The sequence below is a fragment of the Phyllobates terribilis genome, unplaced genomic scaffold, assembly GCF_046119375.1.
Source record: "Phyllobates terribilis strain yellow unplaced genomic scaffold, ASM4611937v1 Scaffold_17__1_contigs__length_24005725, whole genome shotgun sequence".
Classification (NCBI taxonomy): Eukaryota; Metazoa; Chordata; class Amphibia; order Anura; family Dendrobatidae; genus Phyllobates; species Phyllobates terribilis.
Genome location: NW_027362777.1, coordinates 3,802,624 through 3,946,802, shown reverse-complemented (window position 1 = coordinate 3,946,802; position 144,179 = coordinate 3,802,624). Strand labels below are relative to the sequence as shown.

Here is a 144,179-nt window from a genome sequence, read left to right as displayed (position 1 = left end):
GTGTATGGCAGGCAATGCCCGAATGGATATTGGCCGTATAACAGACACAAGACATACGGGGGGCGGTCTAGAACTCCCCCCATCCTCGATCCAGTAATGGAGAAAAATCACTACTATCTACATTACTGTGCTGGAGCTAGGAGATGAATAATGGCGTTGTGTGAGGACTTCTCTGGGCTTCTGTCCTTCATCCTGCAGTCGTCTGAATGGATCTAATGTGGACGGGAACCAGCTAAGCCGCATTCTGTCCACAGCTGTTACCTCACTGTTCACACCACACAAGACCCCAAAAGAGTCTCCGTGCTGAAGGGGTTAATGCCCCCTGCGCCCAGTAATGGGGGTCTCCACATACCTCCACCTGCAGAGCCGCCACCACATATATGGCTGCTCTGTGCACACAGGCGCTGTGATGAGGTCACAGGAGGGGAGGAGTCAGGGGTCACATGATCAGGGGCCTCAGTGGATGCAGGACTTTGCTGTGCTGGTTGTCATGGTGCTGGATGAGCTGAAGTTTATGTGTGGGGTCAGGAGGGGTTTACAGTGTGGATGTAGCAGAGCCGCGTGTACGAGGTGTACGGAGCAGAGCCGTGTGTGTACGAGGTGTACGGAGCAGAGCCGTGTGTGTACGAGGCGTACGGAGCGGAGCCGCGTGTGTACGAGGTGTACGGAGCAGAGCCGCGTGTGTACGAGGTGTACGGAGCAGAGCCGTGTGTGTACGGAGCGGAGCCGCGTGTGTATGAGGTGTGCAGAGCGGAGCCGTGTGTGTACAGAGCCATGTGGGTACGAGGTGTGCGGAGCCGTGTGTGTATGAGGTGTACACAGTGGAGCCATGTGTGTACAAGGTGTACGGAGCCGGGTATGTACGCTGGATACAGCTGTATACTCCCCAGGTTCGGTGGGAGACACCGCGGCTCTTTATCAGACTGTAGAAGAACTGACACTGGACACTCGGTAAAACTGCGCTCGGACGTCTCTTGTTTCTCGCACAGATATTGATGACATAAGATGGAGTCAGACGAACCCTCCTACAAAACCTGATAACAAAGTCATTACTACAGGACTGGATGAGAAAGGGATTTATTCTACAAGAAACGCTGGGGCCACAAATGAGAGAATCCGGGCCCCGTGGCTGGATACTTCGGGCCCCCAGCGTGTTAGGACCAGACGGGGTCTTTGTCCCTGGAGCTTCTCTGCTCTGTATAATGAGACTCTGATCTTGTTCTTATAAAGAGGGTTTGTGTAAAATAGAAGCTGCCTGAATATGAGGACCTTGTCTGATGTCTATGTCCTTGTGTACAGAGCTATGGAGATAGCGCTATTCTCTGTATAATAGATGTGATGTCGCTGGAGCCCTAATATTTCTGTACAGGGGTCTCTGTAGTACAGTGTCCATTTTTCCATTTTAGGACATGATCAGATATCAAAATCATACATCAGAATGATGTCAGTTTGAGGCTAAATACCCTGTCTGACAAGTGATTCTGAAAAGTGATTTTGACAACTGACTTTTACAACTGTAATAATAATGAAACTCATTGGGACTTATGCACAGACTGCAAGCAAGCCAAATTCAAATTATGTGTGAGTCTGATGTGTGACTTTCTTCAAACTTCAGAATGAGAATCACAGTCCCTGAGTATTTTCATGGTGAATCTCATAAGTCAAGAAATGCTGCCAGTCCTTATCACTTTCCTGGATATCTCAATGGTAAGGCATCAGCCTCTGACACTACAGTGTCATTGTTCAAATCCCATTAGGAATATTATTTTTTTTTTAACTATCCCTATTTAGCACACAAACTACAGGGGTGTTTTACTTTTAATATCTGACATTTTGATCTTCATTCTGACGTGTTAAGAGTTTCAGACAAGCTGTCTATTTGCATGGTAAATTACATAGCCAAACTAAATTGGGAGGCGCTAATTTACTACATATCTATTTCCAAGTGACTGTACATTTGCATAATTTCTTAAAGGGGTCTAATGATAAAATTTCTTTATTGTCAATTTTTCTTTCCATCCACCAAAGAACTGACTGCAAACTCCCAATTTGCTATGTAATTTACCATGCAAATAGACAGCTTGTCTGAAACTCTTAGCACGTCAGGATGACAATCAAAATGTCAGATATTAAAAGTAAAACACCCCTGTAGTTTGTGTGCTAAACAGGCATAATTTAAAAAAAAAATAATAATAATAATATTCCTATTTAGATTTGAACTGTGACACTGTAGCTTCAGAGGCTGATGCCTTACCATCGAGCTATCCAGACAAGTGATTGTAACTAGAAGCTTTTTTGTCTTATGAGATCAACCATGAAAATACTCCGGGTGACTAAAAGTCATTGTGATTCTGATGTTTGAAGAAAGTCACACATCAGACTCACACATCAAAATCACACATCATTTGAATTTGTCTTGCTTGCAGTCTGTGCATAAGTCCCAATGAGTTTCAATCAGGTTTGCACTGAAAATCATATAACCGAATATAAATCATAGATTTTTTCAACTGAGTTAATAGCTCAGTGGTTAGTGCACTGGTTTCTGGACACAGAATTTTGGGTTCAAGTCCCATCAGCAAACAGTGACATTTTTTATTATTATTACAGTTGTAAAAGTCACTTAAAATCACTTGTCAGAATCACTTGTCAGACAGGGTATTTAGCCTCAAACTGACATCATTCTGATACCTGATCATGTCCTAAAATGGACACTGTACATGTGTGTGATGTCGCTCCTCTCCTCCCTTTCTGGGTGTTTGTAACAGGATAAGGCTGTGTGCCCACGTAGCATTTTTCAAGCGTTTTTGATGCGGAATTTCCGCAGCGGAAACGCTTGTAAAACGCTTGGTAACACGCACCCCATGGTCCCCAATGGGATTCCGCAAGTTCTATGCACATGCTGCGGATTTTTCCGCAGCGTTTATGCTGCGTTCAAAAATCCGCAGCATGTCATTTAATTTTGCGTTTCCGCAAGCAGAATTGCCTTTGTTCAATGCATAAAAAACGCAAGGCAATTCCGCATGTGGAAAACGCGTGATAAACGCGCGAAAAATGCGCGATAAACGCGTGCGGAATTCCGCATGCGTTTTTCCGGGAGAGGACTTGCATTTATGCAGCAGAAATTTTCTGCTTCATAAATGCAACGTGGGCACATAGCCTAAGAGAGGATGAAATTTAGGATCACAGTGTGGAGCCATTTTGTTGGTGACTGCCAGTGATACTGACAAGTACAGTGTCACCGAGGACTGCCGGTAGTAAGTAGTGTTGAGCCACCCCCGTAGTGTTCGAGTTCGGTTTGCTTCGTCGAACACCCGTATGTTCGCCGAACTGTTCGTCGAACACCTTCGAACACCGTTAAAACCAATGGCAAGCAAACAAAAACACATAGAAACACATAGAAAACACCTTCAAAGGTGTCCAAAAGCTGACAAACTGCTCAGAAGACACAACTAACACATGGAAAAGTGACAAGTACATATAGTCATGCGAAAAGAAAAGAGGTGGAGGAGTAAAAGGAGGGGGAGACACAGATATAAGCATGTCATGCCCTTCTAAAACCAAAAAAGTGCGAAGCCGACACGGCCAGTCCGTTCCTGCCCGTGCGACCTCCGTGTCGCCGGGTTTGTGCCAGAGCTGCGGTGGACCCTGATTGCCAGCCCCCCTCTCCCAATACTGGTGCCTGTCCGCTGGTGGGTTGAGCGAGCCCCCCTGCAGTGGAGGCAGGTCTAAGCTTTTTAATTTAAATTGTCTCTCTAATTTGAATGAATACACTTTAAATCCTTTTACAAGGATCTATTGGAGGGCAAGTCTCATGCCAGCTGCCGCGTAATTCCAGCTCCAGTAGCGTCCACTAAAGCTGCTGCAGTTAAAAAGCTTTTATAAGGATCGGGCTCGGCGGTCCACCACAAGGCGTCCTACCGCCAGTCCCAACCCCTATGCCTTGGGGTGCCTCCCCGATGCTCTTCACTGAGTGTCCCGGGGGCCCGAAGCATTTCCTTTGAAAAAATTAAGTGTCCAAACTACAGGTGGTGCAGCTTACTTCACAGCTGGGATAATCCGCTGACTAGCAGACACTGCTACTAGGCACAAAGTATTTCCTGGGCTAGATGCAGTTAAAAATTTGTAATTACATACTCTCGTTGGATGCTGAGAAAGCACTCCATAGAGTCTCCTGGCATGCCATATATTATTCCCTTAAAATGCTTGGGGTAGGGGTCTAGGGGACCCTTTTATAGGCAAAATCACGGCCCTGTATCGCAATACGTCACCTAGGCTGAAGATTAATGGAACATTTTCATCACCTTTCATAATCACCAATGGGACAAGGCAGGGATGTCCTCTGTCCCCTCTCATATACATCCTAGTGACGGAGCACCTGCTCTCATCAATTCGCCATAACCTCAATATTAGGTGGATTGAGGTGGGAGGCACCGAGTACAAGTGCTCTGCATTTGCTGATGATGTCCTAGTATATATCACTCAATCACATATATCCATCCCTGCTGTTATGGCTGAAATAGATCACTTTGTTACATGGTCAAATTTTAAAATCAATGCAGCGAAGTCTGAGGCCCTCGATGTCTCCCTCCCCAAATCCATACAGGATTCCATCCAGTCCAACTTTCCCTTTGCCTGGCCCTCACAGGGTATCAAATACTTAGGAATTCCTATTCATAGAGACCTCTCCCGTCTATGTTATCTTAATTTTGGGCCCTTTATTGAACAACTCCATACAGACCACGGTTGGCAAGTTAGAACTGTAAGATTAATACGTGAACCACTGGTGTTTTGTGGAAAAGCACATGTACACTGTGTTCCAAATTATTATGCAAAAAGTGTTTAGAAGTGATAAGGGAAGAAATTTTTTGTTTGTCAGTTAAACTCATTGATAGTGATGTGTGTCAGGGCTCTTTATATCACTGTAAGCAATTGCAGACACCTGTGCTTATTAGTTTGGCAGGTGTGTCCAATGAAAGGCAAGACTACTTAAGAAGGCTGTCCCACATTATTAAGCAGCCTACATTTTCTGCCAAAATGGGAAAGAAAAAGGATGTGTCGGCTGCTGAGAAGCAACAAATTGTGGAGTGTTTAGGTCAAGGCAAGACTACAATCAACATTGCCAAGACACTTCATCCTGATCATCGCACAATCAAGAAGTATGTAGCTGATTCACAGTACACACGTGTGCGTGCTGATAAGGGAAAATTGAGGACTCTTTCCTACAGGCAATTACGTCAGGTTAAAAGAGCAGCGGCAAAAAAGCCTTGTCATAGCAGCAGACAAGTTTTTGAAGCTGCTGGTGCCTCCAACGTCCCCCGAACATCAAGATGCAGAGTCCTTCAGAGGTTTGCAGCTGTGCGTAAGCCATCCTGTCGACCTCCTCTATCCACTGTACACAAGCAGAAACGGCTCCAGTGGGCCAAACAATACATGAAGACTGACTTCAAAACTGTTTTGTTCACCGATGAGTGCCGTGCAACGGTCGATGGTCCAGATGGATGGAATGGAGAATGGCTGGTTGATGGACACCCCACACAAACACGGCTACAGCGCCAACAAGGAGGAGGTGGAGTAATGTTTTGGGCTGGAATCATGGGGAGAGAGATTGTCGGCCCCTTTAGGATCCCTGAAGGGATAAAGATGAACTCCATAATGTATGTGGAGTTTCTCAAACAGCACTTCCTGCCATGGTTCAAGAAGAAGAACCGTGTATACCGCAGCAAGATCATTTTCATGCATGATAATGCACTGTCTCATGCTGCACATAACACATCTGCATCTCTGGCTGATATGGGCATAAAAGGGGACAAACTTATGGTGTGACCCCCATGCTCCCCTGACCTCAACCCCATTGAGAACCTCTGGAGCATCATCAAAAGGAGTGTCTATGATGGCGGGAGGCAGTTCACAACTAAGCAACAGCTCTGGGAGGGTATTCTGTCCTCATGCAAAACAATTGAAGCAGAAACCATCCAAAACCTGACAAATTCAATGGACGAGAGAGTTGAGAAGCTCCTTTCGAACACGCGGTCCTATGTGCAAATGTAACATCACCTAGAATAAAGTTTTGAGTTGAAAACTGTTTGATTTCAGTTTCTAATAACCTGCTAATGCTTATAATTTCAAAAATGACCATTTTTTGTTCTTTATTAAAATGAAAAGGTTGATCGAAGAGTGTGGGGGATCTAAGAGTGTGGCAACCCAGTAGTCAGGATTACTTCGAATTCTGACAATCTGAGGGTCATGTTGCAGGTAGTGCAGCAAGAAGGCACTCATGTGTCTTGCGCATCTAGGAGCCCCAAAATTATTTTCCGGGCTAGATGCAGCTAAAAATTATTATTAATTTGAAAGCTGGTGGAGCTTAGTATAGATGACCTAATAGAATCAGTACTGCAAACTGCTACAAAGCCCAAATTATTTTCCAGCCAAGATACAGATAAACATGATTAGTAATTTTAAATTTGGTGGAGTTTAGTATAGATGGCCTAATAGAATCAGTACTGCACACTGCTACAAGGCCCAAATTATTTTCCAGCCAAGATACAGATAAACATGATTAGTAATTTTAAATCTGGTGGATTTTAGTATAGATGGCCTAATAGAATCAGTACTACACACTGCTACAAGGCCCAAATTATTTTCCAGCCAAGATACAGATAAACATGATTAGTAATTTTAAAGCTTAAAACGGTTGGTGAGGTGATTTTAACAAATCATCAAGCTTTTACTCTCCCCAGGATGACACAGGGGTAGAAAAGTCGTTTCAGATCCATGATTTGTTCATCTTTATGAACGTGAGTCTGTCTACATTATCAGTGGAGAGCCGCGTGCGCTTATCTGTCAGCACACCACCAGCAGCGCTGAACACACGTTCAGACAGAACGCAGGCTGCGGGGCATGACAAGATCTCCAAGGCATAAGTGACGAGCTCCGGCCATTTATCCAGATTGGAAGCCCAAAAGAGGAAGGGTCCAGTGACACAGTCATGGCTTTAATGTTTACTTGGAGATACTCCTGTACCATCGTCTCTAGGCGTTGACTATGTGTCAGACTTCTTGTCTCCTGTGGCCTTGCAAAGGATGGGCTAAAAAAGTGGTGAAATGATTCCGCAAAATTGATGTTACCAGCAGATACTGTGTTTCAGTTACGGTTTGAGTGCTGAACACTCGACGGTCCCACGGTTGGCAAGTTGGAACTGTGAGATTCACTACGTGCACCACTAGTGTTTTGGGGAAAAGCACATGTAAGATTCTGCAACAGTCTCTGCTGATACTTCTGCATGCGTGCATCTCTTTCTATGGCAGGAATAATTTCTGCAAATTTACTTTTGTTCCGGGGATCTAACAGTGTGGCAACCCAGTAGTCAGGATTATTTCTAATTCTCACAATTCGAGGGTCATGTTGCAGGTAGTGCAGCAAGAAGGCACTCATGTGTCTTGCGCATCCAGGAGCACCAAGTCCCTGTTGTGTTGGTGGCGAGGTAACAATCATGCTTCCTTCCTCTGCCCTTTCCCCCCAACCTCGCACAACAGAAATGTGATCAAGGTCTCCCTCATCTGATGAGTCTTCCATCAGTTCATCCTCCACTTCTTCCTGGGCTCCTGCACCTTCCTCACTAGTTTGGCTGCTACCATGCGCCCTGGTAAAACCATCTCCCCCACCCTCACATGCCTGCCGCCTTGGTGCTGCTGACCGTCTGGACCTTGCAGATGTTAGCCCTTCCGCATACAACTCCTCCTTCTCTACTTCCTCCACCTCCTCTTGTGCCACCACCTGACTCTGAATTCTGTTTAACATGTGCTCCAGCATGTAAATCACCGGAATAGTCATGCTGATAATTGCATCGTCAGCACTAAACATCTTCGTCGCCATTTCAAAACTGTGCAGAAGGGTGCATAGGTCCCTGATCTGAGACCACTCCTCCAGCGTAACTTGCCCCACCTCTGGATCTCGTTGGCCCAGGCTATACGTCACAACGTATTGCACCAGGGCTTGTCGGTGCTGCCACAGTCGCTGCAACATGTGCAGAGTTGAATTCCACCGGGTAGGCACATCGCATTTTAGCCGGTGAAGTGGCAGGCCCAACGACTTCTGTAGAGATGTAAGTCGCTGAGCTGCGGGATGCGAAAGGCGGAAGTGAGCACACAGCGACCGTGCCCTCTGCAGAAGGCCATCTAGTCCGGGATAGTGGGCTAAAAATTGCTGGACAACCAGGTTCAACACATGAGCCATACAAGGCACGTGTGTGACATTGCCCCGGCGAAGGGCCGCACCCAGGTTTGCAGCATTGTCGCACACGGCCTTCCCTGGTTTCAGGTCCAGTGGAGACAGCCATTCATGAAACTGGTTCTCCAGAGCTGACCTCAACTCCTCAGCTGTGTGACTCACATTTCCCAGACATTTCAAAGTAAAAACCGCCTGATGACGTTGAGCCCTGCTGCCAGCATAGTAACGAGGTGTGCAGGATCCCATCTGCGCAGTTAGAAAGCTTGTGGCATGACCAGGCAGGCTTTGGGTGCAGGTGGAGGACCGAGAGGAGGTTGAGGAGGCAGAAGCAGTGTAGAACTTTGAGATAAAGAGGATTGACGCACAACTCGTGGGGACGGCAAGACTTGGACAGCAGCCCCTTGTCCTGCTGTCACCATAGTTACCCAGTGTCCAGTCAGCGACATGTAACGCCCCTGTCCATGCCTACTCGTCCAAGTGTCTGTGGTGAAATGCACCCTGTCACACACAGAGTTTCTCAAAGAAGCGGTGATGTTGTGTGCGACATGCTGGTGGAGCGCAGGCACACCTTTCTTTGAGAAGTAGTGCCGACTGGGCATCTGGTACTGGGGCACTGCGACGGACATGAGGTCTCGAAAATTCTCTGTGTCCACCTGGCGGAAAGGAAGCATTTCTGTAGCCAAGAGCTTGCAGATGGTGAAATTCAACCTCTTAGCTTTCTCATGGCTAGGAGGAAATGGTCTTTTACTTGTCCACATCTGAGGGACCGAGGGCTGGCTGTTGTGCTTAGACGGGGTTGAGAAGGGTGTCCCCGGCAAACTGCCGGTCTGTGAGGAAGATGCAGGCGGACATGTTAGGTTGCCTTGATCCAAAGGTGGTGCTATCGATGTCGGACAGCGCTGAACACCAGCTGGTGTTTCCACCTCCAAAGAAAATGATGACCTGCCAATCACGCTGGCTGTTGCGGGTAAAGAGGTGGCAGGTCTGCGTCCCAAAACAGGTGTGACTGCTGTCCCCCCAGTCACAGAGGATAAAGAGGCCGTGGATGCACAAGATGTGGTAGACGGCGGTTGGCCCGGCCGGCTAGGCCGCATTGTAGCACAGTGAGCTTCCCACTGCAACTTATGCTTCATATCCATGTGCCGGTTCATGCATGAAGTACTCAAACTATGTATTTTTTGGCCTCTACTTAGCTTTTGCTGACAAATGTTACAGATAACATGAGTTGGGTCATCTTTATCGATCTGAAAAAATGCCCAGGCTATGCAAGGCTTAGCACCCATGCGACCTGAAGAGCCACCACGACTTGGGGTCAGAGGCAGAGTTGTACTACGTCTCTGTCCAGGAAGGCGCAACCTGACCTCGTCGTCACTAGCATCCTCCTCCACCTCCTCTGCTGACCTCATCTCTTGGCTGACTGTGTGTTGACAGTAAGTGGGATCTCCAACCTCGTCATCATCACCCTGTGTGTTCTCACACCCGTCGTCCTCAGAGCCAACCTCTTCCTGCCCTGACAAAAAACTAAAGTTGTCGCTCCAATCAGGTATTTGAGTCTCATCATCGTCTTCCTCATTGTCTCCACCAACAGGAGTTACAGTTTGGGAACGAGGGTCTACATTATGGTCAGAACCTTCTGCGTCTGGTCCTGGATCTGAGGACTGGAGTATTTGTGATGTTGAAGTTGAGGTGGAGGAGAGCCCACTTAAAGGAGCACTTGATATCCGTTGAAGCACCTGCTGTTTTTGTGCCTCATCTGGAATTTGTAGCGATTGGCGTGGCCGTAAGAAAGGGATCTTATCACATTGTCCGCTAAAAGAAGTAGACATCTTAGTTTGGCTGGAAGATGGTCTTTCTTCTGCAGATGTTACTGTTGCTTTAACACCTACCCCACGGACACAAAATTTTTTTCCCTTCCCAACACGCCTATTCCCCTTTCCACCAGCAGCAGGCCTTTTTCCACTCATTTTGGTGGTTAACTAATTTACAACTCTGGAGTTGTTTGCACAAAAAACAATGGATGGGAACCGAGCAGAGCTGAGTGGCCAAACTGTGGTATTAGCCCAAAAGTATTGGCTGGGTTAGATGGAGATAAAAATAATTTTGAATTTGCAACCTGCTGGAGGTTAGTATAGATGGACTAATAGAACATGTCCCACACACTGCTAGAAGCCAAAATATTTTTTCAGAGCTAGATGCAGAAAAAAATTAGATTGAATTTGCAACCTGATGGAGGTTAGTATAGATGGACTAATAGAACAAGTCCCACACACTGCTACAAGCCGAAATATTTTTTCAGAGCTAGATGCAGAAAAAAATTATATTGAATTTGCAACCTGATGGAGGTTAGTATAAATGGACTAATAGAACAAGTCCCACACTCTGCTAGAAGCCGAAATATTTTTTCAGAGCTAGATGCAGAAAAAAATTATATTGAATTTGCAACCTGATGGAGGTTAGTATAGATGGACTAATAGAACAAGTCCCACACACTGCTACAAGCCGAAATATTTTTTCAGAGCTAGATGCAGAAAAAAATTATATTCAATTTGCAACCTGATGGAGGTTAGTATAGATGGACTAATAGAACAAGTCCCACACACTGCTACAAGCCGAAATATTTTTTCAGAGCTAGATGCAGAAAAAAATTATATTGAATTTGCAACCTGGTGGAGGTTAGTATAGATGGACTAATAGAACAAGTCCCACACACTGCTAGAAGCCGAAATAGTTTTTCAGAGCTAGATGCAGAAAAACATTATATTGAATTTGCAACCTGATGGAGGTTAGTATAGATGAACTAATAGAATGATGCTATGCCCAAAAGGTTTTATTTCACTATGTGTAGTAAAAAAAATTGTATTCTATACACAGGTGGTGTAGCTTGCAACACAGATAGGCTTCTCCACTGACTAACACACACTGCAAGAGGACAAAAAGGATTTGCTTTGCTAGATTAAGCCAAATGCTGTGAAAAAAACTTGCACAGCACTGGCACAGACCTGCCTTGCAAAAAGTGATAGGAACTGATGTAACTTAGCCCTGAAAAGGACTGCAATTACAATTAGTCTTTTCTCCCAACCAATCTATTTAAGAGCACAGACCTGCCTGATAAAAGTGATAGGAACTGATGTAACCTAGCCCTGAAAAGGACTGCAATTAAAATTAGTCTTTACTCCCAACCTATCTATTTAAGAGCACAGACCTGCCTGATAAAAGCCGTAGGAAATGATGTAACCTAGTCCTTAAAAGGACTGCAATCACAACTATTCCCTACTCCTAAGCTATCTGTAGATTTGTGCGAAAATTGGCTTGAAATTAACAAAGTATAGCGCACACATCAACAGCGGTGCCGTCTAACGCGCAGCTGCAGCAGTGAGAAAATGGTGGCGACGGGGAAAATGTCTGGGTCTTATAGGGCAAGGACATGTGACATACACTGCCAATGACACATGCCCTTGCTTGTGTGAAAAAAAGCAGTTCGCTCCGTGTGTGCGCTGCTGATAGGCTGACAGATTGGACCTCCCCACTGTAAATGCGGGAAAGAGAAAAAAAATGGAGATCTTCATTATTCCTGCAGAGATCCATCCCCTGCCCCTCCCCCCGCCCCGCTGTACACTCAAACTGCGTATTAACATTAATTTTCAGCATTACTGAGAAAAAATCCAGTTATGATTTTGGTGCACGAACAGTTATCGAACATAACCTCGAACAGCTGAATTTTTTTCAAATCGTTCGTGTTCGCCGAACGGCTCGAACACCGCCCAAAACAGCTCGAATTTGAGATTGGCGAACAGTTCGAGTCGAACACCGCTCATCTCTAATCATAAGCTGGGGTTAGATACTGTCGTGGTAGCCCTTCCAAGAATTTGGATTGAGATAATTATCTCCAAATCTGCCATTTTTGGTTCAAATTAAATAAATAAATACGATGCATCGGAGAAATAAAATAACACACAGCCAGTTTCTGAGTGTACAATTCTTGTCTGCCCTCAGAACCCAAGCAACAAGTATTTTATTACACCCCAGAAGAAAGGGGTGGGTAACATTACCTAAGAAAGAAAGTATTTTAATTGGAAATAACAGTCCTTGAAAGCTAGCTCTGTCCAATTTACTATACTTTTAAAAACAAAGTAGGAAAGCTTAACACAAAGACAGCTGTATATTTCATACAATGCCGTGTTATCGCTTTTATGAGTAACACTTATAAGACTAATATTAAAATGTTAAATTATCAAAAATATATACGGTATTTTTCGGCCCATAAGACACACTTTTTTCTCCCAATATTTGGGAGGAAAATTGGGGGTGCGTCTTATGGTCTGAACGTTACCTACGGTGGTGGTAAAGTGGGATTGCAGGGCCCTCCAGGATCGCGGTCGTGGTAGCAGCGTCAGCGGCAGCAGAGGTGAGGCAGAGCGGCTGGGGCAGGGACCGGAACCTGTGCCCGGCCGGTGCTGGGGCTGGGGCCGGTGTCGGGCTGTGAGCGGTGTCGGGTGGCGAGGCAGTGCAGCCTGCGCAGGTTTCCGGTGTGCGCAGCCATCTTCCTAGAGCTGTGATATACAGGAAAATGGCCGCCCGAGCCGGCACATGTTCAGACCGTAGCTCCGGCAGCCATTTTCCTGTAGCTCACAGCTCTAGGAAGATGGCCGCGCACACCGGAAACCTGCTCAGTCCGCACTGATTCGCCGCTCACTGCCCGGCATCTGCCGCAGACCGGTACAGGCACCAGCCCGAGGTCCCGGCCTCAGCACGTTACAGGCCCCAGTCCAAGGCCCCGGGCTCAGTCCGCTACAGGCCCCAGCCCGAGGCCCCGGCCTCAGCCCTAGCCAGAGGCCTCAGCCCCATATAGAGGCCTCAGCCCTAGCCAGAGGCCTCAGCCCCAGCCAGAGGCCTAAGCCCTAGCCACAGGCCCCAGCACAGGAATCGGCCAGGCTGAGGGCCTTAGCCAGGCACAGGCCCCGGCCCGGCACAGGCTTCACAGCATCTGACCTCTTCTGCTGCAGCCGCCAACTTCCTGAGGGACCCTGCCTCCTGTGACCCTCGCTCCACTGCCCCCCAGGTAAGATACCATACCTATTCAGACTATAAGATGGACCCCCATATTATAAAAAATATTTTTTTCTATTTTCCACCCCAAAATATAAGGGTGCGTCTTATAGTCCAAAAAATACAGTAGGTAGATTTAATTGTCTAAAATAATAATCAAATCAAAGTATAAATATTTACCATAACAATACGGAGTGTTACAGTGGGACTATTCACAGCACATGATACACTACACATATCTAGATATAGGGCTCAGTGTAGTGTATCACATGATGGGATTAGATACACCAGTCCGGGGCGTATTGCACACAATGACGGGATTAAATACACCGGTCTGGGGAATATCGCACATTTTGTTGGAGACCGCCAGCGATACTGACAAGTACAGTGTCACTGAGGACGGCCGGCAGAGCTGATCCTGATAGATGGTGCTGCTCGCTGTATCATAAACTGGGGTTAGATATGTGGACTGTATCACATGCGCGTTTAGATATGCTTAGAGTAAGACATGCTGCTATTAGATACAGGACTAAGTGTAGTCCTGTATGGGGTTAGATATTGAGCTCAGCAGAGTGTATCATACAGGATGGGATTAGATACAGTTTCTAATGTATGGAGCAGGGTCACACCTTACACCACTGCTCCTATAGAAGTAGACGGAGCGGGGTCACACACTGCACCCATAGAAGTGGACAGAGAGGGGTCACTATTGAGGGGTTTGTACTATTCTAGGGGTACAACAACAGTTTCATGTACCTTACCATCCACAGTCTGCTGGTATTGTGGAAAGGATGAATAAGACAATAAAATCCAGAATTGCCAAAATGTTATTGGACAAAGGTAATACTTGGGTGGATGCAGTACCTTTTGTACTGTTGAGTGTTAGAGGAACAACTTCCTCCACAACTCAGTTTACTCCTTCTGAACTAATGACAGGAAGGAAAATGCCATTGATTTTCCAACATGAACCATTTTTGTCCACACCTCAAAAAGATGGTGTTGCAAGGTTCAAATGGTTGCAATTGTTGCAGGAAAACTTGAAAACCATTCTTCCACATGCTGCATCAAGAATGCAGAGGATGGAGCCACCATATGAATCCAAATTCAAAAAAGGGGCTCTAGTCATGATTAAAACTTTCAGGAAGAGTGGACCTTGGGAAAGTAACTGGGAAGGTCCCTTTGAAATAATCGACACCATGGGATGAGTTATGATCCTAGTGCAACCAGCATCCAACGTGGTTAAAAATATCCACAGACAACAAAAATTGTGGGTACATGTTGATCAATGCAAATTGTATATTACAAAATAATGATACTGCATTTCTTTTAGGAAGAAATGGATTCCAATAAGAGCTGGAATACGGAATACCATGTCCTTGATGGATGGAAGGGATTCAACACCAATCCTTCAAGAAAAGAAAAAGTTTCCCAGGAAAAGCTATTATCTGATGAGAACCACATTTCTGCTACTTTGTACTATTTCAATTCTGATCTACGCAGAAGACATTTTATATCATGGAGCAAATACTAGTGAAGTGAATGGGCATATCAAAGGAACTTTACAAAGTTTACAAACCAAGAGGATCAAGTATACAAAATCTAATAGATGAAGACATACCGGACGATTCAGTAGATATTACTGGAAACATTTGCATGGGTTATGGTGTAAAATGCTGTATTGAGCTACACTTCATACACGACATTTAATATTACATGCTGCCACAGGACCTAAGTCTAAATTTACACAGTTACAAGGAGATTATATACATTATAATAATACAGGCACATGGGAATGTAATCCTACAGATGTGTTATACTGGAATATAGAGATAAGAGGTGAAGAGAAAGCTGTGTGGTTGGGTGATATTACTAATGATATGATCACAAAAGGGACAGTTAGAACATCCGAAACAGAGATTGTGTTAAAGATACAACTTTTGGGGAAAATTTTGGATCCTTCATTACTTTCTATTACAGAAGAAGATGAAGATTGGGTAAAAACATGGAATTTCCAGATAACCAGAGAATCAGTACAAGTACAGGTATCTGTAGTTTTTACAGTAACAAGTACTATCACTCCAGAAGGAAGGGTTGCACCGCAAGCAGTACATAGTCAAGAAAATATGTCTCCTCTTTAATTGAAATGCAACACAAGGTTAGAGTTACCTCCCGAGTCTTTGTTAACATGGACCAGAAACAAATTATTTTTGGGAAGTTTTTCAAATGGTCCAACAAATGTTATACATAGAAGTCAATACGGGAATGTGAGATGGTTGGATAAGAATTTAGTTTTTTCTCTAGATAATCCATCTCCTAAGGATTCTGGACTTTACCAATGTTGCGTTTTAACTAAAAATAATTAAAAACAATGTAAAGATGTAAATGTTTGGTCAGCAGTAGATAATGTATGTACACAGACAAGGTTTCAACCATCTACTCCTTTCCAAATCAATCAATTACAATCTAAACCTCTATTAAGAGATGGAGTGTTGATAACTATAGTCTGGACTTTTGATATGTCTAACTTGAAAATCTCATCCAGATATCCCAAATGTCAATCACATCTCATCAACATGGAGATGGAAATAGAACAATGGTTTGGGAAAAGATCTTCAACACATGTTAGAAGTAAGAGGGGGATATTAGAAGGTATTTTGGGGGGGATTAGGAACAGTGGGAAGTTTAATTAATACTATGGACATTCATACACTTAAATCAGATTTGGAAAATATTGGGTATATTGGATGTAAAGGGGTAAAAATTCAGAAAAGTTTGAATCAACTCCTTGAGAAGATGGTTTTGAACACTGCTGCTGTGTTGGGATCTTCAGTGTCACATCTACAAGATGCTACTTTAGCTCTAATAGAAAGTGAACAGGAATCCCAATGGCCGGAGCATGTCTAGAAATTCAGATTGAATACTCCACCAATCTGAAAATGATTGCACAGGCATTGCAAAGTGGAATTACACCTTTAGGAATAATGAGAAATTTGCCTACAGAATATAATTTTGCATTAAATCATACAGATTTGTGGGTAAATACGTGGTTAGGATGTGAACAGAACATTTGTATGGGAACATCACTAATCCCAATATCGGGAAGAGAAGAAACCATGGTTCCTATAACTGTTCTGGGCATTCCTGTTAGTAATACACAATTACTATATTATCTATTACAGTACACAGATTTTGCATTTGATGGTACAAACACTGAACAATTAGACATTTTTTCATGGTTATAGTGGGTACAGAAAGTATTCAGACCCCTTTATATTTTTCACTCTTTGTTTCATTGCAGCCATTTGGTAAATTCTAAAAAGTTCATTTTTTTCTCATTAAAGTCCACTCTGCACCCCATCTTGACTGAAAAAAAACAGACATGTAGAAATTTTTGCAAATTTATTAGAGTTTGCTCAAAAACACATGAAGGACTCCCAGACTATGAGGAAAAAGATTCTCTGGTCTGATGAGATGAAGATAAAACTTTTTGGTGATAATTCTAAGCGGTATGTGTGGAGAAAACCAGGCACTGCTCATCACCTGCCTAATACAATCCCAACAGTGAAACATGGTGGTGACAGCATCATGCTATGGGGGTGTTTTTCAGCTGTAGGGACAGGATGACTGGTTGCAATTGAAGGAAACATGAATGCGGCCAAGTACAGAGATATCCTGGATGAAAATCTCTTCCAGAGTGCTCTGGAACTCAGACTTGGCCGAAGGTTCACCTTCCAACAAGACAATGACCCTAAGCACACAGCTAAAATAACAAAGGAGTGGCTTCAGAACAACTCTGTGACCATTCTTGACTGGCCCAGCCAGAGCCCTGACCTAAACCCAATTGAGCATCTTTGGAGAGACCTGAAAATGGCTGTCCAACAACGTTTACCATTCATCCTGATGGAACTGGAGAGGATCTGCAAGGAAAAATGGCAGAGGATCCCAAAATGCAGGTGTGAAAAACTTGTTGCATCTTTTCCAAGAAGACTCATGGCTGTACTAGCCCAAAAGGGTGCTTCTACTCAATACTGAGCAAAGGGTCTGAATACTTATGCACGTGTGATATTTCAGTTTTTCTTTTTTAATAAATTTGCAAAACTGTCTGTATTTCTGTTTTTTTTTCAGTCAAGATGGGGTGCAGAGTGTACTTTAAAAAAATTAACTTTTTAGAATTCTCCAAATGGCTGCAATGAAACAAAGAATGAAAAATGTAAAAGGGTCTGAATACTTTCCGTACCCACTGTACATTTTGTTTCTAAGGTAATGTGTCTACCTGGACAGGATAAAGTCATTTATAACTCATGTTTCCATAATCATACCTCATGTCATGCCAGAGTTGAGAATGTGCACACGATACATGACTTGTTGACCCCAATAAGCTTGAACAAAATTTGTTTCCAAGTTATATCAGAAAATGAAGTTGTTTCTGCATTCTTCTCATCTTGTGTACATGCTGAAAATCTGACCATAGGTTTATATTGTATGGAGGGAAATGTGAAAAATATCTCCAAGTAGGTAGGAAGTATTAATATTACATCAATAGGGACAAGAAATCTGAAAATCCTTTCAATACAGTTCAATTTGTGCCAAATAAATAATTTTCCTTGGAATATGTGGACAAATGAGATAAATAAAGACAAAGGTTTGTTAACAAAACAACTAAAAGAAGCTGAAATTGTATTTGGACATGAACAAGGTCATTTAGATGATATTGAACATGAGTGGACAAGTATGTCAGGCTCATCTTGGTGGAAAAATCTAGGAAGATCAGTAACTAGTTGGTCACAGTCTTCAGCGAAAATGGCTGCAGGAAGCGTATTAACAAATCCAATCATAATCATATTTATTTGGATCTTGCTGTGTATTGTTAATCAGATTTTTATCATGTGTAAAATTAAGAAAATATACAAAAAAATAAAGACAGAAATGAAAAAGGAAGATGATATTTTAAGAGAAATGTTAAAAAGAAAAAATATAACTTTTTGAGTGAATTTTTATTTTTAATTCAGAAGTTTTTGGGAACTCAGATGACATTCAATACAGGTGTCGATACAAGGTTTTCAGAATAAAGAATGAATGTGATACGAATGGTGAGAGAATGAGTTTAGGATTGATTATGATATTTTTTAAATCATAATCAGGGGGGACTGTAAAATATTAATTTCTTATGATAGAAAAATATATATACATAAGCTTTAACATGCTTAGGCTCTAACCATGCTTAGATTCAAATATAGAGAAAGAATGTGCAGTTATTCTGGGACCTTGGTAGAAACCTGTTCAGTTTGTCAAACCTATAGGACTCTTGTCTATATGGGTTATTTGGAGATAACTAATGATCCTTAAAGGTCACTAGCCATATGTTTAAAATATACCAACATGAGGTGATGTGCACGTAGCCAAAATGCATATGTCACAAGCTACTAGTTTTGTTCTAATATGGTAGAAGCTACTAATATACCAGCAAGTCGCCATATTGGGTTATGAAACTGTAAAAATATTCTCCAATGTATGTCTATGAGGCGAGATGGTATATAAGCAGAGCCAGACATGGGGGAGATCACTCATTCCTCGGGTATCTCCAGCACGGATCATGCTTCCATACTGGATACGTAAGAACCTATAATTGTTTCCTTTCTCTCTTCTAACCTGATTCTTCTTTTTGCGTGCTATGAACTATATTTCTTCATTTTTGTAATCACTTTTGAATGAACATTAAATAAGCTTTTGTTTTATCCACACAATTCAAGATTGTTTTCGTCTCTATTCTCACCGTACCCTTACTAAAGTAAGGAAGTGTTAGTTTTCCTAACACCAACCAACAACCTTTTCACACTGCTCTGGCTTCAAGAGTGGTATTACGCGGACCCCTAGAAATTGGGACAGGAAGGTAGTTTGACTTGATTGGGTGCCTGTTGTGCTCCCTCAGCAGGCACAGTTTCATGTTGCCCACGGCCTCGGCGTGCATGTCCACTTCCCCCTCCCTTGTCACGCGCCTTGCCCATTTTAAATGGAGTTTAATATTTGTCACGTTGCCAAAAATGTCTGTATTATTACCGCTGTAATATAGGATCACGTCTGACCTGGGAGTCAGAGATGCTTCCAGTGGTCTTCCCCATGCTGTTCCCAAGTCTTTTCAGCACTGTATGGATGTGTCTGATCATATCTCACACACCACATGGCCAGATAAGGTTGTAAAATGTTATTTACTGGTGAATGTATTTTTCACAGTTGAAAGCAATGCAAAAGTGCAAAAATGCATCAAAAACGCTGTGTGTGAACATAGCTGAAGGTGTGGAGGAGTATTTTTGTTTTTGGTTATTTATTTTGCCTTATATACAAGCCATTAACCTGGAAAGGATGTTCCTTAACATATTTCCCAGGAAAATCCATTTTGGTTTCATTTTTGTATGTTTTATTGTGAGTCCGTAAAAGTGGCGTAATACTCTGACAACGTTGTTGACAGCAGTGAGCGGCTCTGCTACATCCACACTGTAAACCCCTCCTGACCCCACACATAAATTTCAGCTCATCCAGCACTATGACAACCAGCACAGCAGAGTCCTGCATCCACTGAGGCCCCTGATCATGTGACCCCTGACTCCTCCCCTCCTGTGACCTCATCACAGCTCCTGTGCGCACAGAGCAGCCATATATGTGGTGGCAGCTCTGCAGGTGGAGGTATGTGGAGACCCCCCATTACTGGGCGCAGGGGGCATTAACCCCTTCAGCACGGAGACTCTTTTGGGGTCTTGTGTTGCCCCTTTATAAGAATCATAAGGTTTTGTTCTGTTTCCTGTAATAGATACATACGACCCAACTATGGAGACAGGAAGGGAGGAAACATATTGTTCTCATAGTACAGGACCCCGTTACTGGCCCCACAGTGTAATGCCCCCATTATTCCCCTTATGCAGGATGTATGATGCCCCCCACAGTGTAATGCTCCCATTATGCCCCTTATGCAGTATGTATGATGCCCCCCACAGTGTAATGCTCCCATTATTCCCCTTATGCTGGATGTATGATGCCCCCACACAGTGTAATGCCCCCATTATGCCCCTTATGCAGTATGTATGATGCCCCCACACAGTGTAATGCCCCCATTATGCCCCTTATGCAGGATGTATGATGCCCCCACACAGTGTAATGCCCCCATTATGCCCCTTATGCAGGATGTATGATGCCCCCACACAGTGTAATGCCCCCATTATGCCCCTTATGCAGTATATATGATGCCCCCACATAGTATAATGTTCCCACAGTACCGCCTGAGGTAATGCAGTTGGAATAAGTCCTCTGGAATTTGTTTTCTCTCTGCCTGCTCCCCTCCATGTATACCCTCGAGCATGTATACATGCATGTAGGGGAGCAGGCTTTACTAGATATCGAGGCTTTGTACAGTAATATACCGCATGAGGATGATATCAGAGGAGTAAGACATTTCTTGAAATCGAGATCAATAGAGTGTAGCAGAAATAATGACTTCATGGAGAATCTTCTTAAATACACTCTTGTTCATAAGTTCTTTCTTTTTGACAGGAAGTTCTTCACCAGCTCAGGGGTACTGCGATGGGGAGCCCCTGTGCCCCATCATATGCTAATCTAGGTTTGAGCTGATGGGAGGAAACCACAATATTCAGGGATGATTATAAGTGGTGGCATCCATATATTGGGGTATGGTATAGATATATTCAGGACAATTTTATCTTCTGGTCAGAGACGAGTGAACAATTTCTTGAATTTGTCAGGGAAATCAACATCAATAGAGTGGGCCTTAGATTTACATCAGAGGTTAATTATAACCAGTTGCCTTTCCTGGATGTACTAATCAAGAAATAACGGGATGGGACCCTAGGGACACTCATCTACCCTAAACCTACAAGCACTAATAAACTATTGAAGTGGGATAGTCACCACCCCATCCCCCAAAAAAAGGAATACCCAAGGGACAATTTTTACAGTTGAGAAGGAACTGTTCTAATGTCACAGATTTTAATATACAGGCAATAGACATGAACACCAAATTCAAGGAAAAAGGTATCCACAATACATTTTGAATTTCACACAGTTGTTTGCAGAAAAACGGGAGAGACAGACACTCCTCCATACCTAACCAAGAGAGCAAGAAAAAGATGGGATAACACAAGTAATAGGAACTTGTGACAATCAGAGTGACCGTATCTTTAATATCCTCAGAAAACACTGGGATATACTTGTGGTGGACCCGGACCTGAGGGTGCTGTGTGATCTACTCTCACAATAACTTTCAGAAAGGGTCGTTCAATTAGGGACCGTTTAGTGCATAGTTTCTATAAAAAACCTGCACCCAAGGGGACTTGCTTAGATAGAAGAGTTTGCGGTTTCTTTATATGTGGAGAACGTTGTACATGTAATTGGATGAGACCATGCAAATCTTTCTCGAGTTCCTCCTTTTTCTAGAAGGACTATTCCAACTGTAAAACCTCAGGACTTGCATATATGGCCACTTGCACCTGCCCCCTAGATTATGTATGCACGACCAAGAGTTAGTTAGTTAGGAGGGTGGGGGAGAGGGGCATTTGCGCGATACACGCCATGGTCAGGACATCCCATTAGCGAGACTCATGAACAGTGTACATAGATGTGAAACCGGAGACATCTCCTTTTGTATCATTGAGATGGTTAATCCCAACGTGAGAGGAGGTGATCACAATAGATGTATCCTCAAAAAGGAAAGTGAGTGGATTTTTAGACATTATTCACTAGCCACTAAGTGACTCAATGAGCAAATTTCCTATGCCTCTTTTGTGTGAATACAGCCCCATTCTGGATTACATTTTTGGATTTTATACTCTACCCATTGCTACTCAGTTCCCTGTGAATGAGGTTCACATATTGTTTTACTTCATCGAAATATCTGAGCTTCTATATCAGAATTATTTCTTATCAGTTATATCCCATGTAACGGGTCTGGGAGGTGGAACCACAGAGCAACTATACAAAGGGGCAGTCCTTGTAAGGAAGCGGGTGACACCCAGGGAAGGCGGGCAGGTAGTCACGGCAAGTGACAGGGACAGTCTCTGGGTAGAAGGGCAGGTAGTCACGGCAAGTGACAGGGACAGTCTCTGGGTAGAAGGACAGCAGGCAGGTGGCTGGTGAGCGCTTCCAGGTGAGCGGGCGAGAGTCTCTGGACAGGCAGGTGGTCACGGCAAGTGACGGCAGAACCTCCAGGTAGACTAGCAGACAGGTAGCAGGTGGATGCTCCCAGGTGAGCGGGCAAGAGTCTCTGGACAGGCAGGTGGTCACGGCAAGTGACGGCAGAGCCTCCAGGTAGACTAGCAGACAGGTAGCAGGTGGACGCTCCCAGGTGAGCGGGCAAGAGTCTCTGGACAGGCAGGTGGTCACGGCAAGTGACGGCAGAACCTCCAGGTAGGCTAGCAGGCAGGTAGCAGGTGAGCGCTCCCAGGTGAGCGGGCAAGAGTCTCTGGACAGGCAGGTGGTCACGGCAAGTGACGGCAGAGCCTCCAGGTAGGCTAGCAGGCAGGTAGCAGGTGAGCGCTCCCAGGTGAGCGGGCAAGAGTCTCTGGACAGGCAGGTGGTCACGGCAAGTGACGGCGGAGCCTCCAGGTAGGCTAACAGGCAGGTAGCAGGTGAGCGCTCCCAGGTGAGCGGACAGGCTGGTCCATAGACAGACTGACAGGTGTCGGAACGCAGACCGTCGGACCGCAGGCTTGCAAGCAGGTAAGCGGATATCAGACAGGTATCAAGCAGGTATCTGGCAGGTGACTGGCAGGTAACAGGCAGGAATCTGGCAGGTGACTGGCAGGTAACAAGCAGGAATCTGGCAGGTGACTGGCAGGTAACTGGTAACGGGACCTGAGGGCTGAAGCAGAGTGAAGGCTTTGCAACAACATTGCTCGGGCACCTCCATCTTGGAGGAGGTGCCTTATATATGGAGAGGTCCTCCGGCCATTGGCCGGGGACTCCTTAGAGCGGCGCGCGCGGCCCCTTTAAGAGAGGGGGAGCGCGCACGCGCGCCCTAAGCACAGTGACCAGGGGAGGAGCGCGCGCTGCCAGCAGAGCGGGAGGAAGACGCCGGGCACGGAGCAGAGAGGTGAGAGGAACAGCGTCCCTGCCTAGCAGGAGGCAGGGACGCCGACGCTACAGTACCCCCCCCTTTAGGCCCCCCCTTTTTTAGGCCAGACAGAAATTTACCAAGGATGAGAGGGGCATGTATGTTCTCCCGGGGCTCCCATGTTCTCTCCTCAGGACCAAACCCCTTCCAATCTACTAGAAAAAAGGTCTTTCCTCTTACCCTTTTGGTGGCCAGAATGTTCTCTACCTCAAACTCGTTTTCAGCGGAAACCGGAGCAGGAGGCGTACCTGTAGACTTGGAAAAAGAGTTAAGTACCACGGGTTTGAGGAGAGATACATGGAAGGAGTTAGGGATCCGCAAGTTGGCCGGGAGTTTCAATTTATAGGCCACCGGGTTGATCTGTTTGATAACCTCCAGTGGGCCGATGAACCGAGGCCCTAACTTGTAGGAAGGAATCTTGAGCCGGACATACTTGGACGAGAGCCAGACTTTATCTCAGGATGGAATTGTGGAGGATCCAGGCGTTTTTTGTCAGCGTGTTTTTTCATCCGCTCGGATGACTGAAGGAGTGCGGATCAGGTACTCTGCCAAATGGAGGAAAATTTGCTAACGAGAGATTCCGCAGCCGGATTGTCCACCGAGGTGGAGACGGGAAATGGGATCCGAGGATGCTGACCGAAGACTACAAAAAACGGGGATTTGGAGGAAGATTCGCTCTCGTGATTATTGTAAGAGAATTCGGCCCATGGTAGGAGATCCACCCAGTCTGAATGGTGGGCATTAACGAAGTGCCGGAGGTAACTGGTCAGGATCTGATTGATCCGCTCCACTTGACCATTGGACTGTGGGTGGTAAGCGGAGGAGAAGTCCAGGGTGACGTCTAGCAGCTTACATGTGGCTCTCCAGAAGCGTGAGGTGAACTGAACCCCACGATCCGACACGATGTGGAGGGGCAGGCCATGGAGACGGAAGATGTGGCGGATAAAGTCTTTAGCCAGCTCGGGTGCAGACGGGAAGCCTGGCAGGGGAATGAAATGAGCCATTTTGGAAAAGCGGTCAGCGACCACCCAAATGACCGTACAACCGGCAGAGACAGGGAGATCTGTTATGAAGTCCATAGCTATATGCTGCCAGGGGGCAGCAGTTACTGGAAGAGGAAGAAGGCGACCAGCTGGCAGGTGTCTCGGAACCTTGTTGCGGGCGCAGGACACACAGGCAGAAACAAAGTCTATTACGTCCTTGTGCAGGGTAGGCCACCAGTAGAGCCGGGTAATAAGCTGGAGGGTCTTTTTCTGACCGGCGTGGCCAGCTAGCTTAGACGAGTGACCCCAGTGTAGGATCTTCTCCCGATCAGGTACCGTTACGAACGTCTTACCGGGAGGGAGACGATTTAGACTCACGGGGGCCACCTGCATTACTCTGGCGGGATCGATGATGTGTTTAGGCTCCTCCTCAAGATCAGACACCAGGAAGGATCGGGACAAGACGTCAGCTTTGATGTTTTTGTCAGCCGGGCGAAAATGAAGAACGAAATCAAAGCGGGCAAAAAACAAGGACCACCGGGCTTGGCGCGGGTTAAGTCTCTGGGCGTTCTGGAGATAGGCCAAGTTCTTGTGGTCTGTGTAAATTATTACCGGGTGAAGAGCCCCCTCGAGCAGGTAATGCCACTCCTCCAGTGCCAGCTTAATGGCCAATAATTCTCGGTCTCCTATAGAATAATTGCGCTCAGAAGAGGAGAAGAGTTTGGAGAAAAAGCCGCAGGTTACCATTCTTACGGAAGATGATTTTTGGGTAAGTACCGCCCCGGCTCCGGAGGAGGAAGCGTCAACTTCTAGGAAGAATTGTTTGTTGCCGTCCGGACGATGCAGCACCGGGGCGGAGGAGAAAGCCTGTTTTAAGGAAAGAAAGGCTTCCTCTGCTTCGGGCGGCCATTCTCTGGGATTAGTACCCTTACGGTTGAGCGCAGAGATAGGGGCAGTCCGGGAAGAGTAGTGCGGTATGAAGAGGCGGTAATAGTTGGCGAAGCCCAGGAACCGCTGAATAGCCTTCAACCCCTCTGGTCGGGGCCACTTCTGGATGGCAGACAGTTTCTCAGGATCCATTTGTAGGCCGGTCTGAGAGATTATGTAGCCCAGAAATGGAAGAGAGGTCTGCTCAAAGATGCACTTCTCATATTTAGCGTAGAGGTGGTTCTGCCTGAGCCTGAGCAGGACCTGACGAACATCCCTCGGGTGAGTAGGAAGGTCCGGAGAGAAGACCAAGATGTCGTCCAGGTACACAACCACGCAGGAGTAGAGAAGGTCACGGAAGATGTCATTGACCAACTCTTGAAAGATGGCAGGAGCGTTACAGAGACCGAAGGGCATTACAAGGTACTCATAGTGGCCGTCCCGGGTGTTGAATGCCGTCTTCCACTCATCCCCCTGACGGATACGGACCAGGTTATACGCCCCACGGAGATCCAGTTTGGTGAAGATTCTAGCCCCCCTCAGACGGTCAAATAATTCAGCAATGAGCGGGAGGGGGTATTTATTCTTCACTGCAATCTGGTTAAGGCCTCTATAATCTATACATGGACGGAGTGAGCCGTCCTTCTTTTTGACGAAGAAGAAGCCTGCTCCCGCCGGGGAGGTAGATTTCCGAATAAATCCCCGGGCCAGATTCTCCTCAATATATTCTGACATGGACGGGGTCTCTGCAGCGGACAAAGGGTAGATACGCCCACGGGGAGGAGTAGAGCCGGGTATCAAGTCGATCGGGCAGTCGTATGGTCTATGAGGGGGTAATGTCTCTGCTTCTTTTTTATTGAAGACATCCGCATAAGACCAATAGGGAACCGGTAGACCGGGTAGATTGACTGGGGTAGGAGAAGGACGAGCAGGATGAACGGGAACTAGACAAGTCTTATGGCAGTCCTGTCCCCAGCGAAGGACTTCTCCGGTCTGCCATTCAAGCACGGGTGCATGTTTCTGGAGCCAAGGTAGGCCTAGCAAGAGTGCGTGAGAGAGTCCAGGCAGAACATGAAAGGAGATGCTCTCAGAATGCAGCATTCCCACCTGTAGAGTTAGAGATTCGGTGATGAGTTGGATGGGATGTGGTAAGAGGCCCCCATCCACGGCGGCCACAGATAAAGGTACGGCCAGAGGTTTGGTGGGAATACGGTATTTTTCTACCAGGGATTGAGAGATGAGATTTCCAGCAGCTCCTGAGTCAAGTTGAGCCAGTTCAAAATAGCGGTTCTCTCCGCAGATGATAGAGACTGACAGCATCAGGGATGGAGAGGGTTTACTTTTCTCTAGGGCGACCTCTCTGAGCGATCCTAGACACAGGCGTTTCCCGACCTCTCTGGGCAGGAACGGATCCGGTGCTCCTTACTGCCACAGTAGAAGCAGCTCCCCTCGGCACGGCGTAAGTCTTGACGGGTTTTGACCATCTTGGTCTGGTCGACCTGCATAGGTTCAGGTGAGTGTGCCTGGGGAGTAACGGAGGGAGTGACGGGTTTCTGGAAGGTAGGGGCTAGACGTGGAAACCTCCTCTCACGGGTGACCTCTTTGGCGCGCTCCTGGAACCGGATGTCAAGTGTTATTAAGTCGTCGAGAGTGGTAGGAATGTCCCGACCGGCGAGTTCATCTTTAATACGGCCGGACAGACCCTCCCAGAAGACAGACACCAGGGCGTCATTATCCCAGGCCAGCTCCGAAGCAAGGGTACGGAACCGTATGGCATATTGACCCACGGTGAGATTTCCTTGATGGAGGCGTAGCAGAGATGATGCGGATGAGGTCTTCCGTCCGGGTTCGTCGAAGACTTTCCGGAAAGCCGTGAGAAAGGCTGGCAGGTCGGACACCAGGGGTCTCCTCTCTCCCATAGAGGATTTAGCCAAGCCAGTGCCTCCCCCGTGAGATGGGACATAAAGAAGGCTACTTTGGCCCGGTCGGAGATAAACTGGTGGGACAGGAGTTCAAAGTGCAGGGTGCACTGGTTTATGAAGCCCCGAGCTTGAGCGGGATCGCCTCCAAAGCGAGGAGGTGCAGAAAGCCGGGGTCCGGGGCAGGATACCATGGTATTGGTGGGCAGCGGCGCTGCCGGGTTGCGAGTCATGACACTAGCGGTGGTTGCTGGTGGAGCAGTCAGAGTGTCCAGGCGAGAGTTGACATTCCGCAGGTGACTCAGGATGGACTCCTGTTGGGACCTCTGCTGGGACAGTTCATGACATAGGTCCGAGAGCGAGGGAGCTTGGGTGCCACCGGGTTCCATGGCCCGAGCAAACTGTAACGGGTCTGGGAGGTGGAACCACAGAGCAACTATACAAAGGGGCAGTCCTTGTAAGGAAGCGGGTGACACCCAGGGAAGGCGGGCAGGTAGTCACGGCAAGTGACAGGGACAGTCTCTGGGTAGAAGGGCAGGTAGTCACGGCAAGTGACAGGGACAGTCTCTGGGTAGAAGTACAGCAGGCAGGTGGCTGGTGAGCGCTCCCAGGTGAGCGGGCAGGAGTCTCTGGACAGGCAGGTAGTCACGGCAAGTGACGGCAGAACCTCCAGGTAGACTAGCAGACAGGTAGCAGGTGGATGCTCCCAGGTGAGTGGGCAAGAGTCTCTGGACAGGCAGGTGGTCACGGCAAGTGACGGCAGCGCCTCCAGGTAGACTAGCAGACAGGTAGCAGGTGGACGCTCCCAGGTGAGCGGGCAAGAGTCTCTAGACAGGCAGGTGGTCACGGCAAGTGACGGCAGAACCTCCAGGTAGGCTAGCAGGCAGGTAGCAGGTGGACGCTCCCAGGTGAGCGGGCAAGAGTCTCTGGACAGGCAGGTGGTCACTGCAAGTGACGGCAGAGCCTCCAGGTAGGCTAGCAGGCAGGTAGCAGGTGTGCGCTCCCAGGTGAGCGGGCAAGAGTCTCTGGACAGGCAGGTGGTCACGGCAAGTGACGGCAGAGCCTCCAGGTAGGCTAGTAGGCAGGTAGCAGGTGAGCGCTCCCAGGTGAGCGGACAGGCTGGTCCATAGACAGACTGACAGGTGTCGGAACGCAGACCGTCGGACCGCAGGCTTGCAAGCAGGTAAGCGGATATCAGGCAGGTATCAAGCAGGTATCTGGCAGGTGACTGGCAGGTAACAGGCAGGAATCTGGCAGGTGACTGGCAGGTAACAAGCAGGAATCTGGCAGGTAACTGGTAACGGGACCTGAGGGCTGAAGCAGAGTGAAGGCTTTGCAACAACATTGCTCGGGCACCTCCATCTTGGAGGAGGTGCCTTATATATGGAGAGGTCCTCCGGCCATTGGCCGGGGACTCCTTAGAGCGGCGTGCGCGGCCTCTTTAAGAGAGGGGGAGCGCGCGCGCGCCCTAAGCACGGTGACCGGGGAGGAGCGCGCGCTGCCAGCAGAGCGGGAGGAAGACGCCGGGCACGGAGCGGAGAGGTGAGGGGAACAGCGTCCCTGCCTAGCAGGAGGCAGGGACGCCGACGCTACATCCCACTTATACTATTTAGTAACTAACAAGTGTGGTGTTCCTCGTGTATCTCTAATTATGCAATAGGGGTGAAATTTGGCCATTTAGGAATATTTTGTGGGCCACCATCCCATATTTTATGAAGTGATAAAGTAGATCTACATGCCTATTGCATGATGGGAGGATGTGAAATACTTGTTTTTAGTCTCCCTTGACGCTGATCTCAGATAGAGGACTTTTCTATATTGCTGGAACGCAACCCAAATTCATTATGTGCTCCGGAGTGGAACGCATGCACAGTCGTACATAGGAGACTGTAATGCTCTCCGGCATAGAATACACACATCCAGGTGTGCACAATCGCTGACAATGACCCTAGATGCGCTCTGGCATGGAGTGCATAACTACAGGCATGCGCAGTCACGGGTATGAGTGGCGCGGCGGCAATCAGTTTATCTGGCGTTTCAGTGTAAAGTGCGTCACTTCCAGACATGCACACTAGGTGATGGACATTATAGGACCTCTAGCTCATGAGAAGTAGCACAGACGCTGTACATTATTGTAGACAGACTCCATTCTATATGTCCTGTGACAATTCACCTCTAGGAATGGGAATGGGTCTCCTAGTCTGGGGAGGGGTTTTGGATGAAGTGGGATATTTATACATGGACACCTGGCTATTAGGCACACTATGTTGAACATCATGAATTATCATCCCTGTATCAAGCCTCTTGATGAACCTGTTGGATAAACGCATTGAGGCAGATTATTGAAACATTCTCTGATGACTATCATACCCTTTCCTTTATATATACCTTGAGACATATCCGATCCTATTTAATGTATCAGTGTATTTTTTTGATATATATATCAGAGTTAACCAGGGCATCTGACGGACAGCCATCAGTGAGCAGAGGTGCCATTGTTGTTCCTTAGAGTGCCAACCTGCGCGGTTGGGCAGTATCAGCTTTGTTTAGGTACAGGATAGGGTAAGGTAGTGACTGTATCAATTATTCAGCAGCATCATTGCTTACATCTGTTTATATACATCCACAACAAGCCATCGGGCTCCCTCTCCTTCCCCATCATCACAGTTTCAGCGAGATCCACATTCCCGTGACGGTGATACCATTGAATAGAATAGTGAATCAGGAGTTGAAAGCTCCCTGATCCACCATTCAGCCTTCGCCTGTGAGTCTGAGACTCCGTGCACAGCAGGCACAAACACGTCACTACATCACGGCTGTATTGTGGAGACTCAGTTTGACCAAGGTTTCTGACCTTAATTAGCCGCTGTGTTTTTGCTGCCAAGAGATGCAGAAACGTTGCCGAAATTTCTGCAGCAAATACTCAATGTGCGCACATACCTTAGGGTTATGGCTTGTTCACTATCATCATAAGGAAAGGCCAGGTGATGCAAATTTCCCAGATTTATAAAAACCTCCTCTAACCTTGTGCCATTAAAACGCAGCCTTGGGTTCTTCTAAACAGCTGCCTAGCACTCTGAAAATGAAAATGGTGGAGGCCACAAAGCAGGAGAAGGCTATAAGAAGATAGCAAAGCGTTTTCAATTTACCCTTTGTTACAGGGCGGTATTCCGTATATTAATCATTAATGCCAGCCTTGACCATCAGTAACCAATATCCGGCTAATACCTCACATGTTACGTACTCTGATTCCCTTGCTATAAACTATACTGAACGGCGACTAACTGAGATGAAGCCGTGTATCAATGAAAGATATTTATTACACACAAGTCTTCAGTTATTATACTACTAATTACCGCACTAACACAGTACACAATAATAATATATAATTAGCCCCACAATAACCTAATTATACTTCCCACCCACTTACCTAAAAAAATACATACATTAATAAGAGTCCACCGCCCATCACTAACTATCCCTACGGAGAACAAGGGGTTAATAGCAGCGATATTTAGCAGAGTCCAGGTGCTGTGAGGCTGAAGATCCTGCTTGAGGGTGACCACAGGTGCTTGATGGTAGGAGAGTGGGTGCTGCAGCCATAAGGAACGCTGGGGTCGTGTGGGGTGAAGAGAGGCAGAAGATCAGGTCAGAAGGTGAGCAGCAGAGTGTGACAGGCTGCCCACTGCGGCACATAGGGAGGACATGGAGAGAGGAGGAGGGGGCCATGGATGAAGGGGCTGCTGTGGAGTACAGTGCAGGACGGGAGCAGGGCTGAGGCTGGAGAGCAGAGGAGATGAAGGGACTGCGGGCAAAGGATGACACAGAGAGGAGGAGGGGGCAGGGCCGGCGTCAGCACCCGGCGTACCCGGGCAAGTGCCGGGGCCCTGGAAAATCAGAGGGGCCCACCGCCCACTCACTGTCGGGGCCCTGGCCGCTTCCTCGGCACCTGTTCAGGGACGCAGGCGCTGCTTGATTGCCGGCACTCCCCCCAGACACGGCCGCGCGCTGTCCGGCTGTGTCTGCTAGTAATGACGCGGCAGGGTCGACGGCACTGCACCTTTAATTGTGCTTGTGTGTCGCCCCTGCCGCGTCATTACTAGCAGACACAGCCGGACAGCGCGCGGCCATGTCGGGGGGAGTGCCAGCAATCAAACACCGTCGGAGCGGAGGTCCTGCACAGATGGGCGGGAGGGGCCCGGACCCGACCGCAAGTGGGCCCCTCTGATGTTCCAGGGCCATGAAGTCTGTGACACGCCGGGGGCCCTGCACTGCCCCATACCAGAGGAGCTGCTGGACAGGACACTGGACCGGGGACAGGTGAGTGAGGCTTCCCCAATCCCCATATTAAAAATATTTGCAATGGGTCTGTGTGAGTGCATGTATGTGAATGTCAGTGTGTATGACTGTGTATATATATTTGTCTGTTTTATATATGTCTTTAAGAATTTTTGTAAAAATGTGTGTATGTCTGTATGTGTACATATCTGTGTACCGTGTGTGTGTGCGTGCATGTGTCTGCGTACCGTGTGTGCGTGCATGTGTCTGCGTACCGTGTGTGCGTGCATGTGTCTGCGTACCGTGTGTGCGTGCATGTGTCTGCGTACCGTGTGTGCGTGCATATGTCTGCGTACCGTGTGTGCGTGCATATGTCTGCGTACCGTGTGTGCATGCATATGTCTGTGTACCGTGTGTGCGTGCATATGTCTGTGTACCGTGTGTGCGTGCATATGTCTGTGTACCGTGTGTGCGTGCATATGTCTGTGTACCGTGTGTGCGTGCATATGTCTGTGTACCGTGTGTGCGTGCATATGTCTGTGTACCGTGTGTGCGTGCATATGTCTGCGTACCGTGTGTGCGTGCATATGTCTGCGTACCGTGTGTGCGTGCATATGTCTGCGTACCGTTTGTGCGTGGATATGTCTGCGTACCGTGTGTGCGTGCATATGTCTGCGTACCGTGTGTGCGTGCATATGTCTGTGTACCGTGTGTGCGCGTGTCTGCATATGTGAAGGATGAGGGGGCAGGCTGGGCCCTGTGTACTATATATATATATATATATATTTCTCCGCCGTATCTCTGCATCATGAATCGTGGTATGTGTTAAAAGGGCCCACTGAGACTCTTTCGCCCGGGGCCCAGAAAAACCTGGAGCCGGCCCTGGGAGGGGGCCATGGATGAAGGGGCTGCTGCGGAGTACAATGCAGGACGGGAGCAGGGCTGAGGCTGGAGAGCAGAGGAGATGAAGGGACTGCGGGCAAAGGATGACACAGAGAGGAGGAGAGGGCCATGGATGAAGGGGCTGCTGCGGAGTACAATGCAGGATGGGAGCAGGGCTGAGGCTGGAGAGCAGAGGAAATGAAGGGACTGCGGGCAGAGGATGACACAGAGAGGAGGAGTGGGCCATGGATGAAGGGGCTGCTACTTAGTACAGTGCACGATGGGTGCAGGGCTGAGGCTGGAGAGCAGAGGAGATGAAGGGACTGCGGGCAGAGGATGACACAGAGAGGAGGAGGGGGCCATGGATGAAGGGGCTGCTGCGGAGTACAGTGCAGGACAGGAGCAGGGCTGAGGCTGGAGAGCAGAGGAGATGAAGGGACTGTGGGCAAAGGATGACACAGAGAGGAGGAGCGGAACATGGATGAAGGGGCTGCTGCGGAGTACAGTGCAGGACGGGAGCAGGGCTGAAGCTGGAGAGCAGAGGAGATGAAGGGACTGCGTGCAAAGGATGACACAGAGAGGAGGAGGAGGCCATGGATGAAGGGGCTGCTGCGGAGTACAGTGCAGGACGGGAGCAGGGCTGAGGCTGGAGAGCAGAGGAGATGAAGGGACTGCGGACAAAGGATGACACAGAGAGGAGGAGGAGGCCATGGATGAAGGGGCTGCTGCGGAGTACAGTGCAGGACGGGAGCAGGGCTGAGGCTGGAGAGCAGAGGAGATGAAGGGACTGCAGGCAGAGGATGACACAGAGAGGAGGAGCGGAACATGGATGAAGGGGCTGCTGCGGAGTACAGTGCAGGACGGGAGCAGGGCTGAGGCTGGAGAGCAGAGGAGATGAAGGGACTGCGGGCAAAGGATGACACGTGGAGCTAGAGAGGAACAGAAGCAGGTCAGGTGGAGGCCGGCAGGGAAGTAGAAGAGTAGAGCGTGCAAGCACTGCAGTTCTGCCATAACCTCTGCCCTCCTCCTGGCGTGCATGTGACGCGCCCCCTGGGCCAGTGCTGTAGGGGATACCCGGAGCCGGATCTCGATGGGGGTAGTAGTCCTTGTGGCGGTGACCCGGTCCGTGCCCAGGGTGTCAAACTAAGTGGCAGTCTATGGCAGTAGATGTTAACTTGATTGTCGACTACGCCACCCGTTGAGTGCGGCTTTGAAGCCGCCGCTGCAGAGCAGTCCGCTGAGGCCGGTGGTATATGTGCAGCAGGGATGGTATAACCCCCAACGGGAGGGGTATGGCCTCAGGGCAGCAGGTGTAGATGGTGGGGGTTGTGACGGTGCAGTAAGAAGACTCAGAGTCGGGAGATGCAGTTCAGGGTTTTTACTTACTGGTGTTCTTTTAGTCACTCTGGCCTTGAGTGACCACCCGAGCCGTGCTGCGTCGACCAGGTCCTGGACTCGGCCAACCCCCAGGCAATTCCGGAGCGTGGTTCTGAGCTCCTTTCTGACTCTCCCTTCCTCTGGCCGTTCCCACCAGGGATCCACTTTTGGCCGGCTCCCTCGGGTCTCTTGGTGGTCAACCCTCCTCTGGGCTCCCTGACCCTATACTTGGTGTGCCTTTCTAGTGGATTTGGTGAGGGTCGTGGCAGATCCTGACCACGACCTCCGGTTCCTGGCTAAGGTTTGTTTTGGCCTCTGCCAGCTTGGGATCCGGTACCCTTGTCCGCCAACCCTTCACCCTTCTGTCCTTATTCTGGGATCTTGGGGTTCTCTTCTTGTTTCCTCTCTGGGTCCTTCCTACTCCTCTCTCTCTCTCTGCAGGCTCTGTTCTGGAGCTGGGCCCAGCCGGAGCCACGGCTCCCTGTCAGCCCTCCTGGCCGAGCTCCTCTGCTCTGCTCAGGCTCTCCTAGACTCTTCTTCTCCCAGACTCTTCTTCTCCCTGCAACTAGATGGTGCCCACCTTATATATTCCCTCTATGTGTGAGCTCAGGTGACCAGCACCCAATGAGCTCCTATCTTTACCCAGACTACTCCCCCTATCTGCCCCTACACTACTGGGATGTTCCACCCCCCTCCCACTCCAGCCAGGGACAGACGCTGTCGTACCTGCACATATACTGGTGGGAGTACCGTCGTTCTGTCCCCCGGAAATGGGATGTATGTAGTGCATGCAGCCTACTAGCTCAGTTTCACACTCCATCCTTACCCGGGAGTGGAATACCACACCTCTGGCTTGAGGTGTAATACCCCTGTAGCAGCCGAGTCCTCAGGGTGCTACACATGCAGGACGCGAGTGCCAACATGGCGTTATAATGACACTGCATGCACAGGCATCCCTGTATGCACCTGTGCGCACCCAGTGGCAGGGTTCTTTGAAGTTCTGGGCGCCCACACTGATATGATTATATCAGTGCTGGCGTCTGGACCCCTGCAGGCACCGGCTATTGCCAGGACAAAGATCTCTTTGATCCTTTTGTCCTAGCAGTGTGACTCTCTACTAACATGGTAATTAACCATGTCAGCATATAGTCAAAGGCAATAGATGGACATCTGTCCATCTTCTTTTGACATGCCCAGACTTTTCTTGTCCTGGGCATATCTGAAAAGTAGGGGGATTATTATAAGGGGGCCAACTATATATGTGTGGAGGCACAATTATATTTATGTGCATGTGGACATATATATGTGTAGGGACACATGGGGACATAGGCACATAAGGCAATATATCCACATGCATATACAGGTACTTCTCACTAAATTAGAATATCATCAAAAAGTTAATTTATTTCAGTTCTTAAATACAAAAAGTGAAACTCGTATATTATATAGAGTCATTACAAACAGAGGGATCTATTTCAAGTATTTATTTCTGTTAATGTTGATGATTATGGCTTACAGTCAATGAAAACACAAAAGTCATTATCTCAGTAAATTAGAATACTTTATAACAACAGCTTGAAAAATGTTTTTTATAATCCGAAATGTTATCCTACTGAAATGTCTGTTCAGTAAATGCACTCAGTACTTGGTCGGGCTCCTTTTGCATCAATTACTGCATCAATGCGGCAATGTGGCATGGAGGCGATCAGCCTGTGGCACTGCTGACGTGTTATGGAAGCCCAGGTGGCTTTGATAGCAGCCTTCAGCTCGTCTGTATTGTTGCGTCTGGGGTCTCTCGTCTTCCTCTTGACAATACCCCATAGATTCTCTATAATAGATTCTCTATGGGGTTAAGGTCAGGCAAGTTTGCTGCCAATCAAGCACAGTCTTACTGTTGTTTGTGAACCAGGTATTGGTACTTTTGGCAGTGTGGACAGGGGCCAAGTCCTGCTGGAGAATGAAATTTCCATCTCAAAAAAGCTTGTCGTCAGAGGGAAGCATGAAGTGCTCTAAAATGTCCTGGTAGACGGCTGCGCTGACTTTGGTCTTGATAAAACACAGTGGACCTACACCAGCAGATGACATGGCTCCCCAAACCATCACTGATGGTGGAAACTTCACCCTAGACCTCCAGCAGCTTGGATTGTGGCCTCTCCACTCTTCCTCCAGACTCTGGGACCTTGATTTCCAAATGAAATGCAAAATTTACTTTCATCTGAACACAACACCTTGGACCACTGAGCAAAAGTCCAGGTCTTTTTCTCCTTGGCCCAGGTAAGACGCTTCTGGCGTTGTCTATTGGTCATGAGTGGCTTGACACAAGGAATGCAACACTTGTAGCCCATGTCCTGGATACGTCTGTGTGTGGTGGCTCTTGTAACAATGACTCTAGCAGCAGTCCACTTCTTGTGAATCTCCCCCACATTTTTCAATGGCCTTTTCTTAACAATCCTTTCAAGGCTGCGGTTATCCCGGTTGCTTGTGCACCCTTTTCTACCACACTTTTTCCTTAAACTCAACTTTCCATTAATATGCTTGAATACAGCACTCTGTGAACAGCCAGCTTCTTTAGCCATGGCCTTTTGTGGCTTACCCTTCTTGTGGGGTGTGTCAATGACTGCCTTCTGGACATCTGTCAAGTCAGCAGTTTTCCCCATGATTGTGGAGCCTACTGAAACAGACTAAGGGACCTTTTTAAATGCTTAGGAAGCCTTTGCAGGTGTTTTTGTTAATTATTCTAATTTTCTGAGATAATGACTTTTTTGTGCTTTCATAGCCTTTAAGCCATAATCATCCACATTAACAGAAATAAACAATTGAAATAGATCACCCTGTTTGTAATGACTCTATATAATATGATTTTCCTTTTTTTTTATTGAAGAACTGAAATAAATTGACTTTTTGATGATATTCTAATTTAGTGAGATGCACCTGTGTATATATATATATGCATTCGCATACATGGTAGTATGAAAAAACATATATATATATATATATATATATATATATATATATATATATATATACAGTACAGACCAAAAGTTTGGACACACCTTCTCATTTAAAGATTTTTCTGTATTTTCATGACTATGATGACTATGAAAACTGTACATTCACACTGAAGGCATCAAAACTATGAATTAACACATGTGAACTTAACAAAAAAGTGTGAAACAACTGAAAATATGTCTTATATTCTAGGTTCTTCAAAGTAGCCACCTTTTGCTTTGATGACTGCTTTGCACACTCTTGGCATTCTCTTGATGAGCTTCAAGAGGTAGTCACCGGAAATGGTTTTCACTTCACAGGTGTGCCCTGTCAGGTTTAATAAGTGGGATTTCTTGCCTTATAAATGGGGTTGGGACCATCAGTTGTGTTGTGCAGAACTCTGGTGGATACACAGCTGATAGTCCTCCTGAATAGACTGTTAGAATTTGTATTATGGCAAGAAAAAAGCAGCTAAGTAAAGAAAAACGTGTGGCCATCACTACTTTAAGAAATGAAGGTCAGTCAGTCCGAAAAATTGGGAAAACTTTGAAAGTGTCCCCAAGTGCAGTTGCAAAAAACATCAATCGCTACAAAGAAACTGGCTCACATGAGGAAAGCAAGACCAAGAGTCACCTCTGCTTCTGAGGATAAGTTTATCCAAGTCACCAGCCTCAGAAATCGCAGGTTAACAGCAGCTCAGATTAGAGACCAGGTCAATGCCACACAGAGTTCTAGCAGCAGACTCATCTCTTCAAAAACTATTAAAAGGAGACTTTGTGCAGCAGGCCTTCATGGTAAAATAGCTGTTAGGAAACCACGGCTAAGGACAGGCAACAAGCAGAAGAGACTTGTTTGGGCTAAAGAACACAAGAAATGGACATTAGACAAGTGGAAATCTGTGCTTTGGTCTGATGAGTCCAAATTTGAGATCTTTGGTTCCAACCACCGTGTCTTTGTGCGACGCAGAAAAGGTGAACGGATGGACTCTACATGCCTGGTTCCCACCATGAAGCATGGAGGAGGAGGTGTGATGGTGTGGGGTGCTTTTCTGGTGACACTGTTGGGGATTTATTCAAAATTGAAGGCATACTGAACCAGCATGGCTACCACAGCATCTTGCAGCGGCATGCTATTCCATCCGGTTTGCGTTTAGTTGGACCATCATTTATTTTTCAACAGGACAATGACCCCAAACACACCTCCAGGCTGTGTAAGGGCTATTTGACCAAGAGGGAGAGTGATGGGGTGCTACGCCAGATGACCTGGCCTCCACAGTCACCAGACCTGAACCCAATCGAGATGGTTTGGGGTGAGCTGGACCACAGAGTGAAGGCAAAAGACCAACAAGTGCTAAGCATCTCTGGGAACTCCTTCAAGATTGTTGGAAGACCATTTCCGGTGATTACCTCTTGAAGCTCATCAAGAGAATGCCAAGAGTGTACAAAGCAGTCATCAAAGCAAAAGGTGGCTACTTTGAAGAACCTAGAATATAATTTTTGTTAAGTATATAATTCCACATGTGTTAATTCATAGTTTTGATGCCTTCAGTGTGAATGTACAATTTCCATAGTCAAGAAAATACAGAAAAATCTTTAAATGAGAAGGTGTGTCCAAACTTTTGGTCTGTACTGTATATGCATGCATATTTTAGGACACTTCCCTTTACACTCTTTCCTCAGTTCGAAATGTAATTAAGAAATGGCAGTCAGCAGCAAGGAAGACCAAGCTAAATTTCAGTGAGAGCTGCTCGTAGGATTGCTGGAGAGGCAAATCAGAAACCCCCCTTGACTGCAACAGACCTTCAGAAAGATTTAGAAGACTCTTTAGTTGTTGCACATTTTTCTACTGTTCGGAGACACCTGCACAAATATGGCCTTCATGAAAGAGTCATCAGAAGAAAACCTCTCCTGCGTCCTCACCATAAAATTTTGTGTCAGAAGTATGCAAAAGAACATCTAAACAAGCCTGATGCATTTTGGAAACATGTTCTGTGGACTGATGAGGTTAAAATAAAACTCTTTGGCCACAATGATCAAAGGTATGTGTGGAGAAAAAGGGGCACAGAATTTCAAGAAAAGAACATCTTGCAAACCATTAAGCATGGAGGTGGATCAATCATGCTTTAGGGTTGTTTTGCAGCCAATGGCACGGGATCATTTCACGGGTAGAGGGAAGAATGGATTCAATGAAGTTTCAACAAATTCTTGACGCAAATCTGTAAAAGTTGAAAAGAGGATGGCTTCTTCAAATGGATAATGGATCCTAAGCACACTTCAAAATCCACAATAGACAACCTTAAAGGCACAAGATGAAGGTTTTACAATGGCCCTCACAGTCCTCTGATCTGAACATCATTGAAAATCTGTGGCTAGACCTCAAAATAGCAGTGCATGCAAGACGACCCAGGAATCTCACAGAACTGGAAGAATTTTCCAAGGAAGAATGGATGAAAATCCCTCAAACAATAATTTAAAAACTCTTGTTTGGCTACAAAAAGCGTTTACAAGCTGTGATACTTGCAAAAGGTGGTGCTACTAGGTACTAACCATGCAGGGTGTCCAAACTTTTGCATCGGCCCATTTTCTGTTTTGTAATTTTGACCATGGGTGTTTAAACTTTTACATGCCACTGTGAGTAAAGGAAATTAAGTTAAGGAAGGATTCCTTATCTTAGACAAACAGGATTTAAACAAACAGTTGTCTATACTAGAGAGGAAGCTACAGTGTCGCATAACTGGGACATCCGTTCTCCTAAGGAGAGCTGAAGATGCAGTGCCACAGCAATGAGTGTGTGGCCCTCATTGAATGGACTTTGAAAGTACTAGTGAGGAGTCGTACCGATGCACCTCAGCCAGTGAGGTCCTCACAAATCAACTTTGAGCACTGAGTTGCCCTGAGGGGCTGTAACGACACATCTCAACCTGTATGGTCCCCACAGGGATGATGGACCTTCCCATAATGGCTTGCTGGACTGTGATAACTTTTGTTAAAAGCTACATGTACCGCCACATGTAACCATAAAGTTCTTGACTCAGCATAATGCAGGAGAAACATTCATAAAGTGTTGTACCTGCTATCTGATATATATATACTTGTCATCAAGTTCTTGTTAAGTAAAGTAAAGTTTATTTTTGTACTTTGGTCTGCTTCATTTATCTCCATACCATCTGGACTGGGCTTGCCAAGTACAGTGGCAGCATACGGCCTTCAGAGTCGGGAAATATGACTCCGCCAAATTAAAGTCTGTGATGCAACGTGGCATTGGTGGATGGAACAAGACATGATGTCCCAGATGTGCTCGATTGGATTCAGGTCTGGGGAATGGACAGGCCATTCCAAAGCATCAATGCCTTCATCATGCAGGAACTGCTGACACACTTCAGCCACATGAGGCCTAGCATTGTCATGTATCAGAAGGAACACAGGGCCCATTGCACCAGCATACGGTTTCACAATGGATCTGAGGATCTCATCCCAGTACCTAATAGCAGTCTGGGTACCTCTGGCTAGCACATGGGGGGCTGTGCGGCCCTCCAAATAAATGCCTCCCCACACCATTACTGACCCACTGCTAAACTGGTCATGCTGGAGGATGTTGCAGGCAGCAGAACGTTCTCCACGGCGTCTCCAGACTCTGTCCGTCTGTCACATGTGCTCAGTGTGAACCTGCTCTCATCCGTGAAGAACACAGGACTCCAATGTGGAATCTGCCAATCTTGGTGTTCTCTGGCAAATGCCAATGACCCTGCACTGTGTTGGGCTGTAAGCGCAACACCCACTTGTGGACGTCGAGCCTTCATACCACCCTCATGGAGTCTGTTTCTGACAGTTTGAGCTGAGAAATGGATGTTAGTGGCCTGTTAGAGGTTATTTTGCAGGGCTCTTGCACTGCTCTTCCTGTTCCTCCTTGCACAAAGGAAGAGGTAGCAGTCCTGCTGCTGGGTTGTTGCCCTCCTAAGGCCCCCTCCACATCTCCTGGTGTACTGACCTGTCTCCTGGTAGAGTATATGCTCCATGCTTTGGACACTGTGCTGACACACAGTTACCCTTCTTGCCACAGCTCTCATTGATGTGCCATCCTGGATGAGCTGCACTACATGAGCAACTTCTGTGGGTTGTAGACACCGCCTCATGCTACTGTACGTCTAGGGGTGAGAGCAATGACAAAATGCAAGTGACCAAAACAGCCAAAAAGGATGAGAACAGAGAAATGTTCTGTGGTCACCACCTGCAAAACCACTCTTTTATAGGGGGTATCTTGCTAATTGACTATAATTTCTATCTGTCGTTTCTTCCATTTACACAACAGAAAGAGAAATTTATTCACAACAGTGTTACTTCATAACTGGACAGGTTGATTTCACAGAAGTGTGATTGACTTAGAGTTACATTGTGTTGTTTAAGTGTTCCCTTTATATTTTTGAGTAGTGTACTTAACAGCCCCATACACGAGATACATGTTGGCTGAACGGTCATTTGGCAGATGGCTATTTTTCCCGACTCCCCCATACACACAAATATTCCAGCTTTCTTGTGGTCTGTATGAGAGAGTCGCCTCCAGACTCCTCTAGTGGAGGATTATCTACAGAAAAAATAAATGGATTAGCCTCTAAAATTCAGGATGCCAGATCCTTCTCTGCCCTGACATCATCTGTCGGGAGGCCCCCAAATACATTTTATAGTCAGCCACCCCCCCCCCCCCAATTCATTACTTCCATGCAACTTTAGTCTAATGTGTATGGGGGCTTTAAAATGTAACTCATTGGACGCTGCCTCTGGCCCGGCCTAATAGACTTTCGTACATTGCAGGTCCAGACACCATTATTAGGTACTTAAGTATCATAGTAACTAGGCAGCCCCATACTATCGAGTACTTGGGGGAGGAGGGGCATTCAGCCGAACTCTGTCACACCTTCTGAGATGCCATGTTTGCTTTTGACAGCAGCAATTGGTTAAACTGCCAGGGTTTATGTAGCAGCCGCACCTGTGCCATCCCTGCCATGAACATCTATGTTTAACATGTTAGAAAATAACAAAATGTGTCTTATGCTGTTTGCATGTTTTTTTATTTTTATAAGAATTGTTGGTGCCAATTTTCTTTTGAAACATTTTAATTTCTGCTTTTTTTTTGGTGTTTTTCTTGTAATATAGTAAAGCCTAAGGCCAGAAATAAACCCCATAAAACACTGTACATGGAGACTTTGCTATCAAATAATTTCTGCCCGCAATATTTGTGCCAACAAAAAAGGTTTTATAAAAGCATCAAACTTCTGTGTGTGAATCAGACATGAGATCTAACGTGATGGAAGATTACAGTCCGGGGAAGACGGGAAACATTCATATAGACGACCGGTGATGATATAGTCAGTGACGGACTGTGGCCAAATATGTTTCTAGAGCCGTAGTAGAAGATGAAGATGTCGTCCTCATTATGAAGTAGTTATTTCTCATGTCACAGGTAATGAATATCTCCTGCAGTATTACTAATGCCGATTCCAGTGTCCGTAAATGAGATGACAACTAGCATCATGGAAGATGAGTCTATGAGAAAACATATTCAGCTGCAGACTGCGAGGAAGAAACTACTTGTTGGCTGTGTTCTAAAATATATTTGTTTTATTAGCAGATGTAAAGAAAAAAACTAAATAGTGTAAAATAATAAATCTCCTCATATTTTTCTCTAATTATCTCCAGTAATTGTATTATTACACAGGATTTTTATGATGTTACATCTACTTATTTTCTTCTCATTCAGGTCTCTACAGTATTCGATCCGCTCAGTAAAATCTTCTATATAAGAGAGTTTTCCTGATTTATCCATCACAACAGGATATGGACAAGGACAAGATGGCAGAGAAAATATTACACCTTACCCTAGAGATCCTCTTTCGACTTACTGGAGAGGTGAGAGATTCTGATGACGTCACATTACATCATTCTTATCTATAGGAATAACAGATGGACAGAACTGGAGAGGTGAGGACCCTGGAAATGTCTGTAGTGAGATTTATTAATGTGTCTCTCCATAACCAGGATTACACAGTAGTGAAGAAGACCTCTAGTGAGCGCTGTCAGGCCCCTGTGTCTGAGGGATGGGGAAGACCCCTGAGCCCAATCACTGGGCCTCCACCTCACCCCCTGATACATGAGGACATCAATAACCAGAAGATCCTAGAACTCACCTACAAGATGATTGAGCTGCTGACTGGAGAGGTGACACTGCTGGGAATGCTGGGACATTATACAGTAACACTATGAAGGGATCGGGGGGGTGACTGTATCATTATGTGTATCAGGTTCCTATAAGGTGTCAGGATGTCGCTGTCTATTTCTCCATGGAGGAGTGGGAGTATTTAGAGGAACACAAAGATCTGTACAAAGACGTCATGATGGAGGTTCCCCAGCCCCTCACATCACCAGGTAATAAACAGGACTAAATACACACGGCCTATAATTATCTGTATGTAAAGAATGAATTCAGTCCCTGTATGTGTTCCCTCCAGATCTATCCAGTAAGAGGACAACACCAGAGAGAAGTCCCCGTCCTCTTCTTCCACAGGACTGTAAACAAGAAGATCCCAATGTTCCTCAGGATCATCAGGTAGATGGAGAGAAGGTGTCATGAGATCTCCCCTATGATGTGTAGACGGCTGTGAAGGTCTTGTGCTCAGCAAGGCTGAGGTGTCGGAGTTGGAGCCCATTTTGGTGGATTTGGAGTGGTATCAAATGGACCGACTCCTAAAATATATAATAAATTGGGTACAGTAGTTCAATGCAGTTTTTGGGGAATATTTTTTCATAAGAATTTGGGAAAGTTATGAAATGTCCTATAAATGTCTGTCCTATTCCTGATCTAAGGGTCTGGACTTTTAGCTGAGATGAATCTGTGCTACAGTAAATTTATCACTTAAACATGAGCCATGTATGAGGGAGTCGTGGAGTCGGTGTCATGGAAATTGAGGAGTCGGGAGTCGGAGGTTTGGCTTACCGACTCCACAGCCCTGGTGCTCAGTCTTGTTTTATCCACCAGTATTATATGTTTTATACTTGTGTAATGAGAATGGTGGAGATGGCAGGATTAGAGCTGATCATAGATGGGACTTCTCCATCTGTCTGTGACTTTTACAATATTTGTTTCAGGGTGAAGATCTGACCCATATTAATACTACAGAGACATATGTGAGGGGTGATGAGCGGTGTAAAGAGGAGATTCCTACATATGACTACCCAGGTGAGTAGTAACCACTAAATGCAGAGAAGTTACAGATTATTCTCAGTCACCGGCTGTGGCTGCTTTATCGGTGGTGTAGTCCGGCCATATCACAATCGTGTGATCACCATTCTCCTCTAGATCACAACATTCTCCCCTACACAAAACTGTTAACCCCTTTCTGACGTTGTAAGTAAAAATACATCCCTGTTCCCTGGACTGTATGGACTAGGTACATATTATTACGACATGGCGATCGCACCCGCACACAGGCTGTACTAGCGCAATCGCCGCCCAGGTCAGCTGATTCTGACATCTGACACCCGGCACGCAGTGCCCGCACCTCTCCCGGCAGCACTTAGTGAGTGCGCAGAGGGACAGCAGCGGGGTCCCGATCGTTGCCATGGTGACCCGATGTCGTCATGATAACATCCGGGTCACCAGCCCCAGCAAGTTAAGTTTGATCATGCGCAGTGCATGATCAAAGTAACTTGTGTCTGCAGAGCTGACAGTTTAAAAGTTATAGCAGTGATCCTGCTCTGCTATACCTTATAACTGCGATCAGCCTGTTGTAAAAATATATTAAAAAATATATATTTTTACAAGATATATTAAAAATAATATATGGAAAAAAAATAAACAATAAAAGCACACATATATGGTATTGCCGTGTCCGGAACAACCTGACCTATAAAATAAAGCTGTCCCACTAGTTAACCCCTTTAGTGAACACAGTAAAAGAAAAAAAAACTAAGCAAATAACGGTGCTTAATCATCATATTTCCAAACAAAAAGTGGAATAAAACGCGATAAAAAAGATGAATGTAAATAAAAATGGTACCGCTGAAAACGTCATCTTGTCCCGCAAAAAAGAAGCCGCCATACAGCTCCATCACACGAAAAATAAAAAAGTTACAGCTCTCAGAATAAAGTGATGCAAAAAAAAATAGTTTTTATTGTGTAACAGCGCCAAAACCTAAAAAAACAATATAAATGTAGTACGGCTGTAATTGTACTGACCCGAATAATAAAGCGGCCTTATACATTTTTCCACACGCAGAACGGCATAAAAAGAATGCCAAAAAAACAATTCCTGAATTGTTGGTTTTTGTTTATTCCACCTCCCAAAAATCTGAGTAGAAAGCGATAAAAAAAAGTCACTTGCCCAAAATTAGTACCAATAAAAACGTCAACTTGTCCCGCAAAAAACAAGCCGTCACATGACTGTCGGCCGAACTATGGAAAAATTATAGCTCTCAAAATATGGCGATGCAAAAACTTTCTGTGCTGCTGAATGTCCTCATATGGTCCCTACAAGACCAGGTCCAATCTTTCTGGCCAAACTTCACTTTTATGATCGATAACATTAAATGTGCAGTCAGGGCCAAGTGTGAATTTCTGTACAATAACAACAGAGTTTCCCTTTATCCTGACTTTTCAATTTCTTTTAAAACCGACTAACTTCAAACAGGATTGTGATAAACTATACAGAAAACATTACACCTGTGACATGACATATCTCTAAGCTGTGCGTGGCTGATGGCTGTAATATACATTTATTCACGCCTGCAGGAGATGTGTTGGCTCGAGCCCTGGTTTCATGGATTCACTCCACGTCATAAATTCCATTATGTTTTCAATCCTAAGGAATTCAGATTACTGCACAATCTCTCCTGAAATGGGGGCGCTAATACTTTCTCTACTCTTCTGGTCAGGTTATTGTAGCTCCAATGGTCCACCATAAATGAGTGCAACTCCAGTTTAGTGTTGGATTTCTCCCTTCATACATATATTGTTGTTGAGGATGTAACATAGAATAAAAAAATGTCTTTTTTTATAGCTTTATTTTGTATGATAGTTTGATTGTGGTCGGATCGGCCTGCCTCACTTATGTGAGTCTGTAACTCCCTGGTAGTCTTTAAAAAAAGATCTCCATTGCCTCTTCCAAATGCCCGAGATCTAAATTTAAGACACCTCAGCTCTGCACTATTAGAAAAAGTTCTCTTTGAATGTCTAATATTTCTTCTTGAAACTCATCTGACAGAAAATATTGGCCCTTATGATAGTTTAGATTCCCAAGAGCCACCGAGCCCCATACTCCAATTACCACAGAGAGGTTTCACCACTAGTTACTCACTACTTACTGATGAAGACTGTTGAGTTTGATCATTTCAGTAGATGTTATTGTCTGTAGTCAGTTTTTGACTACAGTAGTTACTGCCCAAATTTCTCTGATTTAACCCCTTCCTGCAGCCAGTTTTGTGATCCTAATCAGGCCCCATTTTTCAAATCTGATGTGTGTCACTTTATGTGGTGATAACTTTGAAATTCTTCTTAAAGGATAATAGGAAACAAATGGACCTTACAAATTATTTTCCTTGAATCCTACAATATCCTATATACGGTTGTACACTACTGTCTGGGCACATGGCAGGTTAAGAAGGGAAGGAGCGACATTTAGCTATTTGAATATAGATCTTGCTGAAATAGTTTGCAGACACAATGTCGCATGGTCACCTGCCAGCTCAAAAGATGACCACCACAAACAGGCTTGGTGCCATCTACTTCATTTTCCAGATCCCACGAATTGTCTTGTTCATCACCCTTTAACCCCTCTACATGGATCTGGACACAGAGACCCCCTAGGCTTGGGCCACGGTGTTACCTGCTGTTCTGTGGTGTGAGATGGCAAGAAGAATAATCAGGTAGTCGGGTCAGAACCAGGAGGGCAGAGAACATACAAAATCAGAAGACACAAGAGTAGTCAGTAAACGGGCCGAGGTCACAACAGGAAACAAATCCACAAGCCGGGAGCTGAGCACAGAGGACTGACCCAGAGGAGAACAAGGCTGTATCTGGCGGCTTCCAGCAATATGCTTCCAGCTTTAGTAGGGTGCGGTGATTTCTAATTGGCTGAAGCAGGGAGCAGATTACTCCAGCTGGACAGAACACACACCCATACTGCCAGACTGGATGGTACTAAAGGTCCCTGGCACCCTAATCTTACTGGCTGGAAAGAGCCTGCGCCGCCCAGAGCTTCTGGTTCTGACGTCTCCTCCATCACCAGCGCCGCCTGCAGGATGAATAAGGCGGCTCCTGGTGACAGAAGCAGACGTCGCAGGAGCAGATCCCGGAGGAGATGGGACCCACCATTTACAGAAGTCCTAATGTGACCAAATTACAGAAAACCAGAGCAGTAGAAATCACCATAAATTGACTCCATTTTGGAAATTATAACCCTCAGTGAATTAATCTATAGGAGTAGGGAATATTTTGATTCCACATGCAAAAAAAGAAGAAAAGAGAGGCGCTCCTGTGTATACCCGGTGATCTTTGAGGGGAGGAAAATGGAAATAGAAATGTACTAACCTTGTGTGGTTGCGCACCGCTGCACAACCACGGATTAAGGCTCCGGTGTGAACTGCACACCGCACGGGTCTCAGGCTGACCGGCTGAGAGAATCACATGGGGTGTGACATCACCGCGGGTCCTTGTAAACGGTTAATAAGCCGATATCTGCAGCCCCAAACCACCCACCCAAGAGGGAATCAAGAATACAAAGTACAAAGTCGCTGCGGTTTTCAATGGGGTAAGGTGACAGCAGGCCGGGGTATTTGTTACTCCATCATTTTCTTTATTAATCAAATGGCTTCACAACATGTTTCGGCTAATACCGCCATCATCAGGTGATGGCCAATATTACCACACAAGCACTTTATATAGAGGTTTAACCAATTAACCAGCAGGTGCCAACAATTAACCAGTTAACCCTCAAATCCCCATTACTATATATACAGGTTCCCATTCTAAGGGCCAACCTGACTTGGCCGATAACAGAGACAAAACATCAACACTAACATAAAACTACATGAAAAAACTATATATACTGTACATATAAAAGAAGAATATAAAAAGAGTAAAAGCTGCATATATTCATAATTACACTCATATTAAAAACCTAATAAAAATAAATATCCACTATATTTTTCAATTCCACATAAATTATATTACTTAGTTAATAATATTTTCAAGTGAGAGATTCAGACCTTCCGGGGATAAAGTTCCCAACTTATAGATCCAATAATTTTCCCGGTTTACCAACCTTTTCTATCTATCATGCACCGTGTCAGATATATGATCAATAATGGTAAGGTGCAGATATTTTGGATATTTCTGATCTTCTAAGAAGAAGTGCTTTGACAACTATGTAACAAATCTCCATTTCTAATATTCTGCCGATGTTTATTTAGCCTGGCGCGCATTGGTTGTATGTTGCGACCTACATACTGTAGACCACATGTACACTCCAACAAATATATCACATATGAAGACTGGGAGTCTGTCCGGCATCTAATCTGAAAAGTCTCCCCCGTGGTGGGCAAGCTAAAAGTTTTTGTTCCATTATTAATGATCCCACAACAGAGACATTTTGATGTTCTACATGTAAAGGACCCATCCCCCCTTCCTTGGTTTATATTTTTATACTTTATATAATTCTTAGTCAGTGATGTGGAGCTAGGCGCTAACACATTTTTCAGATTCTGACACCTCCTATATATAATCCTTGGTTTGGCCGGCAGTTGCTTGCCCAAAATGGGATCACTGGATAAAATGAACCAATACGTCTTCAATAGGTTATTAAGAGTAACTCTAGATTGGCTAAATGTTGTAATGAGACTATACTCGGCACTCAATGGGTTAATAGTCTAATTTTTTTTTACCACATTGGTAGGTCCGGCCAGATTCCCCTTATTGTTTATCATTGTTCTTGTATTATACCCCCTTTTTCACATGTAAAGCGCCATGGAATAAATGGCGCTATAATAATAAATAATAATAATAATAATAATAATCATTTCCAAGCATTTTTCTTGGGATAAACATTTGGCTTTCTTATATGCATCACTTAATAATTTGTCAGGATATCCCTTTTCCCTGAATCTCATCTTTAAAATCCTAGATTCATTAATAAAATCCACATCTCTACTACAATTTTTCCTAATTCTCCAATACTGTCCATAGGGAATATTACGCACCCAGACTGGAAGATGGCTGCTATCATATGCTAGGTAACTATTCACATCCACCTCTTTGAAATGCGTGGAGGTGATTATCTTTCCTTCTGGGTTTTTTTTTAATCAGGAGGTCAAGGAATTGAATACTTAAACTGGATATATTAGATGAAAAACTAAGACCCCAGGTTTTATTATTTAATTCAGATACAAATATAGATGCTTCCTCATGGGTACCAGCCCTGACAAAGAAAAGATCATCTATAAAGCTCCTATAGAGACATATATGTCTAGTATATAGATGGGACTGTACGATGAAGACAGACTCAAACCTCCCCATAAATAAATTAGCATAGCTAGGGGCGAATCTCGTCCCCATCGCACAACCTCTCATCTATGTCTAGTATATAGATGGGACTGTACGATGAAGACGGACTCAAACCTCCCCATAAATAAATTAGCATAGCTAGGGGCGAGTCTCGTCCCCATCGCACAACCTCTCATCTGTTTATATGTGGTCTCTTCAAATAAATTTTTTTATTGTTTAAGATAAACTCAATACTTTCTAATAAGAACCTTTTCTGTTCCAAAAATATAGAGGTATCTGAACACAAATAATGATCAATAGCCTCTAAACCTAAAATATGTGTAATGTTGGAGTATAAGGAACTCACATCTAAGGTACAAAAAACATAATAATAATAATAATCTTTTTATTTATTTAGCGCCAACATATTCCGCAGCGCTTTACAATTCAGACAATTTACAGACATTATTGGCACTGTCCCCATTGGGGCTCACAATCTACATTCTCTATCAGTATGTCTTTGGAGTGTGGAAGGAAACTGGAGAACCCGGAGGAAACCCACACAAACACGGGAGAACATACAAACTCCTCGCAGATGTTGTCCTCGGTGGGATTTTAACCCAGGACCCCAGCGCTGCAAGGCTGCAGTGCTAACCACTGAGCCACCATGCCGCCCTCCTCCTAGGGAGGTAAATCCCTCATCAAGCTAATAAAATGTGAAGAATCTTTTAAATAAGATTCAAGCCTAATCACATATTTTTGTAAAAACAAATCGACATAATGTGATAAATTAGCTGTTATAGATTTTATCCCCGAAATGATGGGGCGACCAGGGGGATTGGTAGTACTTTTATGGATCTTGGGTCGGAAATAAAAATAAGGGGTCTGAAAAAATTGTATATCCAAAAATGTTTTCTCTCTCACATCCAAGATCCCCTCCCTAAGGGCCCCCTTAGTTAAGTTTTTATATTCCATAAAGATGGTGACAGAATTATCACAATCTAATTTATTATAATAATCAGTATCACTGAGTATCTGCAAACCTTCTCCAGTGTATCAACCCCGATTCATCACCACAATACCACCGCCTTATCAGCTTCCTTAATAATTATTCCTTTATTCTTCCGTAAACTAGAGATGGCTTGTCTTTCTGGAGCCGTCAGGTTATCCGTCTTTTTAATATGAGTAAAAGTGCGAATGTCTTTTAAAATCAGTTGCTGAAAAGTCTTGAGATGAGTTCCCTTATGGTGAGTAGGATAAAAATTACCACCTACTGGAACATGGTGGAAACCCATAGCGGGCACATGATTTTCGACTCCATTATTAGCAAAGGGTATACTGGCGTTTATTGATTTACATTTTTCTTCAATAATAAAGTGATGTTTTAACGTCAATTTCCTAAAGTACTCATTCAAATCTACATATAAATTGAAAACATTCAAACTTGAAACAGGTCAAAAAGAGAGTCCTCTACTCAATAGTGAGATCTCCCCCTCAGACAAGGTGTGGTCAGACAGGGTAAAAATGCATACCATTTTCTGTTTCTCATCTTTTTCACTTTCCTCAATATTTACCCTAATGGCTTTGTCTTTTTAATTAGCAAATCCTACAGGGCTGCTATTTTTTGGGATGGCTCTACCTCGCCCCCTACATCCCCGATATTTCTTTTTCTTTTTGGTTGGCGAACTTGGGCCGGCTGAAAAAACTGTGGGATTTTTGTATCATAAAGGAGCGGTGTGTTTTTTTACCATTGAGAGGTGGTGCAGTTTCATTAGTTAATATTACAGCTGGTGATGTCAGTTCTATTGAAGAAGTTAGATTTTGTGGAGGTGGTAGCTTCACTGATTTATCAGTGGAACCTTCCTCTAATGATGTATGCCCTACACTTAATGACTGAGATATTGTTGGTAAGGAATTTTGGGAATCAGGATGGATAGTTAAAATAGAAAAATCCAATGAACTAACACTCTGCGTTGAGGTTGCACCAATTAATTCATTTAACCCAAAATGAATTAGTGATGATTGCTCTGTATCATTAGAAACACCACTATCCTTATTCACCACTGGTAAGATAGAATTAATAGCTCCACCAGTGTTTGCTTGATTCTCCCCAATAGGAGAAGGACACAAAGTAACTATTGCACTGTTATTTTCCATATCCATAGTTTGATTCGACAGGCACTTTCTGCACTGTGGATGTTGGAGAGTGAAAATTGCAAATATTCCATTTTATTACCCAACACATTGTCTCCTGGATCACAATCTGGGCACTCACATACCATAAATGAAGTGGGTTCTTCTCACTATAGTAATGCCAAATACATGGATGCTAAATGTGGTTTGGGCACACTGCAAGGCTCAGAAGGGAGGAAGAGATATGACTTCGGGAGAGAGCGGATATTGCTGGATTGGTTTATGGAAGCCATGGTGCTTTTCTAGAACCTTTGAGCCACTAATAATGTGGAAACCTCTGTTATTACACTGACAGATGATGGACCTGAGTTGGGGACTTGTTTTTTGTGAGATGAGTGGCAGTTTTTATTAATATTCTTTTCACCTACAATGGTGAAAATAATATTTGATACACTGCTGATTTTTCAAGTTTTCCCACCTACAAAGAATGGAGAAATCTGTAATTTTTATCGTAGGTACACTTCACTACACTTGGGTTCAGGTCTGGAGACTGGCTAGGCCACTTTGGGACATTGAAATGCTTCTTATGGAACCACTTCTTAGTTGGCCTGGCTGGGTGTTTCGAGTCATTGTCATGCTGGAAGACCCAGCCACGACCCATGTTCAATGCTCTTACTGAGGGAAGAAGGTTGTTGGCCAAAATCTTGCGATACGTGACCCCATCCATCCTCCCTTCAATACGGTACAGTCGTCACGTTTGGGATGGTGTTCTTGGGTTTGTACTCATCCTTATTCTTCCTCCAAACACGGCGAGCGGAGTTGATACCAAAAAGTTCTATTTTGGCCTCATCTGACCACATGACCTTCTCCCATGCCTCCTCTGGATCACCCAGATGGTCATTGGAGAAGTTCAAATGGGCCTGGACATGTGCTTGTGTGAGCAGGGGGACCTTTAATGCCCTGCAGGATTTTAATCCATGACAGCGTAGTGTGTTACTAACGGTAATGTTTTAGACTGTGGTTCCAGCTCTCTTCAGGTCATTGTCCAGGACCTCCCGTGTAGTTCTGGGCTGATTCCTGACCTTTCTCAGAATCATTCTTACCCCACGAGGCGAGATCTTGCATGGAGCCCCAGACTGAGGAAGATTTAAAGTCATCTTGTGTTTCTTCCATTTCTTAATAATTGTGTCAATAGTTTTTCCATTCTTGCCAAGCTGCTTGCCTATTGTCCTGTAGCCCATCCCAGCCTTGGGCAGATCTACAATTTTGTCCTTGGTTTCTTTAGACAGCTATTTGGTCTTGGCCATGGTGGAGGTTGGAGTGTCTTTGATTGAGTGTGTGGAAAGGTGTCTTTTATACAGGTAACAAGTTCTAACAGGTGCAATTAATACAGGTAATGAGTGCAGAGTAGGAGGGCTTCTTAAAGAAAAACTTAACATGTCTGTGAGAGCCAGAATTCTTGCTTTTTGGTAGATGATCAAATACTTATTTCATACAATGAAATACAAATTAATTATTTTAAAATCATACAATGCGATTTTCTGTTTTTTATTTTTAGATTCTGTCTCTCACAGTTGAAGTGTACCGACGATAAAAATTACAGTCCTCTCCCTTCTTTGTAGATGGGAAAAATTGCAAAATCACTAGAGTATCAAATACTTATTTTCCCCACTGTACATAACATTGTTTGGCTTTTTATTCCATATTTGGGAGGCAGAATGAACAAACAGTTGAACACCACACTTTACTGGTTCACGCTATGAGGTTTTCTATTAGACTGTGAACTGTCATTGTCTTGGTGAATAATTCAATATTTTTACATAACTTGCCATTTTTACAGACAGTTTAAGTAGAAATGTTCAAAACTATAAAATTCAAGGATATTTAATTCAAAAATAATAATTGGTTTTATTCTTGGCAGATGACTGTACCAGAAGATCAGACGGACAGCTGATATCTTCAATTTTTAAATCAGATGATCTTGAGATCCCTCAGGCTACAATTGAAGTGAACTCCATTACTCCAGATCTACCATCATCCCTTCACAGCAAAGATTTATCATCTAGTCTTATGAAACAGGTCCTGTCTTCTGATTCATTACTGACTATTAAGGAAAATCAAAGTCCCAAAATAAGCATTAAAAAACGAGTTGCTCCTAAAGCAAAGAAGCCATTTTCACATTCTGAATATGGAAATAGTTTTCCTCTCAAAATGTCTCTTCTTAAACATCAAAAAATTCACACAGCAGAGAATATATTTTCTTGTTCCAAGTGTGGGAAATGTTTTAACCAGAAATCAAATCTTGTTAGTCACCAAAGAACTCACACAGGGGAGAAGCCATTTTCATGTTCAGATTGTGGGAAATGTTTTGCAGAGCAATCAAGTGTTATCAAACATCAGAGAACTCACACAGGGGAGAAGCCTTTTTCCTGTTCAGAATGTGGGAAATGTTTTAACCAGAAATCAAATCTTGTTAGTCACCAAAGAACTCACACAGGGGAGAAGCCTTTTTCATGTTCAGAATGTGGAAAATGTTTTACAATGAAATCAATTTTTGTTAAGCACCAAAGAACTCACACAGGGGTGAAGCCTTTTTCATGTTCAGAATGTGGGCAATGTTTTAATCATAAATCAGATGTTGTTATACACCAGAGAACCCACACAGGGGAGAAGCCTTTATCATGTTCAGAATGTGGGAAATGTTTTACACAGAAATCACATCTTGTTAGTCACCAGAGAATTCACACAGGGGAGAAGCCATTTTCATGTTTAGAATGTGGGAAATGTTTTACACAGATATCAAGTCTGATCAGACATCAAAGAACCCACACAGGGGAGAAGCCTTTTTCATGTTCAGAATGTGGAAAATGTTTTACACAGAAATCAAATTTTGTTAATCACCAAAGAACTCACACAGGAGTGAAGCCATTTTCATGTTTAGAATGTGGGAAATGTTTTAACCGTAAATCAGATGTTGTTATACACCAAAAGACCCACACAGGGGAGAAGCCTTTTTCATGTTCAGAATGTGGGAAATGTTTTAACCGGAAATCAGATGCTGTTATACACCAGAGAACCCACACAGGGAAGAAGCCTTTTTCATGTTCAGAATGTGCGAAATGTTTTAACCGGAAATCAGATGTTGTTATACACCAGAGAACCCACACAGGGGAGAAGCCTTTTTCATGTTCAGAATGTGGAAAATGTTTTAACCGGAAATCAGATGTTGTTATACACCAGAGATCTCACACAGGGATGAAGCCTTTTTCATGTTCAGAATGTGGAAAATGTTTTACACAGAAATCAAATTTTGTTAATCACCAAAGAATTCACACAGGAGAGAAGCCGTTTCCATGTAAAGAATGTGGAAAATGTTTTATTGTGAAATCAGATGTTGTTATACACCAGAGAACTCACACAGGGGAGAAGCCTTTTTCATGTACAGAATGTGGGAAATGTTTTAACCGGAAAGCAGATGTTGTTATACACCAGAGAACCCACACAGGGAAGAAGCCTTATTTATGTTCAGAATGTGGGAAATGTTTTAACCGGAAATCAGATGTTGTTATACACCAGAGAACTCACACAGGGGAGAAGCCTTTTTCATGTACAGAATGTGGGAAATGTTTTAACCGGAAAGCAGATGTTGTTATACACCAGAGAACCCACACAGGGAAGAAGCCTTATTTATGTTCAGAATGTGGGAAATGTTTTACCGAGAAATCAACTCTTGTTACACATCAGAGAACTCACACAGGATAGAAGCCATTTTAATGGAAAATGTTTTGCGAATAAATCATCTCTTCTTAGTCACCAGAGCAGTCACAAGGAAGAAGCCTTTTTTATTTCTTAATATGGGAAATGTTTAACTTGGAAAGACACACTTATTAGCAAGAAAAAATCTTTCTAATAAGTGAGTGTGTCTTCCAGACTTTAGGCAGCTTCCTGTTACTGAGGAAAACATTGAAACAGTGTTCTTCCTGATCAATCAGAAAATTGCTCTCTCCTCCACTCCACTTATCTAACTGATTGGTGCAAAGTAGGAGAAGAAACTACAGGAACCTGCACAGAGGCTGCATGTCCTGAATGAGCAGCTGAAGACTTCCTCAAGGACCTTTCAGATCATTTATGAAATGAGCCATTTTTAATGATTTTGACCATGTGAATTCAAATTGTACAATAAAATTTTTAGTTGCCTCTTGTTTATGTGATATCAGAGTTTTCCTTTTACTGCTACATATAATTGATGAAAAAACACAGCAAAAAAGGGCAGCAGGGACCTGCCCAGATCTTCAGTACTAAATGCACTACCAGGGTGCAGCAAACCCACATAAAGATGGCGGCTACACAGGTGCAAAATACTGATGAGACAATCACTCACAACCTACCATTTCATGGAGGGGGTGACTGCTTAGTATTAGAATTGCACACAAAATGGCTTGTATAGGGTGCTGTTCACAGTATCCGGCTTACAGTCTACTAGTTAAGCCCATACTATTAGATTAGGCGGGCTGGCCGGTATTATCCAAATGCACCCCATGGGAACAGACACCCCAGTTTACAATGCCGGAACTGATGGGCCTGGCTGCACCCTGGAATTAAAAAGTGCAAAAATACATATATATAATATATGAGATATTAGTTGATATGTTGGCCAAAATATGTAAGCTCGGAACCCGCGACAAGGGTTCTCATGCTTACGAGCCCTACTCTAAACACAAAAAGCAAAGCCACACCAAGAAGAATTAAAATTCCCCCTAGTGTGAACAGCACCCTATACAAGCCTTTTTGTGTGCAATTCAAATACTAAGCAGTCACCCCCTCCATGAAATGGTAGGTTAATTATTCTTGGTGTGTCTTTGCTTTTTGTGTGTACATATAATTGATGCATAAAAGTTTCAGTACTTTGAAACATTATTTTTGCAAATATAAAGATGCAAATATTTTGTTATGCCAATTTTCTGATATTTATTTAGAGGAAACTTAACAACAGTTCAAATAACTAAAACCTGTCTAAACACTATTGTGAAATATAAACAGTTACAGAAATTGCGATACAAAATTTGGTCCTCATTCAGGGACAACTCTTTTTTGCTTGCTTCTTGTACGCCTGCATTGAATCATCTCTTACAATTGTTCAATCATTATCTGCAAGCATTTTCATTGATATCTTTTCTCCATATCCGCAATATCTTGGTGAAATCTCTCAGCATGCTTGTTGCTCACAGCTCTGCTGTCACAGCTTCCCTGTCCCTAATGCTAGGGGTGCCCTAGCTGGCCCTGTTCCCTGGATTACTTCTGAAGGTGAAGATGCTGGGGCGATGTACCTTGTCTGAGCTCCTCAATCCACCTGCTCCCTTCCCCCACCCGGGGAAGAGAGGAGTAGTAGTGTATTGCAATACACCAACCAGACTAACAAGGTAATACAAACAGGGATAAAGGAAATACCAATCATACAAATATATGCACACAAACAACAGAGGATAACACTGGGGAGTGGAGGAATGGGGTAAAACCAAAATAGAAGAAGAGGATTATACACACAACCAAAACCATGCAACAGTCTTAGCTAAATCCACAAACGCCTTCTCAAACAACAGCTAGCTCTGGTAATGACTGCTAGCTAGAATCCAGTATATATAGGAACGGGGAGTGGCTAATAGTGAATAGCTGTGAACACTAAGGCAGGAAAGCTTCAAGGAGCTCTCAACTGAGCAGATTAACTCCTGTACTGTTAGAAGAAATCTGCACCATTTAATATGAAGGTGAAAGGCTTCTAATGAGTGCAGGATTAGGAGGAATCAGACTCTGCAGTGTTCTGGCTCCTCTCAGTCGCAGTAAACCCATGACAGTAACCCCTTCTACGAGGGACCTCTGGAAACTCATAGCTGGGTTTATCAGGGTGTACCGCATAAAAAGACCAGATCAACCTGGCAACATGGACATCAGATGCTGGTACCCACATCCTCTCCTCAGGACCATAACTCTTCCAGTGTACCAGTTACTGAAGTGACAGAAGAATTAAGCAAGAATCAACGATCTTACCTATTTGGAATTCCAAATTTCCATCCACAATGACCAGAGATGGCAGTAGCGCTGATGATACAAAGGACGCAACGTATTTTTTGGGTAGAGACTAATGGAACATTATGGATCCTAAAGGTGGGCGGCAAATCAAGGTGGAATGCTACGGGATTGACGACGGCCACAATCTTATAAGAACCAGTGAACCTGGGACCCAGTTTCTAAGATGGAACCTTCAACTTAATGTTCCTTGAAGACAACCACACCAAGTCATCACACAGGTCCAGACCCACCACACGTCTCCAATCAGCCACACTCTTATATTTGGACCCCATCTTCCTCAAGCAATCAAGAACCCTTTGCCACACAGACGTAATTGAAGATGGAAAACGTTCTTCAGGCATTCCTGTTAAATGGGGACTTACCAGTGGATTCATGACAATGATTATTCACTACAAATTCAGCAAGAGGTAAGTCAGTAACCCCATCCTCCTGATTCTCAGACATAAAACACCTAAGATAAGTCTCAAGATTCTGGTTAACATGTTCAGTTTGCCCTTTAGACTGCGGAAGACTGCTGAAGAGAACAACAGATGGATCCTCAAAAGATTGCAAGATGCCCATCAAAATTTGGAAATAAACTACATCCCCCAATCAGAAAAAATATCAGTAGGGTTCCCATGTAATTTTACCATCTCTCTGATGAAAATCTGCATCAAAGTCTTGGTGTTAGGTAATGCGGGTTGCACAATGAAATGTGACATCTTACTGAATCTGTCCACCACCACCAAAATTACAGTATTACCTATCGACACGGGTAGATTAGTGATAAAATCGAACGATAAATGAATCCACAGTCTACTGGGAATCGCCAATGGATGGAGAGACCAAGATGAACAAGTATGAGAGATCTTAGAACATGCTCAGACACTGCAGGCGGCTACATACTCGTGAACATCCTGATTAACTCCTGACCACCAAAAACGCAGAGTAAGGAGATCTGTGGTGTCTTTATAACAGGGATGTCTGTCCAAGACCCAATCATGATGTTCACTGAGAACTCTAAGATGGAGATTCACATGTACAAACAGTTTACCTAATAAACAGGCAGCAGGTGCGTCCCCCTGAGCCTCAACAACCTCCTTCTCAAGATCGGAGCATATAGATGTAATAACCACCCCATTTTGCAGTATAGAAACCGGTTCACAATTATCTCCACCCCTGGAAAAGGCATCCACCTTAATGTTCTTGTTCCCTGGCCTATATGTAACGAAAAAGTTAAATCTGGTGAAGAATAATGGCCATCCCACCTGTCTAGGCGTTAGACGTTTCGTAGACTCTAGATATACCAGATTCTTATGGTCCGTGATTACCATAATCGGATGATCTGCCCCCTCCAGAAAATGATGCCACTCTCCAAAAGCCCACTTGGTTGCCAAGAGTTCCCTGTTACCAATGTCATAATTTCTCTCAGCGAGTGACAGTTTTTTAGAAAAGTATGCACATGGATGCCATTTACTAGGAGATGCACCCTGCGACAAAACAGCCCCCCCACACACTTCTGACATGTCAACTTCTGCAATGAATGGCTGAGTGACGTCAGGCTGCATGAGAATTGGCACAAATACAAAACACTCCTTAAGGTATTGAATGCCTCCCTGTACCATTTAGAAAAGTCAGTCCATTTTCTGGTCATATCCGCCAGAGGTTTGGCCACTACCGAAAAGTTTTTATGAACTTGCGGTAGTAGTTGGCGAAACCCAAATACCTTTGTAACGCCTTTAAATCCTCAGGACAATCCCAATCCTGTTCCGCCCAGACTTTTGCTGGATCCATGTGAAAACCGGTGGATGATAAAATCTAGCCTATAAAAGGGATCTCCTGAAGAGAACATACACTTCTCTGGTTTAACAAATACTTTATTGACTCTGAGTATCTGTAAGACCTACCTGACATGTACCTGATATGACTCAAGGTCAGGCGCAAAAATTAATGTAATCAAGATAGATCACCACAATTACCTGCCGGGTGACTAAAGATGACATTTACAAAATGCTGAAAGACGGCGGGAGCATCACTCAACCCAAATAGCATGACAAAGGTTCTCATAGTGTCCCTCAGGCATATTGAAAGCTGTTTTTCACTCATCCCCCTCTTTAATAAGAATGAGATTATATGCCCCCCTGAAAACCAGTTTAGAAAACCATTTTGCTGCCACGATCTGATTAAATAAGTCCGGGGTGAGAGGGATCAGATACGGTTCCCAGACCGTGATTGGATTTAGTTTGCGGAAATCTAGGTAGGGGCGTAACCCCCCGTCTTTCTTTACAAAGAAAACCCCTTCAGCAATGGGGGATGACGATGGTGTGATATGACCCTTTTTTTTAACTTTCCGTGATATAGTCCTTCATGGCCCGCTTCTATGGACCAGAGATTTTACAAAGTCTGCTCTTAGGCAGCTTGGCCCCAGAAACTAGATTAATGGCACAGTCATAAGGTTGATGGGAAGGGAGATTTTGACACCCCTGCTCCGAGAACACATCCTCAAAGTCAGACAGGTATTTAGGCACAGACTGGGTATCCACACTAGCCAGCCAGGTGCCCAGTGTCCTTGACAATACTTGATCCAATTTGCTACCTCCTGAGTCTGCCAATCTACCACAGGGTTGTGCAGTGTGAGCAAAGGTAGTCTCAGAACCACAAGAGAGGGCAGACCCTCTAGCACATAAAACTCAATACATTCTGAGTGTATGGCCTACCTGTAGATGTAACCCTCGGATGACTTGAGTAAAACACCCCTGGCTCAAGGATGCAGAGTTGATGCTGATTATGGGTATGTGTCTGGACAGTGTATATGGTATGATGCCCCGGACCTGGACGAACCTAACGTTTATCAAATTAAACCCGCCCCACTGTCCAGAAAGGCCGAAATGATCACCTTATTTTTGTCCAGATGGATTCCATACTCCCCCTTTACGCTGAACTCGAGTTTGATACACAGAACGAGTCACCACACCCAACTGCATAGGCTCCTCAGATGACTCAGACCAGGGTTCCCTTGGCGCTGGACCTCTCGCATATTGGGGTGTTTCTTTATGTCTCTGGCGAAGACTGTGATCCACCCGGATAGCCAGAGACATGGCTGCTTCAAGAGAAACTGGAGTCTCCTATACGACAAGGGCATACCGATAGCCCTTGACAAAACTGGCTACGTCGTGCGGGGTCATTCCTCTTAGTGTCAGTGTATCACCTCCGAAACTCAGAGCAATACACCTCCGCTGGCCGATCTCCCTGCTGAAGCTGACATGGCATGGACTCAGCCAGGGAGATGCGGTCAGGGTTGTTGTATATATGACCCAGGACTAAAAGAAATTCCTCCACCGTCCGGAGCAATTGGGAGTCTGGCAGGAGAGAAAATGCCCATACTTGGGGGTCACCCTGAAGGAGCGAGATTAGTATACCCACCCATTGCTCCTCCGTTCCTGAGGAGATAGGACATAACCTGAAGTACAGCTTACAGGCCTCCCTGAAGAAAACAAACATGTCACGCCCCCCAAAGAAGCTGTCAGGCAAAGCAATCTTGGGCTCCACAGGGGGTTGCCTGGGAGTCATGGTCCCAGGACCTGACGTGTTAGGGAGCTGCAACATGACAGTACATAGATCTGCAACCTCTAGGCTAAGTTGCTGCAGTTGCCCTGTGAGAGCTGTGATAGGATCCATGATGGATCAGAAAACAGTTTCAGCCAGAGCTAATGTCATGACTCTGTTGTCGGGTATCCCAGGACCAGGGGCTCCTTCCCTGTCCCTAACGCTAGGGACGTCCTAGCTTGCCCATGTTCCTCGAATTACTTCTGAAGGTGAAAATGCCGGGACCACGTACCTTGTCTGAACTCCTCAATCTGCCTGTTCTCTTCCTCCACCGAGGGAAGAGAGGAGTAATAGTGTAAGGCAATACACCAACCAGAGTAACAAGGTAATGCAAACAGGGATAAAGGAAAATACCAATCATACAAATATATGCACACAAACAACAGAGGATAACAGTGGTGAGTGGAGGATGGGAAAAACCAAAGTAGGAGAAAGAGAGGATTAATACACAACCAAAACCATGCAACAGTCTTAGTTAAATCCACCAAACGCCTTTTCAAACAACAAACCACCAAACTCCTAACCATGCAGCATGAGGCTCTCTCTAGCAATGACTGCTAACTAGAGTCCAGTATATACAGTTGTGCTCAAAAGTTTACATACCCCGTCAGAATTTTTGCTTTCTTTGCCTTGTTTCAGAGAATATGAATGATAACAAAAAAAAATTTGGTTGGGTGAAGCCATTTATTGTCAAACTACTGTGTTTTCTCTTTTTAAATCTTAATGACAACCAAAAACATCCAAATAACCCTGATCAAAAGTTCACATACCCCAGTTCTTAATACCGTGTATTGCCCCCTCTAACATCAATGACAGCTTGAAGTCTTTTGTGGTAGTTGTGGATGAGGTTGTTAATTTTATTATTCCACTGTATAGGAGGCTGAGGTGACCAAACTGCATAGGGGGGCTGTGGGGGATATAATACCGGGTCTATGGTGACCATACTGTATTCGAGGCTGTTGGGGACCTTGGATTGAGACTGGAGAAGAGGGAAATCTGCAGAGTCTAGCTCTGCCTGTGATGGGTGTGTATGTGACTAGCAAAGTTGTAGATGTGGATGTGGGGTAGATATGCCAAGTACGAGTCAAATGAAAATATTTTGAAAGCAGAAAAAAAGGGGGAGAGAAGGTAATTAATTTATTTCTCTGCGAGGCACTGTAGGACTAGAGAAAGAAAAACTACTATAAAAACTACTATATACCAACTATCCTTGTGTTTTTTCCTGGTCTTTTAAAGAATACACACACTTTTTTATGTTGTGCACTTGTCACTGTGACGTAGCATCATATGATCTCAGGGGTCCGTTACTGCTCGCCTTTCTTTTAAATGTATTGTCCATATATTCCAGTACTTTTGAATTGTAATCCTTACTGTGGCTTTATCCTGATGAAGAGGTTTGTAGACCTTGAAACAAGTTGACGCAATAAACTGCAATCATACCACATCTGCGTCTATGATCACACTTTGGATACTTGGCAGCGTGTTTTTTGAATCAACAGATTCCATATTCTATTGCAACAAACCCCATTGGTGATCCTGCAGCAGCCTTCACATGCTTCACACAGGTATTGTGACTGTCACAACCCCATCAGGTGAGCTTATTTCTTAACTCCCTACACCCTTTTCTGACAAGATAAGACCCTATCTTGTATTTCTTGTCTTTCCAGTTTTTCCATTTTTATTTACCAAAAGGACCTAGAAAGAGATCTCCAAATGGCAGAAGAGACCGAGTACTTAGTTAAAATGGAATCGTGTATTTCATTAAGAAGATCTACACTTAAAGAAGGTGGAACATAAAGTTTATTTATAGATAAACCTTCCGGCACACTGAATGAGCTGCCTGATATCTACCCCCAAAGCACTAAACACCACCCCCTCAATAAGAATCTAGACTGGATTTTCGTCCATCAACTCTGCGACTAGACTAAGTGACAAAGCTTCAGCCTTGACATTCTTGGATTTGGGGAGATAAGTAATGGCAAAAGCTAACCAGGCAAAATGGTCCCACCAAGCCTGTCTGGTGCTTAAGCACTTAGCAGCGTCACTATACAACAGGTTCTTATGATCGGTAAAGACAGTCACCGCATGTCTTGCCCCCTCCAACCAATTTCTCCATTCCTCAAAGGCTCTTTTAACTGCCAGAAGCTCTCGGTCACCTATATCATGAATAGACTCTGCTTGAGTGAACTTCTGTGAAAGAACAGCTCACATACTAATAGCGGAAGCTTCCACCACGACAAAGAAAAGCAGATTGACCTCAGGTTGGCTCAGAACAGGAGCCCTAGAGAAAGCTGTTTGAGAGGATGAAAAACATTTACCGCCTCAGCTGACCAAGAAGAAAAACCTATTCCTTTCTTAGTCTGTCAGTAAAAGGCTTGAGAAGGTAGAGCACTTACTGACTGCTCCACTGACTCAGCTAGCCAAGGGTGGAAAGCAGTGTCAAGTAAGGTGGACAGCAAGAGACATGGGAGGAGAAATCAGCAATGGAAGAGGTGGGGGAGGCCGACCAGTGGGAGGCGAGAAGGAGATGAATTAGTAAAGCCATCAGTAAGTTCTTTCTCTTGTCAAATTATTTTTATTGAGTTTTTTTAGAACGGGAGGATATACATTACACACAAAAGGATCTATATAATATACTAACAGCCTGAAGAAAATAGGGGAAAGGGAACAGGGGAAAGAATAAAGAATTATAAAGAGTAAAGTATACATACTTACACGTCCTCTGCTGTCTGGTTGTCTCGTACGTCTTTTGCATAAGATGAGACATCGGTGTATTCACCGGGACTTTTTGATACAAATTTAAGGATTTCATCCTTTATTTTTTTTATCAGGATCTGAGGAAGTGTCTTCAGAAATATTGCTTTCTTCATCCACAGGCAAATGACAGTAAATGTTATTGGAGTAAAAATCACTATATGATTATCAGGTGATCGGGATTCCTTCATCATAAATGGCGGTATAGGACTCCTTGTATACTGGTCCTCTGTATTGTACTCACAGATATTGTAATCATATGTGTTACACGCACGCCGCCTAAGTTCAGATAGGGGCGAGACCGGTTACATGAATTTGTTGGAATCCTGGGGGAATCATTATTCCAGGTTACCATAGGCTGCGGCTTCTCTCAGGCACAGGAAAGATTCAATTGCTGACCAGACACATTTGACAAGAGTCCTCATAAACGGTAGAACAGTAACATTTAATGAGGCACAGCCAGTGCAATGTAAATGTCTCATTGAGCAAGAGGCTCCAGTAATAACAGTACAGTCTCCTTTGCAGCACAGCAGTACACAGTCTATTATCTGGTAGCACAGTACAGCACAGTTTTAATGCATACACAACCACAGGCTTTTCCTTCACAAGGACTCAATTGTACACAGCATTCTTTATCCTGCATGGAGATGGAGGGGAGGAGGGTTTGATGAGGAAGATGATCTCTGTGACACAATTCCTTCCAGTCCTTATCTTCCTGCCCAATGATAGACTTCCTGAACTAACAGTGCAGGGTATCTGACCTGAGTTGAATCCTGTTCTCTTTCCTGCACTTCTGTGAGATACAGATCACACACACCACTTCTTTCTTTGGCTGCAGCCAGAATAGTAAACAAGTTCCCCACAATCCTCCTGGGGCTCTGCTAACCACTCCCTGTCTCTTGTGATTGTGTTAACCCCTCTAGATGCTTTTGAAGCAACAGCACTACTTCTGCATGCCACATATGATTATCAGGTGATATGGATTCCTTCATCATAAATGGCAGTGTAGGACTCCTCGTATACTGGTCCTCTGTATTGCACTCACAGATATTGTAATCCCGTGTCTGCAGTCACTATTACTGGATGAGGGGACATAGATGTAAAGTTGTTTCCTATTGTTATCTGTGTCCCTGAGAGAGGTGTTATCCTCTACCTGGGTTCACATTCTGCACTTTCCCAGCCCTGGTTTACATGTGGCTTATGAATATTCACGTCACTCATTGACTGCAGGGAAGGTCTGAGACATACCTGTGCTGGAGCCAGAATTGCTGGTGACCTGTCCTGTATGTCTGTGGGAGGACAATGTCCGAAGTCTGTGCGTTCCTCCATGTATTATCAGGATTAGAGCCAACACTCAGCTGTTTTCCAGCAGCCGCCATTGATAGAAAACACCTGCCTGAGTGAGGACAGCCGAGGCAAAGGGACTTCACACTTCACAGTGGCTGTTAGTCAGCTGGATGAGATCCGGCAGGCTGACGGGCGGAGGGATCCAACCTGCATTGGAGAGGGAACCGCGCATGGTCGGCCTCTAGAGATGGCTAGAAGGATGGACATAAATACCAGTAATGCTATCACTAGGGAGCGCCATACTGATCATCAGAGGAACATATATTTTGAATGTGGCATCATCTGTAATAGGTTTAATTTACAAAAGCATTTCTTTACATGATACTTACAGGATTACCTATATGTTCTATGGTGGCACCACCCCTTTAAGGAGACAGCTTTAATTGCTCTTTGGAGAGTCCGTCCTCCTAATGTATACCAATACTCCTGTTTTTCGTCCACATTCTCCTCTTTGTGGAGAAATGATTTGTCTCTTGGAAATGAAGGGATGCAGGGTCTTATATCTGACATCAGCTCCTGCCCAGAGTCCTATCCCATCATTCTCCTCTGTGTCTCCCTAAGCTTAATCTCCCAATGCAGTACAGACCCACAGGGAAATTAACCCCTTTTGGTTACAAGTTATAGACCTTAAGGGGAAAATTAAAGGGGAACTAAAGAAGTATCTTGTGATTAATAAAAATACAACTTCTATTTTCTATGTATGGGAAGCCATTAAGGCCGACCTTAGAGGAATATTTATAACAGAAATCTCAGCAGCTAAATCCCGAACTATGCAGCAGGATCCATTGGTGTTTCAGGAATTGGGAGATGCAGAGAGTGCGATGATTACAGATCCAACGCCGGCTGCGCAAAACAGGCTGAAACCAGCTCAGGACCTGCTGAATAAGGTAACATTGCAGCTGCAGGAAGGAAGAAGCTGTTTCATAAGGTACAATATTGTGAAGAGGGGGATAAAGCAGGTCACTTATATCTGTGATAGCTGCCACCCAGAGGGACTACGCTTTTATATCCAGTCTGCAGACTAGGGAGGGTAATGTGGTACAGTCCACAGTGGACATACTGAAAGTGTTGGAGGAATACTATGCAAGCTGTATACTTCTCAGGTTCAACCCTCAGAAGAACAGACCAAGGCCTTCCTAGATAAAGCTCAGCTCCCGGTCCTTTCCTTAAACTCTCGGAATTTATTAGATGAACCGCTTGATGTAGAAGAGCTAGAATGGGAACTGGCTCAATGGCCAACGATAAAGCATCGGGAATGGATGGTCTTCCAGTGGAAGTATATAAGAGATATAAGGAAATATTACTACCAGTGTTATTGGATGTATACAATTTATGTTTTGAAGGTGGATCATTGCCCACGTCCATGCAGGAAGCCATAATTACAGTGTTACCTAAACAAGGCAAGACCCCCAGCTTGCTGGCATACTATAGACTCATCTCTCTTTTAACAGTAGACGTCAAACTTCTTGCTAACAGACTCTCAAAAGTAATCTCAATAATACATCCCGATCAGTCTGGGATTATGCCAAATAAGTCCACAGCGATCAATCTCAGAAGGCTTTATATTAATATACAAGCAAGGACTGATAATGTTGGTCAGAGAGTGATCCTGTCTTTGGTCCCAGCTAAGGCCTTTGACAGTGTAGAATGGCCATATTTGTGACCTACATTGCGGCAGATGGGCTTTGGTGACAAATTTATATAATGGGTGCAATTGCTTTATTCGGACTCAAAGGCCAAAGTAAGAGCGAATGGCTCTATGGCTAACCGATTTTTGTTGTACAGAGGTACAAGACAAGGGTTCCCCCTGTCTCTTATTGTTTTCAATAGCAACTGAACCTCTTGCGGCAGCAATTAGTAAAATGTCTGAGATAAATGGATTTAAATATGGGACCAAGGAAAAGAAGGTGGCATTGTTTGCCCATGATTTACGATTATTCCTTGGGGATGCTCGGGGGTCTCTGGAGAGTATGATGGCGACTATCTCTAGCTGACTTATTCCTTCCAAAGACCATACTAAGGACTAGGTAGCACTTATTACGGGTGGAGAAATGGCCATTTGGGCAAACAGGAAAAAGAAAGGAAAATTCAAAATAATGGGGATGATCACCATAATTACAATAAAACGGCGAGGTTCCAGCAGACTGACTGATCCGACTGTTAGGCCACGGTTCCACTGTCAGTATTTGGTCAGTATTTTTCCTCAGGAGTGGGAGCCAAAACCAGGTGAGGAACAACCAGAAAAAAGGTATAATAGAAACAAGTCACCAATTCTACATTTATCACCCACTCCTGGTTTTGGCTCCCACTCCTGAGAAACAATAGTGCCCAAATAGTAATAGTGGGGCGGTGGCCTGAAAGGCAAACTCAGCAAGAAGTAAGAATGAAGTCGCAACAAAACACTGAGCTGCAACAAAACACCTTAAAATTTGAGATTGATTAGTCCTTTCTGTCTGACCATTGGTTTCAGGGTGGCAGGCACAGGAAAATAAATGAATTCCCAGTTTATTACAAAAAGCTCTGCAGAATTTGGAGACAAATTACACTCCCCTATCAAACACAATGTTAATAGGGATCCCATGTAGCCTTACTTTATGAGAAATAAAAAACCTGGAGAATGTCTCTGCATTAGGTAATCCTCTGACAAAGGAACAAAATGAGCCCGTTTAATGAATCGGTCAACAGCCACCCAAAGACAGTCTTCCCACCAGACAGAGGCAAATCTGTGATGAAATCCATGGACAGATGACTTCACTGTCTTTCTGGAATTGCAATGGAGCCAATACTCCACCTGGACTGTTAAGACAGACTTTAGCGTGTGCGTAAACTACACAAGCAGATACAAAATCTTTAAATAATTATTCATAGATGGCCACCAAAAAAGCCTAGTAATAGCTTTCTGCATAGCTGTGAACCGCGGATGACCACTCATGATTAAATCATGAAGCTCCTGCAACAGACGCAATCTTAGGTACCCAACTACAAATAATTTGGACCTAGGCATGGCGAAAGGAGACGATTGGACTTTACAGATCTCAGCTTCAACCTCCAAGGATATCACAGAAACCACAATGCCCTCAGGGAGAATGGAGGTTTTGGAGGAGAAACAGAACTAAAACTGCTTGGACCCCGGCCTGAAAGTGATAGAGAAATTGAATCTAGAGAAAAATAAGGACCCTCTGGCCTGTCTAGAAGTTAGCCATTTACCTGATTCAATATACGCTAAATTCTTCTGGTCAGTGACCACAGTGATTTGATGAGCTTCTCCCTCCAGAAAATGTCTTCAAACCTTAAAGGACAATATAATAGTGAGTAACTCACAATTCCCAACAGCATAATTTCTTTCAGCAGATGAAAATTTTTTCGAGAAAAAAGCACATGACCCCAGATTGGTCAGAGTTTTGGAACCCTGAGATAAAACGGCCCCTACCCCGACCTCCGAAACATCCACCTCCACAATGAATGGTTCTTGGACATCGAGTTGGATTAGAAAAGGAGCAGACATAAAACACTTCTTCAATTTTTCAAAAGCCCCAATAGCATCCGGTGGCGAAACCTTGAGATCTGCCCCCTTACGTGTGAGGCCAGTAATCTGAGAAAAAAAACCCTAAAGAATTTCCTATAATAGTTGGCGAATCCTACAAAATGTTGCAACACTTTCAGGTCACTAGGTTGGACCCAATCTATTATGGCTTTCACCTTCCCAGGATCCATCGTAAACCCATCAGCCGATAAAATGACCCGGGAATGAAACTTCCTGAACAGAAAAAAAAACATTTCTCAATTGTAACAAAGAAAGAATTCTCCCTCAACCTTTCTAATACAACACGGACATGTTCCTGGTGAGAATCCAAATCAGGAGAGAAAATTCTATATCATCAAGATAAATCACAAGAAATCTCCCAAAGTAATCAGAGAAATATCATTCAGAGAGTTGTGAAATCCTGTTGGTGCATTGGAGAATCCAAATGGCAGAACAAGATTATCAAATTAAACCTCCGCTCCGTACACCTCGTACACACACGGCTCCGCTCCGTACACCTCGTGCACGCGGCTCTGCTCCGTACACCTCGTACACGCGCGGCTCCGCTCCGTACACCTCGTACACACGCGGCTCTGCTCCGTACACCTCGTATACGGGCGGCTCTGCTCCGTACACCTCGTACACGCGCGGCTCTGCTCCGTACACCTCGTACACGCGCGGCTCTGCTCCGTACACCTCGTACACGCGCGGCTCTGCTCCGTAAACCTCGTACACGCGCGGCTCTGCTCCGTACACCTCGTACACGCGCGGCTCTGCTCCGTACACCTCGTACACGCGCGGCTCTGCTCCGTACACCTCGTACACGCGCGGCTCTGCTCCGTAAACCTCGCACACGCGCGGCTCTGCTCCGTAAACCTCGTACACGCGCGGCTCTGCTCCGTAAACCTCGTACACGCGCGGCTCCGCTCAGTACGCCTCGTACACGCGCGGCTCCGCTCAGTACGCCTCGTACACGCGCGGCTCCGCTCAGTACGCCTCGTACACGCGCGGCTCCGCTCAGTACGCCTCGTACACGCGCGGCTCTGCTCAGTACACCTCGTACACACGCGGCTCCGCTCCGTACACCTCGTACACGCGGCTCCGCTCCGTACACCTCGTACACGCGGCTCCGCTCAGTACACCTCGTACACACGCGGCTCTGCTCCGTACACCTCGTACACACACGGCTCTGCTCCGTACACCTCGTACACACGCGGCTCTGCTCCGTACACCTCGTACACAGGCGGCTCTGCTACATCCACACTGTAAACCCCTCCTGACCCCACACATAAACTTCAGCTCATCCAGCACCATGACAACCAGCACAGCAAAGTCCTGCATCCACTGAGGCCCCTGATCATGTGACCCCTGACTCCTCCCCTCCTGTGACCTCATCACAGCTCCTGTGCGCACAGAGCAGCCATATATGTGGTGGCGGCTCTGCAGGTGGAGGTATGTGGAGACCCCATTACTGGGCGCAGGGGGCATTAACCCCTTCAGCACGGAGACTCTTTTGGGGTCTTGTGTTGCCCCTTTATAAGAATCATAAGGTTTTTGTTCTGTTTCCTGTAATAGATACATACGACCCAACTATGGAGACAGGAAGGGAGGAAACGTATTGTTCTCAGAGTACAGGACCCCTTTACTGGCCCCACAGTGTAATGCCCCCATTATTCCCCTTATGCAGGATGTATGATGCCCCCCACAGTGTAATGCCCCCATTATGCCCCTTATGCAGGATGTATGATGCCCCCCACAGTGTAATGCCCCCATTATGCCCCTTATGCAGGATGTATGATGCACCCCCACAGTGTAATGCCCCCATTATGCCCCTTATGCTGGATGTATGATGCCCCCACACAGTGTAATGCCCCTATTATGCCCCTTATGCAGGATGTATGATGCACCCCCACAGTGTAATGCCCCCATTATGCCCCTTATGCTGGATGTATGATGCCCCCACACAGTGTAATGCCCCCATTATGCCCCTTATGCAGGATGTATGATGCCCCACAGTGTAATGCCCCCATTATGCCCCTTATGCAGGATGTATGATGCCCCCCACAGTGTAATGCCCCCATTATGCCCCTTATGCAGGATGTATGATGCACCCCCACAGTGTAATGCCCCCATTATGCCCCTTATGCTGGATGTATGATGCCCCCACACAGTGTAATGCCCCTATTATGCCCCTTATGCAGGATGTATGATGCCCCCCACAGTGTAATGCCCCCATTATGCCCCTTATGCAGGATGTATGATGCACCCCCACAGTGTAATGCCCCCATTATGCCCCTTATGCTGGATGTATGATGCCCCCCACAGTGTAATGCCCCCATTATGCCCCTTATACAGGATGTATGATGCCCCCACACAGTGTAATGCCCCCATTATGCCCCTTATGCAGTATGTATGATGCCCCACAGTGTAATGCCCCCATTATGTCCCTTATGCAGGATGTATGATGCCCCCACACAGTGTAATGCCCCCATTATGCCCCTTATGCAGGATGTATGATGCCCCACAGTGTAATGCCCCCATTATGCCCCTTATGCAGGATGTATGATGCCCCCCACACAGTGTAATGCCCCCATTATGCCCCTTATGCGGGATGTATAATGCCCCCCACACAGTGTAATGCCCCCATTATGCCCCTTATGCGGGATGTATGATGCCCCCACACAGTGTAATGCCCCCATTATGCCCCTTATGCGGGATGTATGATGCCCCCCACACAGTGTAATGCCCCTATTATGCCCCTTATGTAGTATGTATGATGCCCCCCACACAGTGTAATGCCCCCATTATGCCCCTTATGCGGGATGTATGATGCCCCCACACAGTGTAATGCCCCCATTATGCCCCTTATGCGGGATGTATGATGCCCCCCACAGTGTAATGCCCCCATTACACCCCTTATGCAGTATGTATGATCCCCCACACAGTGTAATGCCCCCATTACACCCCTTATGCAGGATGTATGATGCCCCCATTATGCCCCTTATGCAGTATGTATGATGCCCCCACACAGTGTAATGCCCCCATTATGCCCCTTATGCAGGATGTATGATGCCCCCACACAGTGTAATGCCCCCATTATGCCCCTTATGCAGGATGTATGATGCCCCCCACACAGTGTAATGCCCACATCATGCCCCTTATGTAGGATGTATGATGCCCCCACAGTGTAATGCCCCCATTATGCCCCTTATGCAGGATGTATGATGCCCACACCATGTAATGCCCCCATTATCCCCTTATACAGGATGTATGATGCACCCACACAGTGTAATGCCCCCATTATGCCCCTTATGTAGGATGTATGATGCCCCCACAGTGTAATGCTCCCATTATGCCCCTTATGCAGGATGTATGATGCCCCCACACAGTGTAATGCCCCCATTATGCCCCTTATGCAGGATGTATGATGCCCCCACACAGTGTAATGCCCCCATTATGCCCCTTATGCAGGATGTATGATGCCCCCACACAGTGTAATGCCCCCATTATGCCCCTTATGCAGAATGTATGATGCCCCCACACAGTGTAATGCCCCCATTATGCCCCTTATGCAGGATGTATGATGCCCCCATTATGCCCCTTATGCAGGATGTATTTTGCCCCCACACAGTGTAATGCCCCCATCATGCCCCTTATGTAGGATGTGTAATGCCCCCGTTATGCCCCTTATGCAGGATGTATGATGTCCTCACACACTGTAATGCCCCCATTATGCCCCTTATGCAGGATGTATGATGCCCCCACAGTGTAATGCCCCCATTATGCCCCTTATGTAGGATGTATGATGCCCCCACAGTGTAATGCCCCCATTATGCCCCTTATGTAGGATGTATGATGCCCCCACAGTGTAATGCCCCCATTATGCCCCTTATTCAGGATGTATGATGCCCCCACACAGTGTAATGCCCCCATTATGCCCCTTATACAGTGTGTATGATGCCCCCACACAATGTAATGTCCCCATTATGCCCCTTATGCAGGATGTATGATGCCCCCCACACAGTGTAATGCCCCCATTATGCCCCTTATGCAGTATGTATGATGCCCCCACACAGTGCAATGCCCCCATTATGCCCCTTATGCAGGATGTATGATGCCCCCACACAGTGTAATGCCCCCATTATGCCCCTTATGCAGGATGAATGATGCCCCCACACAGTGTAATGCTCCCATCATGCCCCTTATGTAGGATGTATGATGCCCCCACACAGTGTAATGCCCCCATTATGCCCCTTATGCAGGATGTATGATGTCCTCACACAGTGTTATGCCCCTTATGCAGTATGTATGATGCCCCCACATAGTGTAATGCCCCCATTATGCCCCTTATGCAGGATGTATGATGCCCCACAGTGTAATGCCCCCATTATGCCCCTTATGCAGGATGTATGATGTCCTCACACAGTGTAATGCTCTCATTATGCCCCTTATGCAGTATGTATGATGCTCCCACACAGTGTAATGCCCTCATTATGCCCCTTATGCAGGATGTATGATGCCCCCCACACAGTGTAATGCCCCCATTTTCCCCTTATGCAGTATGTATGATGCCCCCACACAGTGTAATGCCCCCATTATGCCCCTTATGCAGTATGTATGATGCCCCCCACACAGTGTAATGCCCCCATTATGCCCCTTATGCTGTATATATGATGCACCCACACAGTGTAATGCCCCCATTATCCCCTTATGCAGTATGTATGATGCCCCCACACAGTGTAATGCCCCCATTATGCCCCTTATGTAGGATGTATGATGCCCCCATTATGCCCCTTATGCAGGATGTATGATGCCCCCACAGTGTATTGCCCCCATTATGCCCCTTATGCAGGATGTATGATGCCCCCACACTGTGTAATGCCCCCATTATGCCCCTTATGCAGTATGTATGATGCCCCCACACAGTGTAATGCCCCTTATGCAGGATGTATGATGTCCTCACACAGTGTAATTCCCCCATTATGCCCCTTATGCAGGATGTATGATGTCCTCACACAGTGTAATGCCCCCATTATGCTCCTTATGCAGTATGTATTATGCTCCCACACAGTGTAATGCCCTCATTATGCCCCTTATGCAGGATGTATGATGCCCCCACACAGTGTAATGCCCCCATTATGCCCCTTATGCAGTGTGTATGATGCTCCCACACAGTGTAATGCCCCCATTATACCCCTTATGCAGTATGTATGATGCCCCCCACACAGTGTAATGCCCCCATTATCCCCTTATGCAGTGTGTATGATGCCCCCACACAGTGTAATGCCCCCATTATGCCCCTTATGCAGTATGTATGATGCCCCCCACACAGTGTAATGCCCCCATTATGCCCCTTATGCTGTATATATGATGCACCCACACAGTGTAATGCCCCCATTATCCCCTTATGCAGTATGTATGATGCCCCCACACAGTGTAATGCCCCCATTATGCCCCTTATGTAGGATGTATGATGCGCCCACAGTGTAATGCCCCCATTATGCCCCTTATGCAGGATGTATGATGCCCCCACAGTGTATTGCCCCCATTATGCCCCTTATGCAGGATGTATGATGCCCCCACACTGTGTAATGCCCCCACTATGCCCCTTATGCAGTATGTATGATGCCCCCACACAGTGTAATGCCCCCATTATGCCCCTTATGCAGGATGTATGATGCCCCCACACAGTGTAATGCCCCCATTATGCCCCTTATGCAGGATGTATGATGCCCCCACACAGTGTAATGCCCCCATTATGCCCCTTATGCAGGATGTATGATGTCCTCACACAGTGTTATGCCCCTTATGCAGGATGTGTAATGCCCCCATTATGCCCCTTATGCAGGATGTATGATGTCCCCATTATGCCCCTTATGCAGTATGTATGATGTCCCCGCACAGTGTAATGCCCCCATTATACCCCTTATGTAGGATGTTTGATGCCCCCACAGTGTAATGCCCCCATTATGCCCCTTATGCAGGATGTATGATGTCCCCATTATGCCCCTTATGCAGGATGTATGATGCCCCACACTGTGTAATGTCCCCATTATGCCCCTTATGCAGGATGTATGATGCCCCACACTGTGTAATGCCCCCATTATGCCCCTTATGCAGTATGTATGATGCCCCCACACAGTGTAATGCCCCCATTATGCCCCCTATGCAGGATGTATGATGCCCCCACACAGTGTAATGCCCCCATTATGCCCCTTATGCAGGATGTATGATGCCCCCACACAGTGTAATGCCCCCATTATGCCCCTTATGCAGGATGTATGATGCCCCCACGCAGTGTAATGCTCCCATCATGCCCCTTATGTAGGATGTATGATGCCCCCACACAGTGTAATGCCCCCATTATGCCCTTATGCAGGATGTATGATGTCCTCACACAGTGTTATGCCCCTTATGCAGGATGTATGATGCCCCCACACCGTGTAATGCCCCCATTATGCCCCTTATGCAGGATGTATGATGTCCTCACACAGTGTAATGCTCTCATTATGCCCCTTATGCAGTATGTATGATGCTCCCACACAGTGTAATGCCCTCATTATGCCCCTTATGCAGGATGTATGATGCCCCCACACAGTGTAATGCCCCCATTATGCCCCTTATGCAGGATGTATGATGCCCCCACAGTGTAATGCCCCCATTATGCCCCTTATGCAGGATGTATGATGTTCTCACACAGTGTAATGCCCCCATTATGCCCCTTATGCAGGATGTATGATGTCCCCATTATGCCCCTTATGCAGGATGTATGATGCCCCCCACACAGTGTAATGCCCCCATTATCCCCTTATGCAGTATGTGTAATGCCCCCATTATGCCCCTTATGCAGTATGTATGATGCCCCCCACACAGTGTAATGCCCCCATTATCCCCTTATGCAGTATGTATGATGCCCCCCACACAGTGTAATGCCCCCATTATGCCCCTTATGTAGGATGTATGATGCCCCCACAGTGTAATGCTCCCATTATGCCACTTAAGCAGGATGTATGATGCCCCCACACAGTGTAATGCCCCCATTATGCCCCTTATGCAGTATGTATGATGCCCCCACACAGTGTAATGCCCCCATTATGCCCCTTATGCAGGATGTATGATGCCCCCACACAGTGTAATGTCTCCATTATGCCCCTTATGCAGGATGTATGATGCCCCCACACAGTGTAATGCCCCCATTATGCCCCTTATGCAGTATGTATGATGCCCCCACACAGTGTAATGCCCCCATTATGCCCCTTATGCAGGATGTATGATGTCCTCACACAGTGTAATGCCCCCATTATGCCCCTTATGCAGGATGTATGATGCCCCCACACAGTGTAATGCCCCCATCATGCCCCTTATGCAGGATGTATGATGCCCCCACACAGTGTAATGTCTCCATTATGCCCCTTATGCAGGATGTATGATGTCCTCACACAGTGTAATGCCCCCATTATGCCCCTTATGCAGGATGTATGATGCCCCCACACAGTGTAATGCCCCCATCATGCCCCTTATGCAGGATGTATGATGCCCCCACACAGTGTAATGTCTCCATTATGCCCCTTATGCAGGATGTATGATGTCCTCACACAGTGTAATGCCCCCATTATGCCCCTTATGCAGGATGTATGATGCCCCCACACAGTGTAATGCCCCCATCATGCCCCTTATGCAGGATGTATGATGCCCCCACACAGTGTAATGCCCCCATTATGCCCCTTATGCAGGATGTATGATGTCCTCACACAGTGTAATGCCCCAATTATGCCCCTTATGCAGGATGTATGATGTCCTCACACAGTGTAATGCCCCCATTATGCCCCTTATGCAGGATGTATGATGCCCCCACACAGTGTAATGCCCCCATTATGCCCCTTATGCAGGATGTATGATGTCCTCACACAGTGTAATTCCCCCATTATGCCCCTTATGCAGGATGTATGATGTCCTCACACAGTGTAATGCCCCCATTATGCCCCTTATGCAGTATGTATTATGCTCCCACACAGTGTAATGCCCTCATTATGCCCCTTATGCAGGATGTATGATGCCCCCACACAGTGTAATGCCCCCATTATGCCCCTTATGCAGTGTGTATGATGCTCCCACACAGTGTAATGCCCCCATTATACCCCTTATGCAGGATATATGATGCCTCCACAAAGTGTAATGCCCCCTTTATGCCCCTTATGCAGTATGTATGTCCATCCCTATGCTATACAGGCGATCAGAGTAAAAAAAGTGAAAGTCCCATAGTGGGAAATAGTATAAAAGTAAAAAAAAGTGTTAAAAAATGAAAAAAAAAAAATAAATTTTGTAAAATATTTTAAAAAATCAAAAAAGAATCCACCAAAAATAAAAATATAATGTCCCTATCAATAAATATTATTATGAAAAAAAACAAACATAAAATTTCACATATTTGGTATCGCCGCGTCCGGAACGACCTGACCTATAAAACTGTCCCACTAGTTAACCCCTTTAGTGAACACGGTAGAAAAAATAAATAAAAAACGAAGCAAAAAACAATGCTTTATCATCATACTGCAAAAACAAAAATTGGAATAACACGCGATCGAAAAGACGAATATAAATAATAATGATACCGCTGAAAAGGTCATCTTGTCCCACAAAAAATAAGCCACCATACAGCTCCATCAGCTGAAAAATAAAAAAGTTATAGCTCTCAGAATAAAGCGATGCAAAAAAATGTTATTTCTATAAAATAGTTTTTATTGTGTAAAAGCGCCAAAACATAGAAAAACGATATAAATGTGGTACCGCTGTAAACGTACTGACCCGAAGAATAAAGCTGCCTTATCAATTTTACCACACGCGAAACGGCATAATTTTTTTTTTTAAAAAAAAAAACAATTCCTTGCGCTCAAGACTAATGACAACTTATTCAATATGATGACCTAATGTTATCAAATTCTGTCGTACCTCTGGGTTCAAAATGTTCACTATACCCCTTGAGGGGTGTAGTTGCCAAAATGGGGTCACTTGTGGGGGGTTTCCACTATTTAGGCACCCTACTATTTAGGCATCCGCTCTCAATTCCAGCCAATTTTGCGTTCAAAAGGACACGCACTGCTCCTTCCCTTCTGAACTCTGTCGTGCGCCCAAACACTGTATTTTCCCCACATATGGGGTATTGGTGTACTCAGGAGAAATTGCAGAAAAGTTTTTGGGGTCCATTTTCTCCTCTTAACCTTGTGAAAATAAAAAAATGGGGTTAAAACATAATTTTTGTGGAAAAAGTTTGATTTTTTTATTTTCACGGCTCCATGTTATAAACTTCTGTAAAGCACTTGGGGGTTCAGGGTGCTCACCACACATCTAGATAAGTTCCATGAGGGGTCTAGTTTCCAAAATGGTGTCATTTGTGGGGGGTTTCCACTGTTTAGGCACATCAGGGGCTCTCCAAATGCAACATGGCGTCCGCTAATTATTCAAGCAAATTTTACATTCAAAAAGTCAAATGGCGCTCCTTCCCTTCCTGCCATGAGCCAAAACAGTGGTTTTTCCCCACATATGGGGGAAATTGCACAACAAATTTTGGGGTCTATTTTTTCCTATTACCCTTGCGAAAATAAGAAAAAATTGGGTTTAAAGTAACATTTTTGTGAAAAAAGTTAAATGTTAATTTTTTTCTTCCACATTCCAAAAATTCCTGTGAAGCACATGAAGGGTTAATAAAGTTCTTGAATGTGGTTTTGAGCACCTTGAGGGGTGCAGTTTTTTGAGTGGTGTTACTTTTGGGTATTTTCTGGCATAAAGACCCCTCAAATTGACTTCAAATGTGATGTGGTCCCTAAAAAAATGGTTTTGTAAATTTTGTTGGAAAAATGAGAAATCGCTGGTCAACTTTTAACCCTTATAGCTCCCTAATAAAAATAAATAAATTTTGGTTTCGAAATTGTGCAGATGTAAAGTAGACATGTGGGAAATGTTATTTATTAACTATTTTGTGTGACATATCTCTCTGATTTAAGGGCATAAAAATTCAAATTTTGAAAATTGAAAAATTTTCCAAATTTTCACCAAATTTCCATTTTTTTCACAAATAAACGCAAGTGATATCGAAGAAATTTTACCACAATCATGAAGTACAATATGTCACGAAAAAACAATCTCAGAATCAGGGGGATCCGTTGAAGCGTTCCAGAGTAATTACCTCATAAAGTGACAGTGGTCAGAATTGTAAAAATTGGCCTGGTCATTAACGTGCAAACCACCTTGGGTTGTAAAGGGGTTAATGAGAAAAAAATGAACTTTTTAGAATTTACCAAATGGCTGCAATGAAACAAAGAGTGAAAAATGTAAAGGGGTCTGAATACTTTCCGTACCCACTGTATATGTATGTCCCTTATCCTAGGCCCCATCCTGATATATGTCCTCCGTTCTGCCTCTGTTCTTTAGTGTATAGAAAAAAAATAAACTATTACACTCACCAGGGGCAAACATAGAAGTAATGGGGCCCCATAACAGAAGTATAATGCACTCCCCATAATCCTCCATACAGTATAATGCACAGCCTATAGTCATCCATGTAGTATAATGCTCAGCCCATACTCATCCATGTAATATAATGCACAGCCCATAGTCATCCATGTAGTATAATGCACAGCCCATAGTCCGTACATGTAGCGTAATGCACTGCCCATAGTCCGTACATGTAGTATAATGCACAGCCCATGGTCCGTACATGTAGTATAATGCACAGCCCATAGTCCGTACATGTAGTATAATGCACAGCCCATAGTCCGTACATGTAGTATAATGCACTGCCCATAGTCCGTACATGTAGCGTAATGCACAGCCCATAGTCCGTACATGTAGCGTAATGCACAGCCCATAGTCCGTACATGTAGCGTAATGCACAGCCCATAGTCATCCATGTAGTATAATGCACAGCCCATAGTCCGTACATGTAGTATAATGCACAGCCCATGGTCCGTACATGTAGTATAATGCACAGCCCATAGTCCGTACATGTAGTATAATGCACTGCCCATAGTCCATACATGTAGTATAATGCACTGCCCATAGTCGTGCATGTAGCGTAATGCACTGCCCATAGTCATCCATGTAGCGTAATGCACAGCCCATAGTCATCCATGTAGCGTAATGCACAGCCCATAGTCATCCATGTAGCGTAATGCACAGCCCATAGTCATCCATGTAGCGTAATGCACAGCCCATAGTCATCCATGTAGCGTAATGCACAGCCCATAGTCATCCATCTAGTATAATGCACAGCCCATAGTCATCCATGTAGTATAATGCACAGCCCATAGTCATCCATGTAGTATAATGCACAGCCCATAGTCATCCATGTAGTATAATGCACAGCCCACAGTCATCCATGTAGTATAATGCACTGCCCATAGTCCGTACATGTAGTATAATGCACTGCCCATAGTCCGTACATGTAGTATAATGCACAGCCCATAGTCATCCATGTAGTATAATGCACAGCCCATAGTCATCCATGTAGCGTAATGCACAGCCCATAGTCATCCATGTAGTATAATGCACAGCCCATAGTCATCCATGTAGTATAATGCACAGCCCATAGTCATCCATGTAGTATAATGCACAGCCCATAGTCATCCATGTAGTATAATGCACAGCCCATAGTCATCCATGTAGTATAATGCACAGCCCATAGTCATCCATGTAGTATAATGCACAGCCCACAGTCATCCATGTAGTATAATGCACAGCCCATAGTCATTCATGTAGTATAATGCACAGCCCATAGTCCGTACATGTAGTATAATGCACAGCCCATAGTCCGTACATGTAGTATAATGCACAGCCCATAGTCATCCATGTAGTATAATGCACAGCCCATAGTCATCCATGTAGTATAATGCACAGCCCATAGTCATCCATGTAGTATAATGCACTGCCCATAATCCGTACATGTAGTATAATGCACTGCCCATAGTCCGTACATGTAGTATAATGCACTGCCCATAGTCCGTACATGTAGCGTAATGCACAGCCCATAGTCATCCATGTAGTATAATGCACAGCCCACAGTCATCCATGTAGTATAATGCACTGCCCATAGTCCGTACATGTATTATAATACACTGCCCATAGTCCTCCATATAGTATAATGCACAGCCCATAGTCCGTACATGTAGTATAATGCACAGCCCATAGTCATCCATGTAGTATAATGCACAGCCCATAGTCATCCATGTAGTATAATGCACAGCCCATAGTCATTCATGTAGTATAATGCACAGCCCATAGTCCGTACATGTAGTATAATGCACAGCCCATAGTCCGTACATGTAGTATAATGCACAGCCCATAGTCCGTACATGTAGTATAATGCACAGCCCATACTCATCCATGTAGTATAATGCACAGCCCATACTCATCCATGTAGTATAATGCACAGCCCATAGTCATCCATGTAGTATAATGCACAGCCCATAGTCATCCATGTAGTATAATGCACAGCCCATAGTCCGTACATGTAGTATAATGCACTGCCCATAGTCCGTACATGTAGTATAATGCACTGCCCATAGTCCGTACATGTAGTATAATGCACAGCCCATAGTCCGTACATGTAGCGTAATGCACAGCCCATAGTCATCCATGTAGTATAATGCACAGCCCACAGTCATCCATGTAGTATAATGCACTGCCCATAGTCCGTACATGTAGTATAATACACTGCCCATAGTCCGTACATGTAGTATAATGCACAGCCCATAGTCCGTACATATAGTATAATGCACAGCTCATAGTCATACATGTAGTATAATGCACAGCTCATAGTCATACATGTAGTATAATGCACAGCCCATAGTCCGTACATGTAGTATAATGCACAGCCCACAGTCATCCATGTAGTATAATACACAGCCCATAGTCCGTACATGTAGTATAATGCACAGCCCATAGTCCGTACATGTAGTATAATGCACTGCCCATAGTCCGTACATGTAGTATAATGCACTGCCCATAGTCCGTACATGTAGTATAATGCACAGCCCATAGTCCGTACATGTAGTATAATGCACAGCCCACAGTCATCCATGTAGTATAATGCACAGCCCACAGTCGTGCATGTAGTGTAATGCACAGCCCATAGTCCGTACATGTAGTATAATGCACAGCCCATAGTCATTCATGTAGTATAATGCACAGCCCATAGTCATTCATGTAGTATAATGCACAGCCCATAGTCATCCATGTAGTATAATGCACAGCCCACAGTCATCCATGTAGTATAATGCACAGCCCACAGTCCGTACATGTAGTATAATGCACTGCCCATAGTCCTTACATGTAGTATAATGCACAGCCCATAGTCCGTACATGTAGCGTAATGCACAGCCCATAGTCATCCATGTAGTATAATGCACAGCCCACAGTCATCCATGTAGTATAATGCACTGCCCATAGTCCGTACATGTAGTATAATGCACTACCCATAGTCCGTACATGTAGTATAATGCACAGCCCATAGTCCGTACATGTAGTATAATGCACCGCTCAAAGTCATACATGTAGTATAATGCACAGCTCATAGTCATACATGTAGTATAATGCACAGCCCATAGTCCGTACATGTAGTATAATGCACAGCCCACAGTAATCCATGTAGTATAATGCACAGCCCATAGTCCGTACATGTAGTATAATGCACAGCCCATAGTCCGTACATGTAGTATAATGCACTGCCCATAGTCCGTACATGTAGTATAATGCACAGCCCATAGTCCGTACATGTAGTATAATGCACTGCCCATAGTCCGTACATGTAGTATAATGCACAGCCCATAGTCCGTACACGTAGTATAATGCACAGCCCATAGTCCGTACACGTAGTATAATGCACAGCCCACAGTCATCCATGTAGTATAATGCACTGCCCATAGTCGTGCATGTAGTGTAATGCACAGCCCATAGTCCGTACATGTAGTATAATGCACTGCCCATAGTCCGTACATGTAGTATAATGCACAGCCCATAGTCCGTACACGTAGTATAATGCACAGCCCATAGTCCGTACACGTAGTATAATGCACAGCCCACAGTCATCCATGTAGTATAATGCACTGCCCATAGTCGTGCATGTAGTGTAATGCACAGCCCATAGTCCGTACATGTAGTATAATGCACAGCCCATAGTCCGTACATGTAGTATAATGCACAGCCCACAGTCATCCATGTAGTATAATGCACTGCCCATAGTCGTGCATGTAGTGTAATGCACAGCCCATAGTCCGTACATGTAGTATAATGCACAGCCCATAGTCATTCATGTAGTAGAATGCACAGCCCATAGTCCGTACATGTAGTATAATGCACAGCCCATAGTCCGTACATGTAGTATAATGCACAGCCCATTGTCATCCATGTAGTATAATGCACAGCCCATAGTCATCCATGTAGTATAATGCACAGCCCATAGTCATCCATGTAGTATAATGCACAGCCCACAGTCATCCATGTAGTATAATGCACTGCCCATAGTCCTTACATGTAGTATAATGCACTGCCCATAGTCCGTACATGTAGTATAATGCACAGCCCATAGTCCGTACATGTAGCGTAATGCACAGCCCATAGTCATCCATGTAGTATAATGCACAGCCCATAGTCATCCATGTAGTATAATGCACAGCCCACAGTCATCCATGTAGTATAATGCACTGCCCATAGTCCGTACATGTAGTATAATGCACTGCCCATAGTCCGTACATGTAGTATAATGCACTGCCCATAGTCCGTACATGTAGTATAATGCACAGCCCATAGTCCGTACATGTAGCGTAATGCACAGCCCATAGTCATCCATGTAGTATAATGCACAGCCCACAGTCATCCATGTAGTATAATGCACTGCCCATAGTCCGTACATGTAGTATAATGCACTGCCCATAGTCCGTACATGTAGTATAATGCACAGCCCACAGTCATCCATGTAGTATAATGCACAGCCCATAGTCCGTACATGTAGTATAATGCACAGCCCATAGTCCGTACATGTAGTATAATGCACTGCCCATAGTCCGTACATGTAGTATAATGCACTGCCCATAGTCCGTACATGTAGTATAATGCACAGCCCATAGTCCGTACACGTAGTATAATGCACAGCCCATAGTCCGTACACGTAGTATAATGCACAGCCCATAGTCCGTACACGTAGTATAATGCACAGCCCACAGTCATCCATGTAGTATAATGCACTGCCCATAGTCGTGCATGTAGTGTAATGCACAGCCCATAGTCCGTACATGTAGTATAATGCACAGCCCATAGTCCGTACATGTAGTATAATGCACAGCCCACAGTCATTCATGTAGTATAATGCACTGCCCATAGTCCGTACATGTAGTATAATGCACAGCCCATAGTCCGTACATGTAGTATAATGCACAGCCCACAGTCATCCATGTAGTATAATGCACTGCCCATAGTCGTGCATGTAGTGTAATGCACAGCCCATAGTCCGTACATGTAGTATAATGCACAGCCCATAGTCCGTACATGTAGTATAATGCACAGCCCACAGTCATCCATGTAGTATAATGCACTGCCCATAGTCCGTACATGTAGTATAATGCACAGCCCATAGTCCGTACATGTAGTATAATGCACAGCCCACAGTCATCCATGTAGTATAATGCACTGCCCATAGTCGTGCATGTAGTGTAATGCACAGCCCATAGTCCGTACATGTAGTATAATGCACAGCCCACAGTCATCCATGTAGTATAATGCACAGCCCATAGTCGTGCATGTAGTGTAATGCACTGCCCATAGTCCGTACATGTAGTATAATGCACAGCCCATAGTCCGTACACGTAGTATAATGCACAGCCCATAGTCCGTACACGTAGTATAATGCACAGCCCACAGTCATCCATGTAGTATAATGCACTGCCCATAGTCCGTACATGTAGTATAATGCACAGCCCACAGTCATCCATGTAGTATAATGCACAGCCCATAGTCATCCATGTAGTATAATGCACAGCCCACAGTCATCCATGTAGTATAATGCACTGCCCATAGTCCGTACATGTAGTATAATGCACTGCCCATAGTCCGTACATGTAGTATAATGCACAGCCCATAGTCCGTACATGTAGCGTAATGCACAGCCCATAGTCATCCATGTAGTATAATGCACAGCCCACAGTCATCCATGTAGTATAATGCACTGCCCATAGTCCGTACATGTAGTATAATGCACTGCCCATAGTCCGTACATGTAGTATAATGCACAGCCCATAGTCCGTACATGTAGTATAATGCACAGCCCATAGTCCGTACATGTAGTATAATGCACAGCCCATACTCCGTACATGTAGTATAATGCACAGCTCATAGTCATACATGTAGTATAATGCACAGCCCATAGTCCGTACATGTAGTATAATGCACAGCCCACAGTCATCCATGTAGTATAATGCACAGCCCATAGTCCGTACATGTAGTATAATGCACAGCCCATAGTCCGTACATGTAGTATAATGCACTGCCCATAGTCCGTACATGTAGTATAATGCACTGCCCATAGTCCGTACACGTAGTATAATGCACAGCCCATAGTCCGTACACGTAGTATAATGCACAGCCCACAGTCATCCATGTAGTATAATGCACTGCCCATAGTCGTGCATGTAGTGTAATGCACAGCCCATAGTCCGTACATGTAGTGTAATGCACAGCCCATAGTCCGTACATGTAGTATAATGCACAGCCCATAGTCATTCATGTAGTATAATGCACAGCCCATAGTCATTCATGTAGTATAATGCACAGCCCATAGTCCGTACATGTAGTATAATGCACAGCCCATAGTCCGTACATGTAGTATAATGCACAGCCCATAGTCATCCATGTAGTATAATGCACAGCCCATAGTCATCCATGTAGTATAATGCACAGCCCATAGTCATCCATGTAGTATAATGCACAGCCCACAGTCATCCATGTAGTATAATGCACTGCCCATAGTCCGTACATGTAGTATAATGCACTGCCCATAGTCCGTACATGTAGTATAATGCACAGCCCATAGTCCGTACATGTAGTATAATGCACTGCCCATAGTCCGTACATGTAGTATAATGCACTGCCCATTGTCCGTACATGTAGTATAATGCACAGCCCATAGTCCGTACATGTAGCGTAATGCACAGCCCATAGTCATCCATGTAGTATAATGCACAGCCCACAGTCATCCATGTAGTATAATGCACTGCCCATAGTCCGTACATGTAGTATAATGCACTGCCCATAGTCCGTACATGTAGTATAATGCACAGCCCATAGTCCGTACATGTAGTATAATGCACAGCCCATAGTCCGTACATGTAGTATAATGCACAGCCCATAGTCCGTACATGTAGTATAATGCACAGCTCATAGTCATACATGTAGTATAATGCACAGCCCATAGTCCGTACATGTATTATAATGCACAGCCCACAGTCATCCATGTAGTATAATGCACAGCCCATAGTCCGTACATGTAGTATAATGCACAGCCCATAGTCCGTACATGTAGTATAATGCACAGCCCATAGTCCGTACATGTAGTATAATGCACTGCCCATAGTCCGTACATGTAGCATAATGCACAGCCCATAGTCCGTACACGTAGTATAATGCACAGCCCATAGTCCGTACACGTAGTATAATGCACAGCCCACAGTCATCCATGTAGTATAATGCACTGCCCATAGTCGTGCATGTAGTGTAATGCACAGCCCATAGTCCGTACATGTAGTATAATGCACAGCCCATAGTCCGTACATGTAGTATAATGCACAGCCCATAGTCCGTACATGTAGTATAATGCACAGCCCATAGTCCGTACATGTAGTATAATGCACAGCCCACAGTCATCCATGTAGTATAATGCACTGCCCATAGTCCGTACATGTAGTATAATGCACAGCCCATAGTCCGTACATGTAGTATAATGCACAGCCCACAGTCATCCATGTAGTATAATGCACTGCCCATAGTCGTGCATGTAGTGTAATGCACAGCCCATAGTCCGTACATGTAGTATAATGCACAGCCCACAGTCATCCATGTAGTATAATGCACAGCCCATAGTCGTGCATGTAGTGTAATGCACTGCCCATAGTCCGTACATGTAGTATAATGCACAGCCCATAGTCCGTACATGTAGTATAATGCACAGCCCATACTCTTACATGTAGTATAATGCACTGCCCATAGTCCGTACATGTAGTATAATGCACAGCCCAAAGTCATCCATGTAGTATAATGCACTGCCCATAGTCCGTACATGTAGTATAATGCACAGCCCACAGTCATCCATGTATTTTAATGCACAGCCCATAGTCATCCATGTAGCGTAATGCACAGCCCATAGTCCGTACATGTAGTATAATGCACTGCCCATAGTCCGTACACGTAGTATAATGCACAGCCCATAGTCCGTACATGTAGTATAATGCACAGCCCACAGTCATCCATGTAGTATAATGCACTGCCCATAGTCCGTACATGTAGGGTAATGCACAGCCCACAGTCATCCATGTAGTATAATGCACTGCCCATAGTCCGTACATGTAGTATAATGCACAGCCCACAGTCATCCATGTAGTATAATGCACAGCCCATAGTCCGTACATGTAGTATAATGCACAGCCCATAGTCCGTACATGTAGTATAATGCACTGCCCATAGTCCGTACATGTAGTGTAATGCACAGCCCATAGTCCGTATATGTAGTATAATGCACAGCCCACAGTCATCCATGTAGTATAATCACAGCCCATAGTCGTGCATGTAGTATAATGCACTGCCCATAGTCCGTACATGTATTATAATGCACAGCCCATAGTCCGTACATGTAGTATAATGCACAGCCCATAGTCCGTACATGTAGCGTAATGCACAGCCCATAGTCCGTACATGTAGTATAATGCACAGCCCATAGTCCGTACATGTAGTATAATGCACAGCCCATAGTCCGTACATGTAGCGTAATGCACAGCCCATAGTCCGTACATGTAGCGTAATGCACAGCCCATAGTCCGTACATGTAGTGTAATGCACAGCCCATAGTCATACATGTAGTATAATGCACAGCCCATAGTCATCCATGTAGTATAATGCACAGCCCATAGTCATCCATGTAGTATAATGCACAGCCCACAGTCATCCATGTAGTATAATGCACAGCCCATAGTCCGTACATGTAGTATAATGCACAGCCCATAGTCATCCATGTAGTATAATGCACAGCCCATAGTCCGTACATGTAGTATAATGCACAGCCCATAGTCATCCATGTAGTATAATGCACAGCCCATAGTCATCCATGTAGTATAATGCACAGCCCATAGTCCGTACATGTAGTATAATGCACCCCCATAGTCATCCATGTAGTATAATGCACAGCCCATAGTCATCCATGTAGTATAATGCACAGCCCATAGTCATCCATGTAGTATAATGCACAGCCCATAGTCATCCATGTAGTATAATGCACAGCCCACAGTCATCCATGTAGTATAATGCACAGCCCACAGTCATCCATGTAGTATAATGCACAGCCCATAGTCCGTACATGTAGTATAATGCACAGCCCATAGTCCGTACATGTAGCGTAATGCACAGCCCATAGTCATCCATGTAGTATAATGCACAGCCCACAGTCATCCATGTAGTATAATGCACTGCCCATAGTCCGTACATGTAGTATAATGCACAGCCCATAGTCATCCATGTAGTATAATGCACAGCCCACAGTCCGTACATGTAGTATAATGCACAGCCCATAGTCATCCATGTAGTATAATGCACAGCCCATAGTCCGTACATGTAGTGTAATGCACAGCCCATAGTCCATACATGTAGTATAATGCACAGCCCATAGTCCGTACATGTAGTATAATGCACCCCCATAGTCATCCATGTAGTATAATGCACAGCCCATAGTCATCCATGTAGTATAATGCACAGCCCATAGTCATCCATGTAGTATAATGCACAGCCCACAGTCATCCATGTAGTATAATGCACTGCCCATAGTCTGTACATGTAGTATAATGCACAGCCCATAGTCCGTACATGTAGTATAATGCACAGCCCATAGTCTGTACATGTAGTATAATACACTGCCCATAGTCCGTACATGTAGTATAATGCACAGCCCATAGTCCGTACATGTAATATAATGCACAGCCCATAGTCTGTACATGTAGTATAATGCGCAGCCCATCCTCTTACATGTAGTATAATGCACAGCCCATCCTCTTACATGTAGTATTATGGCCAAGGGCTCCGTGTACTCGCTGATTTAAAAAATACCAAAACATTATTCTCACCTTCTCTCCGCTCCCTCACCACGCGGTGTCTTTTTTCTGGAGCTGCCGCTGACTTCAGCTGGAAGCGACAGGAGAGGATGATGTCACTTCCATGCGCCCCTAATGACGTACATGCCGATGTCAGCTGCTGGCCTCTGATTGGTCGGCAGCGTGTATTGTGGCACTAAGCTGAATGTCAGTCCGAGAGCACACATCCAGCTGCAGCAGGGGTTGGTGGTGGCTGGGCCCGGTCACAGGAGCGACTGCGGTCATTAATCCTCTCAATATAATGCTCTCATAGTACCTCTATTTCCCCACACTGTATAATGTTCTCACAGTACCGCCATCTTCCCACATACAGTATAATGTTCTCACAGTACCGCCATCTTCCCCCATACAGTATAATGTTCCCACAGTGCCGCCATCTTCCCACATACAGTATAATGTTCCCACAGTACCGCCATCTTCCCACATACAGTATAATGTTCTCACAGTACCGCCATCTTCCCACATACAGTATAATGTTCTCACAGTACCGCCATCTTCCCACATACACTATAATGTTCCCACAGTACCGCCATCTACCCACATACAGTATAATGTTCTCACAGTAACGCCATCCCCCCACATACAGTATAATGTTCCCACAATACCCCCCCCACATACAGTATAATGTTCTCACAGTACCGCCATCTTCCCACATACAGTATAATGTTCCCACAGTACCGCCATCTTCCCACATACAGTATAATGTTCTAACAGTACCGCCATCTTCTCACATACAGTATAATGTTCCCACAGTACCGCCATCTTCCCACATACAGTATAATGTTCCCACAGTACCGCCATCTTCCCACATACAGTATAATGTTCCCACAGTACCGCCATCTTCCCACATACAGTATAAAGTTCTCACAGTACCACCATCTTCCCACATACAGTATAATGTTCTCACAGTACCGCCATCTTCCCACATACAGTATAATGTTCCCACAGTACCGCAATCTTCCCACATACAGTATAATGTTCTCACAGTACCGCCATCTACCCACATACAGTATAATGTTCTCACAGTACCGCCATCTTCCCACATACAGTATAATGTTCCCACAGTACCGCCATCTACCCACATACAGTATAATGTTCTCACAGTACCGCCATCTTCCCACATACAGTATAATGTTCCCACAGTACCGCAATCTTCCCACATACAGTATAATGTTCTCACAGTACCGCCATCTACCCACATACAGTATAATGTTCTCACAGTACCGCCATCTACCCACATACAGTATAATGTTCTCACAGTACCGCCATCTTCCCACATACAGTATAATGTTCTCACAGTACCGCCATCTTCCCACATACAGTATAATGTTCCCACAGTACCGCCATCTTCCCACATACAGTATAATGTTCTCACAGTACCGCCGTCTTCCCACATACACTATAATGTTCTCACAGTACCGCCATCTTCCCACATACAGTATAATGTTCTCACAGTACCGCCATCTACCCACATACAGTATAATGTTCTCACAGTACCGCCGTCTTCCCACATACAGTATAATGTTCCCACAGTACCGCCATCTTCCCACATACAGTATAATGTTCTCACAGTACCGCAATCTTCCCACATACAGTATAATGTTGTCACAGTCCCGCCAACCCCAATTTTATTTTATGTTTTAACACTTGGTTTTCTTTTTTTGGTGTTTTTCATGTAATATATGGAAACCTACATAAAAATGCTAAAAGAAACATAATATCCAGGAAAAAAAACACTGTACATGGAGACATTAGCATCAAATAACTCCTGTCTTGGTGTTCTTACACACAAGCTCTTATAAATGAGATCTAACGTGATAAACGATTATAACCTGGGAAAGACGGGAAACATTCATGTAGACAGTCGGTGATGATGAGGTCAGTGACGGACTGTGGCCAAATTTGTTTCTAGAGCCGTATTAGAAGATGAAGATGTCGTCCTCATCATGAAGTTGTTATTTCTCATGTCACGTGTAATGTATATGACGAGAATTAGCGTTATGGAAGATGAGTCTATAAGAAACGTATTCAGCTACCGACTCCGAGGAAGAAACTGCTTGTTGTCTGTGGCCTAAAATATATAGGTTTTATTAGTATGTCAGGGACAAAAGCAGAATGTTGTAAAATAATAAAAATACCATTGCTGCTTGGGTTTCTGGGTGATTCTTACTGAAGCAGTGGCCAACTTAGCGATTGGAAGTATGGAGGAGATGTCTAAGTCATCAATTCAACTTGTGTTCCAGTCCATAAAAGACTAGAGAATACAACATCTACACATTCTGTCTCCTGATATATTTCCCTTATTATCTCCAGTAATTGTATTAATACACAGAATTCTTTATGATGTTACATCGGCTCATCTTCTTCTCATTCAGGTCTCTACAATATCGGATCCTCTCAGTGAAGATCTTCTATATTAAGAGAATTTTTCTGAATCACCTATTAAGGATGGATATGGACAGAGACAAGATGGCGGAGAGGATATTACACCTCACCCTAGAGATCCTCTTCCGGCTTACTGGAGAGGTGAGAGATTCTGATGACGTCACATTACATCATTCTTATCTATGGGAATAACAGATGGACAGAACTGGAGAGGTGAGGACTCTGGAAATGTCTGTACTGAGATTTATTAATGTGTTTCTCCATTATCAGGATTACACAGTAGTGAAGAAGACCTCTAGTGAGCGCTGTCAGGACCCTGTGTCTGAGGGATGGGGAAGACCCCTGAGCCCAATCACGAGGCCTCCACCTCACCCCCTGATACATGAGGACATCAATGACCAGAAGATCCTAGAACTCACCTACAAGATGATTGAGCTGCTGACTGGAGAGGTGACACTGCTGGGAATGCTGGGACATTATACCGCTATGAAGGGATCGGGGGATGACTGTATCAGTGTATGTGTCAGGTTCCTATAAGGTGTCAGGATGTCGCTGTCTATTTCTCCATGGAGGAGTGGGAGTATTTAGAAGGACACAAAGATCTGTACAAAGACGTCATGATGGAGGTTCCCCAGCCCCTCACATCACCAGGTAATAGACAGGACTAAATACACACAGCCTATAATTATCTTATCTAATTATGTGTAAAAAATGAATTCAGTCCCTGTATGTGTTTCCTCCAGATCTATCCAGTAAGAGGACAACACCAGAGAGATGTCCCCGTCCTCTTCTTCCACAGGACTGTAAACAAGAAGACCCCAATGTTCCTCAGGATCATCAGGTAGATGGAGAGAAGGTGTCATGAGATCTCCCCTATGATGTGTAGACGGCTGTGAAGGTCTTGTGTTCAGTCTTGTTTTATCCACCAGTATTATATGTTTTATATTTGTGTAATGAGAACGGTGGAGATGGCAGGATTAGAGCTGATCATAGATGTGACTTCTCCATCTGTCTGTGACTGTTACAATATTTCTTTCAGGGTGAAGATCTGACCCATATTAATACTACAGAGACATATGTGAGGAGTGATGAACGGTGTAAAGAGGAGATTCTTACATATGACTACCCAGGTGAGTAGTAACCACTAAATGCAGAGAAGTCACAGATTCTTCTCTGTCACCGGCTGTGGCTGCTTTATCAGTGGTGTAGTCTGGCCATATCACAATCGTGTGATCACCATTTTGCTTCCAGATCACAACATTCTCATCCACCCAAAACTGTTCAAATGACTTTGGGTAATGAAAGCCCTTTTCTACAGAACTTACAACCTGGAGGATCCACCTACCCCCTGGGATTAGGAGACGCTGACCCTTACCTGTCTATATCTATAAAATACAAAGCCAAATGACAGCTTATGCAGAATGTGCTAACAAGTGAGAAAATCACTTGCAGAAAAATATTCTGATGGGCCTCTAATAGAAAGCGGAGAGTAATGATACTGTTGGCTTCCTAGATCCCTGATATCTCTCCTTTCTGTGCCGCTGAATGTGCTCATATGGTCCCTACAAGACCAGGTCCAGTCTTTCTGGCCAAACTTCACTTTTATGATCGAAAATATTAAATGTGCAGTGAGGGACAAGTGTGAATTTCTGTACAATAACAGCAGAGTTTCCCTTTATCCTGACTTTTCAATTTCTTTTTAAACCAACTAACTTTAAACAGGATTGTGATAAACTATACAGAAAACATTACACCTGTGTCATGATATATCTCTAAGCTGTGCGTGGCTGATGGCTGTAATATACAATTATTCACGCCTGCAGGAGATGTGTTGGCTCCAGCCCTGGTTTCATGGATTCACTCAACGTCATAAATTCCATTATGTTTTCAATCCTAAGGAATTCAGATTACTGCTCAATCTCTCCTGAAATGGGGGCGCTAATACTTTCTTTACTCTTTTGGTCAGGACTCATAGTAGCTCCAATGGTTTATCATAAATGAGTGCAACTCCGGTTTAGTGTTGGCGTTCTCCCCCCAAACATACGTTCTTGTTGAGGATGTATCATATTTTTTTATGTCTTTTTTTAACAGGTTCATTCTGTATGATAGCTTGATTGTGATGGGATCTGCCTCACTTATGTGAGTCTGTAACTCCCTGGTAGTCTTTAAAAAAGGTCTCCATTGCCTCTTCCAAATGCCCAAGATTTAAATTTAAGACATCTCAGCTCTGCAGTATTATAAAAAGTTCTCTTTAAATGTCTAATATTTCTTCTTAAAACTCATCTGATAGAAAATATTGGCCCTTACAATGGTTTACATTGCTAAGAGCCACCGAGCCCCATACTCTTAATTACCCCAAAAAGGTTTCACCACTAGTTACTCTTTTTTTTTTCTGAAGAATACAGTTGAGCTTCATCATTTCAGTAGTTATGTTATTGGGTTTGGTCACAGTTTTGCCCATCATCCTTTAACTTTTTTAACCCCTCCATATGGATCTGGACTTACTCAGAGACCCCTACACTTGGGCCATGGTGCTACCTGATGTTCTGTGGAGTGAGATGGGAAGAAGAATAATCAAGTAGACGGGTCGTTACCAGGAGGGCAGAGAAAATACAAACTCAGAAGACACAGGAGTAGTCAGTAAACGGGCCGAGGTCACAACCGGGAGCAACTACACAAGCCGGGAGCTGAGCACAGAGGACTGAACCAGAGGAGAACAAGGCTGTATCTGGCAGCTTCTAGCAATATGCTTTGAGATTTAGTAGGGTGTGGTGCTTTCCCATTGGCTGAAGTAGGGAGCAGATTACTTCAGCTGACAGCACATACGCCCATACTGCCAGTCTGGATGGTACTACTGATCCCAGCAACCCTAATCTTAGGGGATGAAGGGAGCCCGTCTTGCCCAGAGCTTTTGATTCTGTCTTCTCCTCCATCACCAATGCCATCTGCTGAGAGAAGCAGACGTCGCAGGAGCTGATCCCAGAGAAAATGGGACACACCAATTGCTGAAGTTCTAATACAACAAAATGGCAGAAAACCAGAGCAGTAGAAATCCCCATAGAGTAGTGACGAATTTGACTTCACAGCCACTTTCCGGAAATTAGCACGCCATGGATGTTGGAGAGTGAAAATAGCCAATCTGCCATTTTATTACCCAACACATAGTGCCCAGATTGTGCTCCAGGAGACACACACCGTAAATTAAGTGGGTTCTTCTCACTACATCAATGCCAAATACATGGTTGCTAAATGTGGTTTGGACACAGTCTATTAGACTGTGAACTGTCATTGTCTTGGTGAATAATACAATATTTTTACATAACTTGCCATTTCTACGGACAATTTAAGTAGAAATGTTCAAAAATATAAAATTCAAGGATATTTTATTAAAAAAATAACAATTGGTTTTATTCTTAGCAGATGTCTGTGCCAGGAGACCAGAGGGACAGCTGACATCTTCAATTTTTAAATGGGATGAGCTTGATATCACACAGGATACAACTGAAGTGAATGCCATTACTCCAGATATACCATCGTCCCTTCACAGCAAAGATCTGTCTTCTGATTCATTAGCGACTACTAAGGAAATTCAAAGTCGCAAAATAAGCATTAAAAAACAAACTACTCCTAAAGCAAAGAAGCCATTTTTATGTTCAGAATATGGAAATAGTTTTCCCATCGAAAAGTCTTTACTTAAACATCAAAAAATTCACACAGCGGACAATAGATTTTCTTGTTCCAGGTGTGGGAGATGTTTTAACCAGAAATCAGATCTTGTTAAGCACCAGAGAATTCACTCAGGGGAGAAGCCATTTTCATGTTCAGAATGTGGGAAATATTTTACCCAGAAATGGAATCTTGTCATACACCAGAGAACTCACACAGGGGAGAAGCCTTTTTCATGTTCAGAATGTGGGAAATGTTTTAACCATAAATCAGTTTTGGTTAATCACCAGAGAACTCACACAGGGGAGAAGCCTTTTTACTGTTCAGAATGTGGGAAATGTTTTAACCAAAAATCCGCTTTGGTTAAGCACCAGAGAACCCACACGGGGGAGAAGCCTTTTTCCTGTTCAGAATGTGGGAAATGTTTTAACCAGAAATCAGGTTTGGTTAGTCACCAGAGAACCCACACAGGGGAGAAGCCTTTTTCATGTTCAGAATGTGGGAAATGTTTTGTATGCAAATTACACCTCGTTAGTCACCAGAGAACTCACACAGGAGAGAAGCCTTTTTCATGTTTGGAATGTGGGAAATGTTTTGGATGCAAATCCCACCTTGCTAGTCACCATAGAACTCACACAGGGGAGAAGCCATTTTCATGTTCAGAGTGTGGGAAAAGTTTTAATCAGAAGTCAGATTACATTAAGCACCAGAGAACCCACACAGGGGAGAAGCCTTTTTCATGTTCAGAATGTGGGAAATGTTTTGGATGCAAATCCCACCTTGCTAGTCACCAGAGAACTCACACAGGGGAGAAGCCATTTTTATGTTCAGAGTGTGGGAAAAGTTTTAACCAGAAGTCAGATTTCATTAAGCACCAGAGAACCCACACAGGGGAAAAGCCTTTTTCTTGTTCAGAATGTGGAAAATGTTTTAACCAGAAAGCGCATCTTGATAGCCACCAGAGAACCCACACAGGGAAGAAGTCTTTTCCATGTTCAGAATGTGGGACATGTTTTAACGACAAATCAGATTTTGTTAAGCACCAGAGAACCCACACAGGGAAGAAGCTTTTTTCATGTTCAGAATGTGGGAAATGTTTTATCCAGAAATGGAATCTTGTTATACACCAGAGAACCCACACAGGAGAGAAGCCTTTTTCATGTTTAGAATGTGGGAAATGTTTTAACGAGAAATCGCATTTTGTTAGACACCAGAGGACCCACACAGGAAAAAAGCCGTTTTCCTGTTCATAGAATCATAGAATGTTAGAGTTGGAAGGGACCTCCAGGGTCATCGTGTCCAGCCTCCTGCTCATTGCAGGATTTACTAAACCAGCTCAGACAGATGTCTGTCCAGACTCTGTTTGAAGACTTCCATTGAAGGAGAGCTCACCATCTCTTGTGGCAGCCTGTTCCACTCATTGAACACCCTCACTGTCAAAATGTTTTTTCTAATATCTAGTCAGTATCCTCTCCCTTTCAGTTTCATTCCATTGCTTCTTGTGTTTCCACGTGCAAATGAGTGTAAGGATGTTCCTGCTACATTCTGATATCCCTTCACATATTTGTAGACCGCTATTAAGACTCGTCTTAGCCTTCTTTTTTGCTAGCTAAACATTCCCAAATCCTTTAACCTTTCCTCATAGGACATAGTTTGTAGTCCTCTCGCCATTTTGGTCGCTCTTCTTTGAACTTGCTCCAGTTTTTCAATGTCTTTTTTAAAATGTGGTTCCCAGAGCTGGACACTATTCCAGATGAGGCATGACCAAGGAGGAGTACAGAGTGATAACTACTTCACATGATCTAGATTCTATGCTTCTCTTAATACATCCCAGAACTGTATTTGCCTTTTTTTGCTGCTGCAGCAAAATGTTGACTCAAGTGTTAAAAAAGGGCTGTTGCTTAGTTCTATTCCTCCAGATCTGTAACTGTAATTTTCCTTTTTCTTGCCCAGATGTAGGATCTTGCATTTCTCCCTGTTAATTACCATTTTATTAGTCGCTGTCCATTGTTCAAACTTATCTAGATCCATCAGAATCCTTTCTCTGTCTTCTGTAGTGTTAAGGCCCCGTCACACTAAGCGATGCAGCAGCGATCCCGACAACGATACGACCTGTCAGGGATCGTTGCTGCATCGCTAATACATCGCTGGTGAGCTGTCAAACAGGCAGGCTCACCAGCGATGAGGGGAGCAGCGATATCGTGGAAAGAATCGTTCCACGATGTCCTGCTCCCGTTACCAGCCTGCTGCTTAAGCAGGAGCAGGCTGGTAACTATGGTAAATATCGGGTTACTAAGTGCGCGTGTGCCCCTAGTAACCCGCTGTTTACCATGGATACCACTCTGCTCCGGTGCGCTGGAGCCTCCGCTCACCGTAGCAGAGTGGTATCTATGGTAAACAGCGGGTTACTAAGTGCGTGCGTGCCCCTAGTAACCCGATATTTACCATGGTTACCAGCCAGATCGTTGGTCCCGCTGGTCACACACAGCGATGTGTGCTGGCCAGCGGGAGGCCAACGACCAAAAAAATGGTCCAGGACACTTTGCAATGATCAGCGACCTCACAGCAGGGGCCTGATCGTTACAAAGTGTCACACATAGCGACATCGCTGGTGAGGTCGCTGGTGAGTCACCAAAACCGTGACACAGCAGCGATCTCGCTAGCGATATCGCTTAGTGTGACGGGGCCATTAGCTATCCCTCCTAGCTTTGCATCATCTGCAAATTTGATTAGTTTACCTTCAGTTCCCTTATCTAGATCATTTATAAAAATGTTGAACAACATTGGGGCCAGGACAGAGCCTTGTGGTACCCAACTTGAAACACTCTTCCAATTGGATGACCAACCATTTATTACCACTCTTTGCGTAAGATCACTGAGCCAATTATGAATCCACCTAACTGTAGCCTTGTCAATCTCATACTTGGTCATTTTTCAATAAGGATAGTATGAGATACTTTATCAAATGGTTTGCTGCAGTCGAGATTTACTATATCTACCGCGTTTCCCTGATCCAGCTTCTCAGTGATTTCATCATAGTAGGGAATTAGATTAATCTGGCATGACTTGGTTGCTACAAAGCCATGCTGGCTCTGGTTAATTACTGTATTCTTATCCAAGTACTTGCATACATGCTGTTTAATTATTTGTTCAAAGATCTTTGCTGGTATAGAAGTAAGGCTCACTGGCCTGTGATTTCCAGGCTCCATCTTCTTTTCTTTTTTGAAGATAGGAACAACATTTGCCCTTCTCCAATCTTCTGGGATGTCTCCTCCAGGATTTTTCAAAGATTCTGGCTAGTGGTTCTGCAATTTCCTCTGCTAATTCTTTAATACCCTAGGATGTAATTTATCTGGACAACTAGATTTATATTCGTATAACTTAGCTAAGTGTTCCCTCACTGTGACGACACAGCTTCTAATCTTAATTAGCCAGACGTTAAGATTTGTTAAGCCAGGAGAAATACACTATTATCTTTGTTGACTTTTGAATGTGTGTGTTTGTTTGGTTAATAATAACAATAATTTTTATTTATATAGCGCCAACATATTTCACCGCTTTACAATTAAGTAGGGACATGTACAGACAATAAAACAATACAATGTATCATAATTCAACAGTACAGGAGAAGTGAGGGCCTTGCTCACAAGCTTGCAATCTATATGGAAATAGGGGGACACAATAGATAGAACATTGTCTTCCTTCAGCCAGTATCAGTATCTAAGTGCAGTTACTGTGTGCTATTGGGTGCATGAAGGATGTGGAGACAGAGGAATAGGCAGGAGCAGATTAAGACTAACATTTAGGAGGGAACAGGGGAGAGTTATGTTAGTGAGCTGAGGTCATAGGCTTGTCTAAACAGATGTGTTTTTAAAGCACGTTTAAAACATGGGGGCTAGATATTAGTCAAATTGTTTGAGGTAGTGTATTCCAGAAAACTGGCGCAGCATGAGAGAAGTCTTGGAGACGGAGTAAGCGAGGTTCGGATTAAGGAGGATGTTAGTCTTAGATCAGTTGCAGAACGAAGGGCACAGGAAGGGTGATAGACAGAAATGAGGGAAGAGATAAAGGGCGGTGCAGAATTGTGGAGAGCTTTGTGGGTGAGAGAGATGAGTTTGTATTGTATTCTGTAGTAAATGGGTAACCAGTGCAATGACTGGCACAGGGTAGAGGCATCGGTGAAGCGGCCTGATAGAAATACGACCCTGGCTGCTGCATTCAGAATGGACTGGAGAAGAGAGAGATTGTTTAGAGGGAGGGTTGGTCAAGAAGGACGGTGACTCAGTGTTTGGGACACTGATGTTTGTTATTATGCTAATTGAATATTGTACTAACCCAGCTAGTTTATTTACAAGAGCAGGGGGATTAGCTCAAACAGTGAGACCTGAGTGAGCCCTGCACCTTCCCCCCAACTTGTGACTAATAACCTTAGCCACATATGTAAATATAAAAAGGGTTTTCTATGCTGCTGCAAAGAGAATCAAGGAGAATCAGAGAGACATTCCTCAGGACAGAAGATGGATAGCATCCTCAGATTTTGATTCTACACAATAGGGACACAATAGGTTTCCAGCCTAAAAGTATATAGTTCTGACTGGAAGGATACTGATCTGCTTCATTGACCATCAGAGAATTCATGGATACAACTAGGTATCAGGGTTGCTACAATGAGGTCACCTGGCACCATGGCTATTTTGTTTGGGGTTGCCAGGTGGGACCCTCCATCGCCTGGAAACCATGGAGACATTCGGAGAAGCCAGATTGGGAGCAGCCTGTCATCTGGCCCAATGGAAACTATCGAAGAGGCCAGGGTGAGACCCTCGGGTCTCCTGGCCTTGTACCTCGATGGACTGTCAGCTTCATAAGCTTGCCGCTACCTCTTCTCTGTGGGGACCCGCCAAAAGTGAGGGGCCACTAGTTGAGGTAGTTGATGCTGGAAGTCCCAAAGTCGCAGCTGCTCTATTCTCAATAGGCCAGCGGAAGGGTGAGACTGTGTAATTTTGCACCATCTCGGATATTTTCTCAGACTGTTCTATATGTTTGTTGTCTGTTTAGTGGTTCAATAAAATATTGCCACACTGTTTTACCCTCACCCTGTCTTGTCTGAGTAGTATTATGCCCACGGAAGACCCTCGGGTCTTCACACTCGCCATCTCTCTGTTTATAGATAATGTGTATTCTTGTATTCCTTCGATAGCACCATGAAGATCAGTTCATGTTACAATTTCTTTCTTGAAGACATATACAAAATAGGAATTTAAAAGTTCAGCCTTCTCAACGTAATTTTTTACCAATTCACCCTGTTCATCCTGTAAAAATTCTATAGCATCTGACTTTTCTTTTGCTTTTGACTAGAGATGAGCGTTGTTCGACTCGAACTGTTCGCCAATCTGAAATTCGAGCTGTTTTGGGCGGTGTTCGAGCCGTTCGGCGAACACGAACGATTTGAAAAAAATTCGGCTGTTCGAGGTTATGTTCGATAACTGTTCGTGCACCAAAATCATAACTGGATTTTTTCTCAGTAATGATGAAAATTAATGTTAATACGCAGTTTGAGTGTACAGCGGGGTGGGGGGAGGGGCAGGGGATGGATCTCTGCAGGAATAATGAAGATCTCCATTTTTTTTTCTCTTTCCCGCAGTTACAGTGGGGAGGTGCAATCTGTCAGCCTATCAGCAGCGCACACACGGAGCGAAGTGCTTTTTTTCACACAAGCAAGGGCATGTGTCATTGGCAGTGTATGTCACATGTCCTTGCCCTATAAGACCCAGCCATTTTCCCCTTCGCCACCATTTTCTCACTGCTGCAGCTGCGTGTTAGACGGCACCGCTGTTGCTGTGTGCACTATACCTTGTTAATTTCAAGCCAATTTTCGCACAAATCTACAGATAGCTTGGGAGTAGGGAATAGTTGTGATTGCAGTCCTTTTAAGGACTAGGTTACAGCATTTCCTATGACTTTTATCAGACAGGTCTGTGCTCTTAAATAGATAGGTTGTGGGAGTAAAGAGTAATTGTAATTGCAGTCCTTTTCAGGACTAAGTTACATCAGTTCCTATCAGTTTTTGCCAGGCAGGTCTGTGCCAGTGCTGTGCAAGTTTTTTTCACAGCATTTGGCTAAATCTAGCAAAGCTAATCCCTTTTGGCCTATTGCAGAGTGTGTTAGTCAGTGGAGTAGCCTATCTGTGTTGCAAGCTACACCACCTGTGTATAGAATACCAATTTTTTTACTGCACCTAGTGAAGTAAAACCTTTTGGGCATAGCATCATTCTATTAGTCCATCTATACTAACCTCCACCAGGTTGCAAATTGAATATAATATTTTTTTGCATCTAGCTCTGAAAAAATCTTTGGCCTTCTAGCAGTGTGTGGGACTTGTTCTATTAGTCCATCTATACTGACCTCCATCAGGTTGCAAACTGAATATAATTTTTTTCTGCATCTACCTCTGAAAAAATATTTGGGCTTCTAGCAGTGTGTGGGACTTGTTCTAGTAGTCCATCTATACTGACCTCCATCAGGTTGCAAACTGAATATAATTTTTTTCTGCATCTACCTCTGAAAAAATATTTGGGCTTCTAGCTGTGTGTGGGACTTGTTCTATTAGTCCATCTATGCTGACCTCCATCAGGTTGCAAACTGAATATAATTTTTTTCTGCATCTACCTCTGAAAAAATATTTGGCCTTCTAGCAATGTGTGGGACTTTCTCTATTAGTCCATCTATACTGACCTCCATCAGGTTGCAAACTGAATATAATTTTTTGTCTGCATCTACCTCTGAAAAAATATTTGGGCTTCTAGCAGTGTGTGGGACTTGTTCTAGTAGTCCATCTATGCTGACCTCCATCAGGTTGCAAATTGAATATAATATTTTTCTGCATTTAGCTCTGAAAAATTATTTGGCCTTCTAGCAGTGTGTGGGACTTGTTCTATTAGTCCATCTATACTGACCTCCATCAGGTTGCAAACTGAATATAATTTTTTTCTGCATCTACCTCTGAAAAAATATTTGGGTTTCTAGCTGCGTGTGGGACTTGTTCTATTAGTCCATCTATACTGACCTCCCTCAGGTTGCAAGCTGAATATAATTTTTTTCTGCATCTAACCCAGACAATAGTTTTGGCCTAATACCACAGTTTGGCCACTCAGCTCTGCTCGGTTCCCATCCATTGTTTTTTTGTGCAAACAACTCCAGAGTTGTGAATTAGTTAACCACCAAAATGAGTGGAAAAAGGCCTGCTGCTGGTGGAAAGGGGAATAGGCATGTTGGGAAGGGGAAAAAAGGTTGTGTCCGTGGAGTAGGTGTTAAAGCAGCAGTAAGATCTGCAGAAGAAAGACCATCTTCCAGCAAAACTAAAATGTCTACTTCTTTTAGCGGACAATGTGATAAGATCCCTTTCTTACGGCCACGCCAATCGCTACAAATTCCAGATGCGGCTCAAAAACAGCAGGTGCTTCAACGGATATCAAGTGCTCCTTTAAGTGGGCTCTCCTCCACATCAACTTCAACATCACAAATACTCCAGTCCTCAGAGGTGTCACCCCAATCGCACTTGCTTCCTCACAGCTCCCAAATCTCCAGCTGCCCGTCTGAGTATGAGGTAGAACAGATGGTTGAGTCTGCAGAGCTGTTTACTCATACTATAGCCTGGGAATCAGAGGTCGGCTCCAGCGCTTCTGTGAATCCAGACGAGGAAATGATCTGCACTGATGCCCAGAATCTTTATGAGTCGGATCCAGGACCAGACGCAGAAGGTTCTGACCATAATGTAGACCCTCATTCCCAAACTGTAACTCCTGTTGGTGGAGACAATGAGGAAGACGATGATAAGACTCAAATACCTGATTGGAGCGACAACTTTAGTTTTTTGTCAGGGCAGGAACAGGTTGGCTCTGAGGACGACGGGTGTGATAACACACAGGGTGATGATGATGAGGTTGGAGATCTCACTTACTGTCAACCCACAGTCAGCCAAGAGATGAGGTCAGCAGAGGAGGTGGAGGAGGATGCTAGTGACGACGAGGTCATGTTGCGCCTTCCTGGACAGAGACGTAGTACTGGAAGCACGTCAACAACTGCATCCTCAAACACAACTCTGCCTCTGACCACAAGTCGTGGTGGCTCTTCAGGTCGCATGGGTGCTAAGCCTTGCATAGCCTGGGCATTTTTTCAGATCGATAAAGATGACCCAACTCGTGTTATCTGTAACATTTGTCAACAAAAGCTAAGTAGAGGCCAAAAAATACATAGTTTGAGTACTTCATGCATGAACCGGCACATGGACATGAAGCATAAGTTGCAGTGGGAAGCTCACTGTGCTACAATGCGGCCTAGCCGGCCGGGCCAACTATCGTCTGCCCCATCTTGTGCATCTGCGGCCTCTTCCTCCTCTGTGACTGGGGTGACAGCAGTCACACCTGTTTTGGGATGCAGACCTGCCACCTCTTTACCCGCAACAGCCAGCGTGATTGGCAGGTCATCATATTCTTTGGAGGTGGTAGCACCAGCTGCTGTTGAGCGCTGTCCGACATCGATAGCACCACCTTTGGATCAAGGCAACCTAACATGTCCGCCTGCATCTTCCTCACAGACCGTCAGTTTGCCGGGGACACCCTTATCAACCCCGTCTAAGCACAACAGCCAGCCCTCAGTCCCTCAGATGTGGACAAGTAAAATACCATTTCCACCTAGCCATGAGAAAGCTAAGAGGTTGAATTTCACCATCTGCAAGCTCTTGGCTGCAGAAATGCTGCCTTTCCGCCTGGTGGACACAGAGGATTTTCGAGACCTTATGTCCGTCGCAGTGCCCCAGTACCAGATGCCCAGTCGGCACTACTTCTCAAAGAAAAGTGTGCCTGCGCTCCACCAGCATGTCGCACACAACATCACCGCTTCTTTGAGAAACTCTGTGTGTGACAGGGTGCATTTCACCACAGACACTTGGACGAGTAGGCATGGACAGGGGCGTTACATGTCGCTGACTGGGCACTGGGTAACTATGGTGACAGCAGGACAAGGGGCTGCTGTCCAAGTCTTGCCGTCCCCACGAGTTGTGCGTCAATCCTCTTTATCTCAAAGTTCCTCCACTGCTTCTGCCTCCTCAACCTCCTCTCGGTCCTCCACCTGCACCCAAAGCCTGTCTGGTCATGCCACAAGCTTTCTAACTGCGCAGAAGGGATCCTGCACACCTCCTTACTATGCTGGCTGTAGGGCTCAACGTCAACAGGCGGTTTTTACTTTGAAATGTCTGGGAAATGTGAGTCACACAGCTGAGGAGTTGTGGTCAGCTCTGGAGAACCAATTTCATGAATGGTTGTCTCCACTGGACCTGAAACCAGGGAAGGCCGTGTGCGACAATGCTGCAAACCTGGGTGCGGCCCTTCGCCGGGGCAATGTCACACACGTGCCTTGTATGGCTCACGTGTTGAACCTGGTTGTCCAGCAATTTTTAGCCCACTATCCCGGACTAGATGGCCTTCTGCAGAGGGCACGGTCGCTGTGTGCTCACTTCCGCCGTTCGCATCCCGCAGCTCAGCGACTTACATCTCTACAGAAGTCGTTGGGCCTGCCACTTCACCGGCTAAAATGCGATGTGCCTACCCGGTGGAATTCAACTCTGCACATGTTGCAGCGACTGTGGCAGCACCGACAAGCCCTGGTGCAATATGTTCGGACGTACAGCCTGGGCCAACGGGATCCAGAGGTGGGGCAAATCACGCTGGAGGAGTGGTCTCAGATCAGGGACCTATGCACCCTTCTGCACAGTTTTGAAATGGCGACGAAGATGTTTAGTGCTGACGATGCCATTATCAGCATGACTATTCCGGTGATTTACATGCTGGAGCACATGTTAAACAGAATTCGGAGTCAGGTGGTGGCACAAGAGGAGGTGGAGGAAGTAGAGAAGGAGGAGTTGTATGCGGAAGGGCTAATATCTGCAAGGTCCAGACGGTCGGCAGCACCAAGGCGGCAGGCATGTGAGGGTGGGGGAGATGGTTTTACCAGGGCGCATGGTAGCAGCCAAACTAGTGAGGAAGGTGCAGGAGCCCAGGAAGAAGTGGAGGATGAACTGATGGAAGACTCATCAGATGAGGGAGACCTTGATCACATTTCTGTTGTGCGAGGTTGGGGGGAGAGGATAGAGGAAGGAAGCATGATTGTTACCTCGCCACCAACACAACAGGGACTTGGTGCTCCTGGATGCGCAAGACACATGAGTGCCTTCTTGCTGCACTACCTGCAACATGACCCTCGAATTGTGAGAATTAGAAATAATCCTGACTACTGGGTTGCCACACTGTTAGATCCCCGGTACAAAAGTAAATTTGCAGAACTAATTCCTGCCATAGAAAGGGATGCACACATGCAGGAGTATCAGCAGAGACTGTTGCAGAATCTTACATGTGCTTTTCCACAAAACACCAGTGGTGCACGTAGTGAATCTCACAGTTCCAACTTGCCAACCGTGGGACCGTCGAGTGTTCAGCACTCAAACCGTAACAGAAACACAGTATCTGCTGGTAACATCAATTTTGCGGAATCATTTCACCACTTTTTTAGCTCATCCTTTGCAAGGCCACAGGAGACAAGAAGTCTGACACATAGTCAACGACTAGAGACGATGGTACAGGAGTATCTCCAAGTAAACATTGAAGCCATGACTGTGTCACTGGACCCTTGCTCTTTTTGGGCTTCCAATCTGGATAAATGGCCGGAGCTCGCCACTTACGCCTTGGAGATCTTGTCATGCCCCGCAGCCAGCGTTCTGTCTGAACGTGTGTTCAGCGCTGCTGGTGGTGTGCTGACAGATAAGCGCACGCGGCTCTCCACTGATAATGTAGACAGACTCACGTTCATAAAGATGAACAAATCATGGATCCGAAACGACTTTTCTACCCCTGTGTCATCCTGGGGAGAGTAAAAGCTTGATGATTGGTTAAAATCACCTCACCAACCGTTTTAAGCTTTCAAATTACTAATCATGTTTATCTGTATCTTGGCTGGAAAATTATTTGGGCTTTGTAGCAGTGTGCAGTAATGATTCTATTAGGCCATCTATACTAAGCTCCACCAGATTTAAAATTACTAATCATGTTTATCTGTATCTTGGCTGGAAAATAATTTGGGCTTTGTAGCAGTGTGCAGTACTGATTCTATTAGGCCATCTATACTAAGCTCCACCAGATTTAAAATTAATAATAATTTTTAGCTGCATCTAGCCCGGAAAATAATTTTGGGGCTCCGAGATGCGCAAGACACATAAGTGCCTTCTTGCTGCACTACCTGCAACATGACCCTCAGATTGTCAGAATTCAAAGTAATCGTGACTACTGGGTTGCCACACTCTTAGATCCCCCACACTCTTCGATCAACCTTTTCATTTTAATAAAGACCAAAAAAATGGTCATTTTTGAAATTATAAGCATTAGCAGGTTATTAGAAACTGAAATCAAACAGTTTTCAACTCAAAACTTTATTCTAGGTGATGTTACATTTGCACATAGGACCGCTTGTTCGAAAGGAGCTTCTGAACTCTCTCGTCCATTGAATTTGTCAGGTTTTGGATAGTTTCTAATTCAATTGTTTTGCATGAGGACAGAATACCCTCCGAGAGCAGTTGCTTAGATGTGAACTGCCTCCCGCCATCATAGACACTCCTTTTGATGATGCTCCAGAGGTTCTGAATGGGGTAGAGGTCATGGGAGCATGGGGGGTCACACCATAAGTTTGTCCCCTTTTATGCCCATATCAGCCAGAGATGCAGATGTGTTATGTGCAGCATGAGACGGTGCATTATCATGCATGAAAATGATCTTGCTGTGGAATACACGGTTCTTCTTCTTGAACCATGGCAGGAAGTGCTGTTTGAGAAACTCCACATACATTATGGAGTTCATCTTTACCCCTTCAGGGATCTTAAAGGGGCTGACGATCTCTCTCCCCATGATTCCAGCCCAAAACATTACTCCACCTCCTCCTTGTTGGCGCTGTAGCCGTGTTTGCGTGGGGTGTCCATCAACCAGCCATCCTCCACTCCATCCATCTGGACCATCGAGCGTTGCACGGCACTCATCCGTGAACAAAACAGTTTTGAAATCAGTCTTCATGTAATGTTTGGCCCACTGGAGCCGTTTCTGCTTGTGTGCAGTGGATAGAGGAGGTCGACAGGATGGCGTACGCACAGCTGCAAACCTCTGAAGGACCCTGCATCTTGTTGTTCGGGGGACGTTGGAGGCACCAGCAGCTTCAAAAACTTGTCTGCTGCTATGACGAGGCTTTTTTGCCGCTGCTCTTTTAACCTGACGTAATTGCCTGTAGGAAAGAGTCCTCAATTTGCCCTTATCAGCACGCACACGTGTGTACTGTGAATCAGCTACATACTTCTTGATTGCCAAGACACTTCATCCTGATCATCGCACAATGTTGATTGTAGCCATGCCTTGACCTAAACACTACACAACTTGTTGCTTCTCAGCAGCCGACACATCCTTTTTCTTTCCCATTTTGGCAGAAAATGTAGGCTGCTTAATAATGTGGGACAGCCTTTTTAAGTATTCTTGCCGTTCATTGGACACACCTGCCAAACTAATTAATTAGCACAGGTGTCTGCAATTGCTTACAGTGATATAAAGAGCCCTGACACACATCACCATCAATGAGTTTAACTGACAAACAAATTCTTCCCTTATCACTCCTAAACACTTTTTGCATAATAATTTGGAACACAGTGTACATGTGCTTTTCCACAAAACACCAGCGGTTCATGTAGTGAATCTTACAGTTCTAACTTGCCAACCGTGGTCTGTATGGAGTTGTTCAATAAAGGGCCCAAAATTAAGATAACATAAACGGGAGAGGTCTCTATGAATAGGAATTCCTAAGAATTTGATACCCTGTGAGGGCCAGGCAAAGGGAAAGTTGGACTGGATGGAATCCTGTATGGATTTGGGGAGGGAGACATCGAGGGCCTCAGACTTCACTGCATTGATTTTAAAATTTGACCATGTAACAAAGTGATCTATTTCAGCCATAACAGCAGGGATGGATATATGTGATTTGAGTGATATATACTAGGACATCATCAGCAAATAGAGAGCACTTGTACTCGGTGCCTCCCACCTCAATCCACCTAATATTGGGGTTATGGCGAATTGATGAGAGCAGGTGCTCCGTCACTAGGATGTATAAGAGAGGGGACAGAGGACATCCCTGCCTTGTCCCATTGGTGATTATGAAAGGTGATGAAAATGTTCTGACGCGCCCCCTGGGCCTTGGGACACCCGGAGCCGGACCCTTTTTGGTGGATGCTGGTGGTTGTAGTCTCCGTGGCGGCGACCCGACTCCGTGGCTCAGGGCGGTCAAACCAGTGGCGGAACTATTTATGTGGTTTTGATGTTTAAATGTCCGACTATGCCACCCGTGGATTGCGGTCAGAGTGAACCGCCGCTGCAGGGCAGACCGCTGAGGCTGGTGTTGTGGGTGCAGCAGAGCGTAGCATAACTCCCCACGGGAGGAGTATAGCCTCAGGGCAGTGTATGCGGAGGATGGGGGTGATGGTGCAGGGCAGCAGCAGTAACGACACGCAGTCAGTGATGCAGTCCAGGGCCTTTACTCACAGTTCTTATTATCCAGACCACTTCTGCAGGTAACGGCTGCCCACGTCGTACTGTGCTCACCAGGTGAGTGGCTCAGACAACTCCCACATAACTTTGGAGCGCTTCACAGGACCCCCTTTGTGTGTCCTTTTGTCTGGCCTTTCTTACCAACCCTTCTGTCCGGCTGCCTCGGGCCTCCTCTTGGTAAACTTGGCGCCAGTTTCCATGACCCTTTGTGGTGCCTTCCTAGCGGGTGTAGCGAGGGGCTGCGCCACATAAAATGTCACAGCCTCCGGTTTCTAGCTGAGGGTCGTTTCCCGCCTCCACTAGTTTTGGGGACCAGTCTCCCCCTTTGGCCTGACCCCTCCACGCAGGTGGATTCGGGCGTGCGGTGGCGACTCGCCCGTCCGCACCCCTGGGATCCCTTCGTTCCTCGTTCCTGGAGCCTTCTCCGCTCCTCTTCCTTCCTTCTCCCTCTTCCAGGCCTGGGCCTCTGTTACTAGGCCCGCCTTTGGAGCAGAGCTCATGCAGAGCCCCTGCTCCCTGTCACTTCTGCTCAGACTTCTCTGCACTGAACTAAGATGGTGCCCACCTTTTATACTCCCTTCTCAATGCACCCAGGAACTGCTTCCTCCCTGCTCCTGCATTACAGGGTTCCCCTTCCTCAGTGTTCCCTCCCCCCACTCCAGCCAGGGACAGGGACTGTCGTGCCCATCTCAGGGGCATATTGGTCGCCCTGCCCCACGGCAATGTGGTGTAATGCATGCAGGTGTTGGGTCCTGATCCACACTCCATCCTTACCTGAGAGTGAGATATCACACCTCTGGGTGAGGTGCAATACCTCTGTAGCAACCGAGCCCTCAGGGTGCTACAGTTCCATTTATGTTCAGCCTAGGTGACGTATTGCGATACAGGGCCGTGATTTTGGCTATAAAAGGGTCCCCTAGACCCCTACTCCAAGCTTTTTAAGAGAATAATATATGGCGTGCCAGGAGACTCTATGGAATGCTTTCTTAGCATAGCATCCAACGAGAGTATCTAATTACAAATTTTTAACTGCATCTAGCCCAGGAAATACTTTGTGCCTAGTAGCAGTGTCTGCTAGTCAGCGGATTATCCCAGCTGTTAAGCAAGCTACACCACCTGTAGTTTGGACACTTAATTTTTTCAAAGGAAATGCTTCGGGACCACGGGATACTCAGTGAAGAGCATCAGGAGGCACCCCAAGGCATAGGGGCTGGGACTGGCGGTAGGAAACCTAGAGGTGAACAGCCGAGCTCGATCCTTATAAAAGCTTTTTAACTGCAGCAGCTTTAGTGGACGCTACTGGAGCTAGAATTACGCGGCTACTGGCATGAGACTTGCCCTCCAATAGATCCTTGTAAAAGGATTTAAAGTGTATTCATTCAAATTAGAGAGACAATTTAAATTAAAAAGCTTAGAGCTGCCTCCACCACAGGGGGGCTCGCTCGACCCACCAGCGGACAGGCACCAGTATTGGGAGAGGGGGGCTGGCCGTCAGGGTCCACCGCGGCTCTGGCATAAACCCGGCGACACGGAGGTGGCACGGGCAGGAACGGACTGGCCGTGTCGGGTTCTCACTTTTTGGATTTTAGAAGGGCATGACATGCCTATATCTGTGTCTCCCCCTCCTTTTACTCCTCCACCTCTTTTCTTTTCGCATGACTATATGTACTTGTCACTTTTCCATGTGTTAGTTATGTCTTCTGAGCAGTTTGTCAGCTTTTGGACACCTTTGAAGGTGTTTTCTATGTGTTTCTATGTGTTTTTGTTTGCCTGCCATTGGTTTTAACGGTGTTCGATGGCGTTCGGCGAACACACGGGTGTTCGACGAACCGAACCGAACTCGAACACTACGGGGGTGGCTCAACACTAATTTCAACGCAAGATTGTGCGGATGGTGGATAAAGAACCTCAACTAACATCCAAACAAGTTCAAGCTGCCTTGCAGTCCGAGGGTACAACAGTGTCAACCCGTACTATCCGTCGGCGTCTGAATGAAAATGGACTGTATGGTAGGATACCCAGGAAGACCCCACTTCTTACCCCGAGACATAAAAAAGCCAGGCTGGAGTTTGCCAAAACTTACCTGAGAAAGCCTAAAACGTTTTGGAAGAATGTTCTCTGGTCAGATGAGACAAAAGTCGAGCTTTTTGGGAAAAACCATCAACATAGAGTGTACAGGAAAAAAAAAGAGGCATTCAAAGAAAAGAACATGGTCCCTACAGTCAAACATGGCGGAGGTTCCCTGATGTTTTGGGGTTGCTTTGCTGCCTCTGGCACTGGACTGCTTGACCGTGTGCATGGCATTATGAAGTCTGAAGACTACCTACAAATTTTGCAGCATAATGTAGGGCCCAGTGTGAGAAAGCTGGGTCTCCCTCAGAGGTCATGGGTATTCCAGCAGGACAATGACACAAAACACACTTCCAAAAGCACTATAAAATGGTTTGAGAGAAAGCAATGGAGACTTCTAAGGTGGTCAGCAATGAGTCCAGACCTGAATCCCATAGAACACCTGTGGAGAGATCTCAAAAAGGCAGTTTGGAGAAGGCACCCTTCAAATATGAGGGACCTGGAGCAGTTTGCCAAAGAAGAATGGTCTACAATTCCAGCAGAGCATTGTAAGAAACTCTGATGGTTACCGGAAGCGGTTGTTCGCAGTTATTTTGGCTAAAGGTTGTGCAACCAAGTATTAGGCTGAGGGTGCCAATACTTTTGTCTGGCCCATTTTTGGAGTTTTGTGTGAAATGATCAAGGATTTGATTTTTGCTTCATTCTCTTTTGTGTTTTTTCCTTGCAAGCAAATTAAATGAAGATAAAAATAGCAAAGAATTTGTGATTGCAATCATTTTCAGGAAGAAACAGAGTATTATCCGACAGAATTGCAGGGGTGCCAATACTTTTGGCCACCACTGTAATGGCATAATACACATGCAGGTATTGAAGGACTCAGGTGGACAACTCGTCATGAAACACATGTATACGGAGACAAAAGATGACGAGCAATAGTCCAGGGTAATGTACAAAAGTAGGATAAAACAAGGAGTGATCCAGCATCCAAAAGTCTTCTTTAAAATCAATAATCCTATATTGGAAAACTATTTTAAAAATCATATGCAGATAAGTCACATCATACCATGATTAAGGACCATAAGGTCTGAAACTCGTCTGTACATCACCTCCTCCTGTGGGGGCTGTGACTTCTCTGCATATGATTTTTAAAATAGTTTTCTAATATAGGATTATTGATTTTAAAGAAGACTTTTGGATGCCAGATCACTCCTTGTTTTTCCTGCTAATCTCCCGGGGCACTGCCGGCTGTTCCATGCACCTGATGTCTGAGTAAGTTGAGCTGACTTTTTTTTCCTCTTTTGTTTCAATGTTCAAAAGTAGAAAATTTATTGATGGATAAAAATATACATGAACAGGGCAGGGGGGAATAGGACACACATCCACGTGTGAAGACAAACTGTGGAAAAAAGGGGCACGCAACATAGGAACATTAATAATAGTATATATCAAATATCATATACATTATCATATGTACTATCATAACAGATAAAAAGGAATACTATGTCATAAAAAAGAAATCCTGCCGTTATACCAATAAATAGTGTTATCAAGGTATATGTGACAAATTATCCCACTAGAACTATGCTAATGCACCAAACAAGAAGCATTATGAAATACTTTGGACACCAATGATGCTCTAACTATTAGTGCGTCCGCCCCTGACGCGCATTTCGAACCAGCCTTCGTCAGGTGGCACGGTCTCCACTTATTCCCTGACTTATACACTACGCCAGATGAAGAAAAAAGGCGATGTAGACCTCCCTTTTGTTTCCCCCATGGAACACCAATACATTTCAATTGAATGTGTGTCCTCGGATGTACATTCAGTTGAAACCAGTGGGCCCACTCTATGTCCTGCTCGGGGACACGCCAAAGATCTGGGCCCACCGAAGAGTTGTCCGATGTCCCATTCAGGGGTGGATTAAGAGTAGCAAGGGCCCCGGGCAGTTTAGAAGGCGCGCCCGCCCCCCCCACATGATTTATCACGTGACATGTCACATGATCCCCTGTGATAGATCATGTGATAGTTCACGTGAAATGAATTTGGCACAATATTAATTATAATATATTTTTTTTTGGGCTGTGTGCCCACTATGCGTTTTTTAAGCGTTTCCGCAGCGGCAATTCCGCTGCAGAGACGCTTAAAAGACGCTTGGTAGAAGGTCTGCCATGTTCCCCAATGATAATCCGCATGTGCTGTGTACATGCTGCGGAAATTTCCGCTGCGGATTATCTTTGCGGAAAAATCTGCAGCATTACCAATTATTTTGTGGAAGCGCTGCATTTTCGCTGCCATTGACTTGCATTAGAACGCATGGAATCCGCATCACTGCATCTGTACATGCGGATTCCATGCGTTTCAATGTGCGGATGGTACCCGGGTGTGGAGGAGAGGAGACTCTCCTCCGGACCCGGGTACCGTAGAACCTGTAAAAAAAGAATAAAATAAAAAATAAATATTATACTTACCTTCTGATGGCCCCCGGTGTCTTTATCCAATGCGTCCTGGCTTGCCGGCAGCTCGCGATGGTCTGAAAAGGACCTGCCGTGACGTCATTTAGTCATGTGACGGGTCACGCGACCGCTGATGTCGGCAGGCCATCAGAAGGTAAGTATATAATTTTTTATTTTTTACCATTCTTTTACGGGCACACTATATAAATCCATGCCGGTTGCATGGATTTATATAGTGTGACCAAGTTGTCAAGAACTTTCCAAGTGATGCTAAAATCGCTTTGAAAGCGCTTGTCAACCCGCACGCGGAAATGCATGTGAAGAAAGCTTCACATCCGCTTGTCCCTGGCAGGAAAAACGAATGTACAATCCGCATGTAAAATCCGCGTGTACAATCCGCATGCGTTTCTTCTGCCAGGGAGATGCAGAAACGCTCAAAAAAAATCCAGAACATTTCTGTATCGTGGGCACATAGCCTTACATTAATTGTATGACTCAATATTGAGCACACGTAGCCATCTATACACAGCGGGAGGCAGCACGGTGCCATCTATACACAGCGGGAGGCAGCACGGTTCCATCTATACACAGCGGGAGGCAGCACGGTGCCATCTATACACAGCGGGAGGCAGCACGGTGCCATCTATACACAGCGGGAGGCAGCACGGTGCCATCTATACACAGCGGGAGGCAGCACGGTGCCATCTATACACAGCGGGAGGCCGCACATAGCCATCTATACCCAGCGGGAGGCCGCACGGCGCCCCCCCAGAGACAGCAGGAGGCCGCACGTAGCCATCTATGCACAGCAGGAGGCCGCACGTAGCCCCCCCCAGAGACAGCAGGAGGCCGCACGTAGCCATCTATACACAGCAGGAGGCCGCACGTAGCCCCCCCCCCAGAGACAGCAGGAGGCCGCACGTAGCCATCTATACACAGCAGGAGGCCGCACGTAGCCATCTATACACAGCAGGAGGCCGCACGGTGCCCCCCCCGGAGACAGCAGGAGGCCGCACGTAGCCATCTATACACAGCAGGAGGCCGCACGTAGCCCCCCCAGAGACAGCAGGAGGCCGCACGTAGCCATCTATACACAGCAGGAGGCCGAACGTAGCCATCTATACCCAGCGGGAGGCCGCACGGCGCCTCCCCCAGAGACAGCAGGAGGCCGCACGTAGCCATCTATACACAGCAGGAGGCCACACGGCGCCATCTATACACAGCATGGGGCCGCACGACGCCATCTATACACACACGCCCCCTGAAGAAGGCAAACGCCGAAACGTGCGTTGGGGTGGGCGAGCAGTCCACGTGAGGGTACCCTGACATCACAGCTTGTGGCCCAGGTAATTCTCCCTTATATAATGCAGCACTTGCTTCTTTCTTACCTGTACTTAACTACCTTTATACTTGTTTGGTATAGACTCTGTCAACATAAATCTATTTAATTGAATTTTCCTAGCCGTCATACTTTGACTATAATTGTACCATAGTGGCTATTACTAGTGTCCCTTATGTGGCATTTGGTATGATGAATGTATATCTTAGCTGCTGGTATATGGCATCCTGACAGTATAGATTATGAGTCTCCTATGAGGTATTTCCAAGTATTTGATACTACTTGTGGTATGCACTACTATATGAACATTACCATGGGTATTGTACTGTGGCCATTTGATAGTCCTCTTTATTGGTATGTCATATGAAGGACTACATATATGCTTTTTTGCTGTGGTGTCTCGGCCCCCTTTCACTTGTGGACCGGATCGTCCCTTCAGTGAGATGGTCATCCTACATGATATGTGTTTCTCTGCATTTCTGTACTGTGCCTTATATTGATTATGAAGTAACTTTTTATACTATTTATGAATAAAAGTTAATTTTTATATTTGCCTTGGGTTGATATGGTCGTATTTTTTCTCTCTTCAAGTATTTATCTATGTCGAACGACTTAACCTAGATTTCCACCAGTAGGTGCTAGCCATTGAGCAATATACATATTATCTCTAATATGCACCAATTGAGAAACTTATATTGGGCCATCTATGCACAGCATGGGGCCGCACGGCGCCATCTATACACAGCAGGGTGCCGCACGGCGCCATCTATACACAGCAAGGGGCCGCACGGCGCCATCTATACACAGCAGGGGGCCGCACGGCGCCATCTATATGTAACGGGTCTGGGAGGTGGAACCTCTGAGCAACTATACAAGGGGGCAGTCCATGTAAGGAAGCGGGTGGCTCCCAGGGAAGACGGGCAGGTACTCACGGCAAGTGACAGGGACAGTCTCTGGGTAGAGGGGCAGGTAGTCACGGCAGGTGACAGGGACAGTCTCTGGGTAGAAGGGCAGGTAGTCACGGCAAGTGACAGGGACAGTCTCTGGGTAGAAGGGCAGCAGACAGGTGGCTGGTGAGCGCTCCCAGGTGAGCGGGCGAGAGTCTCTGGACAGGCAGGTGGTCACGGCAAGTGACGGCAGAACCTCCAGGTAGACTAGCAGACAGGTAGCAGGTGGACGCTCCCAGGTGAGCGGGCAAGAGTCTCTGGACAGGCAGGTGGTCACGGCAAGTGACGGCAGAGCCTCCAGATAGGCTAGCAGTCAGGTAACAGGTGAGCGCTCCCAGGTGAGCGGGCAGGCTGGTCCATAGACAGACTGACAGGTGTCAGAAGGCAGACCGTCGGACCTCAGGCTTGCAAGCAGGTAAGCGGATATCAGGCAGGTATCAAGCAGGAAACTGGCAGGTGACTGGCAGGTAACAGGCAGGAATCTGGCAGGTGACTGGCAGGTAACTGGTAACGGGACCTGAGGGCTGAAGCAGAGTGAAGGCTTTGCAACAACATTGCTCGGGCACCTCCATTTTGGAGGAGGTGCCTTATATAAGGAGAGATTCTCCGGCCATTGGCCGGGGACTCCTTAGGACGGCGCGCGTGGCCCCTTTAAGAGAGGGGGAGCGCGCGCGCGCGCGCCCTAAGCACATAGGCCGGGAAGCAGCGCGCGCTGCCAGCAGAGCGGGAGGAAGCCGCCGGGCACGGAGCGGAGAGGTGAGGGGAACGGCGTCCCTGCCTAGCAGGGGGCAGGGACGCCGACGCTACAGTACCCCCCCCTTTAGGCCCCCCCTTTTTTAGGCCAGAGAGAAATTTAGCAAGGATGAGTGGGGCATGGATGTTCTCCCGGGGCTCCCATGTTCTCTCCTCAGGACCAAACCCTTTCCAATCTACCAAAAAAAAGGTCTTTCCTCTTACCCTCTTAGTGGCCAGAATACTCTCTACCTCAAAGATGTCTTCAGCGGAAACCGGAGTAGGAGGATTACCTGGATTGTTGGAAAAAGAGTTAAAGACAACGGGTTTGAGGAGAGATACGTGGAAGGAGTTGGGAATCCCTAAGGTGGCCGGGAGTTTTAATTTGTAGGCCACTGGATTAATTTGCCTGAGGATTTCGAAAGGACCGATGAAGCGAGGACCTAACTTGTAGGAGGGTATCTTGAGCCGTACATGTTTGGAAGAGAGCCAAACCTTGTCTCCCGGACGGAATTGAGGCGGATCCAGACGTCTCTTATCAGCATATCGCTTCATCCGCTCGGAGGACTGAAGAAGTGCAGACCTGGTACTCTCCCAAATGGTAGAAAACTCGCTGACAAGAGACTGCGCGGCAGGGTTGTCCACAGAGGCGGAGACAGGAAACGGAATCCGGAGGTGCTGGCCATAGACAATAAAGAACGGGGACTTACTTGGTAGAGGATTCGCTCTCGTGGTTATTATAAGAGAACTCGGCCCAAGGAAGGAGGTCCACCCAATCAGAATGGTGAGCATTAACAAAGTGCCGGAGATAGCTGGTAAGGATCTGATTGATCCACTCCACTTTACCATTGGACTGAGGGTGGTAAGCGGAGGAGAAGTCCAGGGTGACGTCCTGCCACATGTGGCTCTCCAGAAGCGTGAGGTAAACTGAACCCCTCGATCCGACACGATGTGGAGGGCTAGGCCATGGAGACGGAAGATATGGCGAATAAAGTCCTTAGCCAGCTCAGGTGCAGACGGAAGACCAGGCAGGGGAATGAAGTGGGCCATTTTAGAGAAGCGGTCCGCGACCACTCAAATGACAGTACACCCGGCAGAGACAGGAAGATCGGTAATGAAGTCCATAGCGATGTGTTGCCACGGGGCAACAGGTATGGGAAGCGGCAGGAGATGACTGGCTGGTAAGTGTCTGGGAACTTTGTTTCGGCCACAAGATGAACAGGCAGAGACGAAGTCTACCACATCCTTACGCAGGGTAGACCACCAGTAATGCCGGGAAATGAGTAGGAAGGTCTTCTTTTGGCCGGCATGGCCAGCTAGTTTAGAAGAATCACCCCAGCGAAGAACCCTCTCACGGTCTGGAGGCGCCACGAACGTCTTGCCGGGTGGAAGACGAGTCAAATCCAAGGGGGCCACATTCATCACCTTGGAGGGGTCGATAATGTGCATAGGCTCCTCCTCTTGGTCGGAGGACAGGAAGGATCGGGACAAGGCATCAGCTTTGACATTTTTGTCCGCCGGGCGGAAATGAAGGATGAAATCGAAGCAGGCAAAGAACAAAGACCACCGGGCCTGACGTGGATTAAGTCTCTGGGCATTTTGGAGATATGCCAGGTTCTTGTGATCCGTATAGATGATCACCGGGTATAGAGCCCCTTCAAGCAGGTAATGCCATTCCTCCAGCGCCAATTTAACGGCAAGCAGTTCTCGGTCTCCTATGGAGTAATTGCGCTCAGAGGAGGAGAAGATTTTAGAGAAAAAGCCGCAGGTTACCATTCTCCCGGAGGAAGACTTCTGGGTGAGCACCGCTCCGGCTCCAGAGGAGGAGGCATCAACCTCCAGGTAGAACTGTTTGTTGCAGTCCGGACGGTGCAGCACAGGGGCAGAGGAGAAGGCTTGTTTCAGGGAAAGGAAGGCCTCCTCAGCTTCGGATGACCATACCTTGGGATTTGCTCCCTTACGGGTGAGCGCAGATATGGGCGCAGTCCGTGACGAGAAGTGAGGAATGAAGAGACGATAGTAATTAGCGAAGCCCAGGAATCGCTGTATCGCCTTCAAGCCCTCCGGACGGGGCCACTTTAGGACAGCAGAGAGCTTCTCGGGATCCATTCGCAAGCCTGTCTGGGAGATAACATAGCCCAGGAAAGGAAGAGAGGTCTGCTCAAAAAGGCACTTCTCGTATTTGGCATAGAGGTGGTTCTGCCTGAGCCTAAGCAGGACCTGACGAACATCCCTCCGGTGTGTGGGAAGATCCGGAGAGAAGACCAAGATGTCGTCCAGGTATACCACCACGCAGGAGTAAAGAAGGTCACGGAAGATGTCGTTGACCAGTTCTTGGAGGACGGCGGGAGCATTGCAGAGACCGAAGGGCATCACACGGTACTCATAGTGTTCGTCCCGGGTATTAAATGCTGTTTTCCACTCGTCTCCCTGACGGATACGGACCAGGTTATATGCTCCGCGTAGATCCAGCTTGGAGAAGATCCTGGCGCCTTTAAGACGATCAAATAACTCAGAGATGAGCGAAAGGGGGTATTTATTTTTAACCGTGATCTGATTGAGTCCTCTATAGTCAATACAGGGGCGAAGCGAGCCATCTTTTTTTTTGACAAAGAAGAATCCGGCTCCAGCCGGGTAAGTAGACTTCCGGATGAATCCCCTGGCCAGATTCTCCTCTATGTACTCAGACATGGCCCGGGTTTCTGCTGCAGACAACGGATAAATACGCCCACGGGGTGGAGTGGCACCAGGTACCAGGTCGATCGGGCAATCATATGGCCTATGAGGAGGCAATGTCTCTGCTTCCTTCTTACCGAAGACGTCAGCATAGGGCCAGTAAGGAGCCGGAAGACCGGGTAAATTAGCTGGGATAGGTGGAGGACGAACCGGACGAACCGGAACCAGGCAGGTCTTGTGGCAGGCTGGCCCCCACCGGAGTACTTCACCGGAATGCCAGTTCAACACGGGTTCATGTGTCTGGAGCCAAGGTAGACCTAGCAATAGGGAGTGGGAGAGTCCGGACAACACATGGAAGAAGATTACCTCAGAGTGCAGCATTCCCACCTGCAGGGTTATGGGTTCCGTGACGAGCAGGATGGTCACCGGAAGGAGTCTTCCATCCACGGAGGCGACTGACAAAGGTTCAGCCAGAGACTTGGTGGGAATATGGTATTTCTCAACCAGGGACTGAGAGATGAGGTTTCCAGCGGATCCAGAATCCAGGTGGGCGAGTTCAAAGTGACGGTTCTCTCCCCAGGAGATAGATACAGACAAAGTCAGGGTTGGAGAGGACTTATTTTTGTCTAGGGCGACCTCTCCGAGTGGACCTAGACACTGGAGTTTCCCGGCCTCTCCGGGCAGGAACGAATCAGGTGCTCCTTACTGCCACAATAGAAGCAGCTCCTCTCGGCTCGGCGTGACTCTTGGCAAGATTTGACCAACTTGGTCTGGTCGATCTGCATGGACTCGGGTGAGTGCGCCCGGGGAGTGACAGAAGAGGAGACAGGTTTCTGGAAAGTAGGAGCTAGGCAGGGAAACCTTCTCTAACGGGTGGTCTCTTTGGTACGTTCTTGAAACCGGATGTCAATCCGGGTGGCCAGAGACACCAGGTCATTCAGGGTGGTAGGAATGTCCCGACCGGCGAGCTCATCTTTAATCCGACCGGAAAGGCCCTCCCAGAAGATGGACACCAGGGCCTCATTATCCCAGGCAAGCTCAGAAGCGATGGTGCGGAACCGTATGGCATATTGACTCACGGTGAGACTCCCTTGGCGGAGACGTAGCAAAGAGGAGGCAGATGAGGTCTTTCGTCCCGGTTCATCGAAGACCCCTCGGAAAGCAGTGAGGAAAGATGACAGGTCGGACACCAGGGGATCCCCTCTCTCCCACAGAGGGTTAAGCCATGCCAGTGCCTCCCCAGTGAGATGGGACATGATGAATGCCACTTTGGCTCGGTCGGAGATAAACTGGTGGGCCAGGAGTTCAAAGTGCAGGGTGCACTGGTTTATGAAGCCCCGAGCTTGAGCGGGGTTGCCTCCGAAGCGAGGAGGTGCAGAAAGCCGGGGACCGGGGCAGGATGCCATGGTATTGGTGGCAGCGGCGCTGCCGGGTTGCGAGTCATGACACTAGCGGTGGTTGCTGGTGGAGCAGTCAGAGTGTCCAGGCGAGAGTTGACATTCCGCAGGTGGCTCAGGATGGACTCCTGTTGGGACCTCTGACGGGACAGTTCATGGCATAGGTCCGAGAGCGAGGGAGATTGGGTGCCACCGGGTTCCATGGCCCGAGCAAACTGTAACGGGTCTGGGAGGTGGAACCTCTGAGCAACTATACAGGGGGCAGTCCATGTAAGGAAGCGGGTGGCTCCCAGGGAAGACGGGCAGGTACTCACGGCAAGTGACAGGGACAGTCTCTGGGTAGAGGGGCAGGTTGTCACGGCAGGTGACAGGGACAGTCTCTGGGTAGAAGGGCAGGTAGTCACAGCAAGTGACAGGGACAGTCTCTGGGTAGAAGGGCAGCAGACAGGTGGCTGGTGAGGGTTCCCAGGTGAGCGGGCGAGAGTCTCTGGACAGGCAGGTGGTCACGGCAAGTGACGGCAGAACCTCCAGGTAGACTAGCAGACAGGTAGCAGGTGGACGCTCCCAGGTGAGCGGGAAAGAGTCTCTGGACAGGCAGGTGGTCACGGCAAGTGACGGCAGAGCCTCCAGGTAGGCTAGCAGGCAGGTAGCAGGTGAACGCTCCCAGGTGAGCGGGCAAGACTCTCTGGACAGGCAGGTGGTCACGGCAAGTGACGGCAGAGCCTCCAGGTAGGCTAGCAGGCAGGTAACAGGTGAGCGCTCCCAGGTGAGCGGGCAAGAGTCACTGGACAGGCAGGTGGTCACGGCAAGTGACGGCAGAGCCTCCAGGTAGGCTAGCAGGCAGGTAACAGGTGAGCGCTCCCAGGTGAGCGGGCAGGCTGGTCCATAGACAGATTGACAGGTGTCGGAAGGCAGACCGTCGGACCGCAGGCTTGCAAGCAGGTAAGCGGATATCAGGCAGGTATCAAGCAGGAAACTGGCAGGTGACTGGTAGGTAACAGGCAGGAGTCTGGCAGGTGACTGGCAGGTAACTGGTAACGGGACCTGAGGGCTGAAGCAGAGTGAAGGCTTTGCAACAACATTGCTCGGGCACCTCCATTTTGGAGGAGGTGCCTTATATAAGGAGAGATCCTGTGGCCATTGGCCGGGGACTCCTTAGGACGGCGCGCGCGGCCCCTTTAAGAGAGGGGGAGCGCGCGCGCGCCCTAAGCACAAAGGCCGGGAAGCAGCGCGCGCTGCCAGCAGAGCGGGAGGAAGCCGCCGGGCACGGAGCGGAAAGGTGAGGGGAACGGCGTCCCTGCCTAGCAGGGGGCAGGGACGCCGACGCTACACTATACACAGCAGGGGGCCGCACGGCGCCATCTATACACAGCAGGGGGCCGCACGGCGCCATCTATACACAGCAGGGGGCCGCACGGCACCATCTATACACAGCAGGGGGCCGCACGGCACCATCTATACACAGTGGGAGGCCGCACGGCGCCCCCCTCCCCCCCAGAGATAGCAGGAGGCCGCACGGCGCCATCTATACTCAGCAGGAGGCCGCACGCAGTCATGCACGCAGTCACGCACACACACACAAACATATACAGATATACATACACGCATAAACACATTTGAAGCACAAAAATACATATAAACAGACATCACACAATGATATCTGCCTGCACACACACACACACACACACACACACACACACACACACACACACATACATACATACATGCATGCACGCACGCACACACACACACACACACACACACACACACACACACACACACACACACACACACACACACACACACACACACACACACACACACACACACACACACACACACACACAGACAGACAGACTCACCATCCCCCAGCTCCATTCCTCCTTCCTGCTCTGACATCTCCGGGGCAGCAGTGCAGGCTGGGCATGCACCGCGTGACGTCACAGCTAGGAGACACAGCCGCGCACAGGGCCATGTCTCCTAGCAGTGACGCGGCCGGGCCAGCACAGGGAAATTAACTGCTGCAGTGCTGGCCCGGCCGATGAAGAAGTAGCGGCCGTGCGCCGCTCGCTGCTGGGGGAGCGGTCCGGGCCCCCCCTCCCACCACTGCTGCCGGTATGTGCCACAGCGGCCCGCACATATAATGAGGGCAATCCGGCCATAGACTCCCCGTCCGGAGCATCGGGCCCCCTGAAGGCTCGGGGCCCCGGGTGGTTGCCCGGATTGCCCTCATTATAATCCGCCTATAGTCCCATTGCTCCAGTCCGGCCCTGGTTACAGTTCATGCTAGTCCAGACAACAGATATCACGTCCATCGCACATGTATCCAGTCAGCAACTACAGTCCTCACATACATAGTTCATCACATACAGACGATGGATACCATGACCGTAGAACATCTATCTAACTCCAGCAACATATAGTACAGTCTCAACTGGGGTTCTCCAAACTTATTTGTGGGTTCAGTGTTGGGCAGAGGAGCAGACCTGTATTCCACCAGATGGAGCCATGGTGTTTTGGACTGTTACTAAAGAGACCCTCTGGAGTGGGAGTCAGAGACTTTATACCCACAGTTCCCATTCAGGACATTCCTCCACAGGATTGGAGAAGTTGGGGGGAGGTGATACTTCACTGTTCAACTAACCAGCATATTTGTCCTAAATTGTGTAATTAGTAAACTGCAGTGGGCTGAAGCAATATATACTCAGCAGGCATTTACAAATGAACACACCACAAGAGTGAACGTACAGTCTCATATGAAACAATGACTTAATTGAGGCCTCAGAGAGACTAACAAGAGTAATGGAATGATTGATTTACCTGATTACCAATTTTGTGTCTGGCCTTATGGATACATAAGATCCAGCTTGCATGTCTTTCTCTGCTTACTATTACTGAATGGAAACCGTGATTCCCGATGCTGAACGCTCTCCAGGAGAGACCCGTGCACCTCAATCTCATGAGCAAGCAAATCTCCAATAAAACACAACAATAAGACCGACATAACCAGTGCTCCGTGCTGGAAAAAGTCTGTATCCCTTAGAGACGTGCACTCTGCTCTACGTCCATTGGTCCAATAGTCTTTAGTCCGTGGCCAGCTCCTCACACTGATGAAACTGGTGTAACGCCTGTACAAGAGATAGCAGCCACAACACTTATTACTCACATCTTCATCTGTTTTACATAGAGGCAGAATCATTTTATATCCTGGTGGTGGTGCTTCACTTGTAAATGACTTTAAAGCAGTACAGTTGCTGGGCCTGCAAACTCCATTCCTTTTTTTCTGCCCTTCACTGACCACTGCTCTTCCAGTAATTCCCTTGCCCCAGCCTGGAAAGTCCAGTATTTACTCACTATGACTCCCAGGTGTAGCCTACACGTTACCTTCTCTTCAGTCGTACTGTCCATTGACAATATGGAAAGGAGTCTGCTGCTCACTGAGCAGCTGCTCACTGGGGTAGATGTGTGGGAGGGTGGTAGTAGGGAGCTGCAGGACAGTGAGGGGGGGTAGAGGGAAGAGTACCAGGGAGGCTAGTCCTGATCTGGCACACCCCAATAAGTTTGCAAAGTTGGCATATGAGGGGGGTGACGGTACAGGGGTAGCACTGCTGCAGCAAGACATGTCCCCTGAAAGCCAGAGGAGTGTCAGCTCCAGTAAGGAGGGAAATAGGAGAGCAGGGCAGGCCAGGCAGGGGCTGGTAGTGGGGGACTCAATTATTAGGGAAACAGATAGGGCAATCTGTCACAAAGACAGGGATCGTCGAACAGTGTGCTGCCTACCTGGCGCTCGAGTCCGGCACATCGCTGATCGGGTTGACAGATTACTGGGAGGGGCTGGTGAGGACCCAGCGGTCATGGTGCACATTGGAACAAATGACAAAGTTAGAGGTAGGTGGAAGGTCCTTGAAGATGATTTCAGGGAATTAGGCTGCAAGCTGAAAGCAAGGACCTCCAAGGTGGTATTCTCTGAAATACTACCGGTACCACGTGCCACGCCAGAGAGGCAACCGGAGATTAGGAAGATAAATAAGTGGCTCAAGAACTGGTGTAGGAAGAAGGGATTTGGGTTCCTGGAGAACTGGGCTGACTTCTCAGTTGGCTACAGACTCTACGCTAGGGACCGGCTGCACCTCAATGGGTGCTGGGGGAGAAAATGGCTAGAAGGTTGGAGGAGTGTTTAAACTAGGGATTGGGGGGAGGGTATTCATTTTATAGGTGGGGAAGATAGTGCAGATAGTAACCTGGGCACAAATAAAGAAATTGGGGGTGGGGTTAGAACAGTCAATAAAGTAAGAAGGAATAGAGGTACAGAGAGATACATAAAATGCATCTACACTAGTGGCAGAAGCCTCACCAACAAAATGGAGGAATTAGAATTAATTTTGTTGGAAAATAATTATGACATGGTGGGGATATCTGAGACATGGCTGGACAAGAACCATGACTGGCAGTTAATTTACAGGGCTATAGTCTGTTCAGAAATAACCGTACAAACAATCGACGGGGGGTGGTGTTTATATGTAAAATCATCCTTAAAACCCATCTTGCGGGAGTATATATGTGAATCTAATGGAAATGTAGAGTCCCTGTGGGTGGAGAGAAGGGGAGGGGGAAAAAATAATAAATTACTGATAGGGGTTTGTTATAAGTCTCCAAAAATAATGGAAGCAGCGGAGAATATCCTCGTAAAGCAAATAGATGAAGCAGCGACTCAAGGAGAAGTCATTATTATGGGGGACTTCAACTACCCTGAAATACATTGGGAGACAGAAATCTGTAGTTCAAGCAAAGGTAATAGGTTTTTGACAACTATGAGAGACAATTACCTTTCACAACTGGTTCAGGACCCAACAAGAAGGGGGGCACTGCAAGACCTAATATTAACCAACAGGCCAGACCGCATATCAAATATACGAGTTGGGGGTCACTTGTGTAATAGTGATCACAAAATAATACATTTTCATGTAACCTTTAATAAGATGTGTAGTACAGAGGTTTCAAGGACACTAAACTTCAGGAAGGCAAATTTCCAACGGTTGAGAGATGATCTTAGTGCAATAAACTGGGACGATATCCTGAGACATAAAGCTACACAAAGCAAATGGGAGACATTTATTAGCATCCTGAATAGGACCTGTGCACAATATATACCCTATGGGAATAAACATTCTAGAAATAGGAGGAAACCACTATGGCTAAATAGAGCTGTAAGGGGCGCAATATGTGACAAAAAGAAAGCATTTAGAGAACTAAAGCAAGTAGGTTGTGATGAGGCATTAAATAAATATAGAAAATTAAATAAATTCTGTAAAAAACTAATCAAGGCAGCAAAGATTGAGGCAGAGAAAATCATTGCCAGAGAAAGTAAAAATAACCCCAAAATAATCTTTAGCTACATAAATAGTAAAAAAACTAAAAAATGATAGTGTTGGCCCCCTTAAAAATAGTCTGGGGGAAATGGTGGATGAGGATGAGGAAAAAGCCAATATGCTAAATGATTTTTTTTCAACCATATTTACACAAGAAAATCGCATGACAGAAAACATGATCAGTGATAACAAAAATTCTCCATTAAATGTCACTTGCTTAACCCAGCAGGAAGTACGGCGGCGTCTAAAAATCACTAAAGTTGACAAATCCCCGGGCCCCAATGGGATACACCCACGAGTACTGCAGGAATTAAGTAACGTCATAGATAGACCATTATTTTTAATCTTTAAAGATTCCATAATAACAGGGTCTGTACCACAGGACTGGCGTATAGCAAATGTGGTGCCAATATTCAAAAAGGTGACATAAACTGAACTTGGAAATTTTACTGTGGGTAAAATCCTGGAGGGTTTCCTAAGAGATGCTATACTAGAGTATCTGAAGAAGAATAACCTCATGACCCAATATCAACATGGGTTTCTGTCAAACTAATCTGATCAGCTTTTATGAGGAGGCAAGTTCCAGACTGGACCAAGGAAATGCAGTGGATGTTGTGTATATGGACTTTTCAAAAGCTTTTGATACGGTTCCACAGAAAAGGTTGATACATAAAATGAGAACAATGGGGATAGGGGAAAATATATGTATGTGGGTTAAGAATTGGCTCAGTGATAGGAATCATAGGATGGTTATTAATGGAAAACACTCAGACTGGGTCTCAGTTAACAGTGGGGTACCACAGGGGTCAGTATTGGGCCCCCTTCTTTTTAACATATTTATTAATGACCTTGTAGGGGGCATACAGAGTAATATTTCAATATTTGCAGATGACACTAAACTCTGCAGGGTAATCAATACAGAGGAGGACAATTTTATATTACAGGAGGATCTATGTAAACTAGAAGCTTGGGCTGATAAATGGCAAATGAACTTTAATGGGGATAAATGTAAGGTAATGCACTTGGGCAGAGGAAATAAAATGTATAATTATATGCTTAATTGTAAAACACTGGGCAAAACTGTAACTGAAAAAGACCTGGGTGTATTGGTGGACGACAAGCTCACGTTTAGTGGCCAGTGTCAGGCAGCTGCTGCAAAGGCAAATAAAATAATGGGATGCATTAAAAGAAGCATAGATGCTCATGAGGAGAACATAATTTTACCTCTATACAAGTCACTAGTGCGACCACACTTAGAATACTGTGTTCAGTTCTGGTCTCCGGCGTATAAGAAAGACATAGCTGAACTAGAGAGGGTGCAGAGAAGAGCGACAAAGCTTATTAGAGGACTGGGGGGTCTGCAATACCAAGACAGGTTATTACACTTGGGGTTATTTACTGTGGAAAAACGAAGGCTTAGGGGTAATCTTATTACTATGTACAAGTATATGAGGGGACAGTACAAAGACCTGTCTACTGATCTTTTTACTCTGAGGCCAGAGACGGGGACAAGGGGGCATCTTCTACGTCTGGAGGAAAGAAGGTTTAATCATAATCACAGACGGGGATTCTTTACTGTAAGAGCAGTGAGACTATGGAGCTCTCTGCCGCATGATGTTGTAATGAGTGATTCACTAATAAAATTTAAGAAGGGCATGGATTCCTTTCTTGATAAGTATAATATTACAGGTTATATATACTAGATTCCTTGATAGGGCATTGATCCAGGGAACTAGTCTGATTGTCGTATGGAGTCGGGAAGGAATTTTTTTCCCCAATGTGGAGCTTAGTGTTTGCCTCATGGTTTTTTTTTGCCTTCCTCTGGATCAACATGTTAGGCTATGGGTTGAACTAGATGGACTTAGTCTTCCTTCAACCTTAAAAACTATGTTACTATGTTACTTTGCCTGTGCTGTCTCAGGGTTACCCGCTAACCCACAGCTCTACCTCCTTAAGCTCCTGGTCGTATCCAGTGCAGCTGACCTCTTTCTGTCTATAGTCCACTTCACCACACAGGGTACAGGCTGCTCTGGCCATATTACTCTGCCACTGGATCCAGTTACAGAATCTTGCTATCTCTGTTCTGCTTCCTTCCAGTCTCACACTCCTCACTATGCGGCCTCATCTGTCACACTCTCTGTATTTGGCGTCACCTCACTACTTATTCCAGTGCTGACTTCTCTAAGCAGGAAGAAACTCTCTTCTTACTTCCAAACACTCCTCCCATCTGTAGGGCCAGCTGACTGTTAAGTCTTCCTTACCCAGTTGTCCAATCTACTACAGCTCTGATGGGAGATATTACATTAAATTCAGCATTAAACATTGCTCAACCATTATACATGTTATAATGACACAAACTGTAAAAGTCTTCTAGGACGGTGTCCAACATCTTCACACACTTTTACTGTATAACCACGAGTCACTTAAATGTCAGGGACATCGATCTGTCTAGTTAGGGGCAGAAGTGATTGTGAATCAATGTCACCTCTTCTGGTGCAGATGAAAGTGACAACAGGAGCCCAGGAGAGGAACAGCGAGACACCCCGAAAGAGGGAATGGTGCAGATAGTGGCCTATTATGACTGCACAAGCCCATGTACATTGGTAGCGTACAAACAAGGGGAACAAATACCTGAACCTGGCAGATCCCAATTCAGACTGGTAGAAGCACTACTCTGACCCTGGTCTGTCCCTACATGATGGTGGAGGTTGGCACCCTAAGATAACGCAATGGCGCCCCCTATCAATAGTGGCTCACCCTGAATGCTCCTAACAACTCCTAGTTTATCTATGCTTGTGTAGCAACTTACTTGGGAAAATAGGTTAAACACTAAAAACTACAACTGACCCTGCTTACTCCTGTACAGACTAGATACCTTGACTACACAGTCCCCAGTGGTACCTGCGGGTAAAGAGATAGACCTAACCACCGACTAGGAGATGGCAACTATGACCTAAACTGCCTAAAAGGCAGACAAGTTGCTTCACGTTCCTCCTAAAGAACCAGAGGGCAGAGCAGAGTGTGAATTATCTAAAAGAAGAGAAGTGTGCTGAACAAAGGAATAATCCCAAAGCAAGTAAAGTAAGAAACAAAATACCAAACAAAGAATACAGCAAGTACTGTTAACAAATATACTGCCTATTTTCAAATGATAAAAAGAAGAAAAGTGCAAAGTATAGCAAATAAACAACAAAGCGAAAAACCCTAGCTCCAAATATCAACAGAATGTCAGAATATCCAAATGAATCTATCACCAGCAGGAAACGCAGGCTATAAAGCTGCACCCAAAATGTGATAGGCATCCAAATAAAAATACAAATGTGTAAAGCTAAGCAGGCTGCAGCCAGAAAAGCAGAACCCAAACACCCAGTGAAAAGGTGTGTGTCCTGTGGCTCGGCAGAAAGAGAAGCCGACCACAGAACACAAACTGGGAACAATTCCTGGAGCATGACATTGTTACAGACAATTCCTCTCTCTTCCTCCTCCCTGACATCTCTAGTTTTCCATTTCTGTTGTGTCTTGGTAATTGTGGGTAACATGAGGCGGCCCATTCAGGTTGTACAGGTGGTCTGACTCTGCCAGGACGGCATCCATACGTGCCGTCACAAGAAGGTTTGCTATATCTCGCAGCACAGTCTCAAGAGGACGGAAACAAACTCCATGTGGACGGCATGAGGGGCCAATATCCTGTAGTGGACAAGGGACAAATACCGCCACACCATGACCAGATCACATATTACCACCACATAGTGACCGAATACTACCATACTGAGCATTAATACAAAAACAAAATACTAATATTACCATTACTAATAGTGCCATTATTCACAGGAGCTCTGTGTATAGTATACAGTGTATAGTGTCAGTGTACAGATAACACACTGACTCACTGGTGATGTCTCTAGTTGAAGTCCTTCATCTCCACTTTTCCTCTTCATCCATCGCAGACCGCCATCACTTCTTCTCGCCAGGACTCGTCTCTGCATAAAATAACACCGTTATCTAGAGCAGGGTTCCCCAACTCCAGTCCTCAAGGCCCACCAACAGGTCATGTTTTCAGGATTTCCTTAGTATTACACAGGTGATAATTCCATCACCTGCACAGGCAATAATTCCATCACCTGTGCAATACTAAGGAAATCCTGAAAACATGACCTGTTGGTGGGTCCTGAGGACTGGAGTTGGGGAACCCTGATCTAGAGCAGCTTACAGAGCACATTCCCCAATATTTCCCCAACTTCTACACTACACCAGATGAAGAAAAAAAGTGATATAGTGCCACCCTGCACAGTAACATGAACCCCCCACAGAAAACAGTATCCTCAAAAATAAAATACATTACAGCAGTAATAATATCCTTTAATTAGTCCCTATAGTAATAATGTCCCACATCCTACTCCCATTGTCTTCATCCTGCCCCCATTGTCTCCATCCTGCCCCCATGTTTCCATTTGTCTCCATCCTGCCCCCAATGTCTCTCCATCCTGCCCCCAATGTCTCTCCATCCTGCCCCCAATGTCTCTCCATTCTGCCCCAATGTCTTTCCATTCTGCCCCAATGACTCTCCATTCTGCCCCCATTTCTTTCCATTCTGCCAATGTCTCTCCATTCTGCCCACGTCTCCATTCTGCCTCCATGTGTCTATTTTGCCCCATGTCTCCATTCTGCCCCCAATGTCTCTCCATTCTGCCCCCAATGTCTCTCCATCCTGCCCCCAATGTCTCTCCATTCTGCCCCAATGTCTTTGCATTCTGCCCCAATGTCTCTCCATTCTGCCCCCATTTCTTTCCATTCTGCCAATGTCTCTCCATTCTGCCCACGTCTCCATTCTGCCTCCATGTGTCTATTTTGCCCCATGTCTCCGTTCTGCCCCCAATGTCTCTCCATTCTGCCTCCAATGTCTCCATTCTGCCCCGTCTCAATTCTGACACCATGTTTCTATTCTGCCTCCATGTTTCTATTATGCACCCAATGTCTCAATTCTGCTCCCCTTTCTCCATTCTGCCCCCCTTGCCTCCATTTTGCCGCAATGTTTCTATTCTGCCCGAATGTCTCCATTCTGCCCCCCTTGTCTCCATTCTGCCCTCCCTGTCTCCATTCTGCCCCCCTGTCTCCATTCTGCCCCCCTTGTCTCCATACTACCCCCTGGTTTCTATTCTGCCCCCAATGTCTCCATTCTGCCCCCAATGTCTCCATTCTGCCCCCCATGTTTCTATTCTTCCCTCCATGTCTCCATTCTGTCCCCCTTGTCTCCATTCTGCCCCCATGTTTCCATTCTGCCACCCTTGTCTCCATCCATACTGCCCTCTGGTTTCTATTCTGCCCCCAATGTCTCCATACTGTCCCCATGTCTACATTCTGCCCCCTATCTCCATTCTGCCCCCTATCTCCATTCTGCCCCCCGGTCTCTATTCTGCCCCCTATCTCCATTCTGCCCCCCTGTCTCCATTCTTCCCCCATGTTTCTATTCTGCCACCCTTGTCTCCATCCATACAGCCCTTTGGTTTCTATTCTGCCCCCAATGTCTCCATACTGTCCCCATGTCTCCATTCTGCCCCCTATCTCCATTCTGCCCCCTATCTCCATTCTGCTCCCCGGTCTCCATTCTGCCCCCCTGTCTCCATTCTGCCCCCCTGTCTCCATTCTGCCCCCCTGTCTCCATTCTGCCCCCCTGTCTCCATTCTGCCCCCCTGTCTCCATTCTGCCCCCCTGTCTCCATTCTGCCCCCCTGTCTCCATTCTGCCCCCTGTCTCCATTCTGCCCCCCTATCTCCATTCTGCCCCCCTGTCTCCATTCTGCCCCCCTGTCTCCATTCTGCCCCCCTGTCTCCATTCTTCTCCCCTGTTTCCATTCTGCCCCCATGTTTCTATTCTGCCACCCTTGTCTCCATCCATACTGCCCTCTGGTTTCCATTTTGCCCCCCTGTCTCCATTCTGCCCCCTGTCTCCATTCTGCCCCCTATCTCCATTCTGCCCCCCGGTCTCTATTCTGCCCCGTCTCCATTCTGCCCCCCTGTCTCCATTCTTCTCCCCTGTCTCCATTCTGCCCCGTCTCCATTCTGCCCCCCATGTCTCCATTCTGCCCTCAATGTGTTTCCATTCTGCCTCCAATATGACTCCATTCTCCCCCAATGTGACTCCATTCTGCCCCCTTGTCTCCATACTACCCCCTGGTTTCTATTCTGCCCCCAATGTCTCCATTCTGCCCCATCTCCATTCTGCCCCCCATGTTTCTATTCTTCCCTCCATGTCTCCATTCTGTCCCCCTTGTCTCAATTCTGCCCTCATGTTTCTATTCTGCCACCCTTGTCTCCATCCATACTGCCCTCTGGTTTCTATTCTGCCCCCAATGTCTCCATAATGTCCCCATGTCTCCATTCTGCCCCCTATCTCCATTCTGCCCCCCGGTCTCTATTCTGCCCCGTCTCCATTCTGTCCCCCTGTCTCCATTCTGCCCCCCTGTCTCCATTCTGCCCCCCTGTCTCCATTCTGCCCCCCTGTCTCCATTCTGCCCCCCTGTCTCCATTCTGCCCCCTGTCTCCATTCTGCCCCCTATATCCATTCTGCCCCCCGGTCTCTATTCTGCCCCGTCTCCATTCTGCCCCCTATCTCCATTCTGCCCCCTGTCTCCATTCTGCCCCCTATCTCCATTCTGCCCCCCGGTCTTTATTCTGCCCCGTCTCCATTCTGCCCCCCTGTTTCCATCCTTCCCCCATGTTTCTATTCTGCCACCCTTGTCTCCATCCATACTGCCCTTTGGTTTCTATTCTGCCCCCAATGTCTCCATACGGTCCCGATGTCTCCATTCTGCCCCCTATCTCCATTCTGCCCCCTGGTCTCTATTCTGCCCCATCTCCATTCTGCCCCCCTGTCTCCATTCTGCCCCCCTGTCTCCATTCTGCCCCCTGTCTCCATTCTGCCCCGTCTCCATTCTGCCCCCCGGTCTCTATTCTGCCCCGTCTCCATTCTGCCCCCTGTCTCCATTCTTCTCCCCTGTCTCCATTCTGCCCCGTCTCCATTCTGCCCCCCATGTCTCCATTCTGCCCTCAATGTGTTTCCATTCTGCCTCCAATATGACTCCATTCTCCCCCAATGTGACTCCATTCTGCCCCCAATGTCTCCCATTCTGCCTCCATGTTTCCCATTCAACCCCCCCATGCCTCCATTCTGCCCCCTATCTCCATTCTGCCCCCCGGTCTCTATTCTGCCCCGTCTCCATTCTGCCCCCCTGTCTCCATTCTGCCCCCCTGTCTCCATTCTGCCCCTGTCTCCATTCTGCCCCCTATCTCCATTCTGCCCCCCGGTCTCTATTCTGCCCCTGTCTCCACTCTGCCCCCCTGTCTCCATTCTTCTCCCCTGTCTCCATTCTGCCCCGTCTCCATTCTGCCCCCCATGTCTCCATTCTGCCCTCAATGTGTTTTCATTCTGCCTCCAATATGACTCCATTCTCCCCCAATGTGACTCCGTTCTGCCCCCAATGTCTCCCATTCTGCCTCCATGTTTCCCATTCGACCCCCCCATGCCTCCATTCTGCCCTCAGTGTCCCTCACCCTGCCCCCACCCTGTGCGGTTTTGGTGATTTTTTTCCTCTATAGACTTCTATGTGGAGCATAAAAAAACGTCTGTAAGAAACTGCAGATACTTTTTTAAGTGCAGAATCAAAGCTTTTCTGTACTGTAAAAAAACAATTAAAAACGCGGTTTCACATCTGCACCAAAATGCATCAAATAAGGGGGAAAAAGCCTAAAATAGTGCACCAAAGATGCAATAACCAGAGGAGATTGTTATTGTGTAGATTGGTGCACAGTATTTATGCTACGTGTGAACACGGCCTTACAGACACAAAAAAGCCAGATGTCATATAGTGAAACTACACAGAGATGAGAAAGTTCTGAAGGGTCCGACTGTGAATGAGGGAACAAAAAATAATCCAAAGGTCCCAACTAGAGAAGAGCAGGACGCACAGATGATATTGCAGCAGCCCGGGCTAATCTAAAGCCGCGACAGGGCCTCCCGTCCAGCCACCAATTACCACTGACCTGGATGCTGGACCTGAGTCCCATGAGTCGATCCTCTCATCTCTAGTCCCAGCCGTCCTGGATACAGCAGACAGTCCTGGATTTAGGTCTATGCCCTGCAGTCCCGAGTTTCTGCTGAATGTCCCTCACTGCCACCGCCCCTCTGATAACTCTTCCTGCCGGGGGAGAAAGACATGGTAAATGGGCGTAGCTTGGGGTGTGGATAGGGGCGTGGTCAGACTACGCGTGCCGCATGGTTTCGCCCTCTTTCTAGTCCTCATAGGTTGGCGGTATGCTTGTACTGAGGAGATCTGGGATATCAGTGATTAGGTCCCATATTGTGCACTGTAAGGTCTGGAAAAGCTCCTTCTATCCGTCTCTGTAGCACCAGAGGAAGAACAGAGGGGAAAAGACAGGATTTTCTACATGTCGCGTTATGTAGATGTTCTGCAGATTTATCACAACCGTCCACAAGAAGAAACTGCCATCACAGAGCCGCCTTTAGCTGTTGGAAAAGTTTAAACTTAGTTTTGAATAGTTGCTATAGGCAACAGGGACCGTTTCTATTTACGCTGGGTCACATGATGCTGGTGCTGGGTGATGTCATGTGACGGAATGTTGTGGGTGATGATGTCACAGAGGGCGTTGTGATGTCACCCTTGGGGTATATAAGGGGGCTCCATCCACCTGGAGCTCATATCTCATTGGCCATATCTTGGTGCTGAGATACCCCCTAGAGACAATGAGGATCGCCATATTGTTTCTGTGCTGTACCCTGTTCTACCCTGTGAATTACCATAGGCTGCCGGTGAGTACCTGTCTATTATTACATATGGAGGACGTTTAGAATCAGCTGCGGCAGGGGAAGGGGATGGGGAGGGGGGTCCTGTAAGAATTTACCTGCGGGAATAAGAGGTTATGGCAGGGAAAGGAGCTTAGGAAGTGACAGTCAGAGGGGATATAAGTGTGGGGTGACCCCTCTGACTCCCACATTCCTGCTTTGTCCTTGTAGTGGTTAATGACTTTGGTGTTGTCCCTTATATATCACTTTGCAGTCACCAGTGATCGCTCCGCACTGTGATCCTAAACTACAGTCTCATTTACCTTTTTGCAAACGCCCAGAAGGGGAGGAGTGACATCACACCCATGTGAGCAGATCCCGCCCACTTTTACTGCAGTCGTAATGCGAGCTAGCTGCATTCTGTTTTCATGGAAATGTCAGCAGCTGCTCCCCCTAGTGTTTACAAGATGAAAACATCAAGAGTTAAAATATTTTTTTCAGATTTTATACCATTAAAACCTTTTTAAATATATATGTGTATTTATATATAAATATAAATACTTTACAATTTTACAATTGTAAAAAAATTGCTGACACTCTCCCTTTAAAAGATCTAAAGACGTTCTGCTTCATGTGCCATTGTGACCAATCACAGCACAGATTATATTTTTTAAACTTTTCTTGAAAAACTGAAGCTGCTCCGTGATTGGAAATCATGTGGAAGGGTTCTCTTTTAGACATTTAGTTAGGTCCAAAGTATCAGTGACATGATGGATAGAACTGTGCAATGATGTCACAGAGGGCTTTGTGATGTCACCCCTGGGTATATTTGAAGCCTCGGCCCATCTGCAGCTTGTATCTCATTGACCATACCTTGGTGCTTAGAGACCTCTGGAGATGATGAGTATCATCCTATCATTTCTGTGCTTTACGTTGCTCTACCCCCCACATTACAGTACACTGAGGGCGAGTATGTTCTCATCAATATGGAGGTCACAAGGATCAGCTAATGAGAATATCGCCTCTTGCAGGACTTCTCATACTGGACACGTGACCGTCCGTCATATGAAAGTCCAACTGTAAATAATATTCCATGGACCCTGGAGGTGAATCCCAAACTTCTTCCTGATCTTCTCAATGGGATATTTCTGAAAGTTGCTTGATAATGTATCCATCACTGTATAATAACAAGGGCTCTCTGTTTGACTGGATTGGGTATAAATATACAGGACTTTACTATGTTTTTTTTCTTTATTATAGGATGACCCACTACCCGTGGATCTCAGGAGAAGCACCTATCAAGCTTCCATCAATCTTCCTCTTTGGCTCTTCCGTGACGCAGTTTTTGTTGCGGTGATGACACTACTGACAATACTAGAGTATTTGGCCTTAAGTCTTGTCCTGAGCAAGTGGGCAATGTCTGAATCTGGTGAAACAATCAGAAAACTCCTGAGAACAAAACCATTCTGAAGGAACAAAGTGCTTGTAAGGAGCCCATTTGCATCCCTCAGATTCAGGAGCAAGACTCTAGGAGAACACCTGTCCTGCCCAATGGCAAATGTTCTACTCCATCCATGGCTCCTGCACCGCAGGATGCGAAAAAGGTTCCTAGTTGCAACTATAAAGTGGCGTTCAGTGATATTGTCTGGGTCAGAACGATCCCTCACAACAATATAGGAAGAAGAGCTCGAAGTTCCACGGAGCATAAAGAGACGTTACTGATTTTTCAGAGAAGCCAACAACCCAGAATTCCAGAGCCAAGAGCACCAGAACCTAGAACACCAGAACCTACCATGTCAGAACCTAGTATGTCAGAACCTAGAATGCCAGAGCCTGAAATGCCTACAACACCTCAACCCAAAATCAAGAGGAGAAGATGTTTCCTTAGATGTCTTAGAGGCGAGGAAGATTGAGAAGGCAACTGCTTGAACTTTCCCATTGCTCGTGTTTTCATCACAGGTTAGTCCTATACATGCTGTCTGATGGGCACCATCTTACTACATACAGTGCAGCTTTGCACCTGAAATCGAATGGATATTTTGTCACACACTTGCACTTTAGCACCTTATCATATGGCGCATATATCTATGAACGCTTTGCTAAGTATCACTGTCTAGTATGTGCTTCTGATGAACCTATTTTAGGAAAACGTGTTGAGGTTTGGCGTACTATGTGCTTGTTGGTAAATTCTATTGCCATCTATAATCTATCAGATATTATAATGTCTCTGGTGGGATGCCCCATGCCGAATTGTTGATAACCGACTATGAGCATTGTCCTCTATTTCTTATCTACTATGGTTACAGGTTGATGTGAAGAGAGCTATGCCATTGGTAGCGATTTTTCTACTGATTTGTCAGTTATATTTATGTTAGTTTAGCAAATTTCTGCTTGTAGGGTCTAATGTTTTAGCATAGTGTATGTTCTGTGAGCTAAATTGTCATACTTATGCACTAGATAGATTATAAATTGTGATGCTTATGTACAAGATAGATTATTAGTTTAATCGGTGATTTTTTAAATATTTTTTAACAACAGGAGACTCAAGAATCGCATTTTACAGAAGACAAGAAGCCTAAATGCCGAAGGGTGATGACCTGTTGATGACCCACAGCTGGAGGGTCATTACCTCTTGATGGCACAAAACTGGACAGAAGATAAAAACATTTGATGGCACACAGCCGGAGGGTGATGACCTATTGATGGCCATAGCCAGAGGGTCATTACCTGTTGATGGCACACAGCCGGACAGAGGATCATTACCTGTTGATGGCACACAGCCGGATGGTCATTACCTGTTCATGGCGCACTGCCGGATGGTCATTACCTGTTGATGGCACACAGGCGGAGGGTGATGACCTATTGATGGCCATAGCCAGAGGGTCATTACCTGTTGATGGCACACAGCCGCACAGAGGATCATTACCTGTTGATGGCACACAGCCGGATGGTCATTACCTGTTCATGGCGCACTGCCGGATGGTCATTACCTGTTGATGGCACACAGCCGGAGGGTGATGACCTATTGATGGCCATAGCCAGAGGATCATTATCTGTTGATGGCACACAGCCGGATGGTCATTACCTGTTGATGGCGCACTGCCGGATGGTCATTACCTGTTGATGGCACACAGCTGGAGGGTGATGACCAGTTGATGTCGCACTGCCGGATGGTCATTACCTGTTGATGGCACACAGCCGGACAGAGGATCATTACTTGTTGATGGCACACAGCAGGTCAGAGGATAAGATCTTTTGATTGCATCCACCGGGTCCCTCCCTGATAACAAGGAACCCTGGGGAATACTGGTCATCTTGATCCCCCACTGACTATATACTTGCTCCACCTCAGCCTACACCATCATGGAGGACACTTCCACCTGTGTCCACTGTAAGGTTGGACTTTCTTTTAGAATTACAGCAGATTAATAAACATCATAAAGCTGTAGACCTATCGAGTAATTTATTATAAATTATTATAAAGAAATATAAAGTATAATAGATAGCTATAGAGGGCACATAAGACGACTAACTATAGAAAGCATGGTATCGCCTGATATATACTGTATATTCTAGATGGCGCTATTACACTAAATACATCACAACCTCCAGGGTGATATTACCGTACAATGCGAGAACACTAATAATGGCCACAGATTATGAGAAAATGACCAGCTCCATAGTCCTGGAGTTATTATAAATGTCTCTAGTGTGAGGCAGGGACTGGACGAGTGTTGGAGGGAGGTATATTCACCCAGGACGTCCTTTATGTATCCATGCTGTAGAATCTGCCGTATACTTCTGTTCTAGCAGTCAGACATTTCACTCTGCAGATCACAGGCTCAACATTGTGTAAAACCAACACCGTATATAAGAGCACTCAGAATAAAAACTAGCGGCATGCCGTGCACTGCCCACGTCATGTGTACGGGATACAGGACCTGCAGGACCTGGTACGGCCATTATAGTTGATAGATTAATGATACCTGTGCAGATGAAGGGAAAAAAAATATGTGCAACAACTGGAGGAGAAAGTCTCAAAATGTAATTTGAAGAGTATATTAGAGAAATGGGAAACTTCTGGAGATGCAGATAAGTGGTACCAGAGCGAAACGTAAGTGTAGTCAGACAGGGGAAAAGTGCAAATGATCCAGCGTAAAGGTTTGTTTAGTAGAAAAAATATTAAAACTTAGCTTTTATTAGCCATATAAAACACTGCTCCACAAAGAATACAGCAAATGTGCAACTATCATAGCTTACAGACCTACGCGTTTCAACAAATCATGTCTTAATTATGGCCCTACTACTAGAATGACAAAAAGACATATATACATATCCACGTGCCTGTATGACCTCCCTACAACGCCTGGGCATGCTCCTGATGAGGTTGCGGATGGTCTCCTGTGGGATCTCCTCCCAGACCTGGACTAAAGCATCCGCCAACTCCTGGATAGTCTGTGGTGCAACGTGACGTTGACGGATGGAGCGAGACATGATGTCCCAGATGTGCTCAATCGGATTCAGGTCTGGGGAACGGGCGGGCCAGTCCTTAGCTTCAATGCCTTCATCTTGCAGGAACTGCTGACACACTCCAGCCACATGAGATCTGGCATTGTCCTGCATTAGGAGGAACCCAGGGCCAACCGCACCAGCATATGGTCTCACAAGGGGTCTGAGGATCTCATCTCAGTACCTAATGGAAGTCACGCTACCTCTGGCGAGCACATGGAGGGCTGTGCGGCCCTCCAAAGAAATGCCACCCCACACCATTACTCACCCACTGCCAAACCGGTCATGCTGAAGGATGACGCTCTCCACGGCGTCTCCAGACTCTGTCACGTCTGTCACATGTGCTCAATGTGAACCTGCTTTCATCTGTGAAGAGCACAGGGCGCGAGTGGCGACTTTGCCAATCCTGGTTCTGTGGCAAATGCCAAGCGTCCTGCATGGTGTTGGGCTGTGAGCACAACCCCTATCTGTGGACGTCGGGCCGTCATACCACCCTCATGGAGTCGGTATCTAACCGTTTGTGCAGACACATGCACATTTGTGGCCTGCTGGAGGTCATTTTGCAGGGCTCTGGCAGTGCTCCTCCTGTTCCTCCTTGCACAAAGGCGAAGGTACCGGTCCTGCTGCTGGGTTGTTGCCCTCCTACGGCCCCCTCCACATCTCCTGGTGTACTGGCCTGTCTCCTGGTAGCGCCTCCAGCCTCTGGACACAGCCAACCTTCTTGCCACAGCTCGCATTGATGTGCCATCCTGGATGAGCTGCACTATCTGAGCAACTTCTGTGGGTTGTAGAGTCTGTCTCCTGCTACCACGAGTGTGAAAGCACAACCAACATTCAAAAGTGACCAAAACATCAGCCAGAACGCATTGGTACTAAGATGTGGTCTGTGGTCCCCACCTGCAGAACCATTCCTTTATTGAGGGTGTCTTGATAATTGCCAATAATTTCCATCTATCGTCTATTCCATTTGCACATCAGCATGTGAAATTGATTGTCAATCAGTGTTGCTTCCTAAGTGGACAGTTTGATTTCACAGAAGTTTGATTTACTTGGAGTTATATTCTGTTGTTTTAAGTGTTCCCTTTATTTTTGGAGCAGTGTATATAGATACATACAGTGAGTACGGAAAGTATTCAGACTCCTTTAAATTTTTCACTCTTTGTTTCATTGCAGCCATTTGATAAATTCTAAAAAGTTCATTTTTTTTCTCATTAAAGTACACTCTGCACCCCATCTTGATTGAAAAAAACAGCAATGTAGAATTTTTTTGCAAATTTATTTAAAAAAGAAAAACTGAAATATCACATGGTCATAAGTATTCAGACCCTTTGTTCAGACACTCATATTTAAGTCACATGCTGTCCATTTCCTTGTGATCCTCCTTAAGATGGTTCTACTCCTTCAATGGAGTCCAAATGTGTTTAATTAAACTGATAGGACTTGATTTGGAAAGGCACACACCTGTCTATATAAGACCCCACAGCTCACAGTGCATGTCAGACCAAATGAGAATCATGAGCTCAAAGGAACTGCCCAAGGAGCTTAGAGACAGAATTGTGGCAAGGCACACATCTAGCCAAGGTTATAAAAGAATTTCTGCATTACTCAAGGTTTATAAGAGCACAGTGGCCTCCATAATCCTTAAATGGAAGAAGTTTGGGACCACCAGAAGTCTTCCTAGACCTGGCCGTCCAGCCAAACTGAGCAATCGTGGGAGAAAAGCCTTAGTGAGAGAGGTAAAGAAGAACCCCAAGATCACTGTGGCTGAGCTTCAGAGATGCAGTAGGGAGATGGGAGAAAGTTCCACAAAGTCAACTATCAACCACCAGTTGGGCCTTTATGGCAGAGTGGCCAGACGGAAGCCTCTCCTCAGTGCAAGACATATGAAAGCCCGCATAGAGTTTGCTCAAAAACACATGAAGGACTCCCAGACTATGAGAAATAAGATTCTCTGGTCTGATGAGACAAAGATAGAACTTTTTGGTGATAATTCTAAGTGGTATGTGTGGAGAAAACCAGGCACTGCTCATCACCTGCCTAATACAATCCCAACAGTGAAACATGGTGGTGACAGTTGTTAGAACCCTCCTGTTAGTTTTTTCTATTTTGTGGTCACGTGACCTTCTGCCTATTTATTCCAGCTCCGCCCTTCAGGCTTTGCTGGACTTCAGTGTTACTTTGACTCTTAATCTAGCCAGGTGCTTTGTACCTACTGTATCTCTCTAGTTTGTTTGGTCCTTGGACCACTAAGTACTTTTGTCTGTTTGTCTTCTTCTGCTACTACTTCTGCCAGGAGGTGTCCAATTTTGTCCCAGTCCTTAGTTCTTTTAGGGACCCCTCCCTTTAATCTATAGGTCTGCGTTTAGACTAGCCGCGGACGAAGGCGGGTCTGTTCAGAAGGAACAGGTTGCCCGCTGCATCGTAGGGAATCAGCTTAGTCCTATTGTATGGACAGATTTCCTCTCTTTCCTTAGTTCTTGTAGCAGATCATAACAGCAGTATCATGCTATGGGTGTGTTTTTCAGCTGCAGGGACAGGACGACTGGTTGCAATTGAAGGAAACATGAATGCGGCCAAGTACAGAGATATCCTGGATGAAAACCTCTTCCAGAGTGCTCTGCACCTCAGACTTGGCCAAAGGTTCACCTTCCAACAAGACAATGACCCTAAGCACACAGCTAAAATAACAAAGGAGTGGCTTCAGAACAACTATGTGACCATTCTTGACTGGCCCAGCCAGAGCCCTGACCTAAACCCAATTGAGCATCTTTGGAGAGACCTGAAAATGGCTGTCCACCAACGTTTACCATTCATCCTGACGGAACTGGAGAGGATCTGCAAGGAAGAATGGCAGAGGATCCCAAAATGCAGGTGTGAAAAACTTGTTGCATCATTTCCAAGAAGACTCATGGCTGTACTAGCCCAAAAGGGTGCTTCTACTCAATACTGAGCAAAGGGTCTGAATACTTATGCCCGTGTGATATTTCAGTTTTTCTTTTTTATTAAATTTGCAAAAATTTCTACATTTCTGTTTTCTTTCAGACAAGATGGGGTGCAGAGTGGACTTTAATGAGAAAAAAATGAACTTTTTAGAATTTACCAAATGGCTGCAATGAAACAAAGAGTGAAAAATGTAAAGGGGTCTGAATACTTTCCGTACCCAGTGTACATGCATGGAAATAAATGCAGAATTATATTTCTTAATACTGCAGTATCAGATCCTGTCTTGAATTTAACCCCTGTGGTATCCAATGTGAAAATCCACAGGGCCTCCCGGTTCAGAAGTTTGCTCTTATGATCCCCCCCTCGTGTGGATCTATATACCTTCTCTATCTCCATATATTTAAAGAATGAGGTGTCACCTTTATGAACTCTCGCAAAATGCCTCGATACTGCTGATGTATTTATGGCTTCCAAATTAATGGCATCAGAAAGATGTCTTCTGATACGGACTTTCAGCGCACCTGTGGTACAACCCACATAGTGGACCTTACACAAGGTGCATTCTATAAGGTATATAATCCCTGATGAATTACAATTGAGGAAATCATGAATTTTATATTCTCTATCATTACTTAAGGACATAAAACTATCTGTTTTAACCGCGTGTAGACACGCTTTGCACCGATTGGCTCCACATCTGAAGAAACCTTTTGTGCTGAGCCAATTTGGTTGTACAGTATTAGTCTCACTGGTGTATAAGCTAGGAGAAAGGATGGTTCCCAGAGCGGGCGCTTTCCTGGCTACAAAGCGGATGTCATTAGAAAGTAGGTTTTTTAGTTTCTTGTTCTGATATATAATAGGGTTATACTTTTTAATTCTAGATGTAATTTTATTATACTGAGGACTATAGGTGGTAGAAAACGTTACCCTAGTATCCAATGTGTTAATGTTATTTTTCTGTTTATTTCGGAGTATATCTTTCCGATTTATATTGGAGACAATTCTACTCGCTTTTCTTAAAGACCACTCGGGATAGCACCTATTGGATAGTCTGTTACACATTTTTTCTGATTCCTTCTGAAAAGTGATGTTATCTGAACAATTCCCGTATTGTTCGTATGAGCTCACCGTAAGGGATATTTCTCTTAATATGTGGCGGATGACAACATTTAGCTGATAGAATAGAATTTGAGGCTGTAGATTTTCTGTGGGGATTAATTTTGACCAATTCTTTCTCCTTGGTAGCCTCAAGTTCGAGATCCAAAAAAGTAATTTTGGATGAATGGTAGAACTAAGTGAATTTAAGATTAAAATGATTGCAGTTGATGTACTGTACAAATTGTACCACCTCCTCCTGTGTGCCCCCCACACCAGGAGGAGGTCATCAATAAATCTACCGTACCACACAATGTGTCCACTATATGTGTTATCATTATGGTAAATGAAAAGCTCCTTCCACCTACACATCACTATGTTCACTAGCGAAGGAGAAAATTTACTGCCCATGCTGACTCCTCTTTTCTGTAAAAAAAAACCTTTTATCAAAGCTAAAATAATTACGCTCTAAGAGGAACTGTACTGCTATGACCAGAAATTCTTTTATTTCTATAGTGTATGAACTGTATGTGTCAAGGTGGTAGGTTAAACATGCTAAAGCAATATGGTGTGGAATTGAGGGGGTATAATGCCACCACATCACAGGACAATCATCCAAAGTTTTTTTGCCATTCAAATTTATCAAAAATGGTCACTATGAATTTTGAATCCCTAATGTAACTCGGAGTTTCCTGAACCAGAGACTGTAGTTAAAAATCCATCCAGGCACTTAATTTTTCACCATGGGAACCAATCCCCACCACTATGGGTCTTAACCCCTTTACAGCCCAGGGCGTACTAATACGTATTGTACCTGCGCCCTGGGCTTTAAGAGCAGGTACGTATTAGTACGCCCTGTTGATTTCGGCCACACACAGGCTGTGTGGGCGCGATCGCCGCCGGGTGTGAGCTGATTTTTGCTATGTGCTGGGAGCGGTCACGCACGGCTCCCGGCACATTAACCCCCGCAATGCTGCGATCGAAGTCGATCACAGCATTGCGGAGGTAAGTACTGCATACTCACCTCTTCCCCGCCGTCGCGCGCTGTCTGAGGCTGGGTTCCGTGGTTGTCATGGTA

The 144,179-nt window shown here is 45.7% G+C and overlaps 1 protein-coding gene across 1 annotated transcript; it reads left to right on the top strand.

Annotated features, from left to right (window-relative positions):
• The first annotated feature begins 41,755 nt into the window (after positions 1–41,755).
• On the top strand, positions 41,756–97,229 carry LOC141176036 (uncharacterized). Its single transcript, XM_073660011.1, is given in 8 exon segments — positions 41,756–42,200; positions 42,498–42,646; positions 42,776–42,955; positions 43,039–43,162; positions 43,246–43,343; positions 43,883–43,973; positions 53,326–55,186; positions 95,209–97,229. Coding segments are annotated over 7 exon segments (3,618 nt in total). The 5' UTR covers positions 41,756–42,200; positions 42,498–42,574; the 3' UTR covers positions 96,401–97,229.
• The last annotated feature ends 46,950 nt before the right edge of the window (positions 97,230–144,179 follow it).